Genomic DNA, 106,579 nt, shown 5'->3' on the forward strand with positions numbered 1-106,579 from the left:
TTTTTAAAGATTTATTTATTTATGCATACAGAACTGAGGTATAGGCCAGAAACTTCACCTGAAACAGAGTAGGGAGCAGAACAGGCAGATCAGTGAAGTGAACTGCAGAGAGAGCAGTTCAGGAGAGGTCTGCCACGCCATGTGGGTCACCTCCCTGGCTGGGGATCGAACTCATGTTGCAGTGGCTTTGATAGCTTCATTGTGTTGCGCTTTAACCTGTTGTATGACCAGGGTAGGCCCTAATCTGGCCTTTTTAATAGAAAACATTTCATCCATTTACATTAAGAATGATCACCAGAATATTAGGGTTAATTTTATCATTTTTACTATGTACATTCTCTTACGTCCCACATCTTGTATATATATATTTTTTTCTTTGTGATCGGAGTGATTGAAAAATTTTGATTTTTCATTTTTTTCTTGTTGGTTTGAAAGTTATATATGGTTTCATTAGTGGTGTCCCCAGAAATTATGATATACATCCTCACTAATCCCAAAGTTTTATGTAATTGTTACTCTTATCCTTTTCTGGTGTAATACAAGTTTTTTAGGGCACTTGAATTTCATTCTCCTGATCTCTATGCTATTCTTCTGTATATTAATGCTTTTTGTATTTTTAACCCTTTGTTAATTTTTTTTTGGGCTTTATATCCAACTTGTCTCTGAGAATTTTCCTTTTACGCAAAGATACAATTTTGCATTTTTATCACTATGGATTTGCTATTTAATTTAGTAGCAAAGTCTCAGTGTTTGCTTGCTTGTCTCAACATTCTGAATAAAAGATAAATAAAAGATAAAAAGTTCTTTTAAAATGCTTGTTTTTTTGTTTTAAATAAAAGATGATTGTCCATTGTTATCTATTTCTAAATAACACCTACCTAATTTAACATGATATCACTGTTTCATCCATATGGTCATTTCCTTGCCTTTCAAGTATGCAGTTTTCTTTTTTTTTTTTCTGTTTTAATTTTTTTTAGTTGCTGCAGTTTTTCCCCAATTTATTTATTAATGATTTGCCATTATTTTTCATCCTTTTTTGTTTTGTTTTGTTTTGTTTCCACAATTTAGATTTTCTCCCCTCAGGTGTGGTCACCATAGTTTTCCCACCACCAAAGAACCCATAGTCCTCCACCATAGTCCATATTGCTCTCCTTCCTGCTCATACCACCCCCTGCCTCTCAAGATGCCATAGATCTATGATTGCCTCTCAAGGGTCAGCTCTCTTTGTCTGAGCTTTTGTTTAGTTTATACCTGTAAGTGAAACCACCAGTATTTATCTTTCTCCTCTAATTTACTTTACTTTGGATAATCCTTTCCAGTCCATGTTGCTGCATATGGCAGGCATGAGATTATATTTTTTTGATCACTGAGTAATATGCCATTGTGACACTGTTTTATTTAACCTTCAGGCCTGAAGAATGTTCTTGCTGGGTATGAAATTCTAATTTGTAATTGTTTTCTTTCTTCATGTTGAACATTCTGTTTCACTGTCTTCTGGTTTCTATCCTTGCTTTTGAGAGTTTAACTGTTTCATTCTAGCAGCTACTCCCTTAGAAGGTTATCTTTCATGCATGCCTCTCCCTTAATTGCTCTTATGATTAAGTATAGTTTTTATGACATACCTGGATCTATCAGTAGATCTTATTTATTGGTTTAAGATTCTTGAATATGTGGATTGATGCCTTCAGTCAGTTTTGAAAAATCTTAGTCACTAGATTTTGCTTCAAATTTTGCTTCTACTCTGTTCCTTCTTTTCCATCTATGAGTCTAGTTAAATGTGTTAGTCTTCTTCATGGAGTCTTCTGTGTCTCTTACCCTCTATTCTATACTGCATTCCTTCTGTCACTTTATGCTTCTTCCTATATAATTCTTCTGACTGTTTTTGACTCTGTTTTTTTCTTTAGCTATATCTAAGGTGCTTTTAAGTCTGTTTATTGATATACTAATTTTGGTAGTAATAGTTTTGTTTCTACTTTCAGAATTTCTGATATATCTTTTTCCTCCTACATTTACAGCATTATAATTCCTAATTGTAGTTGGAAAAAATATTTTAATCTTTCTGAGTACAGTAGGGATTATAATTTTACAATCTATCCAGAGTGCCTGAGAGACTTCCTGTTACATAGTTAGCACTGTTTGTTGATTATATTGGATTTTCTCTTTGTGCATTAGTTATATTTGAATGAACACTGCAGGTGTTTGGAAAATTATTTTTAGAATAATTAATAGAATATTATTGTCCTCTACAGAAGTTGTTGTTTGCTTCGGCCAGATGCCTAAAGGGGCTAATAGTCCTGGGTCAGTTTAATCCAATTAAGGTCTTGAGATTTTTCTGGGCCACTAAATGACCTAAAGCTGGGCTATATTTTGTATTACTCTTTTTGTTCTTTATATTGCATATTCAGCACTATGTGAGAAAACTCCATGTAAACCATGCCTGGATGTATCTAAAGAAAATTGATTTTGGAAGATATTTAGGAAAAACTTAGTAGGAACTGAGCTATCCAGAATGAAAAAATAAAACATTTAGTATCAAAGGGAGGCAATAAGAGAGGTGCAATGAAGAATAATCTTATTACTGTAAGTTGTTATCCATTGTATATTTCTGGAATGGTGAAATGGGAAATAAGGCTTAATGGCAAAATAAGCAAAATCTTTGTAAAATATATTTTTGTAATTTTTATGCCTCCCAGAAGAGGGCATCCTAACATAGTGAATTCAAATAAGCATCGTTCCTTGCAAGGAAAATATTTTGAGATATAATTGTGTTTCATTACTATACTGCCTATCAAAATGTTAGGACAAGGAAAGAGCTTTAATCTAACCCATTCATGTGGCTGATGTGGAGAGTGAGGCCAAGCATGGTAGAAGTAATTTACCATTTATTCATTTAACAATTTTTTTTTTTAAAGATTTATTTATTTATTCATACAGAACTGGGGTACAGGACAGAGATGCTGAGGGTGAGAGGATTCACCAGAGACAGAGTGGGGAGCAGAACAGGCAGATCGACGAAGTACACTGCTGAAGGGAGCAGCGGGCGGGTCAGGAGAGGTCTGCCACGCCATGTGGTCACCTCCAGGGCAGGCGGAATCGAACTCATGCGGAAGTGGCTTAAGCTTCTCAGTACTGTGCCTCAACCTGCTGTGCCACCAGGGAGGGCCCTCATTTAACAATTATTAAGGAATTACTGTCTACTACATATTACCATATATAGATACTATGACAAGGTCATGCAAGAGCTTGTTCCTGAAGGAACTTATAGATCAGTGGTGGGAAAAATAGTACAGTAAGATATTTTCAGAAAGCACTGAATGTTCTGAGGAAAATAATAAGGTAAATGGAGAAGGAAGTTGTAGTGGGTTATTGCCTTTACTAAACCTACTCCACCCCTGCCTTCATTGAGGTAACTGCTATTCTGAATATGGTCTTCACCATTCTCTTCCATTTCTTTCCTCCTTTTACTGTATGAATATGTATCATAAGCAGCATTTAGCATTGTTTGGCATGTTTTAAATTTTATGTGAGTGTTATCAACCCTATCTTCCTATAACATGTTTACTTCATTATTTTTCTGAGATTCATGTTGATAATGTAGCTATATGTTTTCATTTTAACTCTTGCTTGGTATTCTACTCTTCTGAATATCTCCTTCTCAATGGGAGAACATTTGATTATAATTTTTTGCTTTTAAATTGCTGGTGGCCTAAGGATTAAGTCTCAGCTCAATCACCACTACAGCCTGAGTTTGACACCCAGACAGGAAGCTAACTCACATAAGGTACAGCAGGCCTCTTCAGTCTCGCTGGCTGCTCCAACTTAGCAGTGTGTTAAAGCAAATCTGCCTACTCTACTTCCCACTCTATCTCGGGTGGATCCTCTCTCACCCCCCACTACCCACAGGTCTTCTATGCAAAAAAAAAAAACTTAAAAAAAGTTGCTCTTATGTAAGATGAATAAATTATAGATGTACAGCATTGTATCTATACTTAACAACACTGAAAATTTTGTTCAGAAAGATCTCAAATAGTGTTCTTACTACAAAAAACACCAAAATGTTGGAAAGTGGGTCAGTAAGTTTTTTCTCTACCAACTTAGAATGAAAGGATTCTTCTATGTTTTTTACTTGCTTTGGGGTTCTTTAGAAAGGTTTAAGTTATATTGATAATATTAAAACAACATGTGGAGAAGGTTATCTAGATTTTTTTAGAAAATTAAATTAATTGAGCTACTTAAACAGTTAAATGTAATTTTCATCTAAATCTTTTTTTTAAATTAATTTATTTATGCATACAGAACTGGGGTACAGGCCAGAGTTGCAGGGACTGTGAAAAGATGCACCATAGTCAGCGTGGGGAGCAGGCAGATCGAAGAAGTACACTGGTGAGGGGCAGGCTGGAGAGAGGGAGAGATCAGCTGTGGCTATGCCATGTGGATCACCTTGGGGTGGGGATCGAATTTGCACGGAAGTGGCCCCTGCTGTGTTTTAACCACTTTGCCACCAGGGAGGGCAGCATCAAAATCTTTTACAGGACTTACAAATAGTAGTAGAAGTGATGGGGTTGGGGGGAGGTGAGGAGGAAAGAAGGGTGGTAATGAATGTGTCCTTGTGAGATCCAGCGGAACGCAGCATTCAGGAGTGCCTTCAGTTTTGACATTAGTTTCAGAACAAGCCAGATCAGCTGTTATTAGCATTTTCCCCTTAGAGTTTTCATATGTTTCCTGTCAGGATGCTTTCATCGACTTGACTTAAGGTCAGCATCTCCATTTTGGGATAATTCTCAGATATACAGTAAAAAATTTTCCAGTTAAAGTCATATTCTTAAGGGTATTGTTTGGGTTCCAATTATGAGTGCTTATATCTGACTTCCTTAACGTTGTATTGTCTTGGGGTGATGGAAAGAGGGGCACAGGGATGAAAATGAAATTTGAGATCTGTATTTTTGTTTTGCTGAGTTTTTTTCAATGCTGCACCTTCATATAGCACTTCTGAGAATATGGCCATCACTGATGGGCATGCTGGCAAAACGAAACAAAAACTCTGCATACATAAAATTCAGTCTGGTGAGTGGTGGGTAGGTGTAAATCATTCACTTTTTTAAAAGAGCTTCACTAAGTTTTATTGGTAAATTAAAGTATGGCTCATGTTGAACAATAGTGAAGTATATTGATACCAGGAAGAGTCTATATTTATTGTCAACATATCAGGAAAGAAATGCTACCACGTATTTCCTTTTAACCGTTTTCTGTGTTGTATGGTTGATGTGCTCTGCCTGATCTCCACACATACGTTATTATTTCAGGTCCCGTGGGAATGGCGGCTGCTGCTGCTGTGGCAACAGGCAAGAAGCGGAAACGCCCTCACGTGTTTGAGTCTAATCCGTCTATCCGGAAGAGACAGCAAACGCGTTTGCTTCGGTGAGGAATCCCTTGTTGTTGCTAGTCCTCAGCCGTTTCACTGTGGTGAAGAGTTAGAAATATGCCATTAAGTCACCAAGGACATCATCTTATGTTTCTTGATGACAAAATTAATGAAACTAAAAATGTGATTTAACAAATGTATAACATCGTGTTTATTTATTTAGAGAAAATTTATGTCTTCTATGTGCAAGGCCTTGGGAAAGTAACAGTAATTCAAGCAAATATCTTTAAGTGCTTATATTCTACTGGAGGGAAAAAGGAAGAAGAAATTAAATGGACCAAGGAAAATAGAAGGATGGAGGAACAAGTACTTGATATTTTTTAATAAGATAATCTTAGGATTTCTCTTTATAAGTCACCCTTTGAACAAGGCCCGAAGTTAAAAGGGCAGTTAGGTTGATGTCTAAAGAAAGAACATTTCACGCAGAGGGACTAGGGGCAAAGGATTCAGAAGCAGGAAGGAAAATGGTAGTCATGTTGGAGATCAGTCAGGGAGAAGAGATGGGAGTCAAAGTAGCAGCCACATCATAGGATCCTATGGTCTGATATAATCAGGCGGCTATGCCAGAAATGATTAGTGTCCTACCATCAGTGCAGCAGTAGCAGCAAAGGTGGCAAGAGATGGTTCTGGTTGTATTTCAGAAGCCAACTTAGCATGATTCGTTGATGGATTGAATGTGGGGTGTATGAGATAAAAGGAGTGAAGGGTCACTTCAAGATTTTAAGATCTGATCACTATAAGCCAGAGACATTTTATGGGGGTGAAAGGGAGAATGGGATCAGAACTGGGTGGGAACAGTGCACTGGACTGTGGTGATGGCACATGGTGAATTGGTGGTGGAAAGCCCATGGGGATGACAACTGAGATGGAAAAATGCACAAAATGAAGAATGATGTAAAAAAATTAAAAATAAATAAAAAGATCTGATTGCTGAAAGGAAGGAGATGATCCTAGAGGAGAGACAGGTATGGGAGTGAGGGTAGGGCAGAACTAAGATTTTAAATTTGGACATGTTAAATTTGTGATACCTCCATTTAACTATTAAGTACAAATACAGAATAAGCAGTTGGATGTATGAGTGTAAAATTCAAAGGAGAGATCTTGGCTGTTGATATGAGTATAGGCAGTATTTAAAACTGTGAGCCTGGAGGATACCACCTAGAGAGTGAGTGCAGGCTAAGGCCTGAAGCATTCTACCCTTTAGAGGTTAGAGAGATGAAAGGAGCACGCATAGAAGTCAGAGAACGAACAAGTGAGTTAGAAGAAAAACCAGGAAAATGGTAACAAAGCCAAGTGCAAAAATGTTTCAGAAGGAGGCTATGTGATAAGCCCTGTCAAATACTGCTTACAAGTTGAATAAGATGCAATGTGACCGTTGGACTTAGCAACAGAAGTCATGACTAAACTTGAGAAGAGTGTTTTCGAAGGGGCAGTGAAAATAAAAGAATTGGAGTGTCTTCAAGAGAGAATGGGAGCATAGGACCTAGATATAGTTAACATGAACCATTCCGTCATAGAAGGCATCAATTTCTTTTTTGATATGTGATCCTTTTGCAAAGATAGATTTTATGCCAGTGTGGTATAGGGAAGGCTTTATATTTTAACACATTGTACAATGTGCATTCACATATGATAAGAAATTTCTTCTGTAAAATCTTCTAGAAGTTTTTCCATGTAGTGTTTTAAGTACTATATTTGAATTTTCTGTTTATTGAAATGTTAAATCCGTGTGCCATTACACATGAAAAATACGTGACAAAAGCTATAAAGTACAATTTAAATTAAAACACTAGAAGACTGTCTAGAACTGAAGAGAAACCCCAAAAAGTACTTAACATTAGCTTTTAGCAAATATCCATGATGAGCATAGATGAGCACTTCACAGGCAGGAAGAACTAGAATGTATTTTTTAAGGAAATACCTGTTCTATAATGGGTAAAGATACAACATTCCATACTTTTGAGGAAAGATGAAAAGGGCCCACCCTGGTGGCACAGCTGGTTAAAGCACAGCACTCACTGCAAGCTAGCTGTGTCCACTTCAGTGCAAGTTCGATCCCTCGCTCCAGAGGTGACCCACATGGCGCAGCAGACCTCTCCTGTCTCACCTGCTGTTCCTGTCAGCAGTGTACTTAGTAGATCTGCCTGTTTTCCTCCCCACTCTGCCTCTGGTGAATCCTCTGCGCCTGTATCTCTTGCCTGCAACCCAGTTCTGTGTGCATGAATAAATCCATCTTTAAAAAAAGAGAGAGAGAAAGATGAAAAAGTGGGGGCCTCCCTGGTGGTGTAAGGGTTAAAGTCTCAGCATTATCATGCTATGGGGCATGAGTTTGATTCCCAGCCAGGGAGGTGACCCACATGGCACAGCAGACCTCACCTGTCTAACCCACTGCTCCCATCAGCAGTGTTTTCTAGTCAGTCTGCCTGTTCAGCTCCTCACTCTGTCTCTGGTGATCTTCCCAATCCCCACACCTCTGGCCTATGCTCCATTTCTTATATTCATAAATAAATGAAATAAATCTTAAAAATAAAGAAAAACTGAACTTTAGATATATTTTTTTTGCTTCATTTGAATTAACAGGACTCACTAGTCCTTTGAAAGGGTATGCTTTGTTGCAAAAATTTAGAACTTTAAATTTAGAACTTTAAAATAATCTTCCCTGATTTTAAAGGAAAAAGATACTGTTCTGGCCCTCCCTGGTGGCGCAGCGGGTTAAAGCACAGTACTAAGAAGCTTAAGCCAATTCTGCATGAGTTCGATCCCCGCCTGCCCTAGAGGAGACCACATGGCACGGCAGACCTCTCCTGACCCGCCAGCTGCTCCCCTCGGCAGTGTACTTCATCGATCTGCCTGTTGTGCTCCCCACTCTGTCTCTGGTGAATCCTCTCACCCTCTGCATCTCTGGCCTGTACCCCAGTTCCGTATGAATAAATCTTTGAAAAAAAAAAAGATATTGTTCTATTTCATATAGTGTTGATATATTTGGACAAGAACTATTTATGACATCATTTTAAAAATAGTGTAGGGGTGAGAGGTATTGTTTTCATCACAATGAAAATCTGGGAAATATGGTATTTTGGGATAAAATTATGTCAGTGAGACATAAACAAATGTGTACATCAAAGAAATTAGAAGTGGGTCATTTGAGCTCCCTTCATTAAGCATGGAACTGATGGAATGCTGTCAGGAGACATCTCAGCAGTAATCTTTATTGTCCTAAATAGCAGTAAAGTAGACCCGTTTGGTGTTGGTAAGATCAGGAGAGACCATACTCGCCATGTCAACAGTGTGTCCTGATTTTCCCTTAGATCAATGCACTTTAAGACAATATATACATTTTTATGTAGAAGAGGATATAAAACCTCATACTTAAGGTAAGAGAAAACACACCTAATTAGAGTAAATCATTTCAAATCAAAGTAAGTTTTGTGTCTGCATCACTATAATGTCTATCTTTTTACTTATTTTTGTTCTCTTCTTATTTTTAGGAAACTTCGAGCTACACTAGATGAGTATACTACAAGAGTGGGACAGCAAGCTATTGTCCTCTGTATCTCACCCTCCAAACCCAACCCTGTCTTCAAAGTGTTTGGTGCCGCACCTTTGGAGAACGTGGTGAGAGAACTGAGCCGGGTTCTAAGATAACCTTTGCTTTTTGTGGGTTCTTGTTCACGTTCTTCTGATCCATTATCTATCAACAGTACAGTGGTTATCACTGTCTCCTCTTATCCAGGAGTGAGAGTAGTTTCAGTGGTTTTCAAACTACTTTATGCAGATTAAAATAAATAGCATCATTTCTGTTTCTACAGAATGATAAGGCAAGGTATTTTGCTTTACCAAATGCAGTGGGGGGAAAATGTTGTCATGTTTGCTAAGAAACCAATGTAGGATTCTGCAAGAAATTTATGTCAGAAGCAAAAAGGTAAATAATTCCAAGAGGTAAGCTGACTGAGGCAAACCTTGGTAGCATTTGACTGATATTTGTGTTGCATGTTTAAAATTGCTGTATTTCTTCAAAGACTTGATTCAATATTGTATGCTTCAATTTTGAAATATAGCTCAGTGTTTGACTGCATAACTATTCTAGCTGACTTTATAAAAAAATAGTATTTAATTCTTGTATACTCCTATGAACTGTTATTTTCTGGCCAAATAACTTTAACTCATTAGTATAAAATGGTCTGTCCAGGTTAAGTTGTTTTTTTTTTTTTTGTTTGTTTGTTTGTTTTTAATTTTATTTAAGTACCGTGGGTACAAGTGGTTGCAAGTGTGTGGAGAAAAAGGAACTCCCAGTAACACTGTGATTGGGAATGTAGAATGGTCTAGTCCCTATGGAAAACTAGGAGGTTTCTCAAAAGCACTGAGTTCAATCCCTGGCCAGGGAGGTGACCCAATGGCATGGCAGACCTCTCCTGTCTCTCCCACTGCAGGAGAGACAGGAGAGGTCTGCCATGCCATGTGGGTCACCTCTGGGGCTGGGGATCCACTGAAGCAGATGCGGCCAGCTTGCTGTGCTGCGCAACCTGTTGTGCCTCCAAGGAAGGCCCTGTAAAAACTGTTTTTAAACTTTAATTTTTTGAGTGGTTCCCACATTGATTTTTCCTGTCTATGGCTCAGGGTCCTTATGGGTAAAGTAAGTATAATATCTACTTAGGGCTAGTAGAAATTAACTAAAGTTGATTATCATCACCTTGTATAATGTTTAGGGGGAGCTGGCATGAAGAACATAGGCAAATGGGAGATGGTAAAGTTGCTGTGCCCTGCAAATGATTCTCTTAATGGCTTATTTTCCTATCATATGCTTTATGATGTAGGAATAGGACTAGAAATATTTTGTTAAGGGACAGATGGAGAACTTACGTCTTTTCAGAAGAATCATAGGAGTTTCTGAAGGTGAAACTCTTGTCCTCCTCCCCCGAAGATACATTTCTTTCTTTGTTTTTTATAAATTTATTTTCTTAACATTGTTGTTAATATGTGTACACTATTTGATTTTTCCTCTCAGGTGTAGTCCCCCACAGTTCTTCTACCACCATAGCATCCATGAGCCATCTCCATAGTCATTTATGATCTTCCCTCCCTTTCTTTTATTCTCCCCCCCACAACCCCCATGCTTTAGGTCTGTAGTCAGTTTCAAGTTTTGTCTTTTCCTGACCCTTTGTTTGGTTTCTCTATATTCCTCCATTCAATATTTATCTTTTTCCTTTTGACTTACTAACTTAACATAATCCCTTCCAGCTCCATCCATGTTGCTGCAAATGTTTGATCTCTGAGTAGTATTCCATTGTGTATATATACCATATCTTCTCGATACATTTGTCTGTTTTGGGCATTTAGGTTGTTTCCATATCTTAGCTATTGTAAATAGTGCTGCAAATTTCTTTTTGAAATAGTGTTTTTGCGTCCTTTGAGTAGATTCCTAGTAGCAGAATCACTGAATCATATGGTAGTTCCATTTTTAGTGTTTAGGAACCTCAGCACAAGCTTTCCATAGTGTCTGAACCAGTTTGCTTTCCAACCAGTGTTGTAAGTGGGTTCCCTTATCTCCAAACCTTGCCAGCAGCAAGGTTTGTTGTTGTTTCTAAAAGTTACTGTTTAATATGGGCTATTCTCACAGGTGTGAGGTGGCATTGCACTGTGATTTTTATTTGCATTTCCCTGAAAATAAGTGATGTTAAACATTTTTTCATATGCCTGTTGGACATTCGCATCTCATCTTTGGAGAACTGTCTTTTTAGCCCATTATTTGACCGGGTTGTTTGATTTTGTTAGTTGTGTGAGCACTTTGTAGATCTTTGATGTCAGTTTCTTATCAGTTGCTTGGTGTACACATACTTTCTCCTGTTTAGTAGGATGTTTCTTTGTTTGGGTTACTCTCTTTTGTTGTACAGAGCATTTAGCATGATGTAATCCCAGCTGTTTATCTTCTTTGTTTTCCTTGCTTCTGGAGACGAGTCCTCAAAGATGTTTCTTAGGTGTATGTCATGGAGTGTTCTACCTATGTTTTCTTCAATGTATCTTATGGCTTCAGGTCTTTCTTTCAAGTCTTTTATGTATCTTGAGTTGGTTCTTGTACATAATGTGAAGTAGTAGTCTAGTTTCATTCTTTTGCATGTGATTGAACAATTTCCTCAGCACTGTTTTTTTGAAGAGGCTATACTTACCCCAGTGTATATGCTTTGCTCCTTTCCCATAGATTAGTTAGCCACATATGTGTGGTTTTCTTTCTGGACTTTCAATTTGATTTCATTGGTCTTTGTGTCTGTTTTTTGTTCTAGTAACATGCTGTTTTTATTACTATGGCTTTGTAGTATAGTCTGAGGTCTGGGATGTAATACTTCTACTTCTCCCTAAGGTTGGACTCTTTTCACATAGTCAATAATCCATGACCTTTTATGTGGGATACACTGGACATTACAAACAAGTTCTGTAGGTAACAGAAATTAGTTCTGTAGGTAACGGTCATAGAAACATGAGACAGCTTTGGGCTTATCACCAGCTTTGAAATCATCCTGCTTTTGTTTAGTTCCACTTTACTGGTAGTTAAGTAGAATAAGTCATTCACTTATTTACATATTATAGTTTTAAAAAATGGCCTCAAGTTACCTAAAAGGTGGACACATAGTTTAAAAACAGTAAAAGCCATGTTGTTTATTTACTTATTCAACAAATAACTGTAACATTACTAGATACAAAATATGTGATAAAAATTCTATCTAAATCTTTTATGGTTGAAGGCTAAAACTAAGGATGCAGAGGGCAAAGGGAAAACTTGAAATCCGAACTGAGGCTGGACAGGAAATAAGATTGAGACTAGAGATGAAGTCAGCATAACTTCATGACCAAGGGCTGTGTCCTAACTCTGGACCAGTTTGTGCTTCAGGATCAGAGGTCTGAGGGCAGCTGTAGAGCTGAAGAGCGTACTCTGCTGAAGCACATGCCTTTCTTATATACCATAAGTACAATTTATTTTTAATCTCAAGGAAGCCTATATGTTAAAAAAAGTTAAAAAATATTTTCATGGGACCTCTTACATTAAGAAAAGTGCTGAGATTACAAAAGAATTGTGGTATCTTGTCTGGTACATTTTTGCAACCTAACTAAAGGACCATTGACGTTGTGGTTATAGCAGCCAATTCTTAAATCCTCAGGAATCATATCTGTTCCCAGAACTCCAGTGACTCCTGTATCTTGGACACTATGAGTGTGTTTGTTATTTAGTCATTTCTCATATTTCAGTATGTGACATATCATATATATCAGCAAAAAATAAAAAACCTGGTCTCTGTGCTCAACCATGTCACACACTAGGTGTGTGCATATTTAGCCTGAAATTTGCAATATAAATGACACATGATGATTTGAACACTTAGGAATTTAGAAGAGAAAGCAAATTATGTCAAGAATACGTGGGAGGGTTCCTTAGAGGAAGTAGACATTGAGTTGGATCTTGAGAGATGGAAAATATATTTTGATAAGTAGAATTAAAGGTATGCATCTAGAAACTTGGTAATTGTAAAGATTCGCAAGGAGATTGACCAGTTACAGAGGGAGGAAGATGAGCTAAGTTACCATTTGGACTTCATATGAAGCACGGCATACAGGGAACTCAAACAGGGTGCTATAGAGGCCACAGTCCAGTATCCCATAGACTGGACAGGCACAGTGGCACCTGGAGGGCCTGGAAAATAGGATGATCAGAAAGGTCGAAATGCTGGAGTGAGCAACTTGTACTTCGTCCTCTAAGAAATGGCAAATTAGAGAGGTACTTTCTAGAAAAAAGGAAAATGGCAGTGAAATGGGTGAAGCGATTTGAAACTAAAAAAAAAGTTAATTTGGTTTCCAGCTAGAATGATACACACACACACTACCTGTATGATTTGGGGAAATTATGTAAGTTCATTAGGCCTCAGTTTTTTATTTTATCTACAAAATAGGAATAGTAATATTTTCCTTCTATAATTATGTCAAAATTAATTGAATAAGTATGTAATAAGACACATAGTCAGTGCTCAGTAAGTGGTATTTGGTTATAACAAGTGTTTCAGAAATTTTACTTTTTTTTTTTTAAAGATATATTTATTTATTCATACAGAACTAGGGTACAGGCTAGAGGCTCATGGTGACGAGAGGCTTCACCAGAAACAGAGTGGGGAGCAGAACAGGCAGATTGACAAAGTATACTGCTGAGGGGAGCAGTGGGCAAGGCAGGAGAGGTCTTGGACTATGTGGGTCACCCCCTTGGCCCGGGATTAAACTCATGCTGAAGCAGCTGAGGCTAGCTTCATGGTGCTATGTTTTAACTTGTTGCATCACCAGGGAGAGCCCTGTTTCAGAAATTTTAAATGGTAGCATAGTATGTAGGATGAATTAGGGGAAGAGAGAATGGTTGGCTGATGCAGCTGATTTTTGTCACTAGGTGATTTTTAAATTTGTGAAACTAGCTCATTGACATGATATTAGTTTGAAGTGTCAAGATTTAAGCTGTGGTTTCTGGAGAAAAAGGTAAAAGTTGACAAACAATTTGTTTCATGTAGCATGAAGAAAGAAAAAACACTGACAAACTGACATAATTCTTATTCACTTAGAATTTTTATTTTATAATTATTAAGATTTGTTTAATCATGCTGCTTTTGTGTATTCCAAAAAGGAGGCGTGTACATGAAATAATTTCATATCACTAAAACTTCTTCAGAGTGCAACATTTTTGAATTACTTCTCGTTTCAGAATTGTGCTTCATATAATCTTTGTGTCATCAGAAATGTGGATGGTGCCACACTGCTTTAAAAAGTGCTGTGTCATGGTGTGTGAAACAGTTTTCAAATACACCCCAGTTTCAGAGAGTTGATAAATGAGGGCACATAATCATCTCCTAAGTGACAGATGAGATGGAATTGAGGCATCTGCTGTGTAATCCTCACAGAATTACTCAACTTTACAAAGCCATGCTCTAGTCATCCCTGAAGTTGTTCTGTTATAAATTACTCTGGGGGATGCTTTACCAGCATTTCTTGCAACCCAGGATATTTTTAAGGAATTATGTAGCATGAGTACGTTTAGCAAAATGCCTGGATGTGAATGCCTAGGACTTCACTGATCTGTAAAATGACTGAAATTGCTTTAACCTATCTTGCAGTGTAATAGCAATAAGCTAATGATGTCCTATCTTTGAGTGCCAGATGTTTCCAGCACAATAAAATTCATTTTTATACCTTTATCATTTACTTTCTGTGGGCCTTTATACTAATAATGATTTAACCTAATGGTTATACTAATATAATGATTTAGATATTAAAGTTCAAAAGCCAGGACTTTGGCTTATGAGAGTCAGGTTTTCTGTAGGTTGGCAATGTATTCTACATAGGTTATAGAAACCTACGAAGCAGAAAATATAATTCTGTAAAGTTGCTATGGCAACAGTAGCTGCCTATGTTACAATAAATATAATGTCAATAATTTTTGAAATTCATTTCATTAGAAACCAGAATAAAGCTAAAGCTCTAGAATGAGGATTCAACAAGGTGCAATATTTTTTCTTTATCCCCTTCCTTGTTGACCTTTTTGGAGTAGTCTTTAACTGTGCAAGTTGTGACTACATAGTCAACATTCTTTTTACTTTTCCTCATGCTTGGAGTGGAGTGTGGGAATCCTTTTTTTTTTTTTTTTTTAAGATTATTCAGAATGGGGGTACAGGCCATAGGTACAGGGATGGTGAGAGGAGTCACCAGAAAGAGTGGGGAGCAGAACAGGCAGTGTGATGAAGTACACTGCTGAGGGGAGCAGCAAGAAGACAGGAGAGGTCTGCTGCACCATGGGGGTCACCGCCCTGGCAGGGATCAATCTTGTGCTGAAGTGGCTGCATAATATTTTGCTTTAACCCTTTGTACCACCAGGGAGGGCTAGGAATCTTTCTTTTTTAATCCTCATAATGAGATGTACTTATTAGGAACTATGTCCTGATTGAGAGTCCAGTCCACTTAACAGAATCTCTAGAATTCAAATATTATAACTTCTGGGCAAACCTATTTTCCGTAGGATAAGGGCTTGAACTGTAGAAACAAATTAACTTCCTGTCCTGTTTTGTCACATCAACATAACTCCATTGCTTTCTGCTATTCTCAGAGGTGTACTCATCTCCCTGGTGTATTCTTCAAGTATTGAATAAACCCATTATTGGAGGATGCAGGATTCAGTGTCTGTCTGCCATTTCTGCTCATCATAATAGAATGTGTGCATGCGCAAGTGTGCTGTTCTTAACTTCTTTGTGAGACCTTCCACTGGTAGAGGAAGGGAGTTAGAACAATACCTGGTACAAAGCTGGGCTTGACAGAGCTGTGACGGTGTCATGGGTTTGAAGTTTATCAGAGAAGCAGAATGGAGGAGACGTGTCACTTAGGTCTCGCTCTGGCTCTGGGCCCTACGAACAGTGACAGCAAGCTACACTGGAAACTTTGTTTTTGTCTCAGATGCACACTGTCTGTTTGGGTGCCTGACTTTGCAGGAAAGTAGCAGCCATTTCAAAGTTGCTTAAAGTTTTAAGGACAGAGAACCTGCTGCCCCTTGAAATGGTTTGTCAATTAACTGCCACAACTAGGTGTATATCAAACAGCCTAGGAAATACAGCATAATGAATGTCTTCACTGTTGAATCTGAACAGGAGGTGAGGCCAGCCTTGTCTGAGAAAACACAATTTTAACAATGAAAGGAGTGTTTCTGTAGAACTTTTTAATACTGATTTCTTTCTACTGATGTTACTTGTAATTTCATCATCTTTCCATTTAGTTCTGTACAGTGTGATGTCTTTAGGGCCAGCGGGTATTTTTATCTGCTAGCGCTCGAATTGTTTGCTCTTAGGGCTCTGCATTGACTGAGGGCGTCCAGCCCCACCTGCTCTCTGGTTGCTTGGCACTAACCCTCCCTGGTTGTTGGGCATCTTGTTTACTTCTCCCTTAATTCCCTGCAGGTGCGTAAGTACAAGAGCATGATCCTGGAAGACCTGGAGTCGGCCCTGGCAGAACACGCCCCTGTGCCACAAGAGGTTAACTCAGAGCTACCGCCTCTCACCATCGATGGAATTCCAGTCTCTGTGGACAAAATGACCCAGGTAAGGGGCGGGAAGTTAGGAGGAGATGCAAAGTCAAGTGGCACAGGTACAAGCAGGCCTCAGCTCACTTTTCTTAGTTTTGTTCTCAGTGACACACCGGAGTGAGACACAGGCTGGAGTCTGAGAGTGAAACTGTAGCAGCCCTGGAAAAAGAAATGTAGTGCTGAGAGAATGCTTCCACTGAGGGTGTGGGTGTGGGCTCCACTCTCTGTGGGTAGGATCTTCCTTTAATTCAGGCCGTTAGGTTACATAAGAAGCTTTTAGTTTAGAGTTGATTTGGGCAGGAGACTGTCACGACTTTGATGGATCACAATCAGGGGGGCACGCTTTCAGTCTCCTCTAGGCTAGCCGATCCTCTTTCCATGTAAGATCTGAGTGGCATCATACTATTGCCAAGTGAGACTCCTCAGGGAACAGGAATGTTAGACTCGGGATATCCTCCTGAGTCATTGCTTCCTTCCTCTCCTTTAAGAAGGGAAGCAAAAATGAACAAGATCTGTCAAGTCAGCATACTGCAGAAATTTTGCTGAGCTGTCCCTTTTATATTTGTGAGCTTTAAGGTATTAACTTGATCAAGATCAAATGCCTTTCTCTTTATAACATTTTCCCACCTTATTTCTTATTAATATATTTCTATCTTGCTACATTTGTTACTCCATCTATGAATTTTCTTTCCCTTTTTTTATTCACTTTTCAAGGAACAGTTAACCTGGTTGATTATTTCTTCTTTCTTAAAACATTTCTTTCCATTTCCTTGACTTTAAACTCTCCTAAATAACCTCCAGCTACAGAGGGTCCTCCCTCCCAGCTCTTTTGCCAACTCCCTTTCTTCTCCTTATCCAGTCAATATTGCCATGTCCTGGACTTCAGCCCTGTTTCTCTCCCAGGATCTCATCCTGTTCACATGCAGCCTGTGTTACTGCTGCATGTGCAGTACTTTACCTGCCAGTCGCAGACTCCCTGCTTGCCCTCTCTGCTCCGTGTCTGCTCCCATCCCCTCATATTACCATCTGTCCGCTTGCTGAGGTCCCAGATAGGAGTCGACTTTGGTTTCCCTGTTTTGCTCTCACTCCTCAACCAACTGGATCGATTTCAGTGTAAGTCATGATAGTTCACCTCTGAAGTATACCTGAATCTGACCAAGTTCGGTTCCCACCACCACCCCAACCCAGCCTTTAGTCTCTCTCCTGCAGACTATTCCAGTTGACCTGTTGTATTGATCTCCCTATAGTCTTTCTTGTTCTGCTGCAGTTCATACTCCCCATAGCCACCAAAGGTTTTTGAAAACTTAAATCAGGTGATACTTCACTTCAGCCTGACCTTTAATCCTTTAATGACTTCCCATTCTTAGTAGAACCAAATTCAGACTGCCGTGGCCTCTGAGGCTCTACATCATCTAGTCATGTCCATCCTCATTGCCCACTCTCCACAGGGACAGTGCTGCAGCCACACAGGCCACCTTTCTTTTAATCACATGTCATTTCTGCTATTCCTCTGCCTGAAACATTGTTCAGGAAGACCACTGCATGGAGTGGCCTCATCTTATTCAAAGTCTAGTTAAGACATCACTTCCAGAAGCAAGTCTTTCTTGATTATCCCACCTCAAATCCAACCAGTGCCTCATATAGCCCTTGTTTTAATGCTTCTGTAAGCCATTAAATTGTTAAACCCAAAATTACATGACGAATATTTGTATTTGTTTGTGGTCTTTCTAGGCAGAATTTGAGAGGCTTAGTTTCTACTTTTCATCACTGTCTATTACAGATGCCCAGAGCCTAAAATACTAGCTGTCATCTAAATAATACTCAGGCATTATTTGGTCAGTAAATGACCTAAGGGTCAAAGCAAACATAAATGTAGCTAGCGGGTAGCTAGACCGAAAGTCTCCTGAGTGGGCGTCCACGGCAGAGATGGAGGCTGCTGTGCGGGGCTGCCACTTCGCTGCCTCACCCAAGTCTGTGGCATTTTACAACGATAAAGCTAGCTTGTGATCTGGTTGTTGGATTCTTTCTGTGAACACTTGAAGGATCTCTAAGTAATAGTTCAAAAAATAAAGCGTTCACTTAACTTTTTTCCTATCATTTTATCCTGATGAAAGCACATCAAGTGGTTTTTGATTTTTTTTTTCTTACTAACTGTTGTAAAGAGCTTACTCAGTGTCTCAGGGTGTAAAGTACATCTGCAGCTGGCTAGAGTCTGGTTTAGAATACGGTGTCAGGTACACTTCGCTTCTGGGTGGCCGCAGCATGTTGTCACGTTTGTTTTTAGGTTGAAAGGTGAGGTTAGGATTCTATTAAAGCATCGTGGATACTGAGTTGGTGGATGGCCGTCGAACTCGGAGCAAGCCACTTACCGTTTGGGAGGCAGACTGTTCGGGCCTGTGGCTCTCCGCTTTCGTGACACCCGTGCCCACAGAGCTTGACGCCTGCTGGCGCCGAGGGGAGGGGGCACCGGGCCGTGGCTCAGCCTCAGGCGTTGTTTCAAGGTCCGCGTCTCCTCTCCCCTCTCTATGTCGCCTGCTCACCACAGGGAATGACTAAAACTACAAACAAAAGCGTGGTGAGGAAGAGTGAGCAGCATGATAAAAATCAGCTCCCGGCTGAATGAGTATTTGGATCCTAGGTTTTTCTACCTTCAGTCATTCAGAAGAAAATGTTTTGTTTTGTTCCTCCCATTACTTATGTAAATCAGATATTTTTGTTTCCCTTTATTGATCCTAAAGGGATCTTTACTAATGGTTGTGAAAGCAGGATTTTATTTCAGACCAAACCCTAAATAGGCCAGGAGTGGGAGGGCAGCACTGTGATACACTAGGGCTAGCAATGTGCATGGACAGCTGTTTCAGAGAGCAAACGAGGCGCCCATCAGAATTTAAAATTGCATGTTATGCCCTCCAGGTGAGCAAAGGTGTTCACTGTACAAGAGAAATATCTGGGAACAATGTGATTAACTAGATCACAGGAGTGTGGTGTTTAGAATATGCCTGGGGAGAAGAGCAGTGTTGGCACAGAAGAGAGCAGAAGTTTGCTACTTAGTAAAATATTAGACATAAAGGATAATGATTTGCTCCTACAGCAATGAAATCATACTTTGTGGTATATTAAGTTAAAAAACTGGTTATAAAATAGCATTTCTCATAATCTCACTGAGGTACTTAGGTCTTTATTTTTTGTTTCTTTTGGAGGACTAGATTTTCTTTTACTTTAGGAAAAACAAATTGAGTTCATCAATCTCATTTGCCTAAAGCATGCACATAAAATTTGCTTTTGCCTAAATGTGTACATGTGTAAAACCTTGGAAAAATTATATACATCACAACTTTGAGTGATGGTATGTGGTAGCATTATAGGTGGTTTTCATTTTCTTTGCCTAGTAAAGCATGAATTACTTTTATAACCATAGAAACACAGAAAACTAATTTCATATTAAACTTAAAATTTTTTCATATTAAACTTAAATTTTTTTTTAACTTACAATGTTTTTTTTTTTTTTTTTTTTTTTTTAAAGATTTATTTATTCATACAGAACTGGGGTACAGGCCAGAGGCTCAGGGGCGGCGAGAGGCTTCACCAGAGACAGAGTGGGGAGCAGAACAGGCAGATCGACGAAGTACACTGCTGAGGGGAGCAGCGGGCGGGTCAGGAGAGGTCTGGCCCGCCATGTGGTCTCCTCCGGGGCAGGCGGAAGGCGGGAATCGAACTCATACGGAAGTGGCCTCAGATTCTCAGTGCTGTGCTTTAACCCGCTGCGCCACCAGGGAGGGCCCATAACTTACAATGTTTTAATGCAACTCGATGTTTCTGCTTTGTCAGAAAATTACTTTTCTTTATGTTTGGGTAAAGATATCAGCAATTTTTTTCTCCTGTTTTTATTACATAGCTACTATATGTTGGAAGAAGGCACACTAATTTTTTTTAGGGGTATTTCATTTAATCTTTACCCTCCAGAGAGAGAGAAAGAGACAAAGACAGATAGAGAATGAGAGTGAATGTGGTGTGTACAGTCCTGTTTTATAGGTAAGGAAGCACAAAGCTCAAGTATAACTTACTTTGACATGAGTTGAAGATTTCAGACCATATGGGTAATTCATAACTTCCTTTAATTGATAAAACTCCAGAATTGTACACGAGCACTATGGTAGACATGGACTTGGCTTGGTGAGACAGCTCTGTTATCATGTCCTCTGCACTGGTACTACGGAGATCACTAATGTTTATACTGAAGCCCTAACTTACAGGCATAATTCTACATTCAGTTCTAGGGGGAGGCCTGAGTTGTCCAAAAGGAGTAAGTTATTTTCAATATTAGTCTGATGTTATGTGTTCTGTGTTTTTAATAAGTTAACAAGGTTTATTAGAATCAAATCTACTACATTTTAGCTCTGGTTCTTTGTTTCTTCTGAGAGTGAGAAGTGCTTGCCCTCCTACCTTATTGAATCAGAGGAAATAAAAATGAGGTATTGTATGGGAAGATGCTTTAAAAACTAAAGTATTCAACTAGGTATTACGCACACTCATATATGCCGTGTTTATTAACTTGAATAATCTCAGCATACCACTTCTCACTCATTTTTTCACTTAGAGAAAATTAATAAACCTAGAATTTTTATTTCACTGAGCAATGAAATGGGACAGTACAGGTGATAATGTATTGAAAAGTTGAGCTAGAAAATAGGAGAAGCAGTTCATGAAGCAAGCTTGAGAGAGAACTTAGGCTTGGGTCCATATTACCAGTGCTCTGTTCTTTCTCCCATAAAACTATATTATGGCCCTCCCTGATGGCACAGCAGGTTAAAGCACAGCACTCAGAAGCTAAAGCCACTTCAACATGAGTTTAATCCTGGCCCCAGAGGTGACGCACATGGCATGGCAGACCTCTCCTGACCCGCCCGCTGCTCCCCTCAGCAGTGTACTTCATTGATCTGCCTGTTCTGCTCCCTACTCTGTCTCTGGTGAAGCCTCTCATTGCCCCTGCACCTCTGGCCTGTACCCCAGTTCTGTATGCACAAATAAATTAAAAAAAAAAAAAAGCTGTATTACATCATCACTCAGGTTGAGTCTTTCAGCCAATCTAAAAATAAACACTTACGGTTTTAAAAGGATTCCCTGGCTTGCTTTAACCATTATCAAAATTGTCTCCCACATAGATTGAAGTTATATATAACAGAGTATTCTAAATTCTGTGTGATCTAAATATCCTGTTCTTTTAGGCAGCAGCTCTGTAGTTTTGTGTCATTATATTTTATTTGTCTTGGGTTTTGGTGAAAGAGTAATTCTGTATTTGTGAATAGAATGTTTTACCTGAAAAACATCTCTTTTTGCTGTTAGATGTATATCTTGATCCTGATAAAGTCCTTGTTGTGGGTAGTTAAAAATACATAGCTCTGTAGCATTTTTAAATTATATTTTTACATTATTCTTCATTTTGTACATCTTTTTCATCTCAGTTGTATTTCCGTGGATTTCCCACCACCACTTCACCCATGAGTTATCACCATAGTCCCATGTGCTGGGGACTACCCCTGTTTTGATCTTGTTCCCCTCGCCTTCCCCAAGCTCTCAAGTATTTTTAGTGCTATATAACCAAAACTAAAATTTCTAGGTACCAGTAAGAGTAGTGACTAGTATTTATTCAGTATCTGTCTGACATGTTGCGTAAGAATTGAGTTAAGAAACAAGATGAAATAAAGCCTAGCAGAAGAAACTTGTAGATTCTGCAGCCCAGGAGTTCAGTTACAAGGAAATGATCAAGTCAGTCTTTTTCAGAGATTTTGAAAGGCAGAATAACCAAATTTTCTAGAATTCTTCACACTGGAGATCAGAGAATGGTCCATAGTAGTGCTTCTCAAACTTCAGTGTGATAGGAGTTAGTTACCTGAGAGTCTTAGTTTAAATGCATGTTGTAAATCAGTAGGTCTGGAGTGGGACTGTGAAGATTTTGCCTTCTAGCAAGCCCCCAAGTGACTGCAGAGTTGCTAATTCTCAGACTACATTTTGAGTTCAAGGAATTACTTTTTTTTTTTTGAAGAGTTTTTAACAATAATAATGATTTTGCTAGTGGAAAATCAATTCTTCAGCATACAGCACTCAAGTCTATAAGATTCCCTTATTCTTGGATGTTCAAGTCTTTTTGGGATTTGTGCTAGAAGAGATTGAGGCATAGGTTATAATTACAGAAATATCTGTGGAAAGACCCGTCCAGTATTACTGATGAAAACCACTCCTCCTTGTCTTCCCTCTCCACCTGGTAAACTTACTGTACTCCTCTCACTCACACTGGGACACTCTTTGTTGCCTTAATATTCCCTTGGAGTGATGATGCAACAGGGTAGTAATTTTCACCAGTTTTCAGGGAAATCTTTAGAAACATTTAGCACAGCAATAGCTTCATTAGGAAGAAGTTATTCTCAGGTCTTGGCATTTTTTACTTAGAAAATACTGTCATTTTAGTTTTTATGAGCAGTATTTTGACAAAGCAAGAGTCTGACTTCTCCCCTGACACAGTAAAATGAACCAGACACAGTGGACAAATAACTGTGGGACTCCACTTATATGCGGTACCCAGAGTGGGCAAATGCATAGAAACAAAGTACAGCATGTGAAATGGAGGTCACCAGGACTGGGGGGTACACATGGGGAGTCACTGTTTAATGGGTCAGAGTTTCTGTTTGGGATGATCATGAATGGACTCTGGAAGTAGTGGTGGTGGTTGTACAGCATTGTGAGTGTACATAATGACAATGTATTCTGTATATTAAAATAGTAATTAAAATAGCACATTTTATTTTACTGTATGATAAAATAGTGAATTTTTATTTTAGGTCAGTGGTCCTCAAACATGGTTGCACATTTAAAATCCTAGTGTTCAGGCCACAGTCTAGACCAATTAAAGCAGAATCTTGGGTGGTGAGATCCAGGTATCTGTAATGTTTAAATTCCCCAGGTGATTCCAGTGTGCAGTCAACTTTGAGAAATCACTGTTGTAGCTAACAATTCCACATTGCTTTCCTTACTGGAGTATCAGAATCTGTATACAATGTAAGCTTTTCTTGCTGTCTAAAACTGGACAAATTTTATGTTTATGGCACTATTCACACTTTGTAAATATTAGCCAGGAGGAAATTAAGAGAATGTAATGGTAACAGAAACAGTGGATATCACCTTAAATAGAACATAGCATATTTTGAGTGAAAAAATAAGGTTCTCTTCAGGAATTCCAAGAGAAAGGGTAGGTATATAAATTCCACATTCAGGATAAAAATAGATTAGAGAAAAATATTTCCAAATATAACAAAGAATTAATACTTAGCATGAAATTTCCTTCAATTAATAAGAAAAAGATAATTAGAAAAATAGACAAAGCATTATAAAGTTCACCAAAAAAACTGTAAACACGAACACCTGATTAGTGAGGGAAATTAAAATAAGCCATTTCTCTCCCATCAAATGAGCCAAAATAAGAAAGCTTAGTAATAACAGGAAAATTGTAGGGGAGGGTAAGGGGGGAGGAAAAAGATACTGCCATGCACAGCGCTGTTGGTGGGAATGGGATTGGCAGAATCTTTTGGCAGTATATTTTAAAATGTTAAGTGCTTATAAACTGTAGCCAGCAATTCCAATTTTCTGCTAGACAAATATTTACATGTATGCACAAAAATGTATGTCCAAGCAGAACAACTAAGCAGCCTAAATGTTCATTAATAGCAGAATGAATGACTAAATAAAATGGAAAGCCTATACCGTGGATTTTTTTATATAAAAATGAGATGATTCTGGTTGTCTTACCATGAGAAAATCTCTAACAAAATGCTCAGTGACTCAAATAATTTGTACTAAAATATGTAAATATGATACCACTTGTGTTTTTAAAAGTCAGGTAAAATGATTTTTTTCAGTGTATGATTATGTAAATGCGTATACTTTGGTTTGTGGGGAAGGATGTTCATCACACTAATACTTCTGGGTAAGTGTCTGGATTGGGGGAAAGGTGAATTGAAAAGAGGAATCTGATACTTAAATTTTGTACAAGAATGTAGCACTGGGATAAGTCTGTTATCCCAGTGAGACTCCTGCAAAGAAAAAGATAGGATTTTAAGGGCATATTAGTTAATTAGTGAGGAGACAGTTTGATGGCTGGCTGGGGTAAGAAGATGGAGAAGCAGAAGTGTTGACTTGAGAAAGGAGTGTGACATGGTTTCAGAATAATTTTCTTCATTAGCTGAACCTCCAGTTCAGTAATTCCAAAGCTCTACTTATTTTTCCTTCCAAACTTGTTCTTATGGTTTATGGGAAAATGAGATGACGAGAAGCCAGCAATTCTGTTGGCTCTACTAAGAGAACAGGATGCAGGGTTGGTGTTTCTAATGAGAAGGCCACCTCATTAGCTCTGTGAACCTAGGTCAGTGGTGCAAATAGTGAGCAAAAAAATGATTTGAGCACGATAGTGAACAAAGAATCGATTTTGAGTACATTGTGAACAAAATGATAGTACTGCTTTTGTTCTCTAATGCTCTTTGAATATACACTCGAATGTAATTGGGCCTATCAATGTGGAACTTCATAATTTTAAATTAATGAAGCCATAGTCTGAACATTGTCTAGGTTCTACCCCTGCCATATTCTTGTTTTCCTGTAGGCTATCAAAAATATCCTTTTTCAATATATTTTGATTTCACCTACCTTCTCTTTAAATTCATTATGTCTTCTCTGACCTTTTCATTGGGGGTGGAGTTGACAAGAATTTGGGTTGGAAAGATATTTCCTTGGTAATTAAAATTAGACTGAGGTAGGAATCTTCAAAATTCCTAGACTGGGGCCATGCAGGGCAAAGAGAGAAAGAAAGAAGAGCTAGGTCTTTGGGAATATATAAGTATAACACAATGTTGGACAGTAAAGACAACCAAATTGACAAGTAGAAAATATCTGACAAGTAGAAACAAGTAAGAATTGTTTCCCCTTTTTGGCTGGATTAAACTTTTTAGAGTTTTTGAAAACCATTTCTAGATACTGCATACCTGTGCTTTGACTGCCACTGGCATTAATTTGATACCTCTTTCCTAAGCTGAGTCTGCCTAGAAAGAAGTGGCATTTTCTACCCTTTGCTGGTTTGGGCTGGGCTCAGTGACCGAGCTAGGCAACTTTACGTCCATCTGGAGTGCTAAATCAGAAGGGGAGGCTCGGGAAGCTGGTTGCAGCCCAATTAAAGAACAGCCTGAGAGGGCAGGCTTTACCTTTGCTGATCCTGTTGATTGTCTCCCCTGCGGATTAAAGAGCAACCTTCCTTAACAAGCACATTGAGTAGCTTGGGTTTCCAAAACTCTCCAGGACCAGTAATTAATCCAGCTGGTAATGAGAGCGCAGTGCTGAATTCTGGAAAGGAGTCATTTAACTCTTTTTATACTGGACAGCTAATTTTCCCTGAGTAAGAGTCCCTTCAGCCATAATACTGTATTTTTTGGACAGTATAAAAATAGTCTAGTGAAAAATTGCCCTTTTCCAGTGAAGTCAGATTGTCACTATGCCCAGTGTGACCACTGGCTTAGATGTGGTGGTAAGTTTTGTACCGTTGATAATTTGCCCTTTGAAGAGCCAAGATTTGTCGCTGTTGGACTTGGACACAAGCAGTTAATTCACTTTAGTTCTATTTTTAATTCAGTGAAGGCTTTTGTTTGTGAAGTAGCCTTTTCTTTGCTCTTTGTTTCTTCTGCCTTCCATATTAATTAGCCTCTACTATCTTCCTGTAACTTTGAAACTTTGCCCAAGATTTCTAGTGCATAAAACATCTTTGAAGTTTTCCTTGTTCTCTCCTTCCTTTAATTATGATTATATTTGAGTTTCATTTTCTGATCATTTCACTACTTAATCTGCTTGTGTACTTGCTCGCAAAGATTCACAGCAGTATAAATCACCTAAACTACTTTTATACTGGGACCAGTTGGTTACAGCTTGATACCTCAATGCAAGAATAAGCCTAAGTGATCATTTTGGTTTGTTCCTCATGCTAGCATTCTTTATCGCTCATCCTCAGCCAGGTTTATAGGTACATATAAACTCATTCTTCTGCCTCTTGCCTTTTTTTACTATGCCCACCTTGAAAAACTAAGGGTTCATGTCTTTGTGTACATTGCAGTATGTTTAACATTAGAAAACCATTTCAGAAAGTTCGCTTTCTTTGAATTTGAAAAGATCGTTAATGATTGAAGAAATAATAATAAAACTGCTATTAACTCAGTGCAACTATGTGTATGCCTGCTGTCTCTGATTGACTCAATTGACTAGAGAAGAAGACATAGATACCACAAACATTTAAAAGGAGAAGGAATTGAATTTGAATTAATCGCTAGGTAGGTTATGAAGGAAAAGGTTATGTGGTAAAGTTGACTTAGGTTTTGAGTGTTGGTGTCTGGGGGAAGGAGATATAGTTCTGCTGGTAAAGGTTTTGCTTGGGGTGGGATGGGGGTGGGGGCTGATATGAGACTGATGTTGTGTCTGTATTTCAAGTAACCAGTACATTCCTTAATATGCACTGGGAAACTGATGTAAGAGAACCGAAGCAAGAAAGGATGAAAGGTATCCACAGTCAAGTGCCAAGGAGGCCCAGAACTGAGGAGTCTAGGAAACTGATAGTGCAAATAGGTGGGGTTCAGAAGCTGAAAAAGCCATCAGAGTCAGAGAACACATGGAGTCCCAGGTGGAATTTGAACAGATTGTCAAGTGTTCTGGGCAGTGAATTCTTTCTAGACAGACTTTGTTAATTTAGAAGTTTAGTTTTCTTTCTTCATGTTCTTCAAATTCCAGTAGTATAAAGAGCTCTCCTTTTGAAGACTCTTACGGGGTTAAAGGAAAGGGGATCCTAACAAAAATCTCTGGTATTGGCTTATTTAGTTTATCTGAGAAAGCCACTTTAACGTGAGTATGTGTGTGTGCTGTATAAAGAAACATATATATTATTTGTCTTTTCCTTCTCTTTATCTAAAGCTGGGAAAAGACACTCCTAAGAAGCCAGGATAGAGGGGAAAATGACTTTGAGATGCACTTTCTTAAAATAACTGAAGAAGTGACCTCATGAGCAACTGATGGCCTGGGTTTGCAAATGGATACATTTCTGTTAGCAGAGCCAAATATATACAGAGTGTATTATATCATATCCTGGAGGCAGGGGACTGTCTGGAAGAGGAGGACTTAGAAAAAGGTGGAATGGCAGGCTCTGCAGAAGAATTAACCATGTAGATACTGTCACTCGGAACTTGCTTTACACATTTAATTTGTATCTTCTGGTAATGTAGTATTTAAATAAAAACACCTGCTATTTATTTAGAATCTTTGATATAAAAGTATTGCTGCACTCATTTTCTTAATATTTGATATTCCCACTCCCTTCTCGTTTTCTGTTTTACAGCTATAAACCCCTGTCCTTGAGTCTAACTCCTTGCTAAAACTCTCCACTCTGGTCTGAGGCTCCCCAGGCCGTGTGGGCGCTACTTATCTCAGGTGTGCTGTGGCCATCAGGTTACAAGGGAAGCATCAGGCCTGAGAGGATTTAGAAGACCTTAACTTGATAAACAGCCTCTCTTGCCAGAAATCTTTGTCAGCAATTAAGAATATTAACAAAGTAGGGCCCCCCTCCCTCTGTATTTATGCAGCATGGTTACTGTGGCAGTAGATAAAGAATGGCAGTTGGCTAGATGGTTTTAAACCTGTTCACTCTGGATTTGATTTTTTAAAATAAATCTGAAGTCCATAATGGGTTTAAGACCACACACGTCACTATATCTATATGCTGGACTCAGACATTGGCCTGGCTTACTTGTAACTGTAAGAGTTGTGAACCTATTTTTTCTTTTTATTAAGCTAAAAGCCTATTTAATTTCACATATTTTATAACCAGCCACTTTGCTGCATTCTCTTATTAATAGTAGGTTTTCATTTGCTTCTTTGGGGTTTTCCAGATACACAGTCATCTCATCTACAAATAATGATGACTGCACCTCACCCCCTTATTTCTCTCTTGTCTCACTGCCTGGTCACTACCTCCAGAACAGTGTTGAAAAACATTGGTTTTATTTGGCACTTTAATGCTGTGGAACTGCAAAAGGGAACTAATCTAGACTATCAGTAGTGTCTTGGAAAGCAGAAATCAGACTTGGGGACAGAGGTTCTTGATCTTGCAGGAACATGTTAATGAAATGAAGCTTCGGGTCTACTTTACTAACATAATTCTCAATCCCCCATGGAGCTGTAGTGACCTAGGGAAATTATGGGTTCTCACCATCACATTTTGAACTCTCAAGAGCCCTCCAAGAAGGTTCTCTGTTTCATAGTCTTCAAATTTGGTGATTCATCCCAAAATATAGATGCATCCCATGGCTGCTGATGACCACTCTCTTCTCTTCCAGGCTCAGCTTCGGGCATTTATTCCAGAGATGCTCAAGTACTCCACAGGTCGAGGAAAACCAGGCTGGGGCAAAGAGAGCTGTAAGCCCATCTGGTGGCCTGAAGATATCCCCTGGGCCAATGTCCGGAGTGATGTCCGCACAGAGGAGCAAAAGCAGAGGGTGAGGATTTCTCTGGCCTCTCTTTGCTTCACCTCAGTTTTTGTTGTTTCCAGTTCTTTTGCTAAAACATTGTAAATCATTTGTGTAACAGTTAAGCCTGTCTCCAAAAGAGCTTACGTGTTCCTTGCTCCATTGCATTCCCCATTTATCCTTCCATCACGGTGAAGAAAGGGATGGGGTGGGGGCGTAAATTTACACCTTTCTTTGTGTTGTTGCCTTTTAAAATGGTTTTAATTTTTATTGAGGCTATTGGAAAACCAAAGAAACTTGAAGTAAAAGCATTAACCACTTTGTGAAGACTTTACAAATGTCTTTTTTTGTAGTTAGTAAGTGTCACTGTTGATAAATACAGAGTTGCAACAATATAAAGTCAACCAGGTAGGTCTGCTGACAACAAAACTTATTTTTAAAAAAGAAGAAAAACTAGACATCATTCCTAAAAAACACTTCTTCTGCTTGTTTTTCATTTAGCTTGGAAGTTTACTAACAATCTTGACAGGAAACTCTTGACAAAAGAAATTTAGAAATTTAGACAAGTTTAGAAATTGTCCTTGGGTTAGAATAAGGTTTAAAACCTGAAAGTTAGAGCCTCCTCCCTGGTGACACAGGGGGTTAAGTCTCAGCACTATGAAGCTCTCCACAGCCACTGCAGCACATGTTCAATCCCTGGCCAGGGAACTGACCTCCATGGCACAGACCTCTCCTGTCTCACCCGCTGCTCCCCTCACCAGTGTATTTCAGTACATCTGCCTGTTTTGCTCCCCACTCTGTCTCTGGTAAAGAGAGTGTTCCCTACTCCCACACCTCTGGCCTACACCCCAGCGCCTATATGCATAAATAAATAAAAGAAATCTCTAAAAATAAATAAATAAAAGTGTACAAGTTAAATGAGATTTTGGTCAGTAAGGAAACAAATGGGAAACAGTCTTTGGTATTTGGTACTAAGTTTCTTTGTGTCAGAATCGGATTATAGAAAATAACCATAAAGGATTTTTCTGTGTGAGGTTTGATTTGGTAAATAAGCAACTATTTATTCCATAGTGGATTGAATAACCAACATTATGCAATTCTTTGTGGCATAATGTGCCTTTCTGATCTTTTGGTGACAGGTTTCATGGACTCAGGCACTACGGACCATAGTTAAAAACTGTTATAAACAGCACGGGAGGGAGGACCTTTTATATGCCTTTGAAGACCAGCAAACACAAACACAAGCCACAACCACACACAGTATAGCCCATCTTGTGCCATCACAGACTGTAGTCCAGACCTTTAGTAACCCTGATGGCACTGTCTCGCTCATCCAGGTGAGTAAACCTTGTGTTGTGGTTTCTGAGGTGGGTCAGTGGGCGCCTCACCACAGATTATAGAACGTTTCCTTTGTGTAAATGCTTCTGTGATCTTTACAGCTCCCCAAGACCTTCCTACCTGAAACTGAGTTTTGAAACCTGGAATATTTTTTATTGTTATTTACATGCCTGTGAATAGTTTTCCCGGATATTTCTAAAAACAAAGTACTGTAAAATGTCTTTTTTTTTTTTTTAATCATTTCATTCTGTCAATGACCAGGAAATATTCCTTCTGAATTACCTCTTCTGAGGTAAAACCCATTATGTTAGTAGATAGAGGACCTCTAAAATTTAGACTGGGATGAGAGTAGAAAGCTGATTGATTGACATTGACTACCCAGGGAAGCTGATGGCTTAGTTGACATTAAATGTTGAGATTCATGTTAGTGTCTTAAATATAATTTAAGTAACTCATTTCATATTACAAGGCATATTAATTGTTACCTGTGCTGAGTTTTGCCACTAATTGTATCTTAACTTCTGGGTAAAGAAGAATCCAGGTATTGACACATTACTTTCCACATTTTTCTTTAGGTTGGTACAGGGGCAACAGTAGCCACATTGGCTGATGCTTCAGAGTTGCCAACCACAGTCACTGTTGCCCAAGTCAATTATTCTGCTGTGGCTGATGGAGAGGTAAGAGCAAAGATTCTGTGTACTTCTACTGAAAAACTTGAATATATAGATGAGGACATGAAATAGGAAGAGACTCTATGTAGCCTACACAGTTGTAGCATTCCTTTATTTAAACCTTTCAAAATATCAAACTTTAGTTTTGCAAAGTGTCTTAGGCTGTGTACATTATTTATAACAACTGAAATTCATGGATCATTGTGATCTAGAGGTCAGGAATTTAGTTTTACATTAGCAGGGTAGCATTTTATATAATACACAAATAAAAGGAGATTAGTCTTTTATTTTTATGCTGTGAACTTAGATAATTTTCATCTTTGGAAAAAAATTGTATGATTAAAGCTGGAGCTAACTAAGGCATCTATGAAGGAATGAATATATTTGTAAACCAGTTTGACCCAGTTTGTCGTATTTTAAACATGCCTTTGAAAAGACTTCACAAGAAAAATCAAGATAATCGTGGACTGTGAAACTGAAAGTAGCTAATTTTCATTGGGTCCTAGTGAAGTACATACTCATTTCCACGATGTGTAGCTTCTATCACAGTATTCATTTTATAGAAGAGAAAAGTGAAATGTATAGAGAGGTTAGGTGACTTATCAAAGTCAGAATGAGTTTTGAAGCAAGGTAATGCAGTTAGGGAAAGGTTGTTTAGGCTTTGAGTTCCTAGCTTCAGTGAAGCTTTAGGAAAGCATTCATTACATCACTGTGGAATTTTCCCTAAAGGTACCAGTGTGGTGTACTCCTGAAATTTGACAAATAGCCAGCAAGTGTTAAAAAGCAGAATCAGAAGTAAAACTTAAAGTGTGACCTCACGTATGTTTAAAATCTTGGAGCATTTCTGCTTAGAACACCACCACGTCACTTTCCTTTGTGCATCTCAGGAAGGGAGAGAACTGATAAAGGTCTCACAGCTAGGGAGAGGAAGGGAAACACTGCTGGGGTCCTCACTGCAGAATCCCTGCTGTGCTACTAGTGAATGTGGAGTCAGCCCACACCCTTAGAAGCACCTGCCTGTGAAGGAAAGAAGTGGGCCTAATCGGCTGTTGTCCCAGCTGCAAGAGGTGTTACAAAATGATTTCTCTCTTCAGGAAAAATTTTTCCACCTAGGGAGTTGGGGACGTTTGGGGTAAGAGCTGACATTTGGTTTTTCAGTGTAGAAAGGTAAAGATCAACAGAACATACACTTTTTAAAAGTTGTTTGTTTTTTTTTTAAGACTTATTTGCACATACAGAACTGGGGTACAGCCAGAGGCTCAGGAGTGGCGAGAGGCTTCACCAGAGACAGAGTGGGGAACAGAACAGGCAGATCAATGAAGTACACTGCTGAGGGGAGCAGCAGGCGGGTCAGGAGAGGTCTGCCGCGCTATGGGGTCACCTCCGGGGCAGCCGGGAATCGAACTCATGCGGAAGTGGCTTCAGCTTCTTAGTGCTGTGCTCTAACCCGCTGCGCCACCAGGGAGGGCCAACTTTTTAAAAGTTTTTAAGCATCACAGAAAGGGTATGGATTAACTGAGAGAAATATTTATCAACCTCCGAAAACACTAAAACGGAAGGACATTCCTTGAAGAGTGAGAGGTAGAGAAAACATTGGTGTGCACACTTAATAGAGTTGATACTCGTTGCCTGACTCAGGGAAACCACATTGCCTCTGGAAGGTTTTCTGGTGCTATTTAAAAATAAAATCTTTTCCTAGATACTTCTTTGGCTGATTTTACTAAACAATGTCTCATATATAAAAATAATTAGTGTATTCTAAAGTTCATATGTAGGAAGGTAAAGGAAAAGTCTTATTCTGTTGCTTTGTACAAACATCATTTTAAAGTCCTCTGTTGAAGGAGAGAGTGAAATGTGTATGTAAAAGACCTACTGGTAAATACCCAAATTCAGCCAGGTATTAAAAAAAAATCTAGCTCTTTCCACACTTTCTGTTTTGGTGGGGGGGGGGGCAGGGAAGAGGTGGTGTGCAGGTGAGAAGGGAAAAATGCATATTTCATGCAGTGGGGGAAAGGTTTTTGAGTTTCCCCTAGGTAGTTTGAATCATTTCTTCTAAATTCATTGGATTCACTTTTCTGTGAGTGCACAGAATTTCTGATTTGTTTGAGTAGTTGGCCCCTAAAACAATGTTGGCCCTTTGGAGGTGAAGAGGGAGAGATGTTAAGAGGGAAATGGATGGGGGTTGAGGGAAGTGAGAAAGAGAGAGAGGAAGGAAACACTTTCGATGGAACAGAAATCAAAAGAAGCAGCATGGGTTATATGAGAAGGTGACAACACATTTTAGATTTTATAGCATGGACCCTGTTGGCTTTCTGATTTCTTAGGTGTTGATATGGTTGTTAGCATCTTGGTTTTGAGCCCAAAGAACTATAATTAGTCAAAATATCTCACCAACTTGGGGTAGATAAGACCACGTCAGCCAAAGAAGACAGCCTATAGGAGTGTCACGTCAGTGACTCAGTGGGAGCATCCTGCTGTCCTGCGCTTAAGCATCTTTTTTCCCAAGGAAGAGAAAGTGACCTTACAAAGTAAACACCATCTATGCTTCTAGATGTTGTAAGATAATTTTGTGGACCCTTACTGTTGAGAGCTCTTAATTATCAAACTACTCTGCCTTCAACATAGAGCTACTTGCATTTATAAATAGGGTGATCTATTAGGCTATAGATCTATAGGGCTATCTCTTCTATTAATATATGGTCTCTCAAGTCTGTTTGAATACTCCTTGTATGCTGGGAATACTTAATAAAATCTAAGTAGTTACAAAAGAAACAAAAATCCCTAACCTTCAGTAGCCTAAAATTAATTAGGGATATAAAAAAAGTTCCATAGACATTTAGAAATGAGCAAGGAAAGAATTTTTAAAATAATTTTAAGTAAACTTATGTTTATTGATTTCAAAATATTTGTGCAATTTAAATTTTGACAGCATATTTACAAATAAAAGTAGATTTGAGGATTCTGATGTGTGACATGACAACCTTTGGTATTGGTGATATTGATTGCCTTATGCGTCAGAAGGTTGAAATTTGAAATAGAATGATAATGATGGTATATGATTTATTAGAAGAAGAAAAAAACCAAAGTACAAAGATATCAGAGATATATTTTAAACTGAACTTATCGGTACACATACTGTTTTGAGGTAGCACCATTCTTTGTAGGTGGGTTTTTATGAAATATGGGTAAACTAAAGAACAGTGTAGAAAAATAGGAGTAAAAGGCGATATCCTTCATCCTTCCTGTTGTAAACACCTTCTGAGTACCAGGTGCTGTTGTCACAGGAAGACAAAGATTGCTCTTGGCCTTTAAGGAGCATGCAGATAAGTGGTCTTGTAGGGAGGTAAGAGTCTCATGGAAGCAGGCCCAAGCTGCTACGAACACACAGGAGGTTCCTTAGTCCTGGACTAACTGTTGGGCAATGGAGTTATCTTGCCTCCTTCAGTCTTATCTGAACTCAGGCTAGAAGGGTGAGCAAGAAGCACAGGCTGGAGGCATGGGTGTAGCGCTTATAAGGCACGGTAAGTGTGCAGTTGTGAAAGCTTGGAACAGCCACAGGTGGGTCATCGCAGCTGGAGGGCTAAGAGGAGCCACAGTTGGGAGAGCCCCATCATCAGAAAAGCCTGAGAGCTAATGGTACATTCTCCGATGGTCTTTCCCTCCTAGAGCTTGTGTGGCCCTTCCTTTGGGATATGTTGACACGCAGACAGACATCAGTAACCACACAGTGGCTCCGCAGAGGGGCAGGGGGGGCAGCACCCCGAGCAAACACACGGAGGCGCTCAAGAATAGTGAATTCCAAAGAAATATTAACACCGAAGCAGATTGATTTATTTATCCCCCATCATATTTCTGAACAGCAATCTTTTCCTCTGCTTCTTCCTATTTCTTTTCCATTCTTTACGGCATTAATCTTCCATGCCGTGTAACGCAACTTCCCGAAACAGAGAAGCAGCTCCAACAAGCGGAAGGTTTCAAAGGCAGAAGGCGCCAGGGCAGGCCAGCTTCAGCTGATATTTTGAGTGGAATCATGACCATCTAAGAGTTGGTATCACTTGCTGTCTAAAAGCAGCATAAGTTTGTAGTGATGCTCATTGGAATAATGAGATCAAACACATAACTACCTTAGGAAGCAAGAGTTTGTGGATGGACAGCATTGCATCTCTAAGGGGAAGAAAATGAGATAGCTCTGCCTGCTAGTGATGGACCGGGAGGCTTGCTGGCCACTGAAGAGAGAACTCTGGGGCAAATACAGAGGTCGCTCAGAGGAAGGTCGCGTTTTCTGGGAGCTTTCCACAGATATTCTGAAAAACGCTGTCATAATCTCAGTATGGTAATAGAAACAAAGTAGGAGGCATTTAAATACCTGAGTTCATGGCACTTTCTTGGAACATGGATCACACAGGTCCTGTTTACTACTCACTGGGCCTGAACAGTGTGAAGCTCGGACTCTTAAGAACTCCAGTATGTATAATTGAGCTCTAAGAGGTTATAGAAATATTATGCCTGAGCTGGTTTATTGCCTACCAGATTACTGAACTGAAATGGGTTTTAATGCCCCTGCAGCTTTTTGTTTATAGGAAGACCAGTTAACCGCAATTTATTTATTGCGTGAAAAGGATTGAAGATTCTGAATAAAGAAAACTGTTGTACTAAAATCAGTGGTTCTCAACCAGGAATAACCCCCTGGAGAGTATAGTTAGAGATATGTTTCATTGTTGTGACTGGGGAAGGTGCTGTTAGCATCTGGCTACCATGGAGCCAAGGGTGCAGCTGAATGTCCCGCAGTGCCCAGAACAGCCCCTTCGGTAGAGCTGTTGACCCAGAATGTTATCAACACCCAAGTTGAGAAATCTTGTGCTGGACTCACTAGCAACGCTGAATTCTCATATAGTCTAGTACTAGGTAGTATGCTTTGTTTTATTCATAATTCTTTCCAGCTAAAAGAAAGCATTTTTTTTTCTAATTAAAAAAAAAATCTTTGCTGAATTTGGCAGCTTTCATCAGAAATAAAAATGTAAAGTGACTTCTTGTCTACCAGTATCAGTTCTAGGAATTTACCCTATAAATAACTAACATACAGTATACAACGTAGTTTATAAAGATATTCATTGCAGTATTGTTTGTAATAGCAAAAGACTGGAAACTATCTAAATGCCCTTAGAAAGATAGGTTACTTAATAAATCATAGTGTGTCTGTAATATAATGCTGTGCAGCCATTATTATGAATCATGAATGAATGAAGCGGTCTAATTCATTCCAAAATAGCTGTTTCAGAACTGCATTATTTGTGGAAGGAAAAAAAACAAAGTAGCAAAAGATATATAGAATATGCAGCCATTTCCATTTTTAAAAAGGAGGGGGGAGGTTGGGGGGACACAGGAGTGTGCTGTAAGCATGCTTGCACATGGAGTGAATGACTTTGCAAAGATAAATAAGTAAAAATATTTGGCTTTTGGAGTACTGCTTTATATTCTCTTTGTACTGTTTGAAATTTTTTAGAATTACATTTATGGTTTACTCGAAAAATTGTTTAATTTTTAAATAGGTAGTGCATTGATATGGTCCAGATATTTCAAAAAACGTGGAGAAGTACAGTGTGGAGAATCTTGCTTTCTGTTTGTCTCCTATCCAGCCTGCACACACATACCCTCTGCACACTTACAATCAGTGATTTCTTTTGTGTGTCCTTCCAGAATTTCTTTATGCAAATAGAAGCAATTTTAACTGTATACTCTAAAAACTCCTTTTTTAGCAGAATAGATAGTATACTCCAAACTATATCTACATTTTGTAGGTCATGCTGATTTAAAGTATAAATATATATGTGTGTGTGTCTGTATATACACACACGTATATATTTCACTGAGCACATAGCAGTTTGTTAGAAATGACTTAAAAATCATAATCCTATGTGACTTTGATTCTTAACCATCACCTCTCTTCTTCCTCAGGTGGAACAAAATTGGGCCACGTTACAGGGAGGTGAAATGACCATCCAGACAACGCAAGCGTCAGAAGCTACCCAGGCAGTGGCGTCGCTGGCAGAGGCTGCAGTGGCAGCGTCTCAGGAGATGCAACAAGGAGCTACAGTCACCATGGCTCTCAACAGGTGGGGGCGGGGTGGAGAACACGGGGATGGCGAGTCCGTCCCAACCTGGGGGTTGTAGGAGGGATGCTGTGACTCAGATGGTCACGAGTGGTGCTTGAGCCTCGCCTACACCGGCCGTAATCCAGCCTTTTGACGGTAGCTCAAGCCTGCCGTCAGGACCGTGGGTTCCTTTTGCTATATCCTATTCTGTACCTGTTTAACAGACTGAAAGCAAAAAGGTTGGAGTACTTTTGTGTTTTTAAAGGGACCACAGGACTACAACAAATCAAGAGACGTCAGAATTAGTTTGCTTTTAACCTCCATAAAAGAAACTGCTTTTTGTTGGGATTATTACTCCATGTTGAAGCAGGAGAGAGCTGATTTTCATGGAATTTGTTTCCCATGTTTATCATTGACTTTGAAATAAAGCAGGTTTTCAGTAAATGGGAAAAATAATGGAGTTTTCCCTCTGGGCATGTGTAGGAAAGATGCTGCAGAACGGTATTCTCGAGTAAGGTAGTTTTTAAAACTAAATTACAACATTACCTGCTTGGTCCCATCTACTGGTTGTTGACAGAAAAGATCATCTTCATATCATTTTTCTTCCTTCCTGACACAATTTTATTTTCAACGGACCCAGACATTTTACTGACTGGTTAGGAGTGTGGCCCTTAAAGCCATAATTTTGGGCTTGAACCCCAGTTCCTTGTTGTTTGACCTTGGGTCAGCTTTCCTCTTCTGTAAAATGAGGAAATAAAAGGGGTGTGGTGGGGATGGATTAAGTCCATACATGTGCGATACTTTGGTCAGTGCCTGGTTCATAGTAAGACGACTGTCCACATTATGTCCTGCACCTGTTCGAATGTCATTGAGTGAGTATATGGCACTGCTAGGTAGGGTTGTATTAAAGATTGGGCTGTCTTCAAAGAAATAATACTATTATTGGGGGGCATCAATTAAAACATACAGTGAACAGTGTTACTTGGAGTATATTTCACTGTTGAATCATGTAGAACAAACTATGGAGATTGTAGAAATTCACAGGTGGGATCACCTCCTCCAAAATCTGAAAAATACCAGTGAGAGTTTAGATTAGTTGTACTAAATACTAGAAGGCCGTGGTAGGCTAATGTACAGATATTTTCATGAGGCTGTTTAGTCTAGTAGCTGAAAAAAGAGTTCCAAGGTCATAGAGATGCAGGTTTAAATTGTAGATTTGCTACTTTGATCTTGAGAAACTTGACATCCAAGCTTTGGTCTCCTCAGCCTTATAATGAGGATAAATTTTCACTAAACAGAATCAAAATTATTTCAATGAGATGATATATATATATATATATAACTCATATCAGACTGTCTAGCTTGTAATTAGTGCTTCAGGAATTACAGTTATTATCATTTTGATTATGTTTTAAGACTGGTCTATTCAGAACTGATTATAGTGAGAAGAGATTAGAAATAGGCCAGTTAGTGACAAGACAGTCTTTAGGTATATCTTGTTAAAGACTTGGAAACCTTGATTTCATTGAGACTCCAGCCAGTAGCTTGGATATTCAGTGAAGTGTGAGTGTCCTGGGAACCCTATACATAGTGGAAAACATGAGGTACATTCTGACTCCCTTCAGTGTAAGGACCAGGGCTTATTTCTAAAGGAGAGGAGGTAATGGTTTCCCCTGAGGACTTGTTAACAAACTCAGATGCAGCTGAGGTGGCCACAGTGTTTACTCCAAAGGAAGGTGAATACGATTCACTGTGGCATGTAGGAGGAGTAAAGAGATGTTGAAATCTGTTTGCAACCAGATAGTTCAATGCCCCGATGAATGTTGGGGGATGAAGTGTGTTGCCGCCTCTGATGGGGCTGTAGAAACCAAGTCTGGTGGCAAAAAGTAGACTACAGCACTAGACTACAGCAGGATATTGGGGAACATCAGGGCTGTCCTGATCCCAAAAGCAGTAACTCACTCATGTTAGCAGGGTGGGACTTAGGACGCAGGCCCATAGTGTTTGCTGCTCTGTGGGATGAGACACACACTCAGCTTCTCCAAAATTTGTTGTTGGAAGTCATCTTGGTGAAAAATACACTGAGAAATCCTTTTCTGTGGTAACAAAGCGATTTCATAGGCCAGCCCCCTCCAGCCTAAACGGTTTCAGGTGCGTGGAACCAGCATGGACCTCTAATGACCTGCTGCACCTCCCCCATTGTAAACAGCAGAAGGGGGCGAGAACAGAGGCAACAGAGGCGGCTGCATGGAATGGCCAGTGGGGAATAAGAAGGCAGGGACCGCAGGCAGGGAGGTAAGGGGTCAGGGCCATGCAGGACAGAGCTATTCTTCAACCATGCTGTTAACAGGTCAGAATGTGGACAGGGCCCTCAGCCTTTAGGCCCCACAGCCTTTAGCCCACATGGATTTCTAATAGCCCAGCCTAAAGGGAATGGAGAAATTGTCATTTCAAAAGCCTGGAAACTTAAATTTTCAAAAAAAAAAAATAAGTAAATTAGCACTTTTAGGAAGGAGATAAGGAATCCAAGTAAACAAATGAAGGGCAGGGAATCATCATAGCTCAAAAAAGCTAAATTCAGCCTGAACAACGAACCAGAGAGGAAAAGAAAGGAAATAAAACAATTTACTTATTGTGATATAATGATTACTTTGAAATTTTGGTTCTTTGGTTAAGCGGTGCAGACTTAAATCCCTCTTCAACAGTCCCTCTTCAGATTTTTTTATTTTTTTTAATTACTGAGTTTTTTTTTTTTTTAAGATTTATTTATTCATACAGAACTAGGGTACAGGCCAGAGGTGGTGAGAGGATTCACCAGAGACAGAGTGGGAAGCAGAACAGGCAGCCTGATGAAATACACTGCTGAGGGGAGCAGTGAGCGAGCGAGATAGGAGAGGTCTGCGCGCCATGTGGGTCAGCTCCCTGGCGGGGATCAAACTTGCACTGAACTGGCTGCAGCTCGCTTGCAGTGCTGCACTTTAATCCGCTGTGCCACCAGGGAGGGCCCCACAGTCAGTTTTTGAAAATGTCCCACACAGTCCTTACATACCAAAGTGATGTGATGAATAATTGTAGACTGAATCCACATTGGTTTAGTAGAAATGTGTGCTGTCTTATCTACACTGAGACAGATTTTAATGTATGTAAGGTATTAATTTTAAAGAAAAATCTAATTTGGAGGCCTCCCTGGTGGCCTAGGGGTTAAATCTTCTCAGCACCACTTTCTGAATTTGATCCCCAGCCAGGGAGCTGACCCACACGGTAGACCTCTCCTGTCTTGCTCAGCAGTGTATTGCAGTAAAGCCACCTGTTCTGCTCCCCACTCTGTCTCTGGGGAATCCTCACCCCTCACACCATCGGCCAATAGCCCAATTCTAGACAAAAAGAAATCTAATTTTTAATGAAAATGCTATTGACTTTAAAGTAGAGGTGTTATAAAGTACCAGCTTTAAAAAAGGACTAGTACTTATTCAGTAAAATGGGAAGGACCCCCTAGAGCAGAGCTTCTTTGTAGATGAGGAAAGGACTGTGCAACTGCATCTTTCTTTGTAAAGGAAAACTTAACAGATAGAAAGTTGATGAAAACTTCTCATTTGTAACTGTGGTGTGGAAATGACTTGTCAAAAAATTGTCAAGTGGTAGCTTAGTGACACTTTAATCCCCTTTCGCATTTAGAGGTATCCTTTTTCTAGTGGTATATAGCTTGATCATTTTCCATGAAGTCCAGCATGATGTTTTTAGGCTAGGGTTAGAAAAATCGGCTTGCTGACCACCAGCGTCAACATTGTGTTTAGGTCTAGGTTAGAGAGCTCACCATTGCTGCTGTGGTCCTGACGCCTGCCAGAGATGAATATGACCTTAGCACCTGTCAGCCTATGGGATACTCAGCCAAGGTTTTAAAGTGATTTCAAATACTTGGAGCTTCAGATATAAAATGGTGTGAATACTGCAGCAGGTAGACAACATTTCAGTGCTTGGGTGCTGCCCTCCCCTCATCATTCAGGAGACCCCACACAACCACTTGTGTTCAGGGAGTCCAGAGTGGCAGGATTCACTTTTGATGATCACAGACCTGAGATTATTTTGATTAAAAGTTATAGGAAAAGAGTTGTCACTAGAGTAGCTGAACCTTTTCCAAAGATTATACATACATAGCGCTCCCTAGTGGCGCTATGGGTTAAAGCATAGCACTATGAAGCTCTCCGCAGCCACTGAAGCACAAGTTCAATCCCCAGCCAGGGAGGTGACCCACATGGCCCAGCAGACCTCTCCTGTCTTGCCTGCTGCTCCCCTCAACCGTGTATCTAAGTAGATCTGCCTGTTCTGATCCCCACTCTGTCTCTGGTGAATCCTCTCGCCCCCCCCCCCATATACCTCTGGCCTGTACCCCAGTTCTTGTATGCATAAATAAATAAATCTTTTAAAAAAAAAGAAAGATTGTACATTTCAACTTGGTTACAGAAGTGTCAGTGCAGAATTTACAATATTTTTTTTATTATTATTCAGTGATAACTGGTACTGTAAAATCAGCTGGTAGTAGTATTTGTTGACCCAAGTTTCAACATTTAAAATGAAGGCTCTAGGCACAACCATATTATACTATTTCTAACATACTTATGAAGCACTTTAAAACTAAAATATGCCACATAAAATATAAAGAATGCCCTTAGTAGTAATTCCAGATCCAAGGTCCCCTCTGGCTCTGAATTCATGTTACAGATACTGTGAAATGACTAGCTATATAGGTATCAAGTTACCGGGAAGTATTTTAGCACAGAAAAAGATTTTATCTTTTTCATTGGCTGCATATAAATTCTATTATTCTGTTCAGCCTTTTTGCTCAACCTCAGTTATATCCCAAAAGTTTTTATGATGGGTGCATGGTAGAATTCTCGCCTGCCAAAGTTTTTTATGAAGAAAGTAAGTAAATTTAAAATATGTACTCATGACCTTGAACCTAGGTCAAAGGGAACCTAGAAATTAAAAATTGTCACAGCTAAACAACTAGAAAAAATGGAGAAATGAGCAATTTTGCATTTCATTATTTTGCATGAATATCGAAGTATAGTCACATGGAGAAATACAACATTAAGTAGAAAAAGCATACTTCTAAACTGCGTATATAATCTATTTATCTGTTTTTAAAGTTGTATTTAAGAAATAACTTACCTGTAAATTTTCTTTTACACCTAATGAATTGCTTATAAGTTTTCTAACGATTTCATTGTCATAAATAACTTTTAAACACAGGGACATAAAAATTAAAAAGCAAGGCAAATTAAGATGGGGAGAATTTTATATTTAATGAGGCTTTTCTCACTAACATTGGGTTTCTTTCACTGCTTCCTAGAATCCTTATCAGGAAGATTTCCCCAGGGAAAGTTACTCATCTGCTGTCTTTCTTAGTGAATGTGATAATACTGAGTTTGGTATATGTTGCCTTTGGGGGGGGGTGTCAATTATAGTTTTTGAAACTGAAAAACAAAATATACAACTTGGAACGGCTTTGAGGCAAATTGTGCAATAAGGAGATTAAGTAACTAAAACAAAATTTAAAAAGCAAGTAGTAATAAAAAAAATTTTGACACAGGCCCAGCAGTACAAAAAATAGTACACGAGCAGCATATGAATGATACACCCCTTTTGCAATAATGCAGCTTTAAAGACCATACTGTTGACTAGCCACAGTCCACACAATTTCAACAATTTTCTGACATCTCTTGAAGAAAACTAATTTAATAAAAGCCAACATTGAACTGTTCCCTCCTTTGACCACTCCATCTAAGCTTGCTTTGCCCACAGTCATGTTGCCCCTAACCAGACTGTAGCCCCTCACCCGTCCCCACCTATGACTTGTGATTGCAAGAAGGCTGCCATGGTTATGACAGAGCCTGCAGCTTAACAACGATATTCTGTCAGCTGCTTAGCCACTACTAGTAGACCCAGCCCTTGGTCCATCTGCTAAACTAAATGATACCTCTACTCCATGCCACTGTGGATATTCCCTCACTATCTGTGTGAAGTGGTAACATTTATTTGCCCAGGAGAGGTGAGTTTATCTGTTGTTTTTTGTGTTGTTTTTTCCCCACATTTTAATATCTGACATTTAGATGGTAATTATCTTTTTCATTGGCACAGAAAATAATCTAAACATTGTAGATAAGAAACCTTAGTGGTTTGTAACACCATATGAAATCAGCAAAATGGGTGTATAAACTGCTAGGTGTGGTGTACATTATTAATAGCTGTTGTATTTTTGTATTCTGTGGACAGTTTGCAACGAATGGATAATTTAAATTTTTAAGTCTTAGTTCACTGCTGCCCACATGTACACGAGGCAAAGGAAAAGCTAGACCCTGCAGGAGATTAGTCGCCCATTACTTTGTATTTCATGATCATAGAAACCAAATTGTTGTTATTTAATATTAATTGAGTAGCTAGTCCAGGTTGCTGACTCCTATTATCATCCATCCTAGGCTATAAAACTTCTTTTCAGATGGCTTGCCTTATGTTACCGTAAGCAGAAAAAAAACCTGGTGATTGACAACCAAAATGGCTATTGCATCATCATATGGCTCAGAGCTTCCACTCTGGCTTACTAGTGCTCAGTTGATATTGATAAAGAAGAAATGGAAATGAGTGCACTTTGTCCTCAAACACCCACTTCCTAGACTTAAAGAAAACCCCACGTTAGCTTTATATATACACACACACACGTGTATATATATATATATATATATACACGTGTGTGTGTGTGTGTGTGTGTGTATATATATATATATGTAAGACTTGGATTTCTCTACCTATTTTTATCATCATTTTAAAAAGAAAATCTGACTTTTTACTCACTAACACTGGAGTTTTGTATTTCGTGGTAGCTCACAGCCCTGGAGTGGTAAAAAGATCCAGGGAGGGATGAGAGGATGGTGTGTCTTGCTGCTGTATTCTTTATTCATCTGACACATCCCCTCTCGCCTGTTCCTGTACCCACAGTGAAGCTGCCGCCCATGCTGTCGCCACCCTGGCCGAGGCCACCTTGCAGGGCGGGGGACAAATCGTCCTGTCTGGGGAAACCGCAGCAGCCGTCGGAGCACTTACTGGAGTCCAGGATGCTAATGGTAAGAGAGCATAAATATTTTATTGAATTTATTCCCTGTTTCCACTTAAACCTTCATGACATGACTGTCAGCATACCCTTCAGAACGAGGCTGGGCTTTGATTTTCTTTATTGTGGGCAGTTGACGCCTAGGAAGATTCTAGAAGCCTCTGCTTCCTTTCACTAGTAGACTTGGGATTTCCCAAAAGGAGAATACCATGACAATGGCTCCCTAGTGAATGATTTATTTGAAAAGTGACCGTTTTGCTGTGACAGGACTTGCAGAGAGGCAGTTTGAGATACGCTGTGGCGCACATTTGGCCTTCATTTCTCCTGTGGGGCGGTGTAAATCAGTGGCCTTCACTAGCAGAGACTCTCCTGTGGATGGGTATTTCAGGAAGGGTTAATGTTCTATTTCCAAAAAGGTGATCACCAGACTATGATGAAGGCTTTTATGGCTGATGCCATGGGTTCTGTTTCCTGTTGTATGTGGCATCAGCAAGGACCTCTGGGTTTAACCAGTAACATGCCACCACCCTGCCCTTCTCTCCCAGCTCTTTAACTGTGTGTTGGTGATATCCTGAATAAACAAAAGGGATAAAGTTCATAGAAATTTGGTTACAAAAATTTACTGCTCCAGCCCAGCTCTTTGGATCTACCTCTGCAGACTCTGGGAGTCAGTTACCCAGACTTGGGCTGGTAGGAGAAGTGCCTCAGCTGTCTGGTTAAAGAGGAGGATCAGCCCTGTTCAATGAGATGCTGTGATTGCTTATTAAACTTTTAAAAATACACATATATACTTAGACAATAGCAAATTTTTTTTAAGTTGGAAAGTTCTTATCAGCATTAGTAACTAACAGGAAAGTGGTTGGCCTTCCTTTAGGATCGCTCTCTAAATCTGAATAAGGTGTTAGTTGGAAGACACAGTCCTCATTTGGAAGTGGATAGCATAAGTACTGTGAAGAGCCATTGTGGTTTCTGACAATCACTTTCTTTAAAAGGCAAACAAACAAACCAAATACTAAAACTATAACTTGCTTTCTCTGTAGGGCTGGGGGTACTAGAGAGGGAGCTGACCTTAGCCAGAACTCTGCAGGACAAAGTACCTTGTGGCCATACATGCTTAGGATTAAATGTGCCACAGATGAAATTAAGGAAAACCTCCTTTTTAAGCTAGATTCCTACCCCTATTTCCTTAGCTTTTCCTGTTGTTCACAGTAGTCCTACCCTACCTGGAACAGAGAAGGCAGGATATATGGCCATGTCACATTTTCACAAGTGCAATTGCTTGCATTCACTATGGGACTGCTAAGCGTACTCCCTTTGTGCCCTTGCAATGGTCTTGGCCATCTGAATGAGAATTGGCTATAGTTCAGGCTTCTCCCCCACCTCAATTTTTCAAATGAATGAATCTATAGGTAAGTGCAAGGATTCTCTTAGTCTCCAGCCAAGTAGAGCTATTCAGCTATACCATCAAGTTGAACTGCACCCAACTACTGTTAAATCCTGGAAGCAGCCTCTTTTCAATAGCTTTGGGTTGTGTGTTATCACTTGTGTTGATTTCATGTTGTTGGCTGCATGTGTGAGAAGAGAAAATTCTGATCTATCACCTAAGATCCCTAGCTCTCCGAAGTAGGCCATCCCCACTTTGTGACCATAGTGTGGGTGCTAACCTCAGGCTCCAGAGTGCAGCTTTTCCACAGTGCAGCTCTTCTGAAGCAAATCAGACCGTTGAGTTGTGCCTTATCCCAGAAATTTTAGGGGAAGCCTGATTAGGTCATCTGCCCTTTGGGAATCCAGAGGCTGAATCTAATATTAAATATCACCCAAGTAATTCTTGGGAGGGTACTTCTCCTGTCACTTTTACCCAGAATGTTAGCAGGATTTCTCTGGGACCTGAACTAGATTTTTCCTAATTAGCTTTTAGGTTTTCTCTTTTCATCAGTCTTTCAGATTGTGTCCTGTTGCCAGTATTTGTCACTTCTGTGATCACAAGTTTGTGCCAGTAAGCCACGTTTAGTATTGGGAAAAACCTAGGTGTCAGTGCAGAGCGAGGCGCTTTCTGGAGCTGCTCCCTGGGGACCAGGGCACTGTGGGCACATAGAAGGGGAAACCCAGGTTTCATATGATGGCGTCAATAAAAATCCACTAGCAGCTTGGATATTCAGGCCTGAGGCAGGAGGATTTTCAGCTTCTTCTGGGACTGAGGACAGTTGTATGTGGAGCTTGATAACAAGACAGACCCCACAGAGATCTTGTACCCTGACAACCTCCCCTTTTTTTCTGGGCCTCATCCCACCCCAACACTCAGGGTATAGTGCCCAAGCACTTACATCATTTGATTTCCTTTGCTTTCTCCCTTTCTCAGTAGTAGTGAATGAAGCTAGTCTCTTTGAATGGAGTTTCATGTTTGATTCAATTGAACGATTTTTCACAGGTGCCTTTCTTTTCATTGAAATGCCATTAGAATTGCCTGGGCCTGGGCCAAGCCTCTGGTAGAGTTCCTTTACCTCTTTTTTTTTTTTTTTTTTTTTTTGGTGACAGTTACTCTATGCTTCCCCTCTCCCCAACACAACTTAATATAAGAGGGCATAAATTAAAATATTGCCCATTGGTTTCCCTTTACTGTTCTTTACACTCTAGAACCCCATGTGCTAATGGACTCCAGGTCCAGTGGAGGCAGCTTCCCACGGGGCTGAAGAGTTCTTCCGGTGATACTCACCTCTCGCCCAGACCTCACCACCCACTGTTAGTCATCCTCGGGGAACCAGACCGAAGGTCTTTTCTCTTCTTCCTATTTCAGCCAAAATAATGAAAGATAAAAATTGTATTGGCCCCTGGCCACCTCTGAAATGCTGTTATTCTGAGAATATGCAAAAAGTTGCGTGTTCACGCAGCTGTTTCCTTCAACTAGAGGGGGGAACAAAGCAGATAACTAAGTTCACAGGTAGTCAGTAAAGGTAATGGGAATCACCTGCTTCCCATCAATGCCTGAGCACAGCCGCCAAGACAGTAGCAGCATTTTCTAAAATGACGCCTTGCCTGATGGTGCCGCAAGAAAAAGGGAGAGATGTAGCATTTTCCGGGGGGTTTTGGTCTAGATTACAAAAGTCATCCATAATCCCATCGAATGTCACTTTTTTTTTAATATTGCTTTTTTCCCCCTTTTAATAGATTTTTAATCTAGTTAAGATCGTGTTGGTTGGTATCAGTGTAACTTTCTGAAGTGTCTCAACTGTTTTTATAGCACTGCATTTTTTTTTTGAAGATTAATATGTGGTAATGTGTTATTGCATTACTCATCTATTAAACCTGCTGGTAATTTAGGTTACTAATCTCTGCGCAAGGCTCCCCGTGCTCTGCACTCGCTGCTCCCGGGTGCCGGCTCTCGCTGAGCCCGCCCCTGCGGCCCTGCGCCCGCGCCGCCAGCCGGCCCCTGGCGCCTCTGCGCGTAGGCCGCCCGCGTAGGGCGCCCGCGTAGGCTGCCCGTTTGGCAGCAGTGATTCGTGTTTCGTTTTGACTTGCGTCATTTTGTGTCTTAGTGATAGAGATTTTTCACTTTTTTCGTTTTTATCTGCATGTGTCTTACAGTGTTTATCTATTTGTTTTCTTTGTCCATTCTCCTGTTGGAAATGTTACTGTCCACTATTGACTTAGCGCTCTTCATATGTCAAAGATATAAACCCTATATTGTGAATGTTGCAATAGTTTTCCCAGTTTTTTTGTTTTTAATTTTATTTGTTACTTTCATTGTTATTTCCATAATTATTTCTCTTTGTCTTTATGTTTATATAGGCTCAAAATCAGGTAAATATCTAACTTTATGCCAGTTCTTCTATGGAATCACTTTTTTAAATACTATAAAATATCTGGAATTTATTTTGATATGTGGCACTAGGTAGGAATCTGAATTAATTTTTCCCCTTACATAATCTAATTATTTCAGCACCACTTAGTCCATAAAAACGTTGAAAGTCATCCTTCCTGAATTGATTTGAAATGTCATCTTTATCATATGCAGAATTCTTAAATACACTATGTAGGTTCTCATGTATTTCACTTTGTTTATTCTATTATTTACTGTCTTACTCTTTTGATGTTACCAGCAGATAGTGAAAGACCTATCTCCAAATTTGGGGAAAAACTACATCAAAATTCCCATAAGTTTTTGGTAAAGTCAACTTCACATTAATTTTTAAGTTTATCTGGAAGGATTAGGCCTTGTTTTATTTAACTTTCCTTTTAAAAATCCTACTACATCTTTTAACAGAATTACTAGCAAGTTACAAGCTTGACAAAGCTAAGGTTTCTTCTTTCCTTCTGTCTCAACCTCCTTTAGAGCAGGGGATATAGAAAGTGCCCATCCTAGAGATGGACAGGGTGGGAAGCAGGAGCTCTGAAGAATGCCCCAGTGAGTTGACTAACAGATGACTTGCAGTTGGTAGAGTAGATATAGTTCCTACATGGTGCTGATGTGCTTGAAACCAAACCAGGTGTGTCTTTCTAGATCTAAGAAACCATGGCTATCTGTTCAATATGTGCAGAATTCTATGCAGCATCAGTTCTTGTATTTTGACATTTTTTAATCCATCCTTTTTTTTTTTAAGATTTATTTATTTATGCATACAGAACTGGGGTACAGGCCAGAGGTGCAAGGGCAGTGGGAAGATTCACCAGAGACAGAATGGGGAACCTAACAGGCAGAGTGACGAAGTACACTGCTGAGGGGAGCAGCAGGTGAGACAGGAGAGGTCTCTTGTGCCATGTGGATCACTTAGGGGGGCCGGGGATCGAACTCTCATTGAAGCAGCTGCAGCTAGCTTGCAGTACTGTGCTTTAACCTGCTGTGCTACCAGGGAGGGCTGTACTTTGACATTTTAATTTATAGCCCCCCCCCCAACTTCTTCAGTTTCATTTATTGTACTATAGATCATTGTGGGGCATATCTCACTTAAGGAACTCTGCGAGAGATCATCAGCATGTTTCGCCACTATTGACTTTGCATTCTCTCTCCACCCCATTGTCCCAATAATTTTATTTATTTAACAGACATTTCTATGTGCAGATTCTCTGTTACGTGTTCTACATGCATTAGTTTATTTAAAACTCAGAATAACCCTATGAGTTAAAATAGTATTACCCCATTGGACAGATGGGGGAACTAAGATACAGAAGGGTTCAGTAACTTGAACAGGTTCACACAGAGCAGCAGAAGTAGAATTTGAATTAAAGCAGTTTGTTTCCACATCATTCTCCTGTGCCACCTTCTTTTGATGTTAACCAGTTTCTGCCCAAAGAACACAAATACAGAGTTATGGCTGTCTCCTGATGCTGAATGAATAAATTAGGGAATGTCAGCCATTCTTCCACCCCTGCTGTAGCCTCCTTCCCTTTGTCTTGTTCAGACACTGCCCCAGCTGTCCCTCAAGGCTGTAGGGCAGCTCTGGTGGCTGTCGTGCCAGGTGCTCCCTGCCGGGCAGCCATCCTCTCTGTGTGCACACACACTCACACAAGCTTCCTTTTGATAGACTAGAGGAGCCCATAGGTCTGTGTGTTTCTCCAGTTGCAGAATTCACCTGCTGCTGTCACATTTAAGTAGTTTCAGTGAGTAAGCAGATTACTTTGCAGTTAGTGAATATGTCATCGTAATTTCGTTGGATTGAGGGAGGGCGTGTGGGGTGCTTTTAGAGCCAGGAGACATTATTTGAGCTCAGTAGATGTTCAGAAGGAAGTAAACCCAGCTGAACCTCATCTCCTAGAAACCTCTACCTGACCCCTCCTGCCACCCTTCAGTTTATGCCAGGGATCTTTCAGCCTTCCCATTTGTATGTAGGAAATAGAGACCAAGGTGACAGGGCCAGGGAATGCGGGACAGGGCTCATGGGGTATATGTTTCTGCCCAGAGCAAGTTAGCTGGTGAATTTGCTTCCCCTGCTCCTCCTGTGGCCTTCCCCTTGGCCTCCAGCCTTTAATTAGCCTTCCCCCAGAGACGCCTGGAAGTACATTTTTGTTGTCCAGCACCCAGAAATCATCTGCTACTTGTGCTGGTTGAGGTCTGGGGCCAGCTACCTTCTCCATGCCCTGATGAAGGGAAATGGATTAGAGGGTTGGGTCTGTTTAAAAATTAAAACTGATTACAAGGCATTAACATTATACTCACAGTAAGAGCAGCCTTCTTGTTTCTCTTCAGTGTGCTGTGTCCTCTGCTCTGGCTTGACCCTGGCAGTAGTCCTGCAGAGGTTCCCCCCTAAATATCATCAGTACAAAATGTTCTAAACCTAAAACCCTTGTTCAGTTTTGCTACACAGTAAAACAAGTGTGTGTTTTACTACCATTCTGACTGCCGCATCAAACTAAACCAATTTTTAAATTCCTGTAGGGAAAAGAATGTTTTCAGTTCATGTTGAACACATTCACTTTTTTACCTCCCTATTCTTCTTTGACATAATCAAAAACTTTTTTTTAAATTTTTTAATAATAGAATAGTTTATTTTTACATCATTTTGTGCATTTTTTCCATCTCAGTTGTAATTCCCGTCACCAAATCACCCGTGTGCCATCACCAAAGTCCAGTGCATTTCCTTCCCCCCCCTGTTTTTGATCCCACTCCCCACTCCACCCTCATAAATTGTATATAACTGTTCATTATCCTTATTATTTTCTTTTCTGGTCCGTTATACTCTGCTATGAGTGAAACCATCCGGTATTTGTCCTTTTCTTTCTGGCTTATCTTACTAAACATGATCTTTTCCAGTTCCATCCATGTTGCTGCAAAGGACATGTGTTTCTTTTTTTGTTTGTTTTTGGTTGCTGAGTAATATTCTGTTGTATATATGTACATCTTTTAATCAAAAACTTTTTTATAATGCGTATATTTCCCCAACTGAATTTCATCTCAGCTATCCTCATTGAAATGCCTTTTTAAAGAAACAGATCTTTTTAGCAAGAGGGGTACAGAGTAAATAGATAGGGGCAGAAACACAAGGGGCAGATCTTTGGATGGAGTTCTTGAAGAAGAGACCGGAACACAAATTCCTATTCTGCAAGGCCTCCAAAGTGAGACAGGATAGCCAGAGGGACTGTTTTGTATACATTATAAAGATGTAAACCCAACTGGGCCCAAAGGAGGCAATGTGTGTCTTTTAATTTTTCTATAAAAACCTACTTTACTATGGCACTGCTCCTACAAGGGGAAAAAAAACAAAACCTACTTTTCATGTATTATGTGAACATCAAGGCATCCTTAACCTGGGTCTATAAACCTTGAGAAATTGTATGCAAAAGTTTTTTGTCTCTTTCTAGGGATTCATACGGCTTTGATGGGACATGTGAATAGATCAGAGACATCTCCTCTCCTCCTTCCCACTCCACCCTAACTCCTTCACCACTACCACCCCACCTCCTCTGTCTTAGAAAATGGTGGACAGGGTCATTTAACTCTGAGTAGCTGGTGTATAATGCTGAGAGAAAAAGGCAGGGCTTCAAGGTAGGAGGGTTCTGCAAACCTAGCTGGGTACTCTAAAAGCTGCACCACTCCCAAGCTCTGTAACTCTTGGTAAGCAAGTGAACCTTTTTACGCCTTAACTATAAAAGTAGAACAATGATAGTTCCACATTCATAAGGCAGCTATAAGCATTAAGTAAAATAATTCATAGTGCTTGGCATATAGATACTTCATAAAAATGATATTATTGGGCCCTCCCTGGTGGCGCAGCGGGTTAAAGCACTGCACTGAGAAGCTTAAGCCACTTCCGCATGAGTTTGATCCCTGCCTGCCCCAGAGGTGACCACATGGCACGGCAGACCTCTCCTGCCTGACCTGCCCGCTGCTCCCCTCAGCAGTGTACTTCGTCGATCTGCCTGTTCTGCTCCCCACTCTGTCTCTGGTGAATCCTGTCACCCTTCACATCTCTGGCCTGTACCCCAGTTCTGTATAAATAAATAAATAAATAAATCTTTTTAAAAAAATGATATTATTTGCTGTCAGCATCAATTTCATCTCCATCATTCCCTCAGTTCCATTAAATCATACACAGGGTACAGAACTGCTACAGACTTGCTTGTCTTCAGTACAAACCCAGTGGCCTCAGCAGTGTGCTGTGTGCTTCTTGAGTCCCAAGCTGCAAACCTACTGTACTGAAGTCCCCAGAGAGTAGCGCCTTTGGGAGCCATGGGTTTTGGGCCATCCACCTGTCAGGCAAGCGGCTTTTATTCCTGCTGAGAGGGAGACTTGAAGTGGCTGATGTGACCCACAAGTGCAGCAGTGCGGACAGCATTGTGGTCCACTCTGGGCAACACTTTCTTTACAGAGGAGCTTTTCCCCATGTACGTGCAGTGACTTTTAAGATGAAGAGTTTTCGCTCTGGAAAAGACACTGGTAAATGTCATACCAGGAAAATAACTGTCCATTTTGCGCTGCTGTTTGCCTTTGGGCTCTAAGAATTGAGAATAGAATTTCAGGCGGTAATCTTTTTCCTTTCTTTTTCCATTCTTTTCTTTTTCATTACTACACTGCTACTACAATTGTTACCACCACCACCCCATGGCAGCTGACTAAGCAGCCATTCTGGCATTGTCATGCCTTCCCCCAGGAAGGTGTGTGGAGTGGGATTTATGAACCCTTGTTTTGCTGGGGCTGGTTCAGGGTCACAAGGTACCAAATATTCAAATTGGAAATTAAGCCCAGGTCTCCGGTATATTTTTCTTCTTTTTCATTAAGATATATGTGTGTATGGTATGTAAATTTAAGGTCTGTAGCTTGTTGATTTGGTGCATGTATCTATTATAGTATGACTACCTTTGTGGTGACAGCAAGTGTCTCTACCACAGGCTTACTCTTTTCTGTTTAGTAGTTGGAATAATTAGGTTCTAATCTCTTAGCAGGTTTGAAAATTATAATTCACTCTTTCTTCCAGTACCTTCTACTGCCTGATGTGGGCTCCCTTCTTTTCCCAACCTACCCAACTTAGGAAGTTAAGAAGACATAAAATAATAGAAAATCATCTTTATTATTCATCAGATTAAGCTGTTGTTTGGTGTGCTACTTTTGCAGGGTTGTTTAAGGAATGGTCATAGTTGTATTTCACTCACTTTAGAAGTCAGTATATAATAAGTCTTTCTTTTTTTAATTATAATAGTTTATTTTTACATCACTTTGTGCCTTTTCCACCTCAGAATAAATCTTAACAGAGACAAATAAATAAGTGGTATCAAACCCCAAGCTCTAATCCAGTAGAACAGCTACTGGCTATGTGTAGCTGTTTGAATTAAGGTTTATTTATGTATGCAGACAAGAGCTGGGGTATAGGCCAGAGGTGTGGGAGGGTGAGAGGATTCACCACAGACAGAGTGGGGACTTGAAGAAATAGATTGACTGAAATATAGTGCTGAGGGGAGCAGCGTCAGGAGAGGTCTGTTGTGCCATGTGGTTCAGCTCCCTGGCTGATTATGGAACTTGTGCTGCAGCGGTTGTGGCTAGCTTTATAGTGCTGAGCCTTTATGCCACCAGGGAGGCCCCTGTAGCTATTTGAATTTAAATGCAAGTTACTAACATTAAATTTAAAGTTCAAGATATTGATACTACTTCATAAATTTATGGCTAAATGAAATAAAATTTATGAGCTCTAAAATTTTTTTTAATAAAATGCAGTTATTTTGTCAGTTACCCTAGCCACACTGTGTAGCCTGAGGTACTGAATTTTTTAATAAAAATTAATCTTTCTTATTAAATAAAAATTTAATTTTTGTTTGTTCACATTTAAATGGCCTCATGCAGCATGTGGCTACAATGATGGCCCATGCAGATACAGAACATTTCCATCCTTTCAGAAAGTTCTGTTGGACAGTGCTGAGCTGAGACTGTATCAGTCCCAGTTGTGCCCTCTGCACAAAGGAGGACATCATGAGTCCTTCATAAGCCTTGACCCCCAGTGACCTCCTCGGCTCGGGTAGCATGACTTTGTGAACAAACAAATAAGGCAACCATCTGACTGCAGTAATCCACACCCAAAAATAGCTGGGCAGGAGAGGTGGTCCATTTTTGTGCCCGGCAGAGTCCTGAGCAGGAAAACCTGAGACAGGAATCAGTGGTAGCACCTAGACAAGTGACTTCCTTGCCCATTTGTGACCAGACCACCTGCACATTTCTGTTAGATGCCTCCTAAGTGCAGATCTTGGCTATCTTCACTAATGGATTTATAGTGACCTCCAAAAATGAGCTGTCCGGGACCTAGTAGGTCACAAAGCTAAATGAAACTAATCCAGATTTCACAATAAAATGAGACAGCTTCTAATCAGTGGGAACATGGAGATGTATAAAGGGGTGTTCACTTCTATCCACTTACCTGTAAAGTCCAAAGTGCCTTCTTCCAGAATAGCTCCCTCATCTCCCCCACCCAGAGAGATCTGATTTAGAGGCAGCAGTGAAAATTTAGTCCTACTTTCTTTAGTACCTGAGCATCAATAACATTAACCACTATTATCAGTGAGCACTTAACTCAGTGGGAAGGAAAGTCATCTTCAGAAGATTCACTCTTAGCACTTATAAGAAACACTTTTAGGATCTGGTCTAATAAGCTCCATATGGAGGGAGTGAATCTCACACTGAAACTTTCTGCTTCAAAGAACCACTGTCACATTGGAAGCATGTTGCCCTCAGTCATGCTGGGGCTTACACTGCTGAGATGCAGCTCTCGAAGTCATCAGGCCTGGCCTGCTGCTGGTCAGACACATCCCCCCAGACAGGGGGTTTTCCAGTTGTCAGGGTTCCTTCGTGCCTTATTCCCCTGCAAAGATGATGACTCCCAAATAATACCCTCAGGAAGTGTGCCTGCCTTTGTGTGAGCTTAGATCCTCCAAGACCAGGAGGTACACCGTCTCCCCTATATCATTACAAATGGGGTGGATTCGGGCATTGTTCATATGTATACCAAAAGTTGTTAAGCCAGCCTCAGCTAACCATCTGAGGATTTAAAGACTACAGAGATGAAGAGGGCCTTTGCAACGAAACCATATGCTTCATGTTGGTCTCTTTTTTTTTTGTACTCATTTGAGGCACGGCTGTGTCCTTCAAAAGTACCTTTTTGAAACTTCCCATGTTGAAAGTTGAGTATATCCAGAGTTGGTGTCTCAGGGTCACAGATAGATTTCGCACATGTTGTCAAGCCCATCTAATCTGACATCCATGGTCTATGTCAGGTGTTCTCAGCCTAGGGAACTCAATGAGCCAGGTACATTCTGGGCAAAATAATAAAGTCAGGGCTTCTGGACAGAGATTCCCTAGAAGGCACCTGCCAGCCGGCAGGTGCACTTCTCCGACCATGGTCTCCTCCCCATCCCCAGTGTCCTCAAGGCCAAGTTACATGTTTCGTTATCTCATTCTCCTTCCCTTTAGGTCCCCAGATCTTTCTGAGTCTTTGTATTCGAAAGACAGACTCTGGTCTTAGATGATTCCAGCTCCTTGTAGCCAAGACAGAATCTTGGTGCCTATCATTGCAGGTAATATTCTGTAAGGGGATTATTTTTTTCTTTTGGCATACCAAATCCAGGTCCATAATGGACAAGTTTAACTGGAGTCATTCCCATTAAATACCCAGATTGAAAGCTGGGTTTTAACCGAATATGTAAAGAGGGAATTAAATCACTGTCCACGCAAGAACCAGACTATCATAACAAGAAAAATGTATACAGACTGAAATTTGTAAAATTATTGGGTAAAAGGGCTTCCCTCTTTTTTATTTATGCTTCCATTAGTGTTTTGAAGGAATGTCAGCACACTGTTATTAACTCTAATAGCTTGCACATCGCAGCCAGTATGGTTTGGGGCCCTCTGGCTCTCAGGTTACCTGTGTAATACAGGGATTCACTCCCCGGCTCTACCATTTGCTTAATAAAGAGCAAATGTGCAGAACCCGGGAGCCCAGCCTGGCAGAGCAGTAATCTGAACAGGATAAACATGCTTCCTTTTTGTGTGATGCTCTCTCCCGATCCTCCTGCCAGGAGCAGGATATCAAATGAAGGGGGAGGTTGTGGTTGGAGTCGGTGAAGTGAATGTCTAAGTGGCACCTGCTTCATTCAACAGATCTCCTTTCTCAGGCCTCCCACTGCACATCTGCTCCTGACAAAGCCTCTTTTCTCCTCCTGTTGGTCAAACTGAGAGCAAAGGCCCAGCACGGAGACATATTGGTTTTGCTCTGGCAGCACAATTGCCTGTGACATTATAATTACACCAAATCTTCATTATTAGAGAGGCCCCAATTTAGAGATTTTCAGGGCCTAAATGGAGTTTTTGAAGTAAAATTAATAAAAACATTTTTCTCTTTGTAAAGCTAGCAATTGGATCTGAGAATCACTGAAGGGGTCTAAATATGGAAACTGAGACACACTCAGTGAGACTACAAAGACCCTGCTATCAGATCGGCTCAGAGAGACGTGCCCAGCAGTTTATGCGACTTTGTCCAGCCCAGCCTCTCCTTACTGCCTCTAGCGTATACTATACAGCTACACTGTGTTGTGCTAAAATGCTGATAAAGTTTCTCACCTAGAGACTGGGGGCATTAAAATAAGATGTTGGAATAGGGCAGCAAAGGAATAAAGCCCCTATAATATCAGGGAAAATATATTTTGGGTGAATGCAGCGCATCCAGTTTCAGATTGAGTTTCCCTGTAAACAAAGGCAACCCTTACCACGTTTTACAGGGTGTGCTATTGAGGCATGTTTATGGTGTGGAGTTGGCTCACTGGAAGCCCTGAAAGGTTGTAGCTATTTGAATTTAAATTAAGTAAAATCAGAAGGAAAGATTCAGTTCCTCCGTCCACTAGCTACATGGCACGTGCTCACAGCCACCATGTTGGCTGGCAGACAGTTAGAACATGGCCGTCTTAACAGTGACTTCCCTGGACAGCCCCTTACAAGATTGTCCAGTCTGCTGAAACAGCTTGACTGCTTAAGTGATCCGGGGAGCTTCTATTTCAGCCTATTGAAAGAAGAAAAGGAAATTTGCTCGAGTGTTTTGGGAACAAATTCTAGCCATGGTACTTACACTGTGACCTTTATTTTCACCTTTAAAAAATATTTTTCTGGGTCCTCCCTGGTGGCGCAGCAGGTTAAAGCACAGCACTCAACAGCTAAAGGCACTTCACATGAGTTCAATCCCTGCACCAGCACAGACCCACATAACACAGCAGACCTCTCCTGTCTTACCCACTGCTCCCCTCAGCAGTGTACTTCATCCATCTGTCTGTTCTGCTCCCTGTTCTGTCTCTGGTGAAGCCTCTCACCACCCCTGAATCTCTGGCCTGTACCCCAGTTCTGTATGTACAAATAAAATAAAAATCTTTAAAAAAAAAATTTTATGTATATAGGACTGGGGTACAGGCCAGAGGTACAGGAGTGGTGAGAGGCTTCACCAGAGACAGAGTGGGATGCAGAACAGGCAGATCTACGAAGTACACTACTGAGGGGAGCAGCGGGCGGGTCAGGAGAGGTCTGCCGCGCCATGTGGTCACCTCCAGGGCAGGCAGGAATCGAACCCATGCAGAAGTGGCCTTAGCCTCTCAGTGCAGTGCTTTAACCCACTGCACCACCAGGGAGGGCCTAAATTAATAAATCTTTAAAAAATGTTTTTCCTCCAAGGAGCTTTTCCCATGTCCTACCTACTCCTTGAAAAAAAGAAAAGAAAAGAATTGTGATCATGAGAAAGGACTTTAATTTTAGAGCTGTCATTTTCAGCTAACCTGCTTCCTGGCCTTCTCTTCCATAAGTTTTCATAGCCTTCTGGTTAGGAGAGGTCCTTTCTCTTCAATGCAGCTTCTGACTAACAAGGGGGTGTGTGAAATCTCCAGGGCTGAGAGTGTGGATGTGAATTGCTCATTTTGTCTGCAACGTGTAGACAACACTCCTGGGCGTGGAACACTGGCCTACAGCACCTGCCACACTCTGCAACGCTGTGGAGTGAAAAGCAGGGTCTTGATTTGCTTCCTCCACTTGTCCACATGGTTTTTTGGCTCCTGGGTAAAAACCTGTAACAAATGACAATACTGCCTCAAATTTAAGTAGTGATTTTTCCTCAAAATCTTAAATCTTACAAATATAATGCTGTTTACCCTCTTGGCAACTCTACGAGACAAAGGTGACTTGTCAGTCTTATAAATGTAAATATAGTTCACTATAGGTTGCCACATAGAGCTTATCTGTCATACTGATCACTCACATTTTAAATCCTTGGGCAGTGTCTTTAAGCGAGCCAGCGTACGCCTAGGCCACTGCCTCCACCCCACCCCAAAGCTGGTGTGTGTTTAAGCAATGCATGTTGGTTTCCACACTGGCAAAGGAAGACGCGATTAGGAAAGTGTCTGCTACAGGGCGAGCACAGCACAGGTTCGGGCTTCGAGGCTGGTGTGGGGAAAGCGACTTGACCCTCCCTTCAGCTCAGCTCAGGGACTGTAGATCCACTTTAATAACAGTCGTCAGCACTCAGCATGCGGCCACCTGCACCAGGAGATCTGTAAACCCTCCTGGGGGGTGGTGCAGAGGCGTGGGCCAGGCACCACTGCGCGGGCAGTCTTCCTGCAGCGGTCTTGCTGGGGCATGGTCTGGTGGCCCGTGTTACCTTTCTAAAATGTTGCTACTGTCAGGCCTTTGTGTGGCAGGCTGTACCTCTTGCTGGTGGTGACCCCTGAGAACGCCATTGGGTTCATCTCTGGGGACAGAAGAAGCAGCTGGAGGTCAGAGCAACTGAGAGGCTGCCCCCCCCACCACCACCTACCCGCGGGCGCTGCATCCTGTGAGGACGGTGTGGTTCCTCTACCCTGCAGTTCTCATCGCCTGCACAGATCCATTAGTTCTCTGTGTTACAAAATGGCGATTTCTCTGGTGTCACTCCTGCCTTTATTAAATGGAATTATTTTATAAAGAATTAATAGTTTGGTTATGCTATATACAGTCAGATAGGAAAGGCAGGAAAAATATTTTGATCAAAATAAAATTTATTGATAGATTTCTTTCCACATGATTATCAACCCCCCATCTAAAGCAAATTTAATTCTGCCTATTATATGCACTTGGAAAGTTTTAATTTGTCTGTTTTGTGGGTGTTACTGTATAGCTTGTGCTAAGTGAGGGGCTAAAAAAAATCAGAACATCTTTGGAAACTTCTTTACCTCAGTGTATTCCTGTTCAGATAGAAGAGCTACATAGCAGTCTCCCCTTTGATGCCTATTTGAAAATTTCTGCACTGAAAATATTAGAAAAATAAGTCTCTGTAGCTTATGCACCACTCCCAGTCGGGCCTAATGCCCATCTCTACACCTTGCTTTCACAAACTCTTAGGACAGGTTGGTGCCTTTCTCCTAGTGTTTCTGCCCACCGCTTCCTGTTTAATCACGTCCACTTTGTGCTTCACATATTGCCCAGCCACTGCAATGTCGACTTTGAAGACCTTGAGTGTCATCCCTACCCTTTCCCAGCGATTTCTTCTTGAACTGTGCTAGGCACCTTCTCTCCTCTGCACGGTTAGATCAAACATCTTGCTGAGTACATACATGTTCCACGAGCTCTGATTGACCACTTGCCTCTCCTGCCATTTTCGGGTTAAAGTCTCCTTGGAGAGCAGTGGGCCTTGGAGTCAGCTTGTTCAACCCCACAGTGGCAGTTGAATCTCCAGCACGATAAACTACGGTGTTCTGAACTTTAAAGCACAAAACCCTGGTTTTAATAATGTTCTGGGATGCTCCAGTAATTTCAAGAGAAAATAGTGGAATCATACCTTCAAAATATGTTCTGAAATACATTTATTAATAAAGTAAAAAATAATTCAGTTTTTGCATAAGTTCATATAAGGCTTATGGTATAGGGCAAGGAGTTCCCTGCCCATCTACAAAATCAGGCAAAGGATTTTGCCTGGGGGAATCAGTGCTTTGAAAGCTATTTTAGGGGCCTTCCCTGGTGGCACAACAGGTTAAAGCTCAGCACTAAGCTGGCCTCAGCTGCTGCAGCATGAGTTCTATCCAGGCCAGGGAGGTGACCCACACAGCGCGGCAGACCTCTCCTGTCTTGCCCACTGCTCCCTTCAGCAGTGTACTTTGTCAATCTGCCTGTTCTACTCCCCTTTCCGTCTCAGTCCTCTCACTGCCCCTGTGCCTCTGGCCTGTACCCCAGTGGTGTATGCATAAATAAATAAGTCTTTTTAAAAAAAGAAGAAAGCAGTTTTCTAAGAGAGGACTGAGGTTGTCTAGCAAAAGGAGACAGCACCTTGGACGCTGAGAAGTATCTGTTAACCAAGTCACCTGTGAGACTGCTGTTGGCCTCAGGAGAATATTCAGCTAGTCTAACAGATGTAATACATATTTTAATCCATAAATCCCACAAATGCACTCAAAAGCCAGGGACTTAAAAAACAAAATAGGAAGATGTAATGTCCCAGAAGCATCTACTGCCCCAGCAATGCTTCTGTTTCCCCTTGTCTTCCTCTCCTGAGGGTTACCTGGATCTCCTTTTCATTTGATATTGACATCCTTTTCATGACCTTCCTTTCTTGCCCTGCGTCTGTCCTTTGGGCATCTGGTCCTTGTTTGTTATTCTCAGCCTCTTTGTCTGCCTCCTGCCTCCTGAACTAGCTTCTTTGCTTGGTTTTCGTTTGTGCTCTCCTGTTTCTAGACCACTACATTCTATGCCTGTCTCTCTTTATACAGCAGTGACTTGCCTTAGACAGTCATCAGTCACTATGTGATTTTTTTCCAGGCCTGCAAGTGAAATTTTTGAAGGGCTTACCTCTAGCCTATCCTCTGAGAAAAACCTCTAGGCACCCTTCAAGGCTCTAAGAAATGCAGGAGTTACTTAGGTAATAGAGCCGTTTCCAGTCACAGTCTTCTGGTTCCCCCGCTTAAGCCAGAATTTTCCTGATGTATATTCCATACACATCAACTACAGAAGACTTTACATTATAAATTTTTTTCCCTTTGGGTTTTAAAAAGTATATTTCTTCTATCAACTTTTTGTTTATTTGATGATTATTTAGTTCTTTCTCTCCCACAATCATCAATATTTTTCTCAACTAAAGATATTTCCATGACCAACTTGGAAGGCCTTTAGGCTGAAAGATTCAGTTACAGCAAACAACAATTCCCAAAGGTTTCCCAGATTGTCAGGGCAAATGAAAGGCCCATTCTTCCCCAGGCTGTCTGCCCCGCTCTATCTTGTGAGGTGGCGGGGGGAGGGCAGCCTGTGGTCTGGGAGACCCTGGCCAGCTTGCAACTCTGCTCTCCAGTAAGTTAAAGCCTGTGTTATTGGTTTCTGAAAGGGTTAAATTAAACACTTATCAGGATGACATTATAGCATACTGTCCTAATCATGTAGTTAGCATTCTTCATCTTGAGTAATTGTTGCCGATTGCTGACCAGTCTCCAGAGCTGGCAGCTCTGTCTGCATGCCCTGGTGCCGTGTCGGTGCTACTTCGAATGCAAGCAGTGGGCCGGTCCATCTGCCCTGATTTCATGGCTTTTCTCTCTAATCTTTACATCTTTGAAGGTCTTTGGCAAATGCTGTGCTTCCTGGCAGGAGCAAATCACTGCTGAAAGGAGATCTGTGCTGTCTCTGCTTTCCTCTCTGTTTCCTGAGAGCTTTAGTCTAACAGCTGTGACCCCAGCCAGACTTCATCAAACCTCTTTCAAAGTCATCTTCAAAAGCAGCCGACAGTTTGTGTACACCTACTGTGTGCCAGGCACTGTGCCAGTCTTTACTTCAGTTGGTAAAGCCTGTGAATCCTTTCTATATGAGAGAAGTGAGCCTCACCGGCCACTAAGTGGCAGGGTCAGAATTCACATGGAGATTTTTCTGACTAGAAGGCCTTCCATGAAAACAAAATTGCCTATTTCATTGCCCTCCCATAAAATGTACCTGATTGCCATGCAGCATTCAGCTGCACTGCTTGTAGAGTGTGGTTGTAGAGAAAATCCTTCTTCACCAAGCAGCAAAGTAAAAGGCTTTGAGACTGATTTGCAGAGGCCATGGCTTAGTCAAGTCACTAAAAATCATGAAGAAACCAATCAGTTGTCATATTCAGTCATTGAACATCTGTGTTCAAGTTACTCAGATTTAAAGATTGTCCTGCCAACAATCTGAGTGGTTTATACTGATAAAAACAGCTACTTCACAGAGGTCAGCACAGAGCAGGCACCAGGTGACTGGAGTAGACAGTGGTGTCACAAGGAAGAGAGAAGAGGCTGTTGTGCTGGGTAGGTCTGTGGGACTTAGACCAGGAGGGAGTGAGGCTGGCAGGGGCCTGTGCCCAAGCAAATGCACGTGGTGGTGAGGGGCCACCAAAGGGACGGTAGATTGGGAGGGGGGGATGTTGTGAGAGCGGCTGAGGTGATCCCATCTCCATTAACTATTTGGACACTGTTTTCTCTTCAGTAGAGTGCTGAGGGCAGGATGGAGTGGCCGTGGCCTTTCACGATTTAGCTGTCATGTGTAGGCTTACTTACCAGATTTCAGGACACTAGAAGTTTATGTTGGGGAAAATAAATTTTTCTAAGTAAATAAACTGTATTTGTACACATATATGTGGGGTGGGTGTTTCTTTACATAAAAGGTAGTGATGAAAGTCATTACCTCAGGAGAGATTAGCGTAAATCAGCCTTTGTCCAAAAGTTTACTCTGCTCTCACTTACAATATTTTAATCTTCAGTCCTACTAGAGATAGTTTCGAGTCTTAAAAGGAGTTTGGAGCAGGGGATAGTTAGGCATTCCTCACTACTATATCTGTGAAATTTAAACATATATCTTCTCTTACTAGGAAATCATACCCCTTACATCTTTCTTAATTCTTGCACTTACGAGAAATTGCATATATAGTTGGCACAATAACAAAAGATTGGAAACCTAAGGTATAAATTATTGACAGGTCAATCAAAAGCAAGCAATTCCATACAAATTATTGGTGTACTCTGCAGCCACTGAAAAAAATTAAACAGCATTCTTTGTACTTGTAATAAAAAGCTCTCAAAAAAGCACTGTGCAGAAGAACATGAATAATTTCATTGCTTGAGTGAGGAAAATACTAGACATTCACATACAAGTTATCAAATGCCTAGTCTTAGGTGAACTGTGGATCCTCCAAGAAACTGGCTACAGTAATTACCTCTGAGAACAAGTGAGATTTACTTTGTTCTACTCTATTATAACTCATTTGTAGATTTTTTTACTTGTTCCTCTGTTACCTATTTTTAAAAATTAAGTCCCAGTTAAAACAGATTCTGGGCCCTCCCTGGTGGCACAGTGGGTTCAAGCACAGCACCGTGAAGCTACCGCAGCCACTGCAGCATGAGTTGGCTTCCAGCCACGGAGCTGACCCACATGGCGTGGCAGACCTCTCCTGACCCGCCTGCTGCTCCCCTCAGCAGTGTGCTTCGTCAGTCTGTCTGTTCTGCTCCCCACTATGTTTCTGGTAATCCTCTCATGCACCTCTGGCCTATACCCCAGTTCTGTATGCATAAGTAAATAAATCTTTAAAAAAAAAAAGGTTCTCCTAAAAGGGGAGCAAGCTACTTAAGAATGATGCTTTTAGGGATCTTTCAAGCAGTTGGGCCACTTTGGAGGTCAGTCGTGTATCTCTCCCAGAGGGGATTTGACTCAGAAGGGAGAAAGGCTGTGGGTAGGGAATATGCTGGGTGTATCTAGAGCCAGGCCCAGCCTGTGAGTCTGAATTCTCAGATCGGGTCCCCTGTCCATCACTTTATGTGCTGTTTTATAAGAGCCCTCTGACTGCTGTTTGGAGGAGAATCGTCTAGAGTGGGGCAAGGCCTGAAGCAGGACAGTTATCACAAAGGAGGCTACAAGGTAGCATAGGTAGAGGCAGGTAGCCAGAGAGGAGGTACAGTTCTGGGTTGACATGGACAGATTAGCTGCTGTATTGATTGCATATGTGGTCAGAGATGTCTTGGCTTCATGGAGTTTGGCCTGAGCTATAGGAAGGGTGTAATTGCCACTTTTTGAGATGGGAGAAGATTGGGCTCAAGAATGATACCCAATTGTTAGAAAAACAGGGCAGGATCTGGCCTCATTGTCTTTTCCAGAGCCTTGTCCTAGAGCCAGCAGTCCTTCAGGGAGTTTGGTCTACTGCTGCTTAGCAAGGAAGTCCTTGCGCCAACATCTTATGATCTCGAGTCATCTTTGACTGCTTTTCCATTATGATCAATCCTGTAAAACTTGCCGAGAAGCCTACATGGAGAGGCAGCAGTGACCCAAGGAGCGCAGCCCTCTCCTGGGTCCCTGCAGGCCATAGTGCCAATAGTAAAGTACCTGGTGCATGGAAGATTCCAGATCAAAAACCTGGATGACTGCTGTACTGTGGCCATCTCAAGGGGGGTAAAAATCACTGTCTCAGTCCATATTTATCTATTTTTTAAAAAGATTTATTTATTTGTGCATACATTACTGGGATACAGGCCAGAGATGCAGGGGGTGAGAGGATTCACCAGAGACAGAGTGGGGAGCAGAACAGACAGATCAACGAAGTACACTGCTGAGGGGGGCAGCGGGCGGGTCAGGAGAGGTCTGCCGCGCCATGTGGATCACCTCCTGGACCGGGATCGAACTCACACTGAAGCAGCTTTAGCTTCTTAGTGCTGTGCGGGAAGGGCCCTATTTATGTATTTATTTTAAAGAAACATTTTATCTGTTTGTTTTTGAGTTTAGAGAAAAAGAAAGGGGCTTGAATTTCCTAAACTGAGTTAACTGTAAATTTCTTATAACTTTGAAAGACTGCGTTGAAAATGGGTACTAAAACTTCAGGATTTCATGTGTCTTTGGTTCCGTCGTTTGTGAAAAGAACACCTGCCCTGCCGTGCCACTTTCTCCAGTGTCCTCGCAGAAGACAAATGCTGTGGAAAGGGTGTGAGAGGGCTTTGAAAGGGCCGATGGGTGCCAAGAGTCTGATATCTAAAACTATGGAGGGTCGCCCTGAAAGACAAAAAAGAGCACCAAGTCCTTAAAGTAAACTTTGAAGGGCTTCCTGTTGCTCAGTCAGTCGAAAAGCCCCAGAATACCAGCTTAAATCAACAGACGCCTTCTAGATTAGGGCTAATCAGGGGCAGGTTGGGCAGATGCAGCCCTCGCCTGATTAAGGTGCCTCAGCATTTAATCATCTTTCTTCCAAGGGCAACCAACCAGCCTATTGCATGTTGGGTCTCAGGCCCCTCCCCCTTTCCCTGGCTATGTCCATAAAGGCTGCTGGGTCAGACACTGAGATGATTTGGTTTAATCCTATGTCAGGATGGCTCTGTGTGTGTGTGTGTGTGTGTGTGTGTGTGTGAGAGAGAGAGAGAGAGAGAGAGAGAGAGAGAGAGACTGGTTTTCTAAGATCCCCTCAGTTGAATGGCAAATGGCAATGCATTTATTTAAGGTGGAGGTAGACTAAAACTGCATGTAGAAAATAATGGAATCTGATTTCAAGGCATTTGCAGTTATGAAATGACCCTGTATATGGAGTTTCTCCCTCTGAAAAGCCTCTCAGACATGTCACCAGGTATTCACTATTGAGATAGCTTTGTGTAGGAGTGATTTCATCACCCAGTTGTAGAGGCCAGATTGACTCCTCTAATTGTGAGGTGAAGTACAAGATGAAATCTTAAAAAAAAAAAGGTTCTATCATGTTGAGCCTGAATCATGTTGGAGTCCTGTAGTAGTGTTTGACTGCTGTTTCTGGACAGGGAGTTCCCATTCTAAAACAGCCCAGTCATTCTTAAGATTCACACACTGCAGTCACTCACCCTAGGAGCCACACCTGGTAAATCTCCTAAGGCAGGTGTCATTCATAGGCAGAAAAAACACTCACTGAGCTGAATGCTGGGGGCTGCAAGATGATAACTCCAGCCTCCTAAGGAACTCACCGCAAACAGTGATAACTGAATTTGACTGTCGCCTCCATGGGGGCCAATGCAAAGTACTGTGAGGCTTCCAGAAGGGAGACTGGAGCTGAACCCCTTACAGGGAGAAGCTGAGGGCAGCCATTGCAAGCTGTCCGGTGTGTGCAGAGCAGAGGCGTCTGTGTGTGGAGAACCTCAGCGACACCGCTTACTGGCTGCAGTGTACCGGGGCTGGGGACTTGTGGGTCACCGAGCTGGACTGGAAAACGGGCTGCCGTGAGGGCTGTAAATACCCGCAGAGGAATTTGGACTGAAAAGAATTGTAAAAGATAAATGTATATTCTGGCTATAGCAGTATTAGCCAATATATATTTTTGCATTTGAATCTTTCTCTGTTTTTGTTCTGGGGCACATCTTTCATGATACTTAAAAACTGTTTTAACATCAGTGTTGGGTATGGACCCAAATACACTATAAAATGGGGTGAAAGAAATTTCACTCTCGCAATTAAGTTTTTCTCCACCTAGCCCTAACCTAGGATGGCTGCTGAATCTCCCTCCTGACAGAAACCACTGTATTTGTAGACTGAGAGACTCGTTCCTCAAGTTTGGAGCTTTAGGGAGCTGAACCCAGCCCAGAAGCAAGAGCGGTGCTGTGCGGCTGACCTTTGTGTCTGTTTTGGTTGCTCTGTGGAGGATAACTTGGGTGACTGGATGTGCCCACTGGGTGTTTTGGGTTTTCATTAACCTTGTCTGTTTTAACCAGAAGAGAGGATTGAAGCAATGAAAATGTAATTTTTACCATAGAAAATTAACATTTTGTATTTGTCTCTTATCTGCATTAAAATATTCTGATAAAACATCTCTTATGTAAAAAAATTTTTATGGAAGTAACATGGATTTAAATGTCAAAGGGCTAATAGACCTTCCAAAAAAAAAAAAAAAAAGGGACTGTACCCAGAGGCTTTTTCTTCTGATATGTATCTGTAATGCTCTAAATAATAGTCTTACACCATCATTTCTTGAGACATTATCACACTTTTTGATAACTCAGTTTCTATGTTTATATTATTATAACCACATTAAAAAGGCTCACTGTGAAGATGGAGTATATTATGATTATTATGGTTAGTAGTACCTGTTTCTTTTCTGCTTTTCTAAGTAGCAATCACCCGCCCTCCTCTGTTCTGGAAACCCCCGCTCAGACCCCGCTCCGTCCTGTCAGCCTTGCTGGCAGCCTCCGCCTGCCCCAGCAGCCTTGGCGGTTGTCTGTCTTCTACATCCCACGCCACTTCCTCTCAGCTCCTCTCTCGTTTCTGAGGGGCCTGCATGGTGGCCGATTTTTAGAGCTCCTACAGGTCTGAAGATCGCCTTCTCTGCTCCTGCTTTTAATTGATGGGGTTACATTTTACGGACTGGGTCTAGAACTCCAGGCTGCACACATTTTCTCTGACATTTGAAGGTAGTGCTCCATCAAGTCCCAGTTCTTTGTCTATATATTTTTCCCCTTTATAGAGTCATTTAAGATCTTTTCCTTTATCTCTCATATTCTAGCAGAGGTGTGTCAGTGCCTGGATCTTTTTTATCTGTTGTGCTGGTCACCTGATGGGCCTGTTCTATCTCTGGAATCTGTTTTGCATTTTCAGAAATTTATTACATGTCTGATAATTCCCTACTTTCTGTTCTGTTCTTTCTGGAATTCTTTCATCAAAGTTTGAACCTCTTGAGTCTGATAGTACCTCCTACTTTCTATCTTTTAATCTTTTTTACCCTCTGGAAGATTTCCTTGACTTCATCTTCTCATCTTTCTGTGGGACACATTTCATCTGTTGGATTTATTTTTAATTCTTCATATTTTAAAATAAAAACATTGCATTTCTATGCTATAAATCTGAAATATGGGTCCTCCCTGGTGGTGCACTGGATTAAAGCACAGCACTATGAAGCTACTGCAGCACAAGTTCAATCCCCAGCCAGGGAGGTAGGTGATGCACGTGGCGTGGCAGGCCTCTCCTGACCCGCCCACTGCTCCCCTCAGCAGTGGATTTCAGTCAGTCCGCCTGTTCTGCTCCCCACTCATCTCTGGTGAATGCTTTCGCACCCTTCCCACTCTTACCTCTGGCCTTGACCCCAGTTCTTGTATGCACAAAGAAATAAATCCTTTTTAAAATAAATAAACTGACTCTGAAAGGAAGGATGGTGGCCAAAAGACAGAGTGATGGTGAGGAAGAAGTTTTATTTCAAACTGAGAAAACTAGGTATAGACAACTGTGGAGGCAGACTGGGGAGGCCTGCCTGAAACCCATTCCTACAGTTTACTTCCTTATGCCCTGTTTCAGAGAATTAAAGTGTGGTGAGAAAATGCAGGAGGTGTTTGCCAGGACAATGGGCATGCGATTACCTGGGGCTGAGGACAGTGATACCCCAAGGGTTGGAACTACTGCCCCGTCCAGCTAGCATCTGGGAACCTAAGCCCATCCCCACCAATGGTCCCCCCACTTTGTCTTCCAGGACTGGTCCAGATCCCTGTGAGCATGTACCAGACTGTGGTGACCAGCCTCGCCCAGGGCAATGGGCCAGTGCAGGTGGCCATGGCCCCTGTGACCACCAGGATATCGGACAGCACAGTCACCGTGGACGGCCAAGCTGTGGAAGTGGTAACATTGGAACAGTGACATGCAGCCATATCATGGCACCGTTTTCTAGTCTACTTCAAGATTTTTTACACGTTTGCAGAGGTGCAATCAAATGGAATTAAGTCTCTTGACTTTGGAAGAAAAGTTTTGTTAACCTTTTTTTTTAAAGGAAGAAAGGCAGCAGATTTTGGGATTGCATTTTTTAAAGCACCACTCTTGATTTTCTGGGATCGGTGGAATGAGATACTACGTTGTCAATTTCACTGTCCTGAAAAAGCCAAATTGTGGCAGGACTTCTTTCTGCGGAAACGTGTGTATACTTACGTGTGTGTATGTGTGAGTGTGAATATATGTATATGTGTACATATGGATATACACATTTACACATTTACATATATAAAGTATATATATATATGTGTATATATATATATATATATATATGAAACCCGCATGGAATTATCTTTATGAAATCAAGGTGAGCTGTGGAAAAAATAATTCACCCAGTTTAGTGGGTGTAGGGTACGTGGCCAGACACAGTCACCCGGTTTTTGTTCATACCAGGGTCATGCGTTGAGCTACTGACAAACTCAGGCGGAGGTTACCATGCCCTTCACCAAAGCTGCCTCCCAGTGGCCACCTAGAAGTCTCCCAGATAGACTCACCTGAGGAGGTTCCAGAACCGGGTGGGGTCCAGAAATTGTACTTGCAAGGTCCAAGGCCCTCTGGGTCCAGCAGCTGAGCCGCTCAGGGCTGGCCCAAGTGCTGACCTTGCCACATCCGGTGAATGTCCTTAAAGCTCCAGGCTAGGTGGACTAGAGGGTTTCCCTTGGCCTCCTCTTCCTCCCCTCCCCAGGAAACCTTCTTGATCTCCTGACTGTTAAGATGTTGCTTTGGTTTTAAGGTCAGTCCTGAATCAGTCATACATATGAACTGAAGGTAACAGAAGTATTAAGGGTTCAAGGAGTGTGTGCGTGTTAAGTGTGCTTGTGGGTGTGTGTGGGGGGTGGGAGGGCCTGAGAGAATGGGAAGGGGTGGGAGGGGTTGGTAGGGGAAAGGAAGGAGGGAGAGGGCTTAAGGCCAGGGTACACCGGTGGGAGTGTTTTTCTCCTTCCCGGTACTTCCTGTCGCTCAGCAGAAGAGCTGGGGCCCTGGCCGAGGAAGGCTGGGCTATAGCTGGGGTGTGAGAAAAGGAAGGAATGGAAGGTTTTCCTGCACCCCCGGGTCAGACCCTGTTTCTGAAGGACCTTGGCGTCAGTGTCCTGCCTGGCCCAGGCCTGGAACAGCCTCCTGCCCTGGCGTGGATTGGTCTGGATGTTCTTTGTGACACTGCGTCTGTGATTTCTCGGCTGTAAGCCCTGGGTTCCCAGTGCTACATTCACCCGACTCGACAGGCCAAATCTCTGCTCCTTGAGTACAGGGACAACTCTTCCTCCCTCCCCCGGCCCTCTGTGTGATAGTGTATTTAATGCGTTTTTTTAATGCGACATTAAAAGATTCTTCATGTCTTGCTCAGCTTTTGAGAAAAGTTTCAGATTCTTGTATTTGCTTGTTTTATATAAAACTATCCAATGTTCTTTGTATGTTTTTTTTTCTGTACGTAATGGGGGGGGGAGGGAGATTTACATATAAAAAGTCCTAGTTTGACAATTTGTTGTTTTTTTAAAAAAAAATTTTTTTTATCGTCATTGTGAAGCTGTCCAGGGACTTTAAAGTCCATTTCTTTGTGGTGAAATAACCTCCTAATAGTTTGAGAAGTTGCCAAGAAGAAGAAGAAGAAAAAGCAAAACCCCAGTAGCAGAGCATGGATTCTGTGTTGTTTTCCATTCTGTCTATTACTGCCTCATTCAATAAATAGTTTAAAATGTGGCAACAGGAAGTGGAACTGTTCATCTCTATAGGAGCACTGGGCCTTTTAGGAACTTTCCTTGGGTTTGCTTGTTCTGCTGCTTGTACTCCGCGGCCTGCTCCTGTCGGCCAGGGCCGCAGAGAGACAGCCTAGGACAGAGCGCCGCTCCCGTCCCGCCTCCAGAGCAGCCCTGTGGAGTCAGTCGAGGAGCCGCCCCTGGGACAGAGGCCCAGCCATTCCCTCTTGGTCTCTGTTCTAAGGTGCCTATTGCACCTCCTGCCACAGCCCCAGGCCCTCCCCAAACCCCTGCCATGTTTGTGCCCACACTGTGCCTCAGCCTGGAACCACACCCTCCCTGCCCTTCTCTCTGCCTTTTTTGCTGGGTGTTTGGGCCAGCTTCCTGGTGCTCATGCTAGGAGCTTGGAGTGGGAAAGGCAAGAGTGAGCATGGCGAAGAGTGCTGTTAGCTGAAGCGCACATCAGAGGCTCAGCACAGCCAGTGCCACCCCTCTGCCAGCCTGCACAGATGTACACCTTTGCCAGAAGGCGGGACCAGAGAAAGATCTGTGGCAACCAGGTCAGCCAACCCTCATGGCCACAGGCCACCCTGGTGACAGCCAGTTTATGCAGAGCATCTTCCTGCTGGGGTGGCATGTCCTCAGAGGTGCCTCCCTGGACACTCTTCTGTCTTCCTGGCAAGACTCAGATGCTGCCTCTTCAACATGCACGTTTTGAAAACCGTTAGTGGAGCTAAGACGTAGAGACCTTCGCTTCCATTGCTGCCAGGTCAATGCCGACAGAGCCGCGGGTCAATGCCAACAGAGCCGCTAACTCAGCCGCCTGAGAGGACCAAGTAGTTAAAAACAGCTAGTGAAAGCAGTTCGCATGCGAGGGCCAAGTGCTGTCTCAGTGCTCAGTGCATCTGCCTGGCAGGGCAGCCTCTCCTGAGTTCTAGCAGGTTGTCACCATGCAGAAGTATGGTCTGTGGAACCCCATCAGAATTTTCCAGAGAAGCTGCAGAGTCTAGATGTGCGTATGAAGCTCCAAATTTCAACAACAAATCGAGAAAGTCCTTTGCATACTCCACAGGCAAAGTGAAATTCGCCTATGACCAGAGCTGGCCTGAGCGTGGTTTAACTTCACTGCCTGCCACAGCAGGTGCATAAAGCGTGGCAGTTGGCCCCGAGAAACGAGAGGAGAGCAGAAATTCATACAAACCACAGCCCAGTGTGGTAAGGTGCCATCTGGACAGAACTGCTGCGGAACGAGTTACATTATTTTATCTCCTCAAGGGTCCTTTGCGTTTAATAGTTTAGCATCTGGGCTGCAGACAAGGATCTCGTGCTCCTAGAATTCAAGGGACCCGGAGAGGAATTCTTGGCTTTCAGTCCTACTACTGAGAAGACCTTTGTCAGTGCTGGTGACTCGTGGGTCTATCTGCACTCAAATGAATGAGCCAAAGAGAACCGGACTGGGGAGAGGGCACGGGGAGTAGGACTGCCGTTCTAAGAAAAGCTCAGGCTGCCCATTCACACCAGGAAAAGATCACTTCCAGCTGCTGCCTAAGTGGAAACGATCCTGCTCCTCGTTCAGCCTCTTCCCGTTTGCAGCCATTCCCTTAGCCCTTGGTAGTGCCCCGGCAGTCTTGGCCTTGAGCATGTCGGACATGGGTCATCCCCAAACGCCATCAGGGTGGAAACTGAAGCTTATTTGTTTGGAGCAGAGACTGGGGGTGATGGGATCCCACATTGCCCCTCACCCCATGGCAGTGGGCCACTGGGCCATCACCCCAAGCGTGTGGCCTCAGCACAGCTGGTGCTCAGACTCCAGTCCAGGCCCAGCACTGCGTTCCCACCTTGCCTCTGCCGTTTGCCTGCCCGAGGTGCAGCTCTTGGAGAAACTGCTCAGGTGGGTGGAGGCAGCGCAGGGAGCAGAAGCCGGCGCACAGCAGGAGACGCCACTTGAGGACTGGACTCTAAATGGCAGCGAGCATAAGCTTTCAACGCCTGCCACCCACATAGGCACTGCCGGGACTGGGAGAATCCCCAGCCCTCCTAAGTTGGGGTTTCTGCCTTCTGAAAACCGTATGCTGTTAGCAAACATTTGACAGCCTGAAGGATGTTTCTGCAAAGAACTTGAGGTGGGAGGTGTCACTGGGAAGGAGCCGAGGTAACATTCATCTACCAAGAGGGAACCAGGGACACGTCAAACGAGGACAGGCTGGATCCCTCACGCTACCCTGAGGCCTCCCTGGCTCTTGTTGATGAGAACTATGGCTTGTCTGCAGCTGTATTTATATGCTGCCCACAATACCCGTTCAGTGCTGCAGGGACTGTCCTCAGAGACTTGCTGTGTTAGCCTAGACGGTGTTTGCACAGTATGACTTACATCCCCGCTTTACAGGTGAACAAACGGAGGCACAGAGAGATTAAATAACTTGGCCAGGTCAGACTTCTCCTAAGAGGCAGAGCCAACATACAGATGTGGCAGGCTGATCTGAAATGGATGGAAGGAGAGGGTGTGAGAGCATAAGGTTGTATTTATGCAAGAACTGGGGTGTAAGCCAGAGGGGAGGGGTGAGAGAGTTCACCAGAGAGAGTGGGGAGCAGTACAGACAGACAGACGAAGTTCACTGCTGAGGGGAGCAGCAGGCGAGTCAGGAGAGGTCTGCCAACTATATGAAGCAGCTGCAGGGCGGGATCGAGCTCAAACCGCAGTGGCTGGCGATAGTTTGACAGCACTGTGTTAACCCTGTGCCACCAGGAGGCTCTGTTGGTGAAGTTTAAATTAACCAGGCTTCCACTCAAATGTCCTCTGAATTTATTTAGCCTTTAAGAAATGGATCCAACTACCAGTTATTAAATGGCTGCTCGGCACCAGACACTGTACGCTACACTTTATACCCTTGTTTCTGATGCTCACCACCACCCTGTGTGGAGGGAGAGAATGGGCAGCTTCCCGCGGAAAGAAACTGATCTCTGTCTCTAGAAGATCTGCCGCTTGTTTTTAAAGTGACCTCCAGGTAAGTCCTGAGCCCACGGGCAGCCCCTCCACTGGCCAGTGTTTTCACGTGGCCTTAGGATTACGCCAAGATCTGTGCCCAGGGCTTGCCACACCCAGAGCATGGGCTTTTTCACGTCTCACATGTGCATTCACAAGCACACAGGGACTGAATTGGGGCTGGCTGGCACACCACACAGCCATCCGATGAGAGGCCTAAAGTTTTGGCCCTCCCTGGTGGCACAACAGGTTAGGACGCAACACTGCAAAGCTGGCCATGGCCGCTTAGATGTGAGTTCAGTCCCCGGCCTGAAGGTGACCCACACGGCACGGCAGACCTCTCCTGACCCGCCTGCTGCTCCCCTCAGCAGTGCACTTCATCGATGTGCCTGTACTGCTCCCCACTCTGTCTCTGGTGAGTCCTCACCCTGTACACCAGTTCTGTATGCATTAATAAAATCTTTTTATTAAAAAAAGTTGAGAGCTTGAAACATCTATCTATCCCCACACGTTCTTACTCAACATTTGGAAACATCCAATATTAGTGCTAACTTGATGTGAAAATGTTAATTTTCGTTCCTAAGAAAAGTCTGACCTTGAGTGAGATCCTTCCAAGACTTGAGGAGCAGTAAAGAGTCTGGTGCCAGAACACATTCTGGGCGTGAGCAGTTATATTGTGGGGTCTTCTTGGAAAGCACCGGGCCTAACAGTCACCAGAGATGATGAGTTGATGTTAAAGTCCAAGAAGCTCTGGGTAAGGCCGACTCATAAAGTAGCAGGACTGCCCGCTTCAGTCGGGCTGGGCCTCAGCCTCAGGCTCCTGGTGCCCCGTGTGAGAGGGTAATTAGCCATCACCCTCACTTAGGCCATGAGGGGTCCAGACCAGAGGCATAGGGAGGCCCTGCCCCAGACTTCTGCCATCCACACTATCAAAAATTGACATTTGAAAGTATTTTCCTCACAGAGCTTTTTATAGAGAACAATGTTTAAGCCAAAGAAATGAACCTTTAATTCCAAAATTTCCCAGAATTTATAAAATTGTTGCCAAAAAAAAAAAAACAGCCACAAAGGTTTCCTTTTTGGTAAAGGCAATAGGGTTTTGTAAATTCACAAATTAAAAGGGAGACAAATTCACAAATTAAAAATTCACAAATTAAAGTAGGATTCTTTACTCTGGATCTGAAGGTCCCCATCTGTGGAAAACATTTGGTAATCTCAGACAGTGGACAGGATGGTCCTGTCACCCAGAGTTGAGGTGGCCCTGTGCCTTCCCTGAAGTAGCTGAGCCAAGTGTTTCTTTCCTGTTTGACAGAGAGTAACTGAGCACAGTCTGCTGTGAGCCCAGCCTCAGTGTCCTGCCCAGCAGGGCCCAGGCTTCGGGACTTCCATGACTACCTAGCAGGCCTCAAAAGCTTCCCAGTCAGAAACAGCAGAACCCCAGTAGAGCTGGTGATGTCCAAGACGCCGAGCCCCAGGTAAAGCAGCAGCAGGATGGGGCACACTGGATCTTGGTCGTCTCCGCCCAAGCTGGTGGCCAGGAAACCATGAAGCTGGACCTAACCCCTTCCCCTCTCCCCAACTTCCTCTACCAGATCCCCTCCTGTGTCTGAAGGTCAGAGCAAATTAGGGACCCATTTGCCCACTCCCATCATCCCCCAATAACCTCAGTGTTGTTGTTGTTGTTGTTTTTTAATAACTTTATTAAGATACAACACTTCCTCCAAATAATTTGAAGCAGGTTACATGAAAGGCAAGGGAGCAAGGAAAGAGGGAGGAACCAAGGCCAGGTAGGAGATCACATGTCTGCCGGGAGGGTTCTCGATGAGAGGATGAATCTTGCACTTAGCTCTCGTCCTGGCAAAGAGGTTGCTGTTTGGAAGAAACAAGTCACTAGTTACCTTGCTTTCAGCATCTTTTGCAATGTTTTTGTAGCAATAGCATTATTTCCCTTAAGTCCTTGACTTCGATTTTTTTTTTAAAGATTTTATTTTTATTTGTCCATACAGAACTGGGGTACAGGCCAGAGACTCAGGGGAGGTGAGAGGCTTCACCAGAGACAGAGTGGGGAACAGAACAGGCAGATCGACGAAGTACACTGCTGAGGGGAGCAGCGGGCGGGTCAGGAGAGGTCTGCCACCCCATGCAGTCTCCTCCGGGGCAGGCGGGAATCAAACTCATGCGGAAGTGGCTTCAGCTTCTCAGTGCTGTGCTTTAACCCGCTGCGCTGCCAGGGAGGGCCCCTTGACTTTGATTTTAAAACAATTCAATTTTGAAGGTATCCTTGGAGAGGCTGATACAGCATTGGAGTGTATTTACAGATCAGTAATGAAAAAGGGAGAAGACAGCAATTTGGGGAGCAGCTGTCCGTTGGGGAGCCATTTGTATTGTTTTTAAAGATTGACTTATGCATACAAGAACTGGGGTACAGACCAGAGGTGAGGGGCTGAGAGGCTTCACCAGAGACACAGTGGGGAACAGAACAGGCAGATGTACTGAAATATACTGCTGAGAGGAGCAGCGGGCAGGTCAGGAGAGGTCTGCTGCACCATGTGGGTCAGTTTCCTGGCCAGGGATTGAATTCGCGCTGCTGTGACTGGATAGTGGCATGACGCCATGTTGTAACCCCTTGTGCCACCAGGGAGGGCCCTGGGGAGCTGTTAGCTGCTGGCAGTACCAGCAGGCTGAGTGGGGCTTCCGATACCCCACCAAGAACCAAAGCTGAGGACAGTTCTCCCCACATGCCAACGTTTTCTAGAGAACTGCTCACTGTAGGGGCCACTGACCCCCACCAGGGTTCACTGAGGCCACAACACCAGCCTGGATGCCCCAGCGACCACCCCAGTGTGTGTCCCTTGAAGACCTGTAGGAAACCAGGAGAGGGGTCCCTGGTCTTGAGGTAGTGCGTGGCTCCCCCACTTCTGTGCCTGCCTGCCCCCACTTTTGACTCCCCGATATTAGAGGTTCTAGACCAGCAGAAAAGAGCCAGACTATAACCCAGACACTGGTCCTGCCTTCCCGTGGGAGAGGGAACTCAAGTCCCTAGGTGAACTCTGTCCAAGATTGAAGCTTAAAGGGGATTGAACTTGGTGGTGGACCATATTTACAAAACTATGGGGTTCACCCAACGTGTCAAAGAACTAGGAGAGTCAGCAGAAGATGGGAAAGGCAGAGGCTGCAGAGAATAAAATTCCAACCTACTGAAGTGCCATGGGCCTGGCCCAACTCTCATGCCATTAGCTCCATAAAACAGACATCTCAGGCATGAGTGTTAGTCAGTGGTATCTGGGGGCTCTGTTTCCACATGGGGGCACCTCTGCCTGCATCTCACGTTCCCCGTAACCTCCACCAGAAGTGGTCCATCCTTTTCTGGTTCTAAAGGCTTGTGGCTCCCAGACCACCCCACGTCACCTCCCCAGGAGAACTGAGGGAGGCAAGAGGAGAAGGCTGTTGCTGAAAGGAGAGGCCTCAAGGATGGAGAGGATGCCATGGTGGGGGTGGGGGGGGGTGGGTACAGGTAAGAGACCCTTCAGGAATGTCCTGAGGGAGCTGGGCAGGAAGTCCTGACTGGAGAGCTCCCCATGCCACCTCAGCTGCCCTCCCCAAGGCCTGCCGCCTTTCCACCAGCCTCACCCTGAGAAACTCAGGGAGCCAGCGCAAGTCTGGAAGGCTGAAATCATGCTTGGTCCAACTTAGGGCAAAGCTTCAAGACCCCCAAGATGGAACGCACCTTGCCAACAAAACCTCAGCGCCCACCAGTCCTACCACGGCAGTGAGTGGCTTTCCAGCATGCTGGTTGAGAAACAACATCCACGTGAACACTGACTCTTCACCTGTAGTCTGTTCACCGCAACAGCACATGTGTACTTGGGAGGGCTGAAGGTGAGTGTGAGCTGACATCACAGCGGGGAGTTTGGGAAGAGGCAAGAGGCCCCACGGGGCACAGACCAGCCTGAGCAGAAGCACGTGGAGGTGCAGCCCAGTCCCCCCTGGGCTGCCATCCAGCGCCAGTCCTCGGGGCACACCTCCACAGAGGGGGTGCGGAGTGCGCCCCTTCTTAAGTCAGGGCCCATCAGCCAGTTAGGAAGCGCTGTGAGCTGAGCCGGCTCCACCTCAGTCAGGTCTCCGTTGCTCCTGGAGTGAGAATCCCCCAGTGCGTGGAGGAGGCCTTCACCTTCCCACCCAGCCCGGCTCCCGGGGGGGGGGGGGGGTGACTAGACTTGAGTTTCCCTCCCGGAGAAAACAAAGAAGCTGGGTCCAAGTGCCAGTTTAAAATACTGTGTGAGTACATGACTAAGCTGGCAGTAGAGTCCAGAGGCCACTGCTCTGGCCAGCACACGTGGCCTGCTCCCCCCACTGCGACCTGGCTGCCGCACGAGTCGGCAGTCTGGCCCCTCTTACCTGGCCCTCGTACAATTGATTTTCTTTAAAAGCCTGACTGTACACTTGTTCTTCTCCACTGTCAGCTGCTGTTTGCCCCATCACCTCCTTGGGGGTTTCCCTACTGACTACTGACATTTTGGTTCATGTTGTCCTGAGTTTGGGGGTGCTGTTCTGTGCATGTCCCACTCTTGCGCCTTACCCCTGGCTTCCACCCACGAGATGCTGGTAGCACCCTTCCCACACCTGTGATAATTAAGTGTCCCCAGATCTTGCCCATGTCCCTGGGGAGCAAAACAGCCCCGGGCCCCACCCCCACCCTGTTGCCATCGCTGCTGTACCAGCCACGTGCTGGTGCCCAGTAACTGATGGGACAGGATCACCCCTTGGCACTTTGGGAGTGTCCAGGTCTCTACACCCTCACTTCTCATCTCTCTGTCACCTGACTGGGGCTGGGGAGCTGCCCAGAGCCCACTGCTGCCCACCTCTCTCCCCTGAGGCCTCATGTGGACCCCCAGCCCTGGACCCACTCCCACCTCTGGGCCCAGCACCGTCCCCTGTTCACACCGCCCACCGGGCATTTACCGTGCCTGTCCCACCTTCCCCATTGACCTCTGCCAGGAGACTGACCAGTCTGCACTAGCTGCAGTGCCGCCCACAGCGAGCCATTCACAGCCAGCAGGTACATCGGTCACTCAATGCCCGGACTTCCTGCACCAGGCAGGTCTGTGAGGGGCATCACAGGGACTCTGGCGGCACTTACCTGTGCGCTCAGGCTGCCCGACCTGGAAGGTCTCAGCTACAGCCATCTGCAGGGGCCTGACCACAGGGCAGCAGCTCACCTAAGGTCAGGGCGGGTAAGCTATCTGTGCCTTCAGGACCCGTTCATGTATGGGGTGCTGAGACTCAGGGTGCCCAGGGTCACAACGAATACAGGAAGCTGGATCCAAGCACAGGACATGAAGTGAGACCCAGCCTGAACCTCAACAGCACTCAGCCCACAGGGACGCTAACCCTCCTGCAGATGCTACTGAGTGAGGCGGTGTCTAGGGGGAAGTGTGCCTGGCACCAGGGGCCGCTGCCAGACCACAGATGCGAAGGTGAGAGAGCAAGACACCCGTGTGGAACACTGGAGCCCGAGGCAGCGGCAGGCTGGGGCAGGCCAGCCAGGTCCTGTGTTTAAAGGGGGCCACTGGGGTGGTAAAGGTGCCAGCTCAGGTTGGCAGAGGGGTGGGGCAGGGAGCAGAACTGGAGCCCAGGTGGTGACAGTGCCTGGACCTTCCTGCCCACGTCTGCTGCTCCTTCAGCCCAGTTCTGCCCGACTCCCCCCCACCCCGCATGTGGGGTTCCCAGGGAAGGGCAGAGGCCCTGCAGAAGCTTTAGGGCTCACCCTGGAGAAGCCCAGTGTCCACAGGCCACTGCCCCCAGCCAGCTCCCTTCCGAGCGGCGGTCTCTAAGCCTCTGGAGGCAGATGGCCAGGGTTTGGCTTCACTGCTCCTCTGCTGGGGGAGCGTGCTTAGTCGTCCTAATCCCCTTTGGCCACGGTTGGAGGATTAATTGATCCTGGAAATACAGCACATAGTAAGTGCTCAAAGGCCAGCAGCTCTTAGCATGACTAAATCTGCTAAAGATTTCTTCTTCGACCCCTCGCCAGGGCCGCAGAATTATCACATTCCTGTCTGCCCCTCCAGGTTCCAAATTGGCCGGCCTGGAGCACAGGAGCCAGGCAAGAACAGGGGTTGGAAGTGGGGGAGCAGGATTGAACTGGCGCCCCCGGCTCAGTGATTGTGGGTGCCCTTCACACCTGCCGGTGTCGCCCTCTGGTTGCTCACAAGCTTAAGAACACAGCCCATTAGGCCGAGGGGGGTGCAGCCCCACCCGCCTTCCAGGTACACTGCTGGGTGTGGTTCCCCCCGCCCAGCCCCCTGGCTCTGCCCTGAAGGTTGCCCTGGGCCACCAGGGACCCAAGCACCCCCACGCCCTGCACTGCTGACCAGGCCCTTCCAGCTGCTGGGCCCCAAGGGAACCCACCTTTCTCCAACAGTCTTTTCTTTAGTCCCCCTCCAGGGTCCCCCACCCCATGTCCCAGCCAAACCCCCCTTCCTTGTGCCGCCCGCCGCAGTCTGCCACGCATGCGCAGTGCTCATACGCAGTGAGCGTGCAGTAAGTGTCCGGCACCAATTTATCAGGTTTTAAAAGTAACAGCAGCTTGTAGGATAGCTCCCTCCTCTGGGGCACCCCACCAGCCTACTTCCTCCCACCCCAGACTTCCTCACTCAGCCCATCTTTTCCTGAAAGGGCTCAAGGGTCCAGGCAAGCCTGGGGCAGGTCTCCGAAGTGCTGGAACCGCTGGCTGAGGGCAGGGTACCAGCTGGGAGAGATCAGGTTGACTGGCTGGCCAGACCCCCGTGGGCAGCAGGGAAAGGCCTTTGGTCTCCCCACCCTGCTCCTACACGTCCTGGCCCCTGACCCTCTGGCCTGTCTCGGGAGCTTCCCCAGCACTCCAGGGCCTGGAAGGTATGCATGCCCTTATTTCCAGGCTCTGAGGCATCAGCACCCCATCCCGGGCAGGTGCGGGTGGGGCCGGCGCCCTCCCTCCAGGGGAAGTCCTGCATTTTTCAAAGAACTTGAACACGCCCTCTGTCACCCCTGGGGCTGTGTCCCATCTGTCTCTCCCTGGAGGCCTGTGGTGGACAGTCAGCTGCTCTGTCCTCAGCCTCCAGGCCAAGACCCACAGGGAGCTGGCCTCTCCCTGGGGCAGGGAAGGGGAGACCCTCTCTCAGGGCTCCAGCCCTCCAAAGCCGCCTGGGCAGCCCCAGCCTGAGTAGGAGTTCCCAAGCTAGTGGGAGAAGAGGCCCCTCACCCCTGAGCGCTCCCCCAAAATCCCAGCAGTGGAGTCAACTCAGGCTACACCTCACTTCCCCTGGGTAGCACCCAGCAAGCAGGCAGTTTCCCAGCTGGCTTGGAGACCTGTGACCGCAGGGGGGTGCAGGGAAACACATGCCACTTCCAGCTGCACCCGCCTCTGCCACTGCCCGGGGACCAGCGCCCTCCAGCCTTCCCAGAGAAGCGGCAGACGCGACACCACTCGATGTCCTTCGACTGCTGGCCGCCGGCGCCGGCTGTCTGCTGAGGCCACGCACCGTAGTTGGCAAGTCTAGAACCACCGGATCCCATTACCTCACCAGTGTGAGTTCTACCATTGCCAAACACAGCGGGAGGCAAGTGCTGCCTGGCCAGGGACGGAGCCGGAGGCAGTGTTGAGCCTGAGGAAGAGACTGAGGAAGAGTTAGCAGGAGGGCCACCCCAGCTGGACTAGGTCCCCCGGGCCCTCCCTGTTGGCCACCCAGCCCTTCCCTCTCCTCAGCACCCCAAGGCCTCACATAATGGGTTCTGGGAGGAGTGGGGAGGGGGGACACCTCCAGACTGCGGTCCCCTGCTGGGACTGTGCTTGGCATTTTGCCAGGCATCATCTGACCCCAGGAGACCCCTCCCACATCACCCCTAGATCCTGAAGCTCACCTGCCCCACCCCATCCAAGGAAAGAATTGACTTCTGCCCGTAACTCTCCCCCATAAAAACCCAAAAAGGCAAACCCCTCACCCGCTGTGGCCTCTCCCCTGAGGAGGGTACAAAGGCCAGGGTGGGCCCGGCCTCTGTACCCACTGGCATCACCAGCACAATCCATGCCAGACAGGAGCCAAGCTAAAACCAGTCCAATATCCCGTCCAGCTCTGCACATGCCCATAACACCCTGCTCGTAACACGGTGCACACCCTTGAGAGGGTCGGCTGCAACCAGATTTCCCAAAGTGCTCTCTCCAGGTAACTCACCCCAGGACAGTATCTCTTCCCTACCCGTGTACCGCCCCTCCCCCCCCATACAATCAGGTCCTTTCCTTAGGTCTGGTGAAGGCCCCTGTGTCTTCACAGGGTCACCTCTTGTGTTCATCCACTCCAAAAGCAGGACCAAATCTTAAGCAGGCCCGTCTCCAAACCAGAAGCCGAGCCCAGCCTCCTGGAGGCTGTCTCCTCCCAGCCTTCCCGATACCGGCCTGAGCTACCAGAGCTGGCCCTGCTCCGTGGTAAGGGAGGGCTGGCAGGAAGCTGGTCTGGGAAGGCCAGCGCCTCGCTCAGCTGGCCCTTGCTACCCACCCCAGCCGGAATCGGCCCAGGGCTCAGGGGCTCAGGGCAGATTCTGGCTGGGGTGGGTAGCAAGGGCCAGGTGCTGGGCTGGGGGGGCAGGAGAGGCTCCCCTGCCAGGAGAGGTAGGTATTAGCTAGCAATGAAGCTGCAGACTGCTGGGTGCACAGGCCTGTTTGAGAGCACCAACAGGGGAATCTTGGATTCTGGAATTTGGTGGTGGAAGGGGGGCAGGGGGCAGCAGTTTGGCCAGGGAGCTCCCCCAGCCCCCATCGGGCTGTGTGTAGGTCCCCCACGCACTTCCCCGACAAGGCCGGTGGGTGTCGCCCAGAGGGGAGCCATCTCGGGACGCTGGGCTCTCTGGCAGCGGCGCACAGCCCCCGGCCGCCTCCCGATCAATGGAGCCGGATCACATTTCGCAGAGCAGAACTGAGGCCGCCCAGCCGGGCAGGGACCGGGATAATGGCTGGGATTGAATAAGCAAATGGATGGTGGGGGAGGGGCGGGAGTCTGGAAAATCCACTTCACACAGCCCCTCCAGGCCCCAGCCATCTCCAGAAGCTTCAGACAGCAAGGGGCCCAGCTTGGGGGAGGCAGCCCCCTGAGAGGCTGCTCTTCAAAGACACCAAAAATCAGAGCAAAGTGCTTCCCAGGGACCTTGCCCGTCCCATGCTGGCGAGAAATGCTTTCAGCTGAGGCAGGACCCATTAGTCAACCTGGAAGAATTCCCACGGGGAACTGGGCTTCGGGTGGATTAAACACGGAGCAGGTAATGCCTTTACCCTCCCTCCCTCCCCCGCCCCCAAACATGCAAAAGAAGGTCCAGGCCCCATTTTACAGGCAGAAAGGCTGGCTGGGGTGCAGGGGAAAAGAAGCACCTTCCCTCACACAGCCAGGAAATCCCCCTCAGGGGAGGAGGCCCCTGCCAGGTCCCAGAAACCCGGACATTTAGAAACACTCGGAAGCCAGTTAGGGACCTGAGGTCCTCCCAGGGGGCACTGGAGCCTGCTCCCCAGAGGCAGCTGGGTCAGAGGCTGGCAGGAAGGCGCAGAACTGGCAGCTCTGCAGCCCCACTGGCACCTGCTCAGCCGCTCAGCAAAGGCGCCCACCTGGGCAGGTGTGAGGAGCAGAAGCAAAGCCGCAGGAAGAAGTGGTGCCCAGCTGCAGCCCACCCAGAGTCTGAGGGGCAGCTGCTCCCCAGGTGAGGAGGGAAGTAGGGCCAGCGCTCCAGGGGCACCCCAGAAACCGGCATTCCCAGGGGACTTCCAACCCCTTCGCCGGGTCCCTGCCTCCTCCCCCCCCACCCACCCACCCCCGGGAGTTTGTCCTGATCCAGCCTGTGGGCTCCTTTCCCTCCCTCCAGACCTGCCTCACAGCCCTGCAGGGCAGCACCGGGTAGGTAGGTCGGCCATTTTAGGGCTGGAGCGCGCCAATCCAGAAAGAGCCAGCAGCTGCTTTTTTGCAGGCTTGAAAAAGCTTCTACACCGAGACACTCATCACACCCAGGACAGATTACAGGGGGCTTCCCCCTGCTTGGCACAGCGACCAGACAGAAAGAAACGTGACCTGACCCAAAGCAGTCCCTGGGCCCAAGGGCAGGCAGCCCACTGGCCCTTCCACCCACCCATGGACAGCCTCAGCCACACCTCGCCCCACTCCCTGACTCAGAAAGGGAAAACAGCTCTTACCACGGAGACTAAGTCACCAACCAGGAAGCCATCCCAGGGCAGGTCCACCAGGGGCCAGTGAAGGCCTGATGGTTCCTAGGAGGTGTGGCCAGGATCCCAGGTCCAGCAGCTGACCGTTTGTTGACCATCAATACCAGGGCTGGCCCTGCTCTCCCAGACTAGGTCTTTCAGCCCATCCTTGGCATCCGGGGGCGCCCAGGCCTGTCTGTTTGGGGGCAGAAATGCCTCCAGGCCCATGGTGGCCTCCACAGCCCAAAACCTGCCAGCAAGGAGGCCCCCACAACTTGCGACTGGTGACCACAGGGCCTTGTTCTACCACTGATGAAAATTTAGGGTGAGACGTCTCATCTCCTCAGAGCTCAGGTTTCCTTTCTGTAAGATGATTTAAGAAAAAATTCTGCACCCCACAGGGCTGTGGCGGATCCGTGATGGTATGTACAACATCACCTGCGACAATGGACTGGCAAAGCATAATCCAAACCCAGGGGACCACATTTCAGTGTGGCGTTTGAAGGGGGCCACTGACTGCTCCAGAAACGTCCAGAGGCAGGGTCTGAGCCACATACCCTAATTTCAAGCCCATCAAGTTCTCTCCTCTCAGTGCTGTCCAGATGCCCCATTCCATAGCAGGCTCTGCCCTCCCCCCCCCCACAGCGGTCCCCAGGAAACCCCCAATCTGACCTTGAGGACACCCCTGCTGCCAGGAGCTACTCCCTACAGTTCCCGTAGCTCCGTAGCAGCAGGCCAGGGCCTGTACTGCTAGCCACGGTCTCACCCCGAGGGCGTGCTGGGAGCCAAACCGGGCCTTTCTGACCCATGGCATCACCCAGGCTGGCCCTACAGATGGTGACCCCCCTCCACCGCTGCTGCTGGAGACCCCATCTGGTGGCCCAGCTCAGATTGCTGGGTTTCCACCTCAGCTGTGGCCCCAGGCAGCGTAAGGCGATCTGGCCGCCCATGGGCTGGCCCTCACAGCAGCTGAGCCAGATGGGCCAGCGAGGCAGGGAGGCGCCAAGACACTAGCCTAGAGCAGGGGGAGGCGATGGCGGCCGCAGTGACCCGCTTTTCCCATATTGGCACTGCACATGATTGCTCAGAGCGGAGAGACACAAGCAAAAATGTGCTAGTGCCAAAATCGGCCAAGCAGATGGTGGTGGCGCTGGAGGGGCTCCTGAGCATCCTTGCACCCCTGGAAGCCCCGTTTGTTCCGATGTCCAGGCCCACTTCTGGGCCAGAAGGGGTGAAGTGCTTCTGAGACACTCGCCGATCTGTCTCTGCTCTGTTTATGGCCCTTCGGTAATTCACTGACCGAGACTGTTCACAGTGAATTCTACCAGTGCCATACACAGAACAGGAGTCACTGTCTGCCTGTGGCCTGCAGGGACTCCCGCTCCCCTCAGCCCTGGGTAGGACGCACAAGCTGGGGCTCCCTTCTCCCCCCCCCGACCCCCCTCCCCAGCAGAATCCCCTCACCCCGTGGCTGCTCCTCCCTCCACACCCCACACCTGCACAAGTTTGGGTCTCAACCCCAGCTGACCTTGGAGAGGGTGGGCAAGAGGTCCATGTGGAGGTGTTCCAGGTCTCAACCCGAAGGCCCACCCACAACCCCGCACCCCCACGCAGCCCACCTTTCCTCAGGCTGGGGATGGAGAAAGTCAGCAGAGCTGAGCAAGCCACGGCCAGAGCCTCTCATGCCCATCATGCCAGGCCCCAGTGGGACATCCACGGTGCCTCTCCTGACCTCTGAGCACAGAGACCAATAGTCCGGCTCCGAGACACCTAAGCCCCACCATCCTCCGCCCCCCCAGGTTGCCAGGTGGTAGAAATCGAGCCCCGGGGAGACAAAAGCAAACCTGCAGCCTCCCAGGCTCCCATCCCAAAGTAGCCAGACCAGGCACTGGCCAGGCAAGGCATCCAGCTGCCCGCCTGGGGCCAGGACAGGAGGGCAGGAAGGCCCTAGGCCGAGGAGGGAGTGGAGGCAAGGCTGCCCTCCAGCAAGGGGAGCAGCTTCTGCCAGGCTCCGAGGGACTGCGGAGGAAAGCAGAGGCGAGGGCGGGGCCGGGGGTTGCATCAGTGGTTGCCAGAGCGGCTGCCTGGAGAGAAGTCGCTGTGGCAGCTCGGCCTCTGGTGCCGGGCGCCCAGGGGACGGCAGGGGAGGCAGGGAGCGTCGGAGGGAGGAGGGTCTGTCCCTGGGGCGCGGAGGCCCAGAACAGTAAGCCCCGGGACCCTGCAGAGTAGCAGCCTTGGCCGACCCCAGGCCAGCCTGGGGCCCAGGGGCGAGGGTGGCTGGAAAAGCGCCCCGGAAGGGCTGAGTCTTGTGGCCCGAAATGATGGCGCCCTTGCTGAGGCTTCTCCCAGTGACCTCAAGGCTGCCTCCTGACACCTCCCCCACTCTGCCTCTCATGGTACCCACAGGGGCCAAGGCTCTGCTCCGCCTCCCCAGCCCCCAGGGATGCCCTGTCTACGTCTACATATGCCCACCGCTGGGCTCTGATCCTCCAGCAAGCCGTCTCCCCAGAGGCCAGCCCAGTCGTAAGAAAGGCCTCAGGGCAGCCTCCCCTGGCATTCGGCCTCATTTTCCCCCACTAAACTCAAACCTGAAAGGGGTAGGATACCGCCCCGCCGGAAGGTGGGAGTGTCAGCAGAGTACAGGGGCACAGGAGGGAGGTAGCTACCCCGAGCCCGGAGTGTGACCCGCAGAATCACCCAGGGGCTCTTGACTTGCAGATTCGAGGGCCCGCCCAGAAATCTGTATTTTAATAGGTACTCTGCTGCCGAGAAAGGTCTGGGGACTCTCTCCCGAGGCTGCCACAGTTAAGCTAGAGAATCTCACCCTGGGGGGACTTTAAAGAAATAGAGCCCTAAATTCCACTTGTTTATTTTATTGGTTGGGGAGGGGGAGGGTGGGCACTAGCCTGGCACCAGAAACCAAGGAGCAGGAGGTGCCTGCAAACAGAAAACTGTAATTAGGATTCTCCCAACCCTGAAATAAAGGTGGAGACCCCAGGAACGGGTCGCCAGGGTCCGCGTGTTGCTTCTCACTAATCCTGGCTTCTCTGTGGAGACCTTTGGTCTCAGTTTTCCTCATCTTTGCAGGTGCCTTGGGGGAGAGCAGAGGGTAGCTTACAAGGCCAAATCCCCCCCCCACCCCACCCCCCCGCAGCCTCGGTTCTAGTGTGGGCACTGAGGCTCCGCCCCGCCCCCGCCCCCCAGGGCCGAGCGGAATGCCGCAGTGCCGCTCCAGCCACACCCTCTGCCCTCGCTGGGGTCATCTCCCAGAGCCCTGCGGAACCCACTAGTGGGGGGTCGGGGAGGGGGGGAAATAGGGCCTAGGGAGAACTGGGAAGGCAAAAGCAGCCAAAGCCTCATTTGAAGTCTAACAGGTAAGGCCTCGAAGCAACCTCCACACCCCTGACCTTGAGATCCAAGGGCACAGAAACCCAATTCTGGGAAAGGGAGGAGATAAGGCCCCCCAGTGTCCCACCCAGGCCGACAGTGAGCAGCTGACAAAGGGGCAGAGGAGCTGGTACCATCACTGGCCCAAAGGAGCCCACCTGAAGGCCAGGAAGGGAGCCTGGATACACCAAGGTCTCTGCCCACCGCCCAGAAGTCTGCATGCACCAACTTCAGACACCTCTCCAGGGCTCCTTTCCGCCGGGGTTCCTCTCCCTCAGCTCTAGCACTCAGGGTAAGGGGCGGATCCGTTGCTCCCCGCTAGAGCTGGCGGCTCCCAGGAGGTAGCATTGTGTGGACTCGACCACGGGGGTTCAGAGTCCTTGGCCATCAGATTCCCCGGAGCTCTCCACTCCACCCCATATGACTCTGGGGTCCCAGAGCCAGGCAAGCCCAACCTGGCCCCGGTCCTTCCACTCTCCGTCTTATGCCCCCAGACCCAAAGGGCTGGGGACCGAGGCCCTCAGGCGTTCCCAGGGCCGGGCGCTTACTGCGCAGTCTCCGGGGGAAGTGGGGGGAGGGGTTAGAGAGCAAAGCTGCTTTCCTTTCCGCGGGGGGTGGGGGGGGGTCGCCTGCACACCCTCCGTTAAGGTGGGTGGTTCCAAACGGTGGGCTCAGGCTAGAAGCCACAGGGTCCCTTAACCTGCCTCATGGGGGGTAAGGAGCAAGCGAAATTCTTACAAGTAATACGTGTAAGATTTTTTCCCCCTTTGCGTAGGGCCAACTCCAGATGCTCCACATCTTCCCCCACCTCCCAACAAGGTCAGGGCCTCGAGGGAGTGAAGGGACCACTCTCAGCGATAAAGGAATAAGCACTAGCTGAGGCTGCGTCTCTGAGACCAGGATCCCAACCGAGAGCTTCGCAGGGAATGCGCTGGGCGTCGGGGCTGAGAGCTGGGCGCGGGGCCACGTTCCTTTGGTGCGCTCCATCCATGGTCAGGACAGGTTTCTTGGATGGCACAGCCTCGGCTCAGACACTTGCCAGCTCGGCGCGGGTCGGGCTCACAGCAGGCCGCGAGGGTGATGAGCACTCGGTGGAGCCCAATGGGCCTGCCGGAGAACCAGGGGCGTAGCGCAGACCTCCGCCGCCTGGCCCCCAGGAGGAAAATAGGGCTTTTAATCCTCAGGAGCTTTGCGAAGCCCGGCAGGATGCAGGGAGGGTCGGTCCTCACCTAACCGACGGGGGTGATAGTGGGGAGGTTGATTAGCGTATCGGTGGCTCTGGGCTCCTAAGCGCTCTGAGCTCGTATTAGCGCCCCAGCCCCCGGCGGGGGCGTCTAGAAAGCGCAGCGACGGAAGCCAGGGCTGGGGGAAGGGCGGGCGGAACCGGGCGATCCAGACTCCGAGGCGGCACCTCACAGACCTACTCCTAGGATGCGCGAATCATTGAGGCGCCCGAGGCGCGCGGTCCAGTCGTGGGTTCCCGAACGGGGCCCAGGGGCCCCTGTGCTCGCCGGCGCCAACGAGGGCGGGGAGGCACAGCGGCGACGGTGTCCAGCCGCGTGCTCCGAGGTTGCCAGGTAGGGTGGCCGAGCCGCGGAGGCGAGCTTCAGGTCTGAGAACTGGTGTTCCCCAGAGACTGGGCGGGGTCGCCTGGGGCCCCAACAGCCGCAGCCACAGGTCTGGAAGCCCAGAGCAGGGGCGGGAGAAACCCGCTCTGGGAGCTAGAACTCTCGCGGCCGGGGTCGCCTCCAGCTGCCAAGCTGCGCTTCCACCCGACCCCACCAGGGCGGCGCGACCCCCGCTCGATTCCCCGCGGAGGTGTTGGGCCGGCGCCGTACGCACCTCGCCAAACGCGATCCGCACTTAAAGCCAGCGGCGTCCAGGGCCAGCGGCGCAGTAGGCGCGGGACAGCCTCTCCTGGGGACCCGAGCCCGCGGGCCGCGTGACGCTCTCCGCCGGGAGGCGCGGGGGCGCCGGGAGGCCGCACTGCCGCGTCATCCCCGAAGGCCCACAGCGCCGAGAAGCCCCCGCTTGCCTCGCCGCCCTCCCGCAACTCGGGGTTCTAGCATTGCTCGCCCCGGGGCGCCCGCCTCCACCTTCGCTTCCTCTCCGGGCGCTGGCTCCGCCCGGCCCCGCCCTAGACACTCACCTGCGCCGGCTTCGGGCAGGGCGCACCTCCGCCTCCCAGCTCCGTGCGGAGTCCACAGGGAAAACAAGGCAGAAAGGGCCCCTGTTCCGAGCGGGCCGGAAGGGTGGTACCTGAGGGGCGCCGGGGCTGGCCCGAGGCGGCACCCCAAACCTCCACGGCGCGACGGGGGAGGAGGCGGCGCCGGAGCGCGGAGCCCAGCGGGGGAACAAAGAGGAGCCGGGATGGGGCCGCGCGCTTCCTGGGTGTCGGGTGACAGGTCTGCAGGAGGAGGCCCCGGCCGGGCCACCTGAGGAGGAGCCGCCTCCGCACGGCTGGCGGGGTGGGGCAGGAGAGGCATGGGGGCCCAGGAGCCGGAGAAGAAGGGTGCGCAGAGTGCCCCGGACGGCGCGGCCCAGAGTGGCTCGCGGGCTGCGGCGCAGAGGTACAGGGGCTCGACCGAGTGCAGAGATAATGACTCTGGAAGGGTTTACCGCCCCCCCAGCCCCGCCCGCCCCCCGCGCCTCGCCATTGGCTCAGGTGCCGTGAGGCGGGGGAGGGGCCGGGGGCGGGCCCGGGATGATTCACCTTGAATGTGGCTGGGGTTGGTGCGCAGCGCTGGGCACGCCCGACCCAGACTGCAGAGACGCTGGGAGCCCCGCCTGCACGTCCAACACCCCAGGCTCTGGCCCCAAGGGGTCTCGCCGCCAGACTTCAACCCCTGCCTCCTGCCCTCAGGCTAAGGTGCCGCTGGCCGAGGTGCGCCCCGACGCCCTGCCACCCCACCGCCCTCTAAGCCGGGAGCTAGCCGAGGTGTGTGTAGCTTAGCGTGCTCGGAAATCCGACCCTGAGCTGGGGGAGGGGAAGTGCGCTTGGAGGTGCGACTCACAGTGGGGCCACTGGACCGATCTTTGAAGTGCCGGCCTCAGAAAGGTGCGCAAAACTGAATTGTCTCAATGGGCCCACGCAGACCCCGGAGCACAAGGGTGGAGGGGGGACGAGGGTCTCCCCGCCAAGTCCTCACTACACTCACCCAGCACTGCGGACTCACAGGTGTTAGGCCACTGCTGCCGCAGGGAACAAAGGCTGCCTGTCCCGGAAGGGGGAAGGGAAGGGGAGCCGCCCCCAGACCCTTCCCACCTCCCTCCCTCCCTCCCACCCCCCCCCACCTACTGCGGCGGTGGCTCCCCCGGGAGGGGGCGGGGCCGACCGAGGCTGGGACGCAGATCTGGATTAGCTCCTCAGCGGTCCTACGCTCCGATGCTACCCCAAGTATTCGGAAGGGGCGGGGTAGGGGTTAGGAGACTCCCAGGCTGTCAACGGTAGGGTGGCCTCTTCCTCCTTCCCCAGCATCCTGAGCAAGGGAGCGCACCCCTCTTCCCACTGTGGGCGCCCTCCCCAGACCCAGCCCCTCCAGACCGCCCCAGACGGCAACTGCAGTTCAAAACCAGATTAAAATAAAACGTTAATCCGTCCTCCACCCTTTAGGTATCTAGTTCTTCCTATCCACTCGCATTGCTCTGGAGGTTGAGAAGCCCCTAAGAACGGGGTGTGGAGGTGGGAAGGGGTGGAGTGTTTCTTATCCGATGCCTCCACCAAATCTAAGGCCTCTTGTATGTATTAAGATTGAAGACCGTTAGCACTCTGTCGGTGGGTGTCTATAGTTCCCCACATCCCCGCCTCTATCCAGCCCGGAGCAGCAGAACGAGACTATGCGGTTGCCAGCCTAGAATAGGTCCGACTCCAGGGTGGGGCCTGCTAGGGCCCTGGGTGTAGCAGCCAGAGAAGGAGGCAGGACCCCCACCCCAGGAAGGGCAGGCTAGGCGACTCTCCGGCCCTCTGGGTGCCTCTCAGCGCAGCCGGAGATGGGGCGCGGTGCACCAGGACCCAGACGAGAGATCAGGAGCAAGCGCCCGGCCGGACCCGCCAAGGTGGGAGCTGGCACCACCTCGCACATTTCCCCACCCCCATCCAAGTCAGGTCGCCTGAACTTCCCTGACTGCGGCCCCACCCGCGCCCTACCTGGTTCCCGAGGGGCCGTGGGATCCTGGGTCGTAGCTGCAAGATGTGCCAAGAACCGCAAAGCCGAGTGCGAGCCAAGCTGGCTGCGAGTGGCCCCCGCGAACTGCCGCGCCCCCTTTATAGCTCGCGCCCCGCCCCCCGTGCCTGGTGCACCCCGCCCGGGCCCATTCACCTGCTGTCGAGAACTAGACACCTCACTTCGCAAAGCGAGCCACCCGGCCGCTGGGTCCGGCCGTCGGCGCTGGCAGGGCGGGGGCGCTGCCGACGAGGATCCAGTTTCTGCCTTTTCTTAAATGCGCTTCTGAAAGTCGAGACGGCCCGGGCGTCGGGAGCCCGCGTTGTTTTCTCCCCCTTTGGCTCCCCGCGCACCCCGACGCCCCCAGCCCCATTTCGGGAGGGGCCGCGAAACTGCACCCGCAAGGCCTCATACATATTTTAGGGAGCAGGCCCGGCCGGTAACTGGAGCTGGACCCGGACGGTGAGAGGGTGGCCCCCGGGGACCCGATACCCCGGATCCCTTTCGGCTCGGGGTGCAGGCGGGGGAGGGAGGGAGAGTGGATTGGACCGACCTCAGGTCCACACTTTGCTGCTCGGTTCCCTTTGCCTCTGTCTGCTGGGAGATTGGGCTCCGGGGCTCAGTCCCACGGCCCTTCGTTCTCGCTCTAGATGTCTCCGCTGGTCTCTCTGGCCATCTTAATTCGTTCCCAGCCCCACTCGGCTGCCCTAACCCACGTCCCCTGGCTGTCTCAAGGGCAGTCCCGTCGTGCTGAAGATGTTGAGCCTTCTCTTATCCCTTCCCTCTCTCCACGCGACTGGGCTGAGGGAGGGGTGTGTGGGGCGCAGTGCCGGCATTGACCTCGCAGTAATTGTTGGGCCCCCGAAATGACCCGCGCTTTTGGCCCCGTGACACGTGCGACTAGCATTTCGCAGTGAGATGGAGCCCAGGACTCCGGTCCTCTGGCGCTCGGATTACCACCTTCCCCATTCGCTCTTCTCGGAGCTTCAGTTTCCCCTTTTGCTCAATGGGTAGCACGACTTGCACCTCTCCAGAGGGGAAATGGAGTGCGCGAGTAGGCTCTTGCGGATTTCGCGATCCACTGGGTCTCTGCAAACTGCAGACCCGCACAATCACTGCCCCTACCGCGCACCCGCCGCCGCCATGTCCCGAGCTCCTGCCGCCGACCCCTGGAGATCTGGAGATCCAGCCGCCGCCGCGACTTCCCCTCCTACCCCCACCCCCCTCCACCACCACACACTGTCACAAACTGAGGTCTCTGCTCCGCCGCGAGCGGGGGGTAAGGGGTGCCTGGCGCAATCTTTCCATCTGGGCCCAGGCCCCAGCCCTCTGGGCTTTGTTCTAGAATCTAGATGCGCCGTGGATCAACACTCGCAGGGGTATTGAAATTAAACTAATCCCCGACATTTTTTTAGAAAGCGCGTTTGTGCGTCGGAGCGTTTTTCATGGAGTCGCGCGGGGGTCTCTGTTTTCAAAGGGTCGGGAACCGGGAGATTCAGTCCCAGATGAGCGGCACCGAGAGTGTAGGGGACACGGGGAAGGAAGGAGAAAAACAGTCGAGTGAAAAGTGATCCTGTCATAGGAATCTAACTGGCTCTTAGGAGACGAAAATATATACGGTCATTATATATCCTGGATGTTAAGTGAAAAATGCAAAGGACACGTAGGCTTCTGTTTGTGTAAAACAGTAAATGGGGGTGAGTGGGTTGGTGGCTAGGTGTCAGGTTTTTAATATGCACAAAGTCTCCCCCTGGAAACTCAATAATCAGCAAATAGGAGTGAATTCGATGTGGGAAAATTGAGAGACAGTGGACGGGAGAATCTTTTTGCTTCACATCTTTCTGGACTTCCTGAAGTGTCTGTTTATCGAATGCTGGTATTAAATTTTCAATTGGAAAAAAGACAGATACGTCCGGGATTGTTTCTTCAGAAGAATCCATCACGCGATGTTGAGGCCCGGGGCAGTGGAATCACAGAGGGCGAGCCGGAGCCGGAGCCCGAGAGGGCGAGGTGTCCTCGGGCCGCGGCGGGGAGCCCCGCGAGGCGCGCGTCTCGGTCTGGGGCTGGCGGCGGCGGCGGGTCCAGGACGCGTGCCCAGAGCCAGGGCGAGACGCGAGCGGGCCAAGCTGGCGGTGGGGCTACGGGTTTGCATCTTTATGCCTCCCGATTGCCCTCCCAGGCGAGAGCCCACGCCCTGAGCGCTGGACCCGAGTCTATGGGGACGACGGTTGCGGAGAGGGCGGCTCGAGCACTGACTGGATGGGGTCAGTGAGGTTGAGTCCAGTCTGGGTCTCCTCTTCAGTAGAGTAAACTGAGGACACCCGCCGCACCTCTTTGGCGGATCAGGGCGAGAAAACCAGCGTGTGGCCCCTGGCGAGAACCCTGTCGGGCTGCTGCCGAGCCTGTCTGTGTCCGGCCCCTCCGGGGCTAGACCGGAACCCCAGTCTCCAGTGTCCACTGCCCCCGGGCTGGGCCACGCCGCAGCAGGGCCGAGGCCCAAGGCTCCCGGGCGGCTTCAGGGCCCCGGAATACCAAGCAGAGATTTGTGTCTGAGTTGGTGGAGGAGGGGCCCCAAAGCCTTCAACGGATTATCCAAAGGTTGGTGACCCAGATATGGTTTTGGCCTCGGGCCATGTTTCACTTCCTGTGTCCAAAACAGAATACTAGCTGCATAATTCAGCCCCCAAACCCAGTAATCTCTTCTTCTTCTTCTTCTTTTTAAAGATTTATTTATTTGTGCATACAGAACTGGGGTACAGGCCAGAGGCTCAGGGGCAGCGAGAGGCTTCACCAGAGACGGAGTGGGGAGCAGAACAGGCAGATCGACGAAGTACACTGCTGAGGGGAGCAGCGGGCGGGCCAGGAGAGGTCTGCCACGCCATTTGGTCACCTCCGTGGCAGGCGGGAATCGAACTCATGCGGAAGCGGCTGTAGATTCTCAGTGCAGTGCTTTAACCCGCTGCGCCACCAGGCAGGGCCCCAGCAATCTCTATTTCTATTTCCGTTCCAGGATGCTTCTAAGTGTTACCATGTCCTTGTCTCAAATTAGAATTATCTGATTTTTTAATCTCTCGAAATGTATTTGTTGTGCCCCTGCTTGATCATTCGGGGACTCCCTTCGTCTGTAAGGGGGTACTGTCGGATGGAGTAAACACTGGAAATAGCACAGCGCTTCTGCAGGGCTCCCTTTAGTTCTGCAATCGCCACCCACTTGCATAGAGTCAAGTTGCCCACTTTTCTCGGGAGCTCCTGCGCTCTAGGCAGTGCTGCAGGCAGTCCTTTCCTGCTGGCATTTTGGACCTGTCTGGACCTTTTCTTTTCCGTTGGTTGGGGGGTGCGTTGGTTGGGGGGGCAGTGTCTCAAGCTTACTGCCCCTGTGCCGGGGGAGGAAGCTTCTCTGCGGACTTGCACCCACCACTGGGCTCAGCGCCCTCTCTGTCGCTGCATCTGCGTCTGCGTCTGCGTCAGTGCTGGCCGTCCGCCCTGGAGTCCATCGCTTTGCGCGGTTTTGAACCTCATAGGGTTACCAAAATTGTCTGACCCCGTTTTTTCAGTGGAAGGCCCAGAAACCAAGCTGGGTCCTGAACTGGGCACAGACCCAGAACCAGAGCCTCGTTCACTGTCTGGGTTCCACTGGGCTGGGTTGTGCAGGTCCAGAGCTAACTCCCTGGAGCAGCCCAGGGACCTCCATGGGGTGGGGAACTAGGAGCCCCTGGCCTCAGGTCGGCCTATAGCGAGGCGCCTGCAGGGAACCTCTGGCGTTCTTGAGGCTTTCCCTGGTGACACACTTGAGGGATGTGTGCCCAGGGTCGTCATCTCCCTTGGGGCTGGCTGCTAGCTGACTCCCTTCTTGCCCTGGAGACGTTGCAGAGGGTGGGAGTGGAGAATGGACCAGCCGGGGGAGTGGGGGAGGAGTAGGAGATAGAAGTGCGGTTCTGTGGGGGGTTGGGAGGAGAGTCGGGGCTGTGGGGAGGGAGTCAGGGCTGGTCCGGAGAGGGTCTCTGGTACAGTCTTTACCAAGCTTCACCCAGAATCCAGCCTTTGCTCCGGCTGTAGGAACCTGACTCACCAGGTCCTCCTGAGCCTCTGTGGCAGTTGAGGGGCGCTGGGGGTGGTCTGTCCTGCTGGGATGAGCTGGATTGGGGGGATTATTACATGCCCAGCCCTGTGGCACTCCTCAAGATGACATCAGAAGCAGGCTGCTAGAGGACAAGGGTCACATCTGTCTTGTTGGCAGCTGTAGCCCCGTGAATGTTTCTCTGAAGATGCTCCCGAATGAAGTATGTGTTCGAGCAGATGCAAGGCTACAGAGCGCTGTCACTGCTACAAGGGCCTCAATCCCCATCTCTCCCGCACTCCCAGCATCTTGCTGCAATGCTTTCTTAAAGCTCAGGAGCCAGGAGCCAGCTGGCAGAACTGGGCACAGCACCTGTGGCCTCTCTCTCCGTCACAGCCCCTGCTCCACGCTACTACACCTCTCAGCAAGGACCAAACCTGCCCTTTGTCTCCGAAGGCCATTTTAAGGGAAACCAAGTGCTCAGTGTGACATCCAGGGGCTTCTACTCTTCCCATTCCTATCCACAGAGGGCTGTGGGCTGTGGGCTTCAGGCAAGCCAATTCCCTCTCCAGCCTCTGGTTTCTCACCTGTCAAGTGAGCAAACAGGGAGGAAACCCCTGTTTCTAAAGTGGGGTGTTTAGAAAACCCCCTTTTTGAAAGTGGATCTTCCTTCATCCCTGCCTTTTCAAGACTTGGGAGAAGAACCCCCTGTGTTCTATATGAAGCCCCCACTGTGTGCTGCCTGATTGGAGAGACCCAGCGGGCACAGGAACTGAATCACTGAGTTCTGGAATTCTGAATCATAAAACAGACGGGGTCTAGGAGGAAGGCATCATACTCCCTTTGAGGCAAAAGGATAAATGCTGGGAAATGCTCTACCGTCCACTTCAGAGAAACCATTGCTGGCCTGAGACTCCCCTTCCAGCAGAGACTGGGTGGGTTCCTAGAGACCGCAGGCCCAGCATCCACATCCCAACAACATTCCTTGTTCTGTCTTGACCAGCAGAAACCCCACAGGGGCAGCACAGAAACTCCACAGGCATGCCAAGAGTGGGAAAGCCACGGTGGCATCTGGAAGCCCCCATCTCCTAGGGCATCAAAACTGCCTTCATTTTGGACCTGTGCCCCGAGCTTTGGGGTTGCTCCCCTCCTCTGTTTTAGAGGTTGAAAGCTTCCCCCCCAGTTCCTACTTCTTTGGGCTCTGTACCACTTCCCAGCCTCAGCCTTAGGCCACCATCCGGCTGATGGGGTCTCTTTAAAGATTACCACAAGTCCCTCAAGTGTTTCTGCTGCACTAAATCTCCTGCCCCTGCGCTCTGCACCATGAATGATTTAGCGCCTCGGAGGGGTTGCTACTGGCTTCCTGTGTCCTGGGGCCTACGACTGTGACATCACCATCCCCGCCTGTGGATGGTTGCTTCTGCTCGCCTGGGAGGACAGCCGCAGGACTGCTGGGAGGGGGTGGGCCTCGGAAGCAGTACCCATCTGGCTCCACAGACTTCTGGTTTGGGGGTCTTACTGATGGACCAGCCAGCTAATTGCCCTCCAAGGTACTGAGAGAAAGGGCCTGAGTCCAGCTCTCTGTCCCCAGCCCAGAGGGACACAGGCTCCTTGTAGACAGACTTGTCTTTCCAGTTCATAAAGTGCTGCAGAGAAAGGGAGAGCCCTCTCACCTGCTCTGGCCTCACTGCCCCGGGCACACACACACTTGGGCACACACGCTCCTGTGTGCATGCACACACCTATGTCCACTTTCCCCAGAGCCCTGTCAGGAAGTTCATCTTTATGTCCCACCTGAATCTTGCCTGCTACCCTTGCAGGCCATTTTTCTCTGAGTCCATCTGGAACCGACAGTGAACAGCTGGTTATTAGCGACCATATGCTAGCAGGCATGCACACGCAGTAAGTGATGACAGGGTCTTGGTCCCTCCCTGCCCTCACCCCTCCTGTTAGCTTTCCTCCAAGCTCCAGTGACCCCAGTGGTCTCAGCTCCACCAGTGTTCATAGGCAAAGAAAAGATTTTGTCAGCCAGCATCCACACATTACGAGGTGGGCAGGCGGAGGCTGGCAGGAGGTAGGGAGCAGCCTCGGGCCCCTGGCCGGCCTGGCTCTAGCGGGCTCCTGCCTACCTCAGGGAGGCAACGCTTCAGGTCCATCTCCTGCTTTAAAGGAGCTTCTTCACTGGCCTGTCCTATCTCCCCAGGTCACATGTTCTCTAAGACTGCACTGGTCCTGGATAAGGTCCTTTTGTTCATTGGCAAAAAAGAAAAACAAACCCTCCCACCCCCGCGTCTAACAAACGGTTATTTGAGGACCTGGCTTCCTTCATTTTGCATCGTTTCACTTAGAAAAGTTAAAGTTTTCAAGAACCTATGTTGATATGCATGTGTGGACGTGTGTGCATCTCCAGGCATCGTGTGAGCAGGTAGCTGGAGAACCTAAGGCCGCAGAACGGATAGGTTGATTTTGGCTTGGGTTGCACAGCCTTGTTGAGATATAACTTGCAAGCATTAAAATCAGTTTTAAGCATACAGTTAGATGAGCTTTGACAAGCTTACACAGCTATGAAACCACCCGCATGGTCAGGTCCAGAAAATTTGCATCAACCCCAACATTTCCCTTGCGCCTCTGTCATGTCCGCTTTCTTCCTTTGCTCCCCTGCGTCGTCTCTCCTCCCTGGTAACTACTGATCTGCTCTCTCTCACTGACACTTTTCTTTTCTAGAATTTCTTGTCACACACTATAGTGCAGTATAGTTCAATCTTTTGAACCTGGCGGCTCTCACTTAGCGCAATGCCTCTGAGAGACAGCCAAGTCTTCTGTATTATCAGTTCCTTCCTGTTGACTGCTGAGTACTGTTCTACCGTGTGGGTGGACCACGGTTTGTTTATGCACCCTGAGTTGGCCTGTTCTTACCTGGGGGCCACCATTCGTTCTTTGAGGTCCTCTTTCCACCAGAGCTTGTGTTGGCAAATGCCACAGCTCTCTGCAAGCAGGAGGAAGCCCTGATTTGTAGTCTTTGCTGGCTTCTGAGGTAGAAATACTCCCGTGGTGGGAATCTGAAGCGTCAACCTGCTACCACTGATTGTCATTTCCCTCGGCTAGCGAGAGAAAGGAGAGTTCTGGCTGTTCCTTGTCTTTGCCGTCTCCTGGTTCGCCAGTCTCCAGTTTGCGCCATCTAAAACTCCCTTCCTTGTGGTTTTCATTTGCCTTCCCCTGGATAGCACGTGATGTTGAGTGTTTTTCCATGTGCTGCCTGCCTGGATGGTACTTGAGGGCTCTGGGGCCTCTGGGGTATTGCAGGGGTAGGTCATGGGTGCCAGCCTACCCTGGAGGGCATCCGGGCATCCGAGCTGCCACCATTCCAGGACGAGCCAGGGAAGCAACAGCCTTGACCAAGGCCCAAGAGCACACAGTTGCTAAACTCTCCCCGACACTTTCCTTCCCCCTCAAGCCTGGTGGCTGGGGAAGATCGTAATGTTGATGAGAGGGTGTTTTCCAAGTTCATGGAGATCACACTGGATGGGTGAAGGCTCAGACTCAGGTTTTCTCACTCCCGTGCCAGTCTTGCTGATCACACTCACGTCTCAGGGGTTCTGAGGACAGCCCTATTACACAGCTGTGGGAACTGACCTACTCATTCAAATCCCAGGGGAGTGAGTGGCAGAGGTGAGACTTGAACCCCAAATTCTTTGGTAGAGTCAGGCTTCCTGTGCCTCTACCCATCTCTACCCATGGGGCTTGTCCTTTTGTGGGGGGGGGTGGCAGAAAGTCTGCTCTGCCCCACTGAGTTTTGCCCAGGGCCAGAGCTGGGGCTCACAGAGGCCACCAGGAGGAAGCCTCAGTTAACCCTTGGCCTACTGAGCTTCTCTATACACCTGTCCTCTTTCTCTCTCTCTTTATATAAGATATATTTGTTTATACATGCAAGACCTAGGGTGTAGGCCAGAAGTACAGGAGGTGAGACTGAGGTGGGAGCAGAACAGAGCAACTGAAAAACACTGCTGAGGGGAGCAGTGGGTGAGACAGGAGAGGTCTGCTGTGCCATGTGGGTCAGCTCCCTGGCGGCTACCCCTACCCTGGCTGTGGACAGCTTCATAGTGCTGAGATTTAACCCTTGGGCCACCAGGGAGGCCCTTAGAGACCTATTCTCTTAACATGGTGGCCTCAAGCTTACCTGGAGACCTCTGGACGCCCAGTTTCAGGTTACCTCAGTTTGGAGATCAGCAAACCAAGGCATTCCACCATGAAACCCAGACACAGAGTGCCTGCTGGGTCCTGGATTGCATACTCTACCTGCATTTTCAGGCCCCACTTCTGAGCTCAGAGGTTCTCAGCACCTGTCTGGCACATAGTAGACACTCTCTGAATGCTTGTTGTGTAAGTGGATAATTTATGAATGAACAGTTTCTTTCTGAACTGTATTTAAGTAAAAACCCCCAGTAGGAGGGAAATTACATTTATTAGAGTAGTAGTAGTGGCAGCAGTAGTGGTAGTTGTAGCAATAATATTCAGGGGCTTCATACTCATCCACAGCCCTCTGTGCAAATAACATTAATATACCCACTTTATGGGTGAGAAAACAGAGGTGTATGAGGTTGGGTTACTGAGATAGGGTGGGGTGGGGGGAGCCAGGACCCCCACTGAGTCAATGTGAGTGCACATGGCCTCCCTGGCCAGTACGTGAGGAAAGGGTGTGTGATGTTCACAAATGGGCTTCTGGCTTCCAGTGGGCAGTGCGCAGCCTGAGGGCCTGAGCTCCGGACAGGCCTTGGCCCCTTCTGACCCTGGCCGGCAAGAGCAGGCAAAGCAGACGGATGCTGGCCCCAGCGCTGAGTTCCAGACTCCACTAGAGCTGTTTCTCCGCGTTCAGTATCAGCCACAACCGCAGAGAACATCCGCTCCAGAGTATAAGGTCAGGCGTCTCTCCTCCATTCTGTGAGACCCGCCACTGTGGGGTGGGCTTGGGATGGGCTCAAGCCAGCCTGAGTGGAGTGGGGCAGAGGCGGGCTTGAGCCCACCCCACTCGCAGCCATTTACAACCTGTGACAGGCCACCCCCTGGGGTGGGAGGGCTGGAGGGGAGAGTGGGTGGCCAGATGGCAACTCCATTAACATCCAACTTCCTGAAGACCACCCAGGCTTGTCTGAGTCCAGCTTCCAGAAGGAGCTGAGGAGGAGAGGCCATTTACAAAAAGTGGGTCACAGAGAAAGACTAGCGAAACCCCACAGGAGGAGGGCCCCCAAACACACAGAACCACTAGCCAGTGCAGCAGGCCCCTAACTGTTTGGCCACGCGCTGACCCCAGGGGTCCCAGGGACCCTCATTACTTGCATTGCCAGAAACAGACTGGAGGTGGGGAGGGATGCTGCAGCAGGTGGCGGCCTCCTTAAGGTTCCTGGGACACTGTGGGGCCTTCCCTTTTCCAGAAAATTTAGCCCTGTGAGTCTGGCTTCTTGCACTTTGCAGAAAGCATTTGAGGTTTACCTTTGTTATTGCGTGTGCTGGTAATTGTGTCTGTATTATTGCTGAGTAATAGCCCGAGCCTGATGGGAGCTTGTGTTACCAGGGAGTCTCTTGCTGGGACACAGTTTCCAGCAGAGGTGCTCAGTGTGAGTAGAGGTCAGGGTGGGAGGCCACGGCTCCGTGTACTCGCCAGGACCTTTGACCCTCTGCCCCGTTGACCCTTGACCCTTGGCCCCGTTGTCTGGGCCATCCTGGCCCTTTTGATCAGAGACCAGCTTTCAGCCTGGGAGGACCCTGGCATGAACAGGTGCCTGACCTAGGCACCCAGCCCCCACTGGGGTGTCCTGGGAGTCCTCGCCACATGCGCCCCACGGCAATAGTGATACCTGGGGGCCCCAGCAGCAGCCAGGGGCTGCTATCATCTTTCTGTCTTTCCTCAGCCCATTCTGTGGGGGCTTGAAGGGAGGAGTAGGGAGGCTGGTGAAAGGCCACTTGAGGTTGCTTTTCAATGAAACTATCCTTGTACAGGATAGAATTACTTGTATCAAGTACACAAGACTTTTAATCTACTTCGTAATCAAACAGGGCATCGTTCTTGGCCACCAGGAGCCTGAGGAGATAGTGTGTTTCCACAGGTGGGGAAACCGAGGTGCAGGGCCCTTCAGGAGTAACCTATCAAGCCTAGCAGGGCATGGGGGATTCAGCGCCCTGGCTCCAAGGCCAGCTGGCACCTTGGCAGAGGGCAGGGTCAGGGTGCAGTTTGCCGGCAATGAGTGGGGTCTATTGCAGGCATCTCTGTTTCTTTCGGGAATCTGCAATTCACTTCTAGAATGAATTGGGATCTACCAAGACCTGGGGTTTTTTAAAATGTAAATACACAAAGCATTCTATCATGGGAACATGCCCATGAACTTGAACTTCTGTTTGCAGAAGCTAGGTGCCTGCTCTGACCCCACCCCTGGCTGAAGAATCAGCACCCATAGCCCTGGGCTCCTCCTGCCTCCAGCCCTGGCTGTTCCAGTTCTGCCATAGGAGGTTACTCTCCTATGGGCCTCAGCGGCTGCATCTGTGGAAACAGGGGCACTCCTGGGTCCCACTTGTGTCCAGAGTGGCTGTGCCCCTCCAATGAGACAAAGGAGGGAAAGAGCTTGGCTCGGTAGAAAGCACTAGATCTGGGCCTCCCTGGAGGCACAAGGGGTTAAAGCACAGCACTGTGAAGCTCTCTGCAGCCGCTGCAGCACGAGTTCAAGCCCCAGCCAGGGAGCTGACCCACATGGCGTGGCAGACCTCTCCTGGCTCACCCGCTGCTCCCCTCAGCAGTGTATTTCAGTAGATCTGTCTGTTCTGCTCCCCACTCTGTCTCTGGTGAATCCTCTCACCCCCAACCATGCCCCTGTCACCTCTGACCTGCACCCCAGTTCTTGTATGCATAAATAAATAAATCTTAAAAAGAAAACTCTAGACCTGGGAGGAGCAGGCAGAGACCTGGTGTGGCTGGAGACGCACAGTGGGGTGGCATGCACGTTGGGAGCACTTCCTGAGGCCTGGAGCTCCGGGCCGGGCTCTGGACCCCAAGTCTCTGTGTCTCAGGACATTCCCTGGGAAGTAGCATCAGAACTTGGGGCTTAAACCCAATAATCTATGTGACACTATTAGTGCAGTGATGGACAAGGGGAGACCCTTGACCCCCGTTTCCTCTCTCTGCCTCTGCAGGCCAGCAGCCAGCTCCAGTTCATTACATGATAACCGGCGAAGGGGAGGAAGCCTGGCAGGCAGGAGCCGCCACTCAACTGCAGAGGATCCTGAGCCCCCACTGAAAGCAGATCCCCGAGTGTTGGAGCAGAGGGATATCCTTTCACGGGGTATGCACGGGCTGGCTGTGTGGTCTGGGGGGATCGCCTCCTTTTTGGGGTCTGAGCCCTGAACCCAGGAAAAGACAGCAGGTCTGGGGAAGAGGCACTCCAGAGATGGGGACCCTCACCACAGGGTCCAGCTACTGGAGGAGGAGGGAGAGAAGTCTTGGGAAAAGGTGAGGGAGGGTACCCCTGGGGGTACCCCCTTGGGGACCACTCATGCTGTGCGCTGTGGGGGTCAGCCCAGCAGAATTTGGATGCTTTGGATTTTCATTCTTTCTTTATCTCTAATTTTCTTTTATTTACATTTATTTATTTAATTTTAGAAGATTTATTTTATTTACTTATGCACACCAGGGCTGGGGGTATAAGCCAGAAGTGTGGAGGGTGAGAGGATTCACCAGAGACAGAGTGGGGAGCAACTGGCAGATGTACTGAAATACACTGCTGAGGGGAGCAGAGGGCAGGTCACAAGAGGTCTTCTGGGCCCTGTTGGTCAGCTCCCTGTTGGGGGGGGCAGTGTCTAACGGATAACATGACAGAGCTGAGACTTAACCCCTTACGCCACCAGGGAGGCCCCTAATTTTCTTTTAAAACTAAAGTTCTGTTCCCTCCTCACCTTCCCCAGCTCCCAAACACAGAATTCACCTCTACATTTTGGAGAACACCAAGCAGACATCACAAACCCCAGAAAGGTGGGAGACTCGGCCAGTCTTTGTCCATCATGTACATTTTGTTTTAATCAAAAAGGAGACGATTTGGCGTCCTTTTTTCTGTTTCTGTTCTGTGACAATGCTGGTCACTGGCATGGTTTCATCCTATGGTGATGGCGATGCCCAAACCCAGCAAGCCCATCTCTGGGGCACTTGGCGGTTTCTAGTTTCCTGCTGTGACACAAATGGGTGTTTTCCTAAGGGCACATTCCCTAAGTACTAGCTCCGGGTGAAAGGGGGCGCACACCTGACTGGCTGACTGGCAGACGCCACACGGGCACACGTCCTCGTCAGAAGTGCTAACCGGCCCGCACAGGCCAGGCCTCGGGCGTCCTGACAACGGCCCAGGGTCCTTCTAGGGCATCCTTGGTTCCAGGAGGGTTGACGCCTCTCCGTGCACTGTGCAAGGGCCGTGGACACACAGAAATTTGGACAAATTTGATTTGGGAATCTACAACCACACCACGCCCTGCCCAGCTGGTGGCTCCTTTCTCTTCCAGGCCAGGGGCTCAGGGCATATGACCCTTCCCCAAACCAGAGACAGCTGAGAGGGGCCCTGGGGAAGGCAGGGGCAGCCCCTCCTGGCTGAGCTGGGGATGCAGAGTCAGGACTGCGGGGGTGGTCATGACTGATACCAAACCCAGTGGTGTCCAGTGGCATCAGCAGGCAGGCCCCAGAGCACAGGCTGGGGGTCCCCTGCTCCCCATCATCTGTTTGCATGTGTTTTAAGCTACTTAAAACACAAAAGAGGTCCTCTCTCGAGGCAATAGGTTAGGCCGAAGCACTGTAAGCTGACCACAGACGCTTCAGCGTGAGTTCGATCCCTGGTCCCGGAGCTGACCCACATGGCTGGCAGACCTCTCCTGACCTCCCGCTGCTCCCCTCAGCAGTGTACTTTGTCATTCTGCCTGTTCTGCTCCCCACTCTGTCTCTGGTGAATCCTCTCATCGCCCCTACACCTCGGGCCTGTACCCCAGCTCTATATGCATAAATACAAATCTTAAAAAAAAAACACAAAAGAAAACACAAACTATTGGTTTAATTTGTGCCCCCCATTTTTCTCCCATTTTACAGATGAGGCCACTGAGACTATGTGACAAAAATGGCTTGACCAAGGTAACACCAGGTTAGTAACATCCCATGATGGAAAGAGTCTCCAGGCCCCCCATTATCCTTCAGGTGATTTGAAACCTCCACCTGTGGGGAGGTTATCCCCACCCTCTGTAACTCCCAGTTCCCACCTGCCATTCTAGGCCTCCCAGACCCATCCTGACGGTCATAGGTCTTCTGTAAAGAGACCTATGCTCTTGACTCCCTAGACTGAGTCTTCCTGCCTCAGCTCTGCTCACACCAGCTCTCCTGGCCACCCCCAGTCCACCCATCCTCAAAGTGGCTCCCTCCTGGAAGCCTTCTCTGATTCCTAGCCAGAAGTACCTTCTCCCCACTGCCATCTGGCCAGACCCATCCCCTGGAGACGGGGTCAGGGAGTGGGTGGGGGGCGCTGGTGGAGGGAGGGTCCTTCTTCCTGGTTCTAGGCCTCATGGGGCCTTCTTGTCAGGACAGGAGGCCAAGACTTTCTAGGCAATTCTGTGGGCAGTGGAGGGGTGACGTCAAGAAGATAGAGGATGAACTGGGGCAGAGGAAATAGGGAAAAGAGATGGGTAGAAATCCCAGGGCCTGGTCCCGCTGCTCGTATGGGCAAGGGCGCTCACAGCGCTCTGTGGCTCATAGGCTGAGAGAGGAGTCAGAGGCCCTGTGTCCAAGGGCACCAGACACGACACATCTTGTGCCACGGCTGACCGTGAGGGCGGGGCAGCGTGGCGCTTGGGCCAGGGTGAGGGCAGGCTGGGGTCCCAGAAGTAGCCATGTCCCTGCCGGCTTCCTCATGGAGGATCCTCGTGGGGTCAAAGGAGGCAAGAAGTGAGAAGTGAGGATCCCACCCCACACCTGGTAGCTCATGCCACCTCTTTGTGCCTCAGTTTCCTTAGTGAAGCGGGGGGGGGGGGGACAGTGCCCCCTTACGGGGAGAGTGAAGCTGAGCCCAGGTGTGGAAGGCTCTCGGCACAACACAGTGTGTGACAGGTGCCGCTCTCCCAAGCACCGGCGGGGTCTGCTCAGGGCCCCCCGTGTGGTCAGCCTCAGATGCTGTGGGTGCCACGTGGGGGCTCTGCACTGTCAGCCCTGGTAGGGAGGGTCTGCTGGCTTGTGAGGTGACCTGCCCTTAGAACCCCACAACAGGGAGGCCTGAAGGAGGGGGTGGGGGCCCGTCAGCCTCAGGGGGCTGCACAGGGGTTCATGAACCCCATCAGCCCAGGCCAGGCAGGAAGCAGGAGCAGCCCGAGCAGGTGGGTGTGGGAGGGCCTGGGCGGGTGCCTGGTGCCTGTATTCCTGCTCCAGCCTGGCCCGAGGCCTCAGGTGTCACAAGGTAATTGCAGCAGTTGCCTTTCCACAGCACTTCCTATGGGGGAGGGGCAGAGAGCTGCCGGGAAGAGGGGGTGGGCAAGCTGCCACCCTGGCCCTTGAGCATGGCCCCAGAATGCTGGGGGGCCTGTTCCACGCTGGCCCAGAGCCCTGGGGTCTCCGGAACAAACACGCCTGCTGAGGGAGAAGCCCCAGACAGAGCCGTGGATGGCCCGGGCCTCTTTAGAGAGCAGATTATCTTTGTTTCCCCCTGCGTGAAGGTACAGCGCCTACACAGGTATTAGCTGTGGCCACCTGCTTGCAGCATTAATTTGCTCGTCCAGTGTTCCAGCCAGTGGCGCCGGCAGCAAAGGGAATTTCCTTTGAAGTTGACAGCCGCCGAGATTGGAGCCCTGAGACTGATTCTGTCTCCTTCAGGTGGCAGCTGGCTCCACCTACCCGCTCCACCCCCACGCCGAGGGTGTGTAGTGTCACCCTAGCGCAGGGGCCTCCCATGTCATGTCTGTCCCAGCAGGCCCGCCCCGTGCATCCATCACAGGCGCCCGGTGCCTCCCAGGGCTGCAGCAGGACAGCATCAGGAGAGACACCGAGCAGCACTTCCAGCAGGCATCTGAACTGAGGGAGGCTGTGGTCGTGTCCCTAAGTTCTTTGGGGAAGCACTCCCAGGCCTGGGTACTCAGAATCGAACAAGGAACCTAGGGCACCCACTAATGCC

The 106,579-nt window shown here is 46.8% G+C and overlaps 1 protein-coding gene and 1 long non-coding RNA gene across 7 annotated transcripts in view; both read left to right on the forward strand.

The window, feature by feature from the left end:
• Positions 1-5,304: 5,304 nt before the first annotated feature.
• Positions 5,305-70,354, forward strand: NRF1 (nuclear respiratory factor 1). The gene is made up of 9 exons (XM_004677036.2): positions 5,305-5,418; positions 8,911-9,037; positions 16,387-16,527; positions 28,922-29,080; positions 30,190-30,387; positions 30,964-31,065; positions 37,015-37,172; positions 44,145-44,269; positions 68,619-70,354. The coding sequence occupies exons 1-9, from the start codon at positions 5,315-5,317 to the stop codon at positions 68,780-68,782; spliced, it is 1,278 nt and encodes a 425-aa protein (XP_004677093.1). The 5' UTR covers positions 5,305-5,314; the 3' UTR covers positions 68,783-70,354.
• A 19,599-nt stretch (positions 70,355-89,953) lies between these two features.
• LOC105853234 overlaps positions 89,954-106,579 on the forward strand; it is a 58,847-nt gene continuing 42,221 nt past the window's right edge. For 3 of the 6 annotated variants that reach the window (XR_001145076.1, XR_001145075.1, XR_001145080.1), the window contains exons 1-3: positions 89,954-90,249; positions 102,591-102,739; positions 104,518-104,569. This is a non-coding gene — a long non-coding RNA (uncharacterized LOC105853234). Of the gene's footprint in view, positions 90,250-91,660; positions 91,817-100,147; positions 100,327-102,590; positions 102,740-104,517; positions 104,570-106,579 lie in introns of those variants that run through there. The other 3 variants (XR_001145077.1, XR_001145079.1, XR_001145078.1) reach the window with 3 other exon arrangements.

Source organism: Condylura cristata, unplaced genomic scaffold, assembly GCF_000260355.1.
Source record: "Condylura cristata isolate star-nosed mole 26May11 unplaced genomic scaffold, ConCri1.0 scaffold00005, whole genome shotgun sequence".
Lineage (NCBI taxonomy): Eukaryota > Metazoa > Chordata > Mammalia > Eulipotyphla > Talpidae > Condylura > Condylura cristata.

Coding starts and splice junctions, on each gene's coding strand:
- NRF1 (XM_004677036.2), top strand. CDS start 5,315: ATGGCGGCTGCTGCTGCTGTGGCAACAGGCAAGAAGCGGAAACGCCCT. Junction 16,528..28,921: donor CTGTGGACAAAATGACCCAG/GTAAGGGGCGGG, acceptor CTTCTCTTCCAG/GCTCAGCTTCGGGCATTTAT. Junction 37,173..44,144: donor GTCACCATGGCTCTCAACAG/GTGGGGGCGGGG, acceptor CTGTACCCACAG/TGAAGCTGCCGCCCATGCTG.